General features: G+C 38.2%; 2 protein-coding genes and 1 long non-coding RNA gene across 6 annotated transcripts; 2 read left to right on the plus strand and 1 right to left on the minus strand.

Annotated features, from left to right (window-relative positions):
• Positions 1–2,087: 2,087 nt before the first annotated feature.
• On the plus strand, positions 2,088–71,405 carry Hbs1l (HBS1 like translational GTPase). Of its 4 annotated transcripts, XM_090338090.1 has the most exons (18): positions 2,143–2,321; positions 5,887–5,952; positions 10,149–10,259; positions 12,913–13,107; positions 42,806–42,914; positions 45,277–45,527; positions 45,896–46,061; positions 49,654–49,771; positions 50,661–50,807; positions 51,849–51,923; positions 53,098–53,215; positions 53,628–53,696; positions 55,824–55,928; positions 59,682–59,772; positions 60,364–60,472; positions 66,538–66,638; positions 69,587–69,731; positions 70,846–71,405. In XM_090338090.1, exons 1-18 carry the CDS (start codon positions 2,279–2,281, stop codon positions 70,855–70,857), a joined length of 2,031 nt encoding a protein of 676 aa, XP_090194216.1. In that variant the 5' UTR covers positions 2,143–2,278; the 3' UTR covers positions 70,858–71,405. The 4 variants fall into 4 exon arrangements, with proteins under 4 accessions (XP_090194215.1, XP_090194218.1, XP_090194216.1 ...); XM_090338091.1 differs by lacking the exons at positions 2,143–2,321; positions 5,887–5,952; positions 10,149–10,259; positions 12,913–13,107 and adding an exon at positions 14,757–14,781; XM_090338089.1 differs by lacking the exons at positions 42,806–42,914; positions 45,277–45,527; positions 45,896–46,061; ... (9 more) ...; positions 69,587–69,731; positions 70,846–71,405 and adding an exon at positions 14,569–16,730 and having other exon boundaries at positions 2,088–2,321.
• LOC150059635 (uncharacterized) lies at positions 39,088–45,390 on the minus strand. Its single transcript, XR_016536472.1, has 3 exons — positions 45,303–45,390; positions 40,932–41,310; positions 39,088–39,950 (listed from the first exon to the last, which is right to left on the minus strand). It is a non-coding gene; the product is annotated as an uncharacterized LOC150059635 (long non-coding RNA).
• A 1,711-nt stretch (positions 71,406–73,116) lies between the features above and the next one.
• Positions 73,117–92,988, plus strand: Aldh8a1 (aldehyde dehydrogenase 8 family member A1). Its single transcript, XM_090338093.1, has 7 exons — positions 73,117–75,061; positions 78,019–78,166; positions 79,479–79,634; positions 81,129–81,278; positions 84,490–84,746; positions 87,808–87,969; positions 89,394–92,988. Exons 1-7 carry the CDS (start codon positions 74,924–74,926, stop codon positions 89,844–89,846), a joined length of 1,464 nt encoding a protein of 487 aa, XP_090194219.1. The 5' UTR covers positions 73,117–74,923; the 3' UTR covers positions 89,847–92,988.
• The last annotated feature ends 51,191 nt before the right edge of the window (positions 92,989–144,179 follow it).

The raw sequence follows: 144,179 nt of genomic DNA on the forward strand, positions 1-144,179 counted from the left end.
TAAATTTTTATCTGCATAAAATTGTAGAAAGTGCAAATGAATCTGTAGTGACAAGTGATTGTTGCATAGCGTTGTGAGGAGAAGGCAGTGGAGTATAGAAAGAATCCTGGATATGGAAGTACTAAAGAGAACTGGAGAGTCTGGATCTGTTCCTTGTTTTAATTGGGTTGAGGTTATACTTGTGGGAACATATTTGCAAATATATCTAATTTTGCAATTTGAATACATGCAGTTTGTTGCTTAAATTATATCTCAAACCAATTAATTTTTCAGTAATATAGTTATACTATTTCAATGTATATGTTTTCACAAATCAATGTAAACATGAATGAGTTGTATAGTATTTGCATTTAACTTTTCCACTGGAAGAGACATATCATTACATTTCTTTCCTTTTATTCATTAAGTTCTTCAGTCAACATTTACAGTGCCAGATATCTTAAGGTATCAAAGAAACAAGGAAAAAGCTTTCTAATTAGTGAAGGACAGAAATAGTATTATTGGATTACTATTATGTAATACTTTCACTTTTACATATACCACTTAACTTACTTTGAACAAAAATTACAATTTTTAATTTTTTTGATATTATAAAGGTATACGGAGGAATTACGGTTACATAAGGCTGTAATGAGTACATTTTTTTTTAGGACATTGTCATTCCTTCTCTCCTTCTCTCCCAGTTTTTCCCTCTAGTCTCCACCCACAAGTTGTATAGTCATTTTCAGTATAATACACATTTTTAAATGTACATTTTCATATGTAGTTTATAGATGAGGAATTTAAGTCCAATGAATTTAACAAACAGAAAATAGTGCAACTACAACTGATGGATGTGACTTTCAGGACATGGTACCTTCCATGAAAACACAATCATATCTCACAGTTCTGAGGCACTGAATAACATGCCCGATTCTGATGAAGTCTCTGAAGCCTTTGCTAGATCTAGCTCCTGAGATGCACGGGAGGCTTTCAAGTAGTTTGTGCTTTTTTGATTGACACACTGTCTAATGGGTAGAAATATTCATGGGTTCAGGACTACTTATGTGGTCAATTCATAGCTCTTTTTCTTCCTGAGTTACCTCCACAAGCTACATTTAAATTAGGAATGAACAATTGCAATGGAGTAGAAGCTTCCATTTTTATTTTAATAAATAATGTTTGTAAGCATTCTTTATGGTCTGTGCCAAATCTAACAAGGGTAAATTATTACAACTATGAGCTAGATAATATTATCATCTCCACTTCCAAAGAGGCTGCAACATAAAAATTATTTAAATGTGTAAAATAACACTTAAAAGTAATAGAATAAGCACACCATTTAGTCCTGGAATGAAAATAAATAGCATCGATGGTTAAGAATTATTAGATAATTGTGCATACATTCCAAGCCACTTACAAATTTGCATTACTCTTCGGATCTCTTTCTATTGTGTACAGTGAAAAGCGGAGTGAGCTACTTCTTTTCTAGAATTTGACATTTGCCTTTGGAATAGAGCATAAGCATTCCAAAAACAAACTTCAACACTGTAGTTGGTTCAGAGTAACAAAGAGGATGGTTTTTAAACATATTATTCACTCTGTGTTCCATGAAATGAGGACATTTCATCCTAGGTTATAGATGCACCACATTCGTCACGTCACACGTCTATGTGTTCAGTGAGTATTTAAGGACTTCTTCATAACGCTGATGAAGATGGTGTATGGAGCTAGGCTCAGTCTCGCCTCTAATCTTGGACGAATTGTTACAACACATTTACACGACTTGACTGTTGTTATTGTGTGCAGACACTAGGTCATTCGGGTGATGAATTAATTTTGAGAAAATCCCTTTCATTGAGTACACAGACAATTTCTCAGAAACCACATTTGGAAAAACAATCCGGAATTCAGGAGTAGGTCAAAGATCCCGACTGGCAGCATTCAACCCAAACTGACAAGTCAGAGGGGCGGGGTTTCCCAGCTCGCAGTCGGCGTCAGTCCCGGCGCCTGTGGGCGGGGCCACGCCGAGATGGCTCGGCCTAGGTCCCCACCCGCCTGTATTCCCACAACCCGAACGCACGAGTGCGCATGCGGCCGCCGAGAGACGACTATGACCCTGAAAGGCTGCCGTCGCGCCGTACGCAGGTAGGACGCCGCGCGTGCGCAGACGCTGGGCGCTGAGCCCGGCCGGAAGCCAAGATGGCGCGTAAGTGGTCTTCAGGATGCAGTTGGCGATCCATCAGTCACTGAGCCCGGTGTTTTGGAAGCGGCGGTGACTCACTCCCTGACTGCCGCCATGGCCCGGCATCGTAATGTCCGAGGCTATAACTACGATGAAGGTAAGGGGGCAGCGTTAGGCCTAGACATCACGGTAAGCGGTTCCAGCTGGGACCCCAGCCCGTGGCCCCCGCCTTGAATCCGGGGACACTGGCTCCAGGTTTCAGATGGGGAAGATGACAGGACCTGGTGAAGTCGGAAGTTCTGCCCTTTAGGGTTGGTGTGACCCGGAGGGGGGAGGTGCGGAGGTGTCGCCGCAGCCGGGAGGGGGAAGGCGGCTGAAGGGGCCGGCGCCCGGCGGGGTCGGCGCCGGGCTGGGCCGCGCCCCGCGCCCCGCGCCCCCTCGCCCGAGGTCTCTCCCCTTCCGGGCACCCACGTGCTGCACCTGGCTTCTCCCCCCCCACCCCTCCCAGCCTCTCGGCAGAAATGTCCCTGAGACATTGTTGGTGAAACGCAAGACCGACTTAGTGCTGCCGTTTAAGCCCATCTGCCCCGAGTACTTGTGTGTGTCTCCGTGCAAGTTCATTTATGTCCACGTTTTTGTTGTTATTTTTTAGTCCAGAACCTAGCTTGAGCTAATTATTATTATGTTTTCCAATTAAGTTCATTTAGGGAACGTAGGAGCAGGTAGAAAAAAGATACAGCCCCCCCCCCCAAAAGGGCTTTTTGACAGATGTTCTTGAGAGTATTCTCAGTTTCTTGTCTGATAAGGCTCAGTGTTAAATGTGTGTCAAAATGGTAAGGAAAAGCGTGTCTAGAAGAAAAAGCACGGGCAGACTCACTGACTTAAAAAAAAATAAAAGATGTATGTATTCAAAAAAAGTTAAATGTCATTTCAGGGAGAGGACTCCATGCAGTGCATAATGGTAGGCATCATAAGACATCTCAAAGGTGTAAACGAATGTGAAGGAAAGCAGGCCAGGAGTAGCTTTTGAGATTTCTGGCTTTGTGAAGTGCAGAGCAGATATCACTAAGCAGGTTGTTACTGGCACCCCCAATAGATTGTTCTAAGACATCAGTATGCCATAATACGGGAGGAGACCTACACTCTGAGCTGTATTTGCAGATTGTGACCCAGCATGCTCACAGCATGTCAGTTTTCTGGTGTTCACATTAGAATAAAACCCCTTTTGAGTAAGTTTTGTAGAGGACACACACACACACACACACACACACACACACACCCAATATGTGGACTATTGTCACCTGAGAAGTGACTTTTGATTGGGAGTTAACTTTTACAACTAAATGAAATACATGAATAGGCATTATTGTTACTCATTTATTTAGTAAGAATGTTGCTCTAACATCAGCATTAAGATAAAGGATAAAAGCAGCAGAATTAGAGAAGCTACAAAAAATAAAGACTGTCAAACTATTAAGGGCTACATAAAAGAGGACATATAAACCAGATGAGAGTAGCCTGTGAACATTTCTATGTGAAGGATTCTTGGAGAACTGCTTATCTTCTCAAGGCCACCTGTGGTCAGGTTGTCAGGTTTCTTTGGAATAATTGGTGGCATCATAACCAAACTGGTTTTGTAGCTTAGGAGGCTCAACCCCTTTTCCTGCTTAGGAAAATACTCATATTCAGTATGCAGTTTACTCTTATTCTTCCCAGGGAAGCTTTCCTTTGGACTCTTAGAATCATGATTTGAAAATTCACAAAAATGTATCTAACCTGACTGTCTTATGATCTAAAACCATATGGTTTTATGGTGCCTTTATTTAACTTCCACTGTGTTTTTCTTCTGTAACTTGAGTAATACTTTATGTGACTGTCTGAGCTACTTGTCTAGAATTCCTAGTTTAATTTTACATTTAGTACAGTATCTGGTATAGTACATTCTACATAGTAAATACTTCAAAATTTTGTAGTACATTCTACATAGTAAATACTCCAAAATTTTGTTGATGAAACAAACCACTTTATAAAGATCACAAGAAGTCATCTTCTTTGTAGCACTTTAGGATCAATTTCAATATTAACAAAGTAACCTAGTTAAATTATTTTATTATTAAAATCTATATCTACAAAGGGTAAAATGTATTTAGATAGATCCTTTATTTGCCAATTATTTATTTGGAATGATGAATTTGGAATTGAGATCTAGTCATTTATACTCTTTTAACCAGTTTTAGCATTTGCAATTTTTCTGTGCTACATTTAGTTTTAGCCTGTAAGCATGATTCCTGCTGTATGCTTCCTTCCATCCCTTCTGCCAACCTCACATTGGTTAACTGTGTCTTTGGGAATTGGTTTGGATTCCTGGGGATATTTCCATAGCCACCTCATTCCTGGTTCTAGTTTAATTCATATGAGTGTTCCCAAACTGTTCTGTTTTTCTGTAGTTGACAGTTGTTTGATTTTGTAATTGTCCTTTCTTGTTTGAATTCTCTGTCAGAATTTTGGTGTGAAAAGCCTGGCATTTGCTCACTTTTGTACCACTAGTGTCTTCCCAGTTGTCCCTGAAAATGTTAGTATTTACTGTATCAGTGAATGAGTATATTTAGATACATATTTAGATAAATGTTTGTTCCTAATGGCTTTCTAGTATTAGATTCATTAACTAAAAGTAAAACATACTAATTTTTTAAATCACATATATGCCCTTTTCTAAGCCATATTTTGCCTTAAAAACATAGAAATCCCTTCTAACAGATGTGGTGACTTGAAAATAAAGTGATGGGAAGTGCTGGAAGGGAAGGTGGCAGGGAGGTTTGCTGCCTTAGAGAACAGGGGATATTCTGCAAAGAAGTGACATTTAAGCTGGAGCCTCACCAGGAAGAAAAAAATCTTAGGAAAATCTGGGCAAAAGTTGATTCCACTGTGTAGAGGAACAGGGATTTTAGCTGTCAGTGAAGTGAGCACAAAGGATAGAGGGGCAGATTGATTAGTGTAGATGCTATACTCTACACTGTAAAGGATAGTTCTGAATGGTTCTTTGTGATCTGTTTGTATACCCTGTGCTAGTCCGTTCAATGGAAAGACCTTTGGTATAAAGAGCAGTTGGTAAAACAGACCTTTAAACAAATACATTAAAAAAGGAATAGGTCCTGTTTCAGATTTTGTTAGCCTTGGAAATACAATTCAAGTATATTGTCTAAAAGATTATAATTAGCTTTTGTTTTTTCCTGTATCAGTACTGGTACCTGAAGTCAGGGCCTTGACACTATTCTTTAACTTTTTTATTCAAAGCTGTTGCCTGTACCAGTTCAGGCATAGGTTTACTTTGGGCTTTTGGTCTTTAATTGGAGATAAGAGTCTCAAAGACTTCCCTGTCTGGTCTGTCTCAGATTTCAACCTCCTGAATATTTAGGGTTACAGGTGTGAGCTACCAATGTCCAGCTTATAAGTTGTTTTGAAGTTTATTTTGATCATATGTGGTGAAAACTGGGAAACGTGGACAAAAGCAACTAGCTTCAAAATGGAAGAACCATATATCTTTAGAAATACAGAATGTCATTAAGTACCAACTTTGTGGATGAAATTCATAGAATCTATGGAAAAGTAGATATTCTATGATTTTTAATTTTAACAATTTTTTAGGGAATTTAAATATTTTCTCATTAATAGTAAAACAACAACAAAAAAGAACTGGTAAATGAACTCTCTTTTTGTTTCAGATTTTGAAGATGATGATCTCTATGGCCAGTCTGTAGAGGATGATTATTGCATTTCTCCATCAACAGGTGAATTTCACTGTCTTGATTTGAGTACTTAAAAATTGCTTTTCTAGGACCATAGTATTTCATAACGTTATATCATAAGGTTATATAATATGTAACATTTGAAGATATACGTATATATGTATAATATATATGTATGTGTGTATATATATGTGTGTTAAAGTTTTGAAGTTGTATAGGTTGTTCATTATAGTATCTAAAGTTTTGATTCAGTCTGCTGAAGACAATGCTTCCCCTTTTTCCCCCCATGTATGTGGTACTGAAGAATCGAACCTGGGTCTTTGTGCATGCTAGGCAAGCACTCTGCCATTAGGCTTTTGAAGCATGTAATCAATCTTAGTGTAATAAAATGTCAGTTCCCTAAGTAATGAAATTAACAGTCTCCAGAATCAGACAACAGTTAATTTTATGTCTCTAAGGATATTTTGATTATTAAGAAACAATGGTGTTTTAGGTAAATAAACACTTCCAATTTTACGTACTTTTTGGGTACTTTTTAAATTGTCACATACGTATTTGTGAGATAGCAGTGCGATATTTTGTTCTTTAGTTTATCTGCTGCTAAGTAGTTTGGTAAATTAACTGTATGTGGTTCATACTTCTGATAGAGCTACATAGAGATTTAGAATTCTGATTCCTTTAGGATTGTACATTAGAACTGCATCTTCTGTATCATCTGCAATTACATAAGGAAAGCTTGGATCTTTTCAGTAGGAACTGAGCTTTTTAACCTTTCTTTCATGTGTTTCTCTAACAATGTTTTTGTCTTCAACTTTTAGCCTTCTATCCATCCATATGTGTAAAATCACACATTGTGTCTGTGTGTGCATGTTTATAGTATATGCACACAGACGTACAGACATATTGAGTTAAAATGCCCTACAGATTGCTCTGTTGTTTTATTATAGCAATACCAGTAGTTAGGTGTGGTATAGAAGTGTGGTATAATTAATGTTACTTTCAAAGCCCTTGGGTGTGGTCAAGTCGAATGCTATTTTTCTTAATTCATAATTGAAAAGATTCTTAACACTCAAGGTGATGGTTTTAGGAGGTGGGATTCACTTATGAAGGTATGGTGCTCAGGAATGGACCAGGGGATGAAGAGCATTTGGTCATTCAAGGCCTGAGAAATCATTTGGTTCATGGCAGAATAGACTCATGCTTCTAGGCTTCCTTTGGCTTGTCTCCATGCGTGATAATTTTATATGTATGGCCCTTGAATAATGTTGTAATGTCCACATGGATCTTTGCCTACCCTAAAACCGTTTCCAGTGAGATACCTTTGCCCTTTCACCACATGAGGACAGAACAAGCAGGTGCTACCCATGAGTCAGAATTTGTTGTAATCTTAGACTTCCAAAACTGAAAAATTTTTATTGTTTATAAGGTATGGAGTTCATATAGTATTTTGCTATCTAGCCTGACCAGTGTAAAATCTTTTTCTTGTCTCATAGTTGTTGTTTTATAATTTGTACCTGCTTTAATTCTTTTAGTCCCTGAAGACCAAACATAACTTTTCCACAATTCTTTTTCTTTATAGAGGTGTATGTGCTCTAGAACTGGTCTGATACTCTTTTTCTATTATCCTTGTTACTTGTTTTTAAATCCATCCAGCACTTTATGTGCCTTCTCTTAAGGTTGTGTTCTTTCCTCATTTAACCTAATCATGTCCTTTCTTGACTGTTATCAGTCAGAATTCTGTTGGGAGGTAAAAATTGTATTCGGCACCTTACCTGGGGAAATTTAATACAGAAATTTAATATAGAAAGTTTTACAGAGCAAAAAACATGCAAAGGAAAACCAGAATGTCAAGAAGGTAAGAACTTCAGGGAGAATTCGCAACAACAGTTCCTAGGGAATAATTGGGCAAGGTTGAAAATGACTTTTTAGAAACTTGTAGAGGCTTCCAGACACTGAGACTTAGACTACAAGGAGAGGGTTCTGCTGTGCTGTTTTGCCTGTGTGCTTTATTGGGGTCTGTATAGCTGGCATATCTGGGGAGAAATGTACTGTCCTGATGATGTTGTCTCAGTGGGACCCTTTGAAGCTGGGGTTCAGCCTTTTGAAGAAGGATTCCAACCTCCTGGATGGATGGGTCTGGTATCTGTAGAATTTGGGAGAAACTGACACAGTTGCTTGCTAAAAGATGAGTATTGCCAGGCTGATGCTGGCTAGAATAAGAAGCAAAGAGGAAAGAGCATGCACCTTCCTCCTCCAGCTTTTTACTATCCTTTTAGCATCTTATTGGCTCATCCTAAAAGGGAGCCAGCTATCAAAGAAGAAATGTGCTTTACAGACATTAATTACAACCCCAAGTAAATGATGGGTGAGTAAATGGAGAGGTAGCTTAATAATGAGCATTCCTTTAAAGCTCTTTGAGAGACTCAAGAAATAATGTAGGGGTTTAGGAATAAGAGGTTTCTCTCCCCCCTCCCCCCCCCCCCCGCCAAGAGCCCCATTCTGTGTGCTTGTACAGGCTCTTGCAATTCACGATCACTATTGACTAGGTAACTTAGGTTGTAGAGATGATAAACTGATGCCTAGTAGTACTGTCCACACCACTCACATTTCCAGTGCAGTAGAGATGCATGGTATTTTCACATATCTAAGATGATTATATGGGTGCAGTATTAGAATTGAGTTTTTAAGAATGCTACTTCTATATGGCAGATGCAGCAGACTGAGTGAGGTATTAGATAAGTAGACTTGTCTAGGAGGCCAATACTAATTTAAAGGCGATGAGATTTGAGAATATGTTCTCAAAATAGGGTGTCTGTACTATCAGTCCCACTTCAAATTTGTTAGAGACGCAGTTTGAGGGAGCCCTCTTCAAGATTCAGAAACTCAGAGTGAGGCATGGCAGCTGTTTTTAACATGCCCACTGTGATGATGTTTTTGCTAGCATAGTGCCAAAGTGTGGGGACATCACATGGAAAGAGCTGGAAATATGTGTCTTCCTACAGGTCTTGATGTCATTTTATACTGTTTGGATTTATAGAATTGCTTTTTTTTTTTTTTGCTGCAGTTAACTGCGGGACTTGGCATGGTGATATATACTGCTTGGGAGAAAAAGACTGCAAGAGGATTGAGAGTTCTAGGCTTGGCAGAGTTAATGAGGCATTATCTCAGGAATACAATACAAAAATCAAAAGGGCTGGGGGCTTGACTGAAGAGGAGAACTTACATGCATGAGGCCTTGGGTATAATCCCAAATACTGGGAGAGGAAAGTCAACTATCAAAACAGGAGACAAGTATTGTTGAGGTTCTTTATTGGCAAACTTGCATTTCTAGCAAAAGTAAATGGGGATCTTGTTAATTTTCAGAACCTTGATAAGGCTAGGGAATAAAGCTTCACAGGCATGTGCTTTGTTTGATCTTTAGGACTTCAGGAATACCCCGTACCTCTCGGCAAAAAGAAATCTACAGAACAGTAGTAACAATCGATTAGAAACTTGGTTTCCTCTTTATTTTAGGCATATTTTCAAATAATTATCATTTATGAACAGTGACACTACTAAGGTACCATTGTTGGTGGTTAAATTCTTTCTGGAAGGATAGTTTTCATCTTGGGGATTTCATCAGGTGAAGGCCTGAGAAGCTTTTGGAGTAAGAATTGGCCTACATTTTTTGTATTCCTCACTTGAATGTGTTTTGTATTTCTCAATGTGAAAGTAATAAGATAAAACAGCATGAAGCAGACATGTCATCAAAGAGCTGAACATATTTATGGTGTAATGGAATCTTAAATTGGGTTACTTTTTCTAAAATCTATCAGCATTTGCATTTAAAAAAAATCTAAACGATTCTCTTGATGGAAAGGTGGAGATAGCAAAAAAAGTGTCTAAAATTTTGGTTGGTGTGTCATTTGCTTCAACCACCTTTATTAAACATCAGTTTATATTTAAGGGAAACTTGATTCTAATAACTTGTGAATTACTCGTTTATAAGATTATAAGGCATCTGTTTAAGGTGGGATTGGGAGAATGACATCCTGGGTGGAGGAAGCTTCCTAGGATGGGGAGACCCTGGATTCATGCTAGTGTCAGGAAATAGGAATCAGACTGGGCAACAAAATTACTGGACCCATAATCCAGTGCTGTAAGTGATAGATCAGAATCTTTTAATTTTCCTACTTTGTAAGAAAAAAATTAATGGAAAATAGGTATATGATAGTGTCTTCAATCGTTTTGTATTCTAGCTGCTCAGTTTATTTACTCCCAACGTGACAAACCTGTAGAATATGATTACGAAGACCTGAAAGGCTCTTCCAGTTCTCATTTGAATCACCAGCTAAGTGAAATGGACCAAGGTATGGTAAGCTAAAAAAAACTGTATCTATAGTGATTCTTTGAAAATGATCAAACACTAAAAACACCAGAATTGTTTTTATTAATGATAATAAGTATGGATAGTAACAATACAAGCATATTTTATATTTCCTAGTAAATTGGAGGTTGCATTGAGTATTATTTAGGAGTATTTTAACTGGATGGTTTAAAAATTGGTTGTATAGCTGTTGATTTTCCACTGGAAGATTTTATTGGACCATCCAATTCCTTTGCTTTTCCATAGTAAAGAAATTCTATTTCATAAGCTCTCTATGGAGTTTTTATGATTAGCTTTCAGAAATTCTTTTATTTACAAAGACTGAAAGTCTGGAGAGGCTAGAAAGAGAAAGGTTGAAGACCAGTATAACACTGTACAAGTACCTGATGATCACATTTGTGTACATTGTTTTAAAACTAGAAGCATTTTTGTTTTTTTGGTGGGTCATGGGGCTTGAACTCGGTGCCTGGGTGCTGTCCCTAGAGCTCTTCAGCTCAAAGATACTGCCCTATTCCTTGAGTCACAGGCCTACTTCCTTTTTTCTAGAGGTTAATTGGAGATAAGAGTCTCAGGTTCTTTTGTGCCTGGGCTGGCTTTGAACCACGATCCTCAGATCTTAGCCTTTTGAGTAGCTAGGATTACAGGCCTGAGCCACTACAACTGGCTTAAACTAGAAGGATTTTATAAGTAATTTTTAAATATTATTTTGCCTCAAGCATCACTCAAGACTTAAGTTGAAATTGGCTTGAAATGACATATAGATAATAATGCCATCTGTTGATAGTAGGATTGATGGTCATCAGGATTTGATAGTAGACTTTTTTTTCTCTAGTGTGACTTCTTTCTATAATCCAGTTTTCTATAATCCTAGCTACTCAGGAGGAGGCTGAGATCTGAGGATCATGGTTCAAAGCCAGCTGGGTTACGAAAGTCTGTGAGACTCTTATCCCTAGTTAACCACTAGGAAACTGGAAGTGGCACTATGGGTCAAGTGGTAGAATGGTAGCGTTGAGCTGAAGAGCTAGGAACAGAGTCCAGGCCCAGAGCTCAAGCCCCCTAACAACAACAACAAAAAACCCCTAAAATCTTTAAAAGATAATTCCAGGTTTAAGATTTTTGTTTTTAAAATGAATGTTTTATGTTAGGTCACTTTGATTTTTTAAGTCACTAAAAGTGATTTTAGTTGGCTGGCCAAAACAAGTTAGCCTAAAAGAAAATTTCAAGTAGTAATCTTAAAATGTAAGGTTCAGAGGCCAGGAGTGTGGCTTAGTGGTAGGGTGCTTGCCTAGCATGCAAGGAGCTGGGTTCGATTCCTCAATACCACATACCAGAAAAAGCTGAAAGTGGTGCTGTGGCTCAAGTTCTAGCCTTGAGCAAAAAGTACTCGAGAAAGTGCCTGGGGCTTGAACTCAAGCCCTAGGACTGGCAAAAAAAAAAAAAAAAAAAGGAATATGCTTTGTGACTATAATGGTTATATAGTCTTACAGTTACCCTGCTTTTCTACACATACTAAAGGTGATCAGTATAGATCTCATTATCACTAAAAAGATTAATATTACCATTGACTCCTTTTTCTTGTTCTTTTTTTGGCCAGTGCTATGACTTGAACTCAGGGCTTCTTGCTCTCACTTGATGTTTTTATTCACTGCTGTGACTCTACTGCTTGAACCATGCCCCTGCCTCTTGCTCATTGCTATTTATTTGGAGATAAAAGTCTTTGGAATTTTCTACCAGCTCTGGCTTTTAACAGAGCTTCTGAAGATCTCTGTCTTCTGAGTAGCTAGGATCATAGGCATGAACCATGGGTTATGTTGACAATTTACATTTTAAGCAGTCAGTATCATTCAGGAGGCATTTATCATCATGTTGGAGTGAAAATGCATATTAGTATACATAGCTCATACCGTTTTTAAAATTATTATTTTATGAAGGTGATTTTCTTTTCCTCTCTTTTTTTTTTTTTTGTGGGTCATGGGGCTTGAACTCTGTGCCTGGGTACTGTCCCTGAGCACTTGGTGGCTAATTGGAGATAAGAGTTTCGCAGGCTTTTGTGCCCGGACTGGCTTTGAACCATGATCCTCAGATCTCAGCCTCCTGAGTAGTTAGAGTAGCCACTAGCGCCCCACAATGAAGGTGATTTCTTTTTTATATAGCTAATAAAAGGGTTACATTATATTCACTGGATAGAAGGTGCATTACTTCACAAACATTGATACCCTTTCTCATGCATTTGACTTGAACTGGCCTGGGTGCTGTCCCTTAGCTCTTCAGCTCAAGGCTACCGCCTTACCCCTGGGCCTGGGCGTTGTCTGGAGCTCTTCAGATCTAGGCTACCACCCTACCCTTGAGCCAAGCCCCACTTCCCATTTTGTAGAGGTTAATTGGAGGTAAGAGCCTCAGGTCCTTTTGTGCCTGGGTTGTCTTTGAATCTTGGGTTGTCTTTGAATCTTGATCCTCAGATCTCAGCTTCCTATGTACCTAGGATTACAGGGGAGAGCCACTGCTCCAAGCTTTAAATATTTTTTGCCAAAGGAGAATTCAATGACAAGTATAGTGTTAAATCCTTTTATAATTTTGAAGATTAAGGTTCTTTCATGGCGCTATATACTACAGCTCTTAATCATTGTATGTTCTAGCTCGTCTTTATTCATGCCTTGATCACATGAGAGAGATTCTGGGAGGTACTGTGTCGGATGATATACTGATTGAAGCAATTCTGAAGAACAAGTTTGATGTGCAGAAGGCCTTGTCCATGATTCTGGAACAAGATAATGTACAGAAACTGAAGGACCAGAGTGAGAGAGCAGTAGCCACAGGGAAGATAGCAAAAGGTATGCATTTATTTTTCTTTTTCAGTTGTTTTACTTAGCTGGAAATCCTGTTTGCTTATGCTATTAAGAAAAAAAATTAATTTGCTTAGGCTGTTAGTTTGTGAGCCGGGAGCTTGGCTTAGTGGTAAAGTGCTTGCATAGCATGTACAAAGACCCGGGTTTGATTCCTTAGTACCACATACATAGAAAATAGCTAGAAGTGATGCTGTGACTCAAATGGTAGAGCTCTAGCCTTGAGAAAGCTCAAAGACAGTGCTCAAGTTCCGAACTCGAGCCCTAGAACTGGCACCAAAAAAAAAATCTTACTTTGCAGTTCACATTGAATATTATCAGTTGATTTTCTAGACTGTGAAAAGTTTAAGCTGAATGCTGTTTCCTTTGTCATAACCTTGGTGCATGTGTAATAATTTCACTACTTGTTTGCATAACTAACAACATAGAGAAAATAAAAGTCAGATAAAAGACTTTTTTTCTTTGTTAGTACCTTAGAGAATTTAGTTTTTGATTTTTACTCTAATGAGGTAAAAGATACAAATTAAACGAGATTGAATGTTTATAATCTCCTATTTGCATTTATAAATACAATTTTATTTAGGTATACTGTAATTATTGTATTATAGTTAAAATAAGTATACTGTCTTATCCTAGGTTTCATTTCTTAATACTAAAGAACTTAAGCAAGAATAGATTGTTAATTTGAATTTGTAGGATGTAGAGTTAAATTGGTAATTCAGTTGACATAAGGGAACTAAGACAGTTAAAGAACTATGGTTTCTGTTGGAAGGAGCATGGTGATTTGTTAACTCAGCATGCACATCTTGTGATTTCTAGGCCAGCCATTTATTACAGCAAAAGTCTGTCCAATCATTTTCCATAAAATAAGAGTGTTTTCTGTGAGGAATGGGCACAGATATACACTTTACTTGAGCATTTTGGGAATGGCTATGTACTACGTTCTTTTGTTAATAATGTAACTCACCTTATCGCAGAAATGATTACAGAGTGGTATCCTCCTCCCCCAAGGGCTGTGTGGATTTAACCTAGAACCTTGTGCATGTTAAGCAGGTGCATTGCCACTGAGTTATATACATCTTCAACCTGCTAGTTTATTTTTAAGAACCTAGCTTTTTCATGTTTTGAATTTCAGGTAATCAAATACTAACTATATTTAGTTAAAGTAGAAACCCACATTGGTAAAAACAAGTTGATGCTTACATTAATAGATGCTAGTGAACAAAGTAATTCTGTGTTATATTGTAGTATATCTTTTATGAAAGTAATGGTTTTTTTTAACCATGTTCACTTAATGTTAGATAATCAAGTACTACTTTATTCATATATCAGTTAAAAGACGCATTTAGTAATTAAATGCCTCATTTCATGTTTCCTTTTGGTTGCTGTGACTATCTTCTGCAAATGTCACCACATTCACCTGAAAATTAATGGCTCTTGTAAGGTAAGGAGTCTTATTTCCTTCCTCTGAAGTTTCAGCTGATAATGTTCAAAGTTCTTATCCTCAACCAGAGAATCTTTTGAATTGGAGTAGCAAATGTGATTTTTCTAGCTCAGTAGCAAAGAATGGGTCATATCATGCTTCAGTTATTCCCAGTCACTGTTTACTGCACACGAAAAAAAAACTTGACAGACCTAAAAGTGAAAAGAAACTAGAATCATGTAAGTTATCAAAAGAGCTTTCATTAGCTGACCTAATTCACGATATGCCAAGAGATTCTTGTAAAAATCAGCCGTCAGTCTTATTGTCATCCACAGATAGTTTGGAAAGCCCACTTTCAAAGAACGTAGATACTGATTTGTTAAGACCGTATGTATCCAAATGTATTCCCAAAGATGATTTTGCTTTTAAAGGCACACCAGATTTAATGTCTTTAATGAGAGAGAATACGACAGCTAACAGTTTGTCTGTTCAAAACAGTTCACTACTTGATTTCCAAAGCAATGTAGTAGAAAACAGTTTGGGAACTTTAGATAACCCTTTGCAGTTAACTAGCTCATTGGAAACTATGACGCTTGGTAATTTAAACCCCGTTGAGAAAACTGAAGTTGGAACTGTCTCTTCAGTTGAACCAAGTGCCAAGAATTCCAGTTTAAGAAATGACAGCATACACTTTGCCCAGCATGAAAGTCCATCCCTCACTGAACTGTTTGAGAAACATGAAGCAAGCAGTCCAAGTCAGTGCTTTGCTTTATCTGCTCTTTGTAACCAGTCTGCCAGCTTCACAGATCTAAGTTTGGGATCCTTTCCCCTGTCACAACTAGCAAATCGCTCTCAGTCTTCTACTGGAATATCAGACTTAACAGGCTCCCTGTCATCATTGGCATTTTGTAAAGCTTCTCCCTCAAGAGACCTTGAAAATTTGTCACTTTCTGATTTGATTGCAGAAACAATTGATACAGATAACTCTCAGATTAAGAAAGATTCTTTTGATCTCAGTTTATCTGAAATAAGGTCTACTGGAATCGATTCAAATATTGACCTTAGTGTCCTGATAAAAACTTCTGATTTTGTTCCAAAGTCTACAGTTGATCACTCTGTTACTCCGACACCAGGAACCAAAGTTCTGGGTTCAAAGTTAGGAAAAAATTTCAATTCGGCTAAGGATAAGAAAACCAATAAAGGCTGTGTGAATAGGAAATCACCTTTTTCTTTGTCTTGGACCAAGGCCCTTGCTGCTAGACCATCAGCTTTTGCTTCAACATTGTGTCTTCGTTACCCAATGAGAAGCGGCAAGCGGCACACCCTTGACCTCTATAAGACTTTTTGTTATCATAGACAAGTTGAAGATGGAAAGGACAAAGAAATAAGTCCTCTTGTAGCAATAACACCATTTGACTTCAAATCAGCATCACCTGATGACATTGTGAAAGCTAATCAAAAGAAAGCATTTACTAGAGAATAGTCACTAAAGGAAAACTTGGTTACTGTTGTAGAGCTTTTTGTTTTAAATTAATTTTAACTCTTGGAAGGATTACTTCATATTATGCGATTCAAGTTATGATTTTTATCAAAATTGTCTTGTCAGTTGATAACATAAGTTGATATGGATTTTTGCACTGAGGAAATTTTTTATACTATATCTTCTTGTAGTGATAACTGGCTTTATTTGATGTGATAGCCCATAGTGAAAGTATGTTTACAATGTGCATATGGAAATTTGATATTGTGAAATTGAACCTCAGATTCCTTTTTTGGCAATTCAACTTTATAACTTTTAGGATGGGATATTTTCTCTAAAAAAGATTTTTGTGCTTTTTCTTAAAAAGAACAAAACTACTTGGGATTATTATAGGGTGAAGATTATTGTTAGGCTATATGGCATAGCTTAGCTGAGATACCATTATATTTTAAAGTATGATTTGTATCATTCCTAATTTTATTATTTTGCTGTAGGTGAATACTAAACTTTTCTACTAGAAAATACTGAAATTCTTGACTTTTGAGAGCAGTTATGGATGTGGTTGAAATACATTTTTGATGGCAATAAAGTGAGATCTTTTAAGGGACCATGTAAATACTGGGGTTGTATTAACATAAATTATTTTTATATATTTTCTCATTTGTCCTAAATGTACACTTTAAAATAAATATACAGAAAGTGTTTGAAGTATGGTTGCATGTTATTTGAATAGACAGTTTTGCCAAATCTGTTTAGTGTTTTCTTTAGTGGAGTTTTATCTTTTTGCTTCTGACAGCTATGTGCCCTTCCAAGAGAACCCTTCAACTCAGGAGACTAAATATATAATTCATCTTTTATAATGGTGGTCTTCAACTAGCAGTTAGAATCACTGGGAGAATGTTTGTAAAACAGAACCGTGGCTTCACTCTGGACTTGCCGAGTCAGTCTCTGAGTGATGATGACATTTGTGTATTTGAAAATACACAGCTTGAAAGCTAATTCAGAACCATATCTTAGAGAAATAAATTGGTAGACTGGATCATTAATGCAAAATCTTTAGGCCAGATGATTTTCTAAATGTCAGGAATACCCAGGTAAATTGACAATTGGGAATTGAGGATTTTACATGAAACACTATAGGTGGAATTCATATTTCTTGCAAATACACTGGTATGAAATGTTATTTTTTTTTTCTTTTGTCAATCCTGGGCTTGAACTCAGGGCCTGGGTACTGTCTTGTATCTTTCTCAAGGCTAGCACTCTACCACTTGAGCCATAGCATCATTTTTGTTTTTTTCTGTGTATCTGGTACAAAGGAATCGAACCCAAGGCTTCATGCATGCTGAGCAGACACACTCTACCGTTAGGCCACATTCCCGGCCCACAAATGTTAGTTCTTAATGAGAATAAAATAGCTGCTTTTTTTTTTCCAGTTAAAGCATTTTCTCTGGCAGCTGTTTTATTCTGCCTTAATTTTTTTTGTATTATTTTTGTTTATTTTCATAATGACATTCTAGTATTTTTGCTCCTTGATAATCTATCTTGTTGTATATGTATTGTGGTGGGAAAAGTTAAGATGGAACTTTATCTTCACTTATTTTGGGTGGCACAGAAGTTTAAACTTTATGGTCATTAAGCATGCATTCTACTTGGAATGCATTCCCTCTTTCCCCTTGGTCCTTGACTTTTGGGGTAAAAGGACAGGCACCCACTTGGGTGGGGCATTGTCTCAAGTGGGCTTGGGACAGTGGTAAATGGCATTAAGCGCATACACTCCGCCCAGCTCTGTTCATTGATTGGCTGCAGTCTTTGTTAGTTTAGGTATGCCAAGTGTTTTTACTTTGTTTTCTATTTCAGATATGGTTTTGAAAAGCAAGACCAGTTTTTGCATGTGATAAAGTGTGTTCATCTTTTACTTCAGAAATAGAAATATGATTATACTCTAAATGATATAAAAGATACTCAGAAGTTACCTTTTTTTGGCCAAGAGTTTGGCCTAATGGTAGAGTGCTTGCCTAGCATGCACGAAGACCCAGGTTCGAATTCCTTGGTATCACATACATAGAAAAAGCTGGAAATGATGCTGTGGCTCAAGTGGTAGAGCTCTAGCCTTGAGAAATTCCAAGGATAGTGCCCAGACCCAGAGTTCAAGCCTTGGGATTGGCCAAAAAAAACAAAACAAAAAGAACTTACTTTTTTACCCTTTACTTTCTTCGCCTTTTTTAAAGATGTAATGCTGTTCATGTACATTTTTGTCCTTTTATATTCTAAAGTCTTTAGTAGATTTTTCCCATATGGTTCCTTTTGCAACTCATTTCTAGGAACTAGAACTTTATTTCTGTAAAGAATACTTCCTTTTCTCTTTTGCCTTTTCCCTCTTTCTGGCTTATTGGCCTTCTGACCTATTTTTCTCACTTTAGTTTTCTTGAACTGTTATGACCCTTCTCAGTGTTTTATATTAAATTTTATTACTTAGTAGGAGGCCAGGCAATTGACAGTCAGAGCTAGGATGAAACTAGTAATGTTTTTCTCTTCATGGACTGGGAAGTCCTTAAGCACTGTTAAGGAAGAAATGAATTTGTATTGATGATGAATCTGTGTTTAGATTGTTGTATCTTGAAATAGAACTGTAGATCTGCAGGCTTTGTTTTATGTTCACAAAATGATATATTTTATTACAAAGTCAATTTTATAGCATCTTCAAGTTCTCTATTTTTAATCAGTGGAATATGTATGAACATAAAGTGTCAACTGGGCTGGGAATTTCTAATTTTCTGTAATTACCTATATTCAGTTTACTCAGTTTATTTATGTAATTTTTAAATCTGTAACTGACTTGTGATATTTTGACTGTACCATTTTATAAAAGCTACATTTAAAGAAGATCTATTTGAGGTTTGTTTTTTTTTTAAAGCAAGCGTGCAAAGGTAAGTTATCCTTTAGAAGTTTGTATAAAGGAAGTGGTGCTGTAGTTTAAGCAGTAGGTCGATAATCTTGAGCTGAAGAGCTCAGGGGCAACACCCCGGCACAGAGTTCAAGTCCCATGACTGACAAAAAAAAAATGAAGTTTCTATTTAAACCTGATACTTCAGAATATTCAGAAAGTACTGGTTACTGGTTTATGTTTCTATAAACAAATTCACAAACAATCCATCTGGTTGTGAAGTTGTGAATATCTTTTTCTTTTTTCTTTTTGTAACAGTCCTGGGGCTTGACCTTGGGACCTGGGTACTTTCTTGAACATTTTTTCCTCAAGGATAGGATTCTACCACGTGAGTCATAGCTTCACTTTCACCTTTTTTGGTTGTGTATTGGAGATAAGAGTCTTACTGACTTTTCTGTCCAAACTGGCTTTAAACCTTGGTCTTCATCCAGCTTTATGAGTATCTAGGATTATGGATGTAAGTCACTAACATTTTATAATTCTCATTAGAACACATAATTGGTTTTTTTCTTTGGTGGTGCAGAGATGGAGCCTTGGATTTGCTAGGCAGGTACTTTACTGCTGATCTACATATCTCCAGCCCTTTTCTGTGCTGGGTATTGATAGGGTATTGGGTTCTTCCTTCTTCCTGTTTTTTTTCCTTCCCATATACCTGGAATGATAAGAAAGTACCGTGTCTAGCCTCTTTTGTTGAAATGGATTCTTGTAGACTTTTCTGTCTGGGCTGGCCTAGAACTACATTCCCCCAGGTCTCAGTCTCCTTTGTAGCTGCTATTACCGGGAGGGTGGGTATGGACATGGAGACTCATAATTAAATTTAGCACATTGTGGGCACATATAACACAACATACTTAAAGTTACGTCACTGTTTTTCCTCATCCAAACTTCCATTCTCTTTTCCCATCTTCATTGCTAGCATAATTGTCTTCTAATTGCCCAAGTCAGAAACCCACCACCATCCATCCTTCTTTTCTTCCCCACTCACTACTTAATACACGCGTATTCCTGTTACTGGTATTTGCAAGTAAATGTTTTAGGTGCATATGTTAGCATATTAAAGTGTGTAAGAACCTTGATCTTCATCTCAGTCTCCTGTGCAGTTAAGATTACAGGTGTGAGTCACTGATGCCCATTTAAACATGTAGACTTCTAATACAGTAGTAATAAGGATGGACATTCGTTGTGTAGCCCACTGCTGACCAGTTTCCTTTTTTGGGAGTACTGGTGACTCAAGACCTCATATGTGCTAGACAGGCTCAATACCGTTTGAGCCAAGCCTCTAACCCGTTTTTGCTTCAGCTTATTACTACTTTTTTTCTTTACTACTTCTTGCCTTGACTGGTTTATGACTGATCCTCCTAAGAGGTCCAACTCTCAGGGAGCAGGGATTATAGGCATAAGACACTACATCCAACTTTTGCATCTTTTAATTTAATTTAATTTTTTGCCGGTCTTATGGTGCAAATGTAGGACCTGGACCTGTTGCTTGAGCCACAACACCATTTCCTGCTTTTTTCTGAGTAGTTTATTAGAGATATGAATCTCACCGACTTTCCTGTCTACATTGGCTTTGAACTGCCATCATCAAATCTCATCCTCCTGAGTAGTCAGCAATTACATGTGTGAGCCACCAGCACCCAGCCAACCTCTGTTTCTTTATTGCTACTTTGTCTTTTAAGAGCATGTAATTTTTATGGAATTACTGAAACACTTAATTGGTCGTTTGGCTTTTCAGTTTGTACTGAATTGAATGCATTTGTCTGAATTACAGCCAGAGAAATCATTTTAAAATGTAGGTCTCTCATATTTCCTAAGCCTCTCTGAAATGATTTCAGATGCAAGCTCACCTGAACACCCTATCTAAGCTATCTCTTTTTCTATAGTGCTTTGCATTCCTTTTCCACCAGTTGATCTCTTTCTAGATTGGAATTCAGGTATCATTTTTATTCCCAATTGGGAGGTAGGGGGGCTTCTTTATGAACCCATAGATTACCATATTTCATTTTCACCCAGTGAAATTGTAATCCTCCCCCCTTTCTGTAGTCACTATGCTCTATTCCTCACAGCACTGTCGTGTGTGTTGTGTACAAACTTATTTTTTTTTTTTTTTGCCAGTCCTGGGCTTGGGCTCAGGGCCTGAGCACTGTCCTTGGACTTTCTCAAGGCTAGAGCTCTACCACTTGAGCCTCAGCACCACTTCTGGCTTTTTTCTATGTATGTGCTACCGAGGAATCGAACCCAGTCTTCATGCATGCTAGGCAAGCACTTTAACCACTAGGCCAAACTCCCGGCCCCTATGTACAAACTTATTTACAAATAATATAAACATTCTTCCAAGAGCTTTACGTGCACACTACACATCTACATACTTATGCACAAGCAGGCTACTCGAATACTCCTTTTTTGATTTCTGTACTGTACAATAAATCAGCTTTTAGATATTAGGGTAGATATGCAAATCAATGTCAAGTCACAGTTGAATATTTAGATATATCATCATTTATAAAACCAAGCCTGTTAATGAACATTTTAACTGTCTCCAGTTGTTGCTGATAATGATACTAACCAGTATTCTATGTTTCTGGGTACTGAATAGATGCTGCCTCCTGATTTACTAATTTCCTTCCCACCAGATTATAAGTGTTTCTGCCTGTCCATATTTTCACAGCCAGGGATGTTTTAGTATTATATAAACTTGATAATGGAAATATTTTCTTTCATTTTTTAAAAGTATTTCTTTAATTAATGAGGCTGGCTGTCTTATATAGTCAAAGCTGTTTGCGTTTAAAAATTTTTTAAAAAAATACCTGTTCTTGGGCCGGGAGTTTGGCCTAGTGGTGGAGTGCTTGCCTAGCATGCACGAAGGCCCCGGTTCCATTCCTTGGTACCATGTACATAGAAAAAGCTGGAAGTGGTGCTGAGGCTCAAGTGGTAGAGCTCTAGTCTTGAAAAAATTCCAAGGACAGTGCTCAGGCTGAGCTCAAGCCCAAGGCTGGCAAAACAAAAAGAAACAAAACCCACAAAAAACAACAACAAAAAAACCCTGTTCTTAATCTTTTTTTTTTCTGGTTTAATTTTCATGAGTTTTAGAGATATGTGTGTACCTGCAAAACGTACACAAGAATCTCTTACATAAAGACAAAACTAATATGATAAAGTAGATCACTACTAGAAAATCAGTACTAGAAAGTTATGCTTAATGTTGTCCAAGTAAGCCTTTGGCATTTGTAAAAGAAGTATTTCTCCAAGGATGTTTTGATATTATTAAATATGCATGATAAAGGAAAGAAAAAAAAGACAGCCTACAAAATATTAAAATTTAATAAAAATGAAGAGCTATATAATTTAAAATTTTATTTGTTCAGACAGCTAAAATAGAGATGGACAGAAAAGAGTTGAGTACATATCACAAGTAGCATTTTTTTTAAACAACGATGAATGCCTCAGTATTCTTAATAGTTAAGGTACAAATATTATCAATGGATTTTCTTTTAAGTAATATGAATTTGCCATACTAGTTGAAATCTTATAATCCTTTCTCTGTCTTTTTATTGTAAAGGTGATGTACAGAGGAATTAGAGTTACATAAGTTGGGTATTAACTACATTTCTTTTTGAACAGTATATCTTTTCTCTCGAATTTTGTGTTGTTTTCTCTGCAAGTAAAAGCTTTTATGTAGAACTTTATTTTAGGATATAGTTATTTTTTGAATGTTAAACAGTTTCTACATTTTATGTATACAATTTAAATATATACTCAAATCATAAATTGGAGGGTTTTGATAGCAGGTTTTTCCTTAGAAAAGAACCAGGAAATTCAAAAGAAGGAAGCAGAATTGGGAACAGTTGGCAACCAGATCATATTTTTTTTCCTTATCTGCTGCTGTACTTACCATTTTCTTAGATGTCACTGGTCACTAAATGAGACAATAACCATAGGTTTATATGAGGAGATACAGCCTGTTCTCGTCTCCCTTTACAAGTTAACTCTGTTAGATTTTTATCCTTTTTCTTTAGAGTAAATCTTGTTATTGTAATGATTTTTAATACTGTAACATTTCTAATTCTATATGAACTTTTATATGTACTTAAAATAGATTTCATTTTAGTCACTTTATACATTATTAAAGAAGATGTATTTGATTTCCCCATTTAAAATACATTTTCTTTGAAAAATCACTGGAAAATATCATTAAATGTTTTTGTTGAAGCAATTAAAGGAATTTTATATTTCTTGTAAAGATAACTTCAGAATTAATTGGCTTTCTGCTTAAAATTATGTGGGCTTTTTGAAAGGAAGTGGTTGATTTCAGTGAAAAAACTTAAGTAGTTCAGAGTGTTCTCAGATAGGTTTTAAGATTCTCTTTGTATATACACCTACACTGGAAAAATTGAAGCACTAATTACTCAATTTAAAAATACTTTGCTTTAGACACTGTTAAAAGAGCTTCTTTATGAATATTCAGTATCATATGAATTATATAAATGTTATCTTGAACTTATAAAACTTGATAAATTATAGTTAGATTATACACATTTATAGACATTTATTTTATGCTGAGATAGTTATTTTATGAGCAATACGTGTATATATATAGAGAGAGAACAATATATTATACATATATATATTTTTTGGCCAGTCCTGGGGCTTGAACTCAGGGCCTGGGCACTATCCTTGAGCTTTTTCAAGTCTGGTACTCTACCACTTGAGCTTCTGACTTTTTTTGTATATGTGGTACCAAGGAATTGGACCCAGGGCTTTGTGCATGCTAGATAAGCACTCTACCACTAGGCCATCTTCCTGGTCTGAGTAATATTTTTTGAATGCATGTTAATGTGCTGAGAATTACTAAGTATATTAACAGAGTTAGATTGGAAGAAGATGACAAAGTGATTCAATTTGGCCAGCATATATTGCATTTTCCTTTTTTATCCCCCAAATGTGCTAGCATTGGCAGTATAAAATTAAGGCCTTTTCTCTATTTCATAGAAATACCAAATATAAACCAATTGCTTTCACTCTGAACATGTTACCTGTTTATTTTTCTTTACTATATGTAAAATTTTCTGTTCAGAGAGTTGCTGTCTCTTAAGGGATGATGGAAGTAAGTTAATAATGTATTGAATATCAATTGAATTTTGAATGTCAGACTTTGTATATATTTAATTGGCTCATTAGAGCAATTTGCACAGTAGGTGGAAATACGGTTTGGTCTAATTTCACATGATTATTAAGAGAAATATTACAGTCTGAGCAGACATTTTTGAATTTCTAATGCTTTTTATAAGGCATTATTTTCTGTTATATACATATGCATATAAAAACAATTTGATGGGAGAGAATGATGAAAGGGGTTATATTGATCAAAATGTGCTTATGAATTAGCTTGTTGAATTTAGAACTGTGTACAGCTATGTAAAAATAACAAATTTATACTTTGTTTCCAGATATTCATCTTGTAATGCCAATAAGTTTATCATATTCCATTGTCTGTGTATTTAGCTGGTTTTTTTTGTTTTTTTCAGTGTTGGGTGTTGAACTCTCAGCCTGGAAACTGTCCTTGGACACTTTTTGTTCAAGGCTAGAGTTCTTGACGCTTTAGCCATAGTGCCACTTCTGGCGCTTTTTCAGTATATGTAGTACTGAGGAGTCGAACCTAGGGCTTCATGCATGCTAGGTGAGCAGTCTACTACTAGGCCACACTCCTGGCCTATGTTTAGCTGTTTTGTTTAACCAAGTATATAAGTTTTAAAATCAATTATTATAAAGATGTGTTAGTGAACATTTATACAAACTCAGTTATAGAAAATACATTATACAAATTATTTGACAGTAATATTGGCTGAAGAAATGATCAGAATTTTTTTTTGGTCAGTTGTGTTGAACACGGCCTGGATGCTGTCCCTGAGCTCATCAGCTCAAGGCTACCGTCCGACCCCTTGAGCCACAATGCTACTTACTACCTGATCAGAATATTTTTAAAGCTTTTAGGACATAATGTGAAGTTATCTTTCAGAAAGTACTCAATTTTGCTTCTTATGTTTAATCAATCATAATAGCCTTGATGACATCTTGGAAAGGATAGCTATATTAGAGTAAATCATTGTATACTTGAATTGAAATTTTCACTAATAAGTGGACAAGAATCAGAGAATTTGTCAGATAATTTTTTCTTGGCCTTGTTAGTATGCCAAGTCACCCATTTGTTTTAAGTGGTATTCCTTGTTCATTTATAGTACCATAGATTAGTATTGCTAAATCTACCATGTATCTGTAGAAAAGAGAGTCTACCTTACAGGGGCCTAGAAGAAAACTCATATGATACAGTTAGCATAGTGTCTTGCAAATGAAAAATGGCCAAGAAACAGTACCTGAACTTAGGGTCTGAGTTCAGGTACCACTAAAGGTAGTGTATAGTGAAGCTCTGAAATTTGGGAACATTATTTTGCACCTACCTCTGTTACCTTCATTACCATCATACATAATTGAATTTATTTTGAGGCTTGTTGTCTTTAAAATGGTGATATGTAGTATTACCTAGTATAATTCTTAATTTTATCTGTTGTACAGATATTCCTTGTTATTACAATGATTTATCTTTACCAGCGATATCTGCTACATAACAGCCCCATAAAGTAATGTTTTCCCTTTCCTCTTTACTAATTGCTTTAAATAAAAATGACATTATACTTGGCACTACAGTTTTTGTTTTTTTTCTGGAAATTGGTGCCATTGTCAAGTCTTTCTAAACTATTTAGGAATCACTCTGTCCCTCATAAGAATTCAAGACAGGGTTAATGATAGTGTATTATATGGAGACATATCAGTGACCTATTGTTATCGTTTAAAATTTAAATTTGTGTAGGGTTTAAAAAATACATTAGCCTTTCTCTGTCACATTTTTCAAAATGTAAAAAATGAGGCTTAGGGTATAGTATTTGAGTAGAGTACTTGTGTAGCATGAATAAGGCTTTATATTTCATCACCAACTCGGGGGACAAATTAAAAAGAATTAGGTTGAAAATGAGGACATGTAAAGGTAATTAAAAGACATGTATTTCTCAAAATAAAACTAAATGACTTAAATTCAATTAATGCAATTTAATTTTCATTTATTATTTTTCTTGCTAGTTATCTCCCGTTATTGAAATGTTCAGCAAGATTCTTATAAGCCCTATTCTATTTTCAGTGAGGTAAACTATGAGATTTTTTTCTCTCTCCTTACTGTTTTTTTCTGTCTAAATGTTCAGTTTTTCTGACTTCAGGTCATGACACACTGTTCCTCTATAATTTAAAGGAGCACATGTACCATGCAGAAATATAGGAAATCTCTTAGAATTTAGAGGGAAGCCAGGCACAGTGACTCATTGTAGCCTGTCATCTTAGCTACTCAGGAGACTGAGATTTGAGGATCTCAATTCAAAGCCAGCTTAGGCACTAAAGAACAAGAATGTGAGCCTCTTATCTCCAATTAGTCACTAGAAAGCAGGAAATGGCGCTGTGGCTCAAGGGGTAGGGCTGTAGCCTTGAGCTGAAGAGTTCAGGGACAAGGCCCAGGCACAGAGTTCAAGCTCTATGACCCACAAAAAAAAAAAAAAAAAAAAAAAAAGGAAAGAAAAAAAGAATTGAATTTACAGTGAAGTGAAAGAGATTAAGGCAGAACATTGAAGAACACCCATGTATTTATGTCAGTTTTTTTCTTTTGAAGAATTTGATTTGTTTTGCTCTGTAAGGCTTTATGGTTTAGATTATCTTATTTCTGTTATAACACACAAATTTTGATCAGACAGTAATTTGCAAATAAACTTTTACAGGAAAGTTACTAATGCCACAATATTACTTTATTTCCCAAGTCTTCAAGTAGTGGGAATTTTTATGGCTATAAAATGGTCACAGTTATGTTTACTGTATTTATTATATTCACTAAATGGTCATTTTTGTGTCAAGGCTTATAATCCATTCTGTTTATGTAATTTTAATTTTACAAAGAAAGTAGTTGCTGGGGCTTAGAGCGTGGCCTAGTGATAGAGTGCTTGCTTAGCATGTACAAAGCACAAGTTTTGATTCCTCAGTACCATATACCCAGAGAAAGCCAGAAGTGGTGCTGTGTTAGAGCACTATCCTTGAGAAAACTCAAGGACAGTGCTCAGGCCCTGAGTTCAAGCCCCAGGACTGACAAAAAAAAAAAAGATAGTTGAAATCTATTTTAAAAATTTTAAAGCTTGAATGGTTCAGTGATATTTACATGAAGTTAAATGCTAGTCCCATTAAATATATTTGCATTCTTTTATGATAATGGATTGATGCTGCATAATGGATTTGATGAGAAATTTATTCTATAGTGTGTGTGTGAAAGTAAGTAGTTCTTACTAAATACATCACAGTGTAACCTGTTCATTTAAGGAAGTAACCCATTCTCTGAAGTCTGGTTTGTGTGCTTCCTTGGACATCTGCAAACTAGAATTTTAATATTTAGATGCAATGAAATGATTTATTTTGTACTTTTAAAATTTTCACTCTGATTTCTTTGAAATTTAACTGTGTATATGTGTGTGTATATACATGTGTATACTGGTGAAAAAAATGTACTTTCCTGGAAATCCCCTTAATTTTTTTTTTGAAATCTTGTTTCTTTAAAGCTAAGAAGTTTTGATCTGAATAACTAAGTTGAGAATTTGTCTGACATTAAAGGAGTTTGTTGTGATTTAATTGTGAACGTTAAGCCGTATAAGTAGAACAATTCTTTTTTGAGAGGTTCCAAATTACCCTCTATAATGTTAAAGTAATATTTTCATATATTCTTAATGTAGAGGCAGGGAAAAAAAATCTCTGCACTGGGGAGGATGAGTCCAGCCTGAGTTGAAAAGTAAGTCTAGCCAAGAGGCCAGTGGCTCACACTTGTAATTTTAGCTACTCAGGAGGCTGAGATCTGAAGATAGCCGTTCAAAGCTGCCCAGGCACGAAAGTCATAATTATCTCCAGTTAACCACCAGAAAACTGGAAGTAGCCCTGTGACTCAAAGTGGTAGAGAGCACTGGCCTTGAGCTGAAGAGTTCAAAGACAGCATTTAAGGACAGAGTTCAAGCCCCATGACCAACAACACCTAGGCAATGCAGCAAGATCCTGACTAAAAATATCCAAAAGCCAAAAAGAAGAAAAAGCTTCCATGGCTTGCTCAAAGAAAAAAATCATAGTACAGGGTTTTTTTTGGTTGTTGTTTATTTTATTTTATTTTTTTGCCATATCTTCTTCCAGTGTGTTTTTTTCTGCTTTTTCCCCCCTGTAAGACTGTATTGTACAAGTAATTTTTTTATCTTTTATTTTCCTTTGCACTACATGAAATCAAGTTTTAGATCCCAGTATGATTCAGAGTACTTTCAAAGTAGGCATTTTCAATTAAAAATAAAAACTAGTATTCTGTATTAGTATTCTATACTATTGTTTTGTTTTGCAACACTGGGAATCACACCTGGACTGGGGCAGGGGTGAGGAGGGGAGCTGGTGTCATGTGTACTAGACAAGTGCTAGACCACTAAGCTCCATCCAGTTGAAATTACTTAATACTATGTTTACTTTTGAATATTGTCCCTTGTAATAGTTCTCACATTTTACTTATGTATTTGTATACGAACACACACTGCCTTGGTTGTTTTGATTAGATTTAAGAACGTTCTTCCTATGGTAACAGTTTTCGTCGTATAGCACTGTATTTATGCTGATGAAAGTTTTACAGTGTATATGCATTTTTAGTTGGTGTTTAGAGGTTAATGGTATATGTAGGTGGGGTTATCTCACTTAACAGGGTAAGTGGTTATTTTAAGGTTTATAAGGGGGTGCAGACCTTAAAAGTAATCTTAACGAGTTTTCTAACTTTTAATATATATTTTTATACCAGTAAGTAGATCTCAGTCTTTTTCCTTCCTGTTCCATGACACCTGAGAGGCAGAATGCTGCTGGTCAGCATCAGTGTCTTCCAGTGACAATGCCTTGTAAGTGTCAAGGATTTCTGTGTTTTTTTGAACTGTTATTTCAACCAAGCTGAGAATCACTGGATTATATGACGTTATTTTTCTTCATAAAATTTAAGTTTTTATTCAATATATGAATGCTTAGTGTATATGTACATATAAGTCAGCATGCTTTAATGGAAATATAACCATATCAAATATGGCTATAATAGGTATATATATACATATATATATATAATTAGCCTGGTTTTCACATATTAGGCAAAAACACATTATTTTATAATGCACATGAAGACGTATAGCAAAAACCTTTCATACTTAAGTCATCTCATTTTGTTCTGGACCTATAATTTCTAGCATTTTAGGATATATGCAGTTGGTTGAAAATGTTAGCGTTATGATTGTGTATCTTACATCCTGAAGTTTAAGAAGATAGTAGTATTCACTCATATGTTGTTATCAGAGGAAGATAAGCTCACCCTTCTAATTTCCCAGAAGAAATTCAAGTTGTACTAGGCAGAAATTTTTTCTCTATTAAGTAGAGAATGATCTGCACTTTAGTTGCAGTATATTCTTAGATTTTTGAAATGTACATGTTAAAACTAGTAAGAATAATTGATTTTATTTTATTTTATTTTTTATTTTTTTGCCAGTCCTGGGCTTGAGCTCAGGGCCTGAGCACTGTCCTTGGACTTTCTCAAGGCTAGAGCTCTACCACTTGAGCCTCAGCACCACTTCCGGCTTTTTTTCTATGTATGTGGTACCAAGGAATCGAACCCGGGTCCTCATGCATGCTAGGCAAGCACTTTAACCACTAGGCCAAACTCCCTGCCCCAAGAATAATTGATTTTAACATTAACTTTTCAGAAATACCTGAGTAGTTACTAATTATAACTAGCTTCACTAATGCACAGAATCAGGATCTGGACAAAAGATTTTCATTTTTTGGAGGTACTTGAATTACAGTTTTTGTGTTTGTGTGTGTGTGTGTGAACATTTAGCTTCAGAATAACTTTGGTTCAGTCATCTTGGGAAAACTACTTCTGTACATCTGAGGAATTGCAATCAGAAACCACAGGGAGTAGAAAAGAACCCTGGAATTTTTAAAAGAGTGATCTTGAAAATGTACTTAATTTCCTTTATTATTTTTATTATAATGGCTTGGACAGGATTACCTAAAATCATTTCCAGCTAGACAATATATAAAACTTACTCCACAAGGAAGGTGAACACTTATTTTCTGCTGCTCTTTATTGACTATTGGAATTTTTTCCTTGGCTGACTTTTCATCTTCCAGTTTCTGTAAGCAAAGTCTTGACTCCTTTTCAGGTATTTTAATGGCATTCACATTTGTTCTGCAAATTTGATTAGCTGGGTGTTTTGCATGCATTTCTGTGCATATATCCTAAAGGAATCTCAGATCTAGTGTGTCAGTATTAAATAATAGCCTCTAGTTTAGAGTCTTAGTAGTCACTTGTTTTTGTCTTTTGTGTTTCTAACATTTATTTCATCATCATCTCCTATTAGTGTATCGTGCATGTTTCCTGACCCCTTTTACTCATTTTCTGTGCTAACTGTAATCATGAGAGATCTGTGATCTCTTACAAAATTCTTTTCTCTGTCTTCTCTTGATGTCCACCACATTTGTCAGAATGAAAATTACCTGAAAACAGAGACTATTACTCATATTTGTGTCCTCTGTGTTAAAAACATGTTATAATGTAACCTGAAAAACTCTTAAAAACCCAAGACAGTATCTAAGAGATGTTATAAAAGTCTTTGGTAGTAGTGTTCAGACTGCCAGCACAAACAGCTATTTGTAGCTGAAGTATCATCGCAGAGCTCCTCTGTGGATCCAGCTGCTGTAATTTTGCACTGAATGAAATATCTAAGAGAAACTAAGACTTCTCTCCATTCCAAGGCATGTATTTCACATTTGGTGGTGGCATTACCACCCTCCTCCCTTTCTTCCTTCATTTGAAAAATCTGGGGACTATTCTTTCACATCTTACAGCCACTCAGATCTCTATTGCTCTCATTTTAGGAGAGTCCATAGAATTTCTTTCCTGTGTTTATGTAACCATCTTATTGCTCTCCCTTCCATCTTGCCTCCACAATCCATTTCCCATTCTATGGTTTGAGTAATTTTAAACTGTACAGAATGATAATATGCCTGGCTTAATGAAATTTATATTTAGTAAGAGGATATATGTTCAACGAAGTTAAATTTATAACTCACCCTCATTTTTCCTCCATTTCTTTAGAAATATATGAGTTAATGGACATCAAAAAAGTGTTTTGTTAAGTAGGCACTGATAGCTTATAACCATAGTCCTACCTACTAAGGAAGTTAAGATCTAAAGGATTGTGAATCAGAAGATTCTATCCCAAAATAATCAGCAAAAAGCTAGGCTAAAGGCATGATTCAGATGGTAGAGTGTGCTATCAGCTCAGGAAACAAGCTGAGCAAGTATAAATCTCCGAGTTCAAATCTTAGTATCAAAAAAAGAAAAAAAAACTTGATTTTTATTTTCCTTTCAGAAAACATGCATAAATTTCATGCAGTTTATAAAATGTTTTGGTTTTAAACAAATGCAAGTTGCAGTTCTTGTCTAAGAATTTGAGTCTAAACTGGAACTTAACATACAAATCAAAATGTTAAACAAAACGTGCATCTACTTCCCAAAGTTCAGTTTCATCTTGGCAGATAATAAATTTCAGTGGATTTTTATTGCCAGATTATTCTTTTGTCCTTATGTGCCCTTGAATTCTGAAACTTATCTTCATGCCTCCTAAGCAAATGAAAAACTTTGTTTTACTATGATAGAGTAATCATTTATCCTAGCACTTGATTCTGTAATCACCTAACTTCAGAACAAAAGGATAAGTGGATACAGAAACATCCAAGTTAGAAATGATACTGTAAATATGAATCCACTGGCCAGGAACGTCATTTCTTTTTTTTCCCCTCATTGTGAGGCTTGAACTCTGAGCCAGGGTGCTGACCCTGAGCTCTTCAGTTCAAGATTAGCACTCTACCACTTTGAGCCACAGAGCCACTTTTGGTTTTCTAGTGGTTAACTAGAGATAAGAATCTCACGTTCTTTAGTGCCTAGGCTGGCTTTGAACTGTGATCCTCAGATCTCATCCTGAGTAGCTAGAATTACAGGTATGAGTCACCACACCCACTTTTGGCAGTTATTTTTGACTGAAGAGTTTATCACTCAAACATTGATAAGTTTTATAGATTAAAATGATTTTTAAATTTTGTTTTTGAGAATTTTTAATGCATTCATAAACATAATGTTCATTACAGCTTCATTGTGAAATTCATGGCACATTTTGCAGGGAGTAAGCTTAATCTCTGCAACATTGGATAACTAGGTCAGGTTGGTGTTTTATAAACTGGCACAGCCTTAAATTTTAACTACTAAGGTTGATTACTCATGGATATAAGATATTTATAGGGTATACATGGACTCCTAAGGCTGGATCTTGAATGCCTTTGTGTGTGTGTGTGTGTGTGTGTGTGTGGTGTATGCATGTGTGTATGCATGTGTGTGTGGTGTATGCATGTGTGTATGCATGCATGCATGCATGCATGTGTGCCACTTGGAGCTTAAACTAAGTACTGGGCACTGTCACTTAGCTTCCTTCTAAGCTGGCATTGTACTACTTGAGCTACAAGTAGTACTTCTAGTCTTTTTGCTAGTTTATTGGAAAAACTATGGGCTGGGTTTTTTTTTTGTTGTTCAGGCTGGCTTTGAACCCCAATACTCAGATCTCTTCAGATCTAAGCCTCATGGGTAGCTAGGATTGCAGATGTGAACCACTGGCGCTAGGAGGGAAATGCCTTTATAATGACTTGTAAGGAGAATGTAAGGGAATTAAAAATATGGAGAATTAATAAAACATGGAGGGAATTAAAAATGGAGATACAGCAGTGCATTTTCTGGATCAATCACCATTCATGTAAGTTTCTCTAGTTTTTTTCTTGCTTAATCATAATTTGGCTCTTTCCATTTCTAAGCAGTTTTAATAATGACCTTTCCTAAGAATATTTTATGCTATATCTGTTTTACATTCTATTTATTAAATGAGAAAAGGAGTCCTTAAACAGGAATCCATAAAATGTTTTAATAAAAGGTTTTCATTCAGGCCCATGTGACGAAAACATTTATTGATCAGTACTCAATGTTTTTCAGAAAATTCACCCTGTTTGCCTTTTTTATTTTTAAGATTAACTCCTAGTTTGCTTATTAAACTTTTGTTACTCAGTTATATATTGCAAATTTTCCCTGTCATATCCAACACTTTTTTTTTGCCGGGCCTGGGCCTTGAACTCAGGATCTGGGTGCTGTCACCAAGCTTACTTGTTCAAGACTAGCACTCTACCACTTGACACCCCCTATGCTGCTTCCAGCCTTTTTGGTTTGTAATTAGAGATAAGAGACTCACTTACTTTTCCTGCCTGGACTAGCTTTGAACCGTGATTCTCAGCCTACCAAGAGCTAGGATTATAGGCATGAGGCATAAACACCTGGCCAATAACCACCACTTTTAATAACATCTCAAAAGTTTGTGAGCTGCTTGACAGTAACATGTGCCTCTTAAAAAATGAATCTGGAAATGCTAGTGCACATAAAATTTAAAAAAAATAATGAATCTGGGTGTGTCATAGCCCAAGATTGTATAACTCTGTCAGCCTAGCATTTCTGTACAATAGGAATTACACCTATTCATTATTTTGAAGGGAAGAGACCATGAAAGCACCTGCAAGAGTGCAGTGCCCACAGGAAGAGCCTCCAGTGGTAGCTATTAAATGCGAGAAGTAGGAAAAGAGACTATATTAAGGAAGCTATTGGTCAAAGAAGGATGAGATAATTTGTATTTTTTTTTCCAGTCCTGGAGCTTGAACTCGGGCAGTGCTCTACCAGTTGAGCCACTGCACTACTTCTGGTTTTTTCTGTGTATGTGATACTGAGGAATTGAGCCCAAGTCTTCTTGCATGCTAGGAAAGCACTTTACCACTAGGCCAAACTCCCAGCCACCTGAGATAATTTGGAAATATCAGAGGCCACCTTGTAGAGTTATTGAAAGCTTATTATTGGCAGAGCACTGTTACTAGTGGACGATGTGCACATGTGTATTAGGTGCTTCTTGCCTGGAAAACCATCCTAAAAACCGAAGGAATAAGTCAGAAGAGAGTAATTCATGCGCATATGCAAACATGATTCAGTAGCAACCATTAAATTCAGTAACAGTTATGCGATGCTAGATCTAGCTTTGCCAGGATGCATGTTCAGAATAAAAGCTGTAAATCATTGCTTTCTCAAGTGAAAACCTGTTAAGACTTTCAGGCCCAGAAAGTAAACAGTAGAGCCCCGGAGGAAGCAGTTCCTCCACGGAACCACTAGGGACAGAAAGGTCGCAGTTTCGAATTAGGCTTTATTTCAGGGATAACTAACTGGTATATGAGCAAGGTGAACTGAGCAGGCAGGTTGACTCAGTGAAACACAATCCTTTCATTTATTTGTTTCTTTGTAAAACAAGTAGTCTGGACTTGTTTGACTTAACTGTTAATTTTTCCTAAAGTTTCCTAAGTAAAAATCTAACAGATGAATGGCTCTTTGTTCTGCTAGGGACAGAACAGTAATGATTAATTATATGAATCTTTAAAACGCATCTCTTTGGGGAAACCATGATTGTGTGAATTTTGCATGGTTTTAGGGAGGTTATTCAGAATCCTTCGGAATGGCAGTTTTACATGGTAGTGATGTTTAATGTAAAGGGCATCTTAGTGATTTGGCAGTCATAGATACATTTTCAGAGCTGGAAATCACTGAATTCAGTGTATTGAGTAAACTAGAAACTTTATAACAGAAACTTCAGATAAAGGCAGGAGTGTGGCATTAGTCCAACTCCTTGGGTTTGGTCCCTAGTGCTACAACCTCCCCCTCCAAAAAAGTTTCAGATGGAAGTTTGTGATGTTCAGGCCGGACTTGAGATTCCAGGCTTCCAATTTTGTGTCTGGAGCTCATTTCCTGTTGCTCTATTTTAAGACTTACTAAAAAAATGAGTGACATTTGGGTGTTACTAGTGCTTGAATTGGCTGGAAAGATGAAGGAACATGATATACATTTTATGTTAAAAATATTAATTTTAATACTTCATTAACTCTCTTAATGATCCTTGGCTGACAGTTTTAATGGTTAGTTCATGACAGTTTTAATGGTTAGTTCATTCTGACTGGGTTGTTAGTTTATTCTGACTGGGTTGGTAGAGGTCTATGACCGGGGAAGTGAATGCAAAGTGCATTGCATTTCTGGTAGCAATAGCTCAGTGGATAGCTGAATATTTGCTCTTATCTTTGGCTATAGATATTAATGTGAATTAATATGTTTCGAAAATAGCCTGGGATTGATAGGAAGGTTCTAGAATCATACTTCCTGCACATAGTATACAACATTGTAGTTAGATGATACATTCTTCTTATTTTTGTCATTTTTTAAAGACATAGATATGGAACCTAAAAACAAAAACAAGTGTTTTTGTTAGTGGGAGTAAGGGCCATTTCCCATCTACTTTCTTTTTTTTCATATATATATATATATATATATATATATATTTTTTTTTTTTTTGCCAGTCCTGGGCTTGAGCTCAGGGCCTGAGCACTGTCCTTGGACTTTCTCAAGGCTAGAGCTCTACCACTTGAGCCTCAGCACCACTTCTGGCTTTTTTCTATGTATGTGGTACCGAGGAATCGAACCCTGGTCTTCATGCATGCTAGGCAAGCACTTTAACCACTAGGCCAAACTCCCGGCCCCTCATATATTTTTTATTGTAATTAATAGAAGGGTTACATGATATTTGCCAGATAGATGGTGCATTAATTCCCATACATGAATACCCTTTCACATGTCTTGTATCCCATTTCCCTCACCCCCACCCCCACCCCTCATCTTGTTTTCCCCGTTCCCTATCCAATTTCAAATAACCAAATACAAATATATCTGATATATCAGGTAACAAAGTGAGATACTGTAACAATATGAGATAACCAAAGGACAGCAAAAGAGATGAGAGATAACATAGTACCTTAAGAACAACAATCATTCATTACATGGCTTATGTTTCAATATCCTAGAGATCCTTTCAATTAGCGTCCTACTATATGGTCTTTTGTATCAAGGTTTTGCTCTATTGCAAATCTCTGCTAGGAGAGCCCAAGGTTTCTACTGATTATGATAAATGAGGGAAACCATTGAGCCTAAGTTCCTTTGAGTCTGGCTTACTTCACTTAATATGATCTTTTCTAAGTCTTTCCATTTCCTAACAAATGTGGCAATGTCATTCTTTCTGACAGCAGCATTTAATTCAATTGTGTACAAATACCACATCTTGTTGATCCACTCATCAACTGAGGGACATCTAGGTTGGTTCCATATCTTTGCTATGGTAAATAGTGCTGCAATGAATATTGTTGTGCTGGTGGATTTAGTATGTCTTTGTTTCTGGATGACTGGGAAAATGCCAAGTAGTGGAATTGCTGGGTCATAGGGGAGCTCTATGTTTAGAGGAACTGCCATACTGCTTTCCAGAATGGTCGAATGAGTTTACACTCCCACCAACAGTGTAGTAGTGATCCTTCCTGGCCACATCCCCTCCAGCATCTGTTGTTATTAGATTTCTTGATCCTGGCCATTCTAACTGGAGTGAGGTGGAATCTTAGCGTTGTTTTGATTTGCATTTCTTTTATGGCCAGAGATGTTGAGCATTTCTTCATGTGTCTATAGGCCATTTTTGTTTCTTCTTCAGAGAAGACTCTCTTTAAGTCTTTGGTCCATCTTTTAATGGGATGGTTGTTACTTTGGAGATTAGTTTTGGATTGATTCAATTTTTTGAGCTGTTGATATATTTTAAATATGGGGCCCTTGTCTGTTGTATGGTTGGTGAAGATCTTTTCCCACTCTGTAGGCTTCCTAATTAGTTTACTAGCTATGTCCTTTGCCATACAAAAGCTCTGCAGTTTAATGCAGTCCCACTTATCCTGATTTGTTGTGATTCTTGGTCCTTATTAAGAAAGTTTCGACCTGTGCCAAGGAGGTCTAGTGTATCTTCTATTCCTTCTTGTAAAGTTTTCAGAGTGTCGGCTTTTCCTCCAGGTCTTTGATCCATTTGGAGTAAATTCTAGTACAGGGTGACAAAGAAGGATCCAACTTTAGTTTTCTGCATGTGCTTAACCAGTTCTGCCAGCACCACTTGTTGAAGAGGCTGTCTTTCTTCCATTCTATTTTTTTGGCTCCCTTGTCAAAGATTAGGTGACCATAGGTCTGTGGTTTAATATCTGGGTCTTCAGTTCTATTCCATTGGTCTTCAGGCCTGTTCTTGTGCCAGTACCAAGCTGTTTTGATAATTATAGCTCTGTAATAGAGTCTAAAGAACAGTCTAAAGCTGTTCTTTCTGCTAAGAAGTGTTTTTGCTATATGGGGTTCTTTTATTATTCCATATGAAATTTTGGATTGCCTCTTCTATTTCTTTAAAGAATGACATTGGGATATTGATGGGTATTGTGTTGAATTTGTAGATAGCCCATGGCAAGATTGTCATTTTCACGATATTGATTCTTCCTATCCAGGAGCATGGGAGGTTTTTCCATTTCCTTCCCATCTACTTTCACATAACCAAACTTTGTTTTTTAATTTTTTATTGTAATTAATAAAAGGGTTACATGATATTTGCCAGATAAAAGGTGCATTAATTCACATACATTGATACCCTTTCACATGTCTTGGTACCCATTACCTTCCCCCCACCCCCCCATAACCAAACTCTTGAAACATTGTATCTTGGGTCCTACAGATAATCCCTCCCCCCAATTATCTAGAAATACATAAAATATTTGGAAGATATTGAAAATGAACCATAATAGGAAATTGGAATTAGCTCTGTAGTTCTCTCTCTCTCTCTCTCTCTCTCTCTCTCTCTCTTTCTCTCTCTCTCTTTCCCCCCTCCCTTCTTCTTCCTTACTCCCTTCCCTTCTCCTTTCTTGTTCTTTTTTCATTTTATTTATCATGGAAGCAATATATAGAGGTTAGTTACATTTGCCAGGTAGTAGGTGCATTACTTCTCACATATTGATACCCCTTTCTCAAGTTTTTTTTCCTCCCCTATCCCCTCCCCATCATCTTGTTTTTCCCTCTTCCCTTTCCTATTTCAAATTAACAAATATATACCAGGTAACAAAGTCAGATACAGTAACAATATGAGTTTAACCAAAGGGCAATAAAGGAGAAGAGAAATAACATAGCACATTAAGAATAACAGTCACTCAAGATAAAGCTCTTGTTTCCACATCCTAGAGACCCTTTCATTTAGTCTCATCCTATATGGACCTTATGGATCTAGATTTTGTGCTAAGAGAATCCTAGATGTGTACTATTTATTACAAATGAGGGAAACCATTGAGCCCATGTTCCTTTGGGTCTAGCTTATTTCACTTAATATGATTTTTTCCAAGTCTTTCCATTTCCTTACAAATGGGACAATGTCATTCTTTCTGATGGCAGCATAAATGTGTATAAATACCACATCTTGATCCAATCATCTATTAAGGGGCATCTGGGTTGATTCCATATCTTTGCTATGGTAAATAGTGCTGCAGTGAACATCGTTGCGCTAGTGGCTTTAGTATGTCCTTGTTTCTGGACTTTTGGGTAAATGCCAGGGAGTGGAATTTCTGCATCATAGGGGAGTTCTATGTTTAGTCTTTTGAGGAATCGCCATACTGCTTTCCATTGTGGGAGTTTACACTCCCACTAGCAGTGTAGTATTGATCCCTTCTGGCTATATCCCCGCCAGCATCTGTTATTAGATTTCTTGATCATGACCATTCTTACTGGAGTGAGGTGGAATCTCAAAGTTGTTTTGATTTACATTTCCTTCATGTGTCTATAGCCATTCTCATTTCCTCTTCAGAGAAGTCTCTCTCTAAGTCTTTGGCCCATCTTTTAATGGGATGGTTGTTTCTTTGGAGATCAGTTTTGGAGTGATTCAGTTTTTTGAGCTGTTGATATATTTTAGATATGAGGCCTTTGTCTGTTGGATGGTTAGTGAAGATCTCCCACTCTGTGGTTTCTTTTTAACTTGCTAGCTGTGTCCTTTGCCATATAGAAGCTCGTTTCTTTCCGTGCCTCTCCCTCTCGCTCTTTTTTTTTTCTTCTCTTTACTTCCCTCTTTTTTTCCTGTTATACTCAGAATGTCTACTCCATCATCATGTAATTATTCTCTTTCCCTTTCCAGCCACTCTTCACCTTTGTGTACTTCTAGAAACTTTTTTTTTCCCCATGAAAGACCACAGCTCTTAACCTTTGTTTCCCCCAGCATTTTTCCACTTCCTCATTCTGCTCCTGCATTGCTTTGCCTCAGATTGTGGGCTGTCAACTTTATTGTTGCTCTTCTAACATCATTATTACTCCATATTTTTTCCTCTCTTAATATTGTAATATATTTTAATATCTGCTCAGTTTAGCTTTCTGTTACCCAAAATCTATTACCTAAAACAATTCTCAGTCATCTATAGAAGAGTTTCCTGTCCACTCTTAAGAGACTTTGGCTACTGGCTTAGTTTCCTTGATGACCATAGCTTAACTAATATGGCTTAACTAGTATAGTATGTCTATTTACAACCAAGATGGCCCATTCATTGATTGCTTCATTTGCAATGATCTTTACCTCTCCTGAAAAGTTACTCATGCTCATTCTGACCATCATTCTGACCTCTATTGCTTCTAACTGCTTTACATACCGTGGCCTTTCTCTAGCTCTGTCACTTTGTTATCATTTTATCCATTTTAGATTTCATGATCCTTAATCATTTCAGTACTCTTTTGAGAAATGTTCGCAATATGTTCTGAACCTTTTTTCTGGTTCTCACCTGTTGAGTAGACTCTTAACTTTGCATGAAGCATGTGATGCCTTCACTGTTAATTCCTTTTCCCCAATGACTGGATGTTGCTAGAGAAGTCAGGGAGAAAGGCAGAGGGGTTCTACCGTAAATTCATTATCACAGAACTTAAATTGGTACAACAAAACTTTAATTCCTCTAATTTTTAAGTTACTATATTAAGCTTTCCTTCAGGAATACTCATCTTTCAGCGACTTAAACGTACAGATTTCACTTCTTTTGCAACAAAAGGCCTTTTTTCCCCCCTAGACTGATAGAGTGACTGCAGCTGCTTCACAAGCACGTGGTACTGAGCTCCAATCTTGGTTAAAAAAGAGCCATTTCCCAGTCTTAGTTTCTAGCTGTACCTTGAAGTCTATTTCTTCCTACCTTCCCAGACACTCTAAAATATTGATGTAATTTTCTTAATGCATTCAATCAGTTCCTCTCATGTTTTTCTTTGATTTTACATCTCTCTTCTGTCATTACTAAATTACTCTTTTTCGAGCCAATTCCTTACTTAGAGCCCATGGGCCAGATTTGATTGAGCATTTCAGAATATTTTAGATTTATAAAAACATTTGCAGGCCCAATACCATGTGTGATGTCATAGCCTCGGGTGGTTGTGGAGGAGTGCCTGTTATCAAATGTAGCCCTTTTCACTCTGAAATTTGTAGCTTCACAGTTTAAGAGTGATAAATTGGGTGGCAGATGAATAGTCCCTGTTCACATTATTCCCTGGGTGACTAGGGAAGGCATCCAGAAGGCATAGGCAGGAGGGTCATGAGAACAGCTGGGTGACTGGTCAGTTCTAGACGAGCCTGAACTGTGTAGTGAGACTCTCAAAAAAAAGCAAAACAAGAAAACTGACTAGGAGTTACTGACTTGGTGCTTGTGGACCAAGTGAAATTATGGAAAAGAGATCATGAACATGCACTTCTGCATCCCTTTTCTCACCTGCCTTTTGCATGTTAACCTGTTCTGGCTCTTGCTAACTCTACCAGTGACTTTTATCTCTAGTGATCGTTTCACCAGTGCATTTTTCTGCCCACCTGTCATCTGCCATCAATGTCAGATCCATCACACACTTTTCTTAGCTTCCTTTTGCATAATAAGTGTTCCTTCATCTTGCTGCAGGTGCATCATCTTGTCTTACATTTAAATGCTGGGACTCTCTAAGACTTTATCCCTAAAGTCAGTATTTTTTTCTCTCCTCTGTATTATATTCCATGATTTTCAGAGCTTCCTTGTTTCAGGTAACCCTGTTTTTGAGTTGGCCCAATGTGTGGAACTGCCTCTTTGACATTCCTTTTGAGGTGTCACGATTTTCTCATCCCAAACATGTTGTTTTCAGATATAGTTCCTTTTTTTCCTCTCCTTTCTCTTTTCTCTCTTTACCACTTCCTGTCCTCATTTTGGTGGCATCCAGATCTGTGGAACAAACATTAAGATCTTTGGTGTGGTTGAAGGATACTGAATGTACTTGCCTATTTAGCCAGCTTTTTAGCTCCTTTTCTATTTTCTCTTACCCTTAAAAAGCCATTATGTAACGTATAGGCCATATGTAATATATATGGAATTCTTTTCTATGCTAATTTTATTTTTTTTCTGTCTTAGCTCCTGTACTTACTCCCATGTGCCCTGTTGGTGGAGCTCATGCCACCATTTATTATTAGTCATTAGTATTATTTTTTTGTTATTATTGTACCTGAGCTTGAACTCAGGACCTTGGCATGTTTCCAACCTTTTTGGCTTTATTTTTTGAGTAGGTGTCACATTTATGTCTGGATCAGCCTGGACTGTGGTCTTCCTATTATTTCCTGCATAGTTGAAAATACAAGTGTGCATTACTGCATCTCAAACTCTTTTCCTAGATTGACCTTGAACCCCAATCCTCCTATTTCTGCTTTCCAGATACCTGTGATTACAGGCAAGAGCAACTGCTCCCACTTGTGGGAACCTTTTTATAATACTAGTAACAGTTAAAATGTATGTACTATGATCATTTACTGTGTTCTTCAACTATACTTTCAAGCTCTTGAATGCAGCCATGTATCTATTCTTTATTATATTCCTATTATAATAACCCAGCATTGCGTGAATTCTGTAATTTATCTTTCCTAATTTAAATTTCTGTGTTTAGATTTACCATTGTAGCAATTTAAATACCATAATTTTTATGGACCTGATGTTAGTACTGTTTTGAAGATTATGAAGATACATTTTTAAAAACTTAAGTAATGTGTAGGGGTGGAGCTCAAGTGGAAGTTAGCAAGCTTTGAGGCCCTAAGTTCAAATCCCAGAACTATTAAATATTAAGAAAAATTCTATGAGTTGCATATACCAAGATCAAATTAGAAAAGTCTTACTTACTTTGATCTAGCTCACAATTTATCCCTCATGACCTTAATTCACTTTAACATCTTCCCCTATATTCTTTGTTGCTATCAGCTGTCTAGTGTTGTGTATGTAAAATATATATGCAATGTTCTAGCAAAACAAAGTTTTTTCAGCAGTTTATAAATCTCACAGGATTAAAATAGTTTAACCATCTGCTAACTGACCAGACAATTTTAGTCTTGTGAAAGGGTGTGGTAGATGAGGTAAGTGGAGACTGTAGTTATGTTAGAATAAGGCTCCACACAGAAACCACTTTGTGATCTCTTAATACTGAAACTCAACAGTCACTTCAAAATTAGGAAGAGATTTGATAGAGGCCAAGCATAGGAGAGTCCTAACAGTAGGGTATTTCCCAGGATGGCCGATAGGATTGCTTGCAGCATTTATATCTCACTAACTTAGAGTGAGGATCTGTGTTTATAAAGATATACATTCTTTGCATATTAATCTTAATCTATACTTTACAAAATTTGTGATGCATTTTTAGAAATTAACTTTAGCTTTTTCTATTCTACTTCTTAATTAGGAAAATCGGTAGGATCTCAGTCATCTCGAAGTGAATGTGAAATTGTGCCAAAAGTTGCTAAAATGACTGTTTCTGGAAAGAAGCAAACTATGGGATTTGAAGTGCCTGGGTAAGATTTTAAGTCTCTCCCCCAAATTTTTAGAAATCAGTATTGTCTTTTGTTAGTTTGTCAGGAAGAGAGTCTGTTTCAGTTTTGCACACATTAGCATGGTATCCTGTGTCCTCCATATAATATGGTACAAAGAGAAGGCACAAAAGGTCCGAGCACTGGTGGCTCATGCCTGTAATCCTAGCTACTCAGGCTGAGATCTGAGGATCATGACTCAAAGCCAGCCTGGGCACTGAGGAGTCTCACGGTCTTTGGTCTCATAGGCACCAAAGACCGTGAGACTCTTCAGTGAACCACCAGAAAACTGGAAGTGGTGTTATGGCTCACTTAAGTGGTAGAGTGATAGCCTTGAGCTCAGGGACAGTGCACAAGTCTGTGATGGACCAAAAAAGTGAAGGGACAAGAAATTTGTCATGTATTACTTCTCACTGTCAGTTTCCTCATATAATTTATATTTACTTAAACTGATTTTGTGAAAGTTAGATCGTAAGATGGTGAATTTCTGTACCACTAGGTGGCATAGGTTAGCAGGACTGAGGTGTTATATGTAGGTAGTGAATCATGCAATTACAAATTACAATTGTAATAACTAAAATATTCTTTTAGATTTTTGTATTGAATAAAATGGATCATTATAGCAATTGCAAAAAATTAAACTGATCTAGAAATTCCAAATCTCTACAGGAAAATGGTAATAAAACAGTAGTATTTTTTTGTTTTTTGTTTTTTTTTTAATCTGTGTCTAGAATTGTTGCAGTGGCAAATAATGAACACTTAAATTAGTGGAGATTTTAAGAGGCAGATAGAATAGATAGGAGATTTTTTTAAAAAGTTGCTAATATAGCTAGTGCTTCTTTCTGGAAGTATACAGTGGAAGGTTAATGTTGAGCTGTGAGCTACTCTGAGAGGGAAAACCTGATCTGTTTGCTGTTAACAGTGAGCAAGAAGGAAATAGATTTTCTCTTTATGCCATTTCCATTCCTTGCAGGTGGTTCCTATAACTGCTTTCTATATGTTGTTTCTCTATGCCTGGTCCACATCAAGTTGGATTCATTCTTTAATAACGTGCAATTTAACAGGCTCTTGTCTTAATTCTGTTTATTTATAGTTGTTAAAAGGGAAAGCAAAGCATAGTATAATCTGCTTGAATAAATCACATTCTTTCTAGCTGTGTAGGGCCAGCAACCCTATTGTTTCTTCAGGGATTAGTGAAAAGGCCCAGGGAGCGCTGAGGTTATTGCTCACCTTTGTGTTAGGTGGTCTTAGATCTACCTTGTAGATCTGACACACTCACTGAGACTGTAAGCCTATGGAAATGATAAGTTTTGTCTTTTTTTGTTTCTAACAAAGCAATGTGTAGGACATGTTGTGGTTTTTAGTAAGTTAAGTCTGTTGAAGTAAGGAATTTTCTAACATTTAGTAAATGAAGGCTGCTGGAATAATGCTGTTTTATCAAAAATCAAAGTGCAGACAACTTGGAAATATTTCATTTAAGCTTAGTGTTTGAACAAAAAAAGATTATGTTGTCAATAGGATGAGTTAGTAGAGTATTTTTTTTTTTTTTTTTTTTTGCCGGTCCTGGGATTGAGCTCAGAGCCCGAGTACTGTTCTTGGGTTTTCGTAAAGGCTAGAACTCTACCACTTGAGCCTCAGCACCATTTCCGGCTTTTTTTTTTTTTTTCCTATGTATGTGGTACCAAGGAATCAAACCCGGGTCTTCATGCATGCTGGGCACTCTACCACTAGGCCAAACTCCCAGCCCCTAGAGAAATAATTTCTTACAATACCTTTTTTGGTACGAGTTCTACAAAATGTCTCCTTTATGCCATGATTTTGATAGGAATGATTATATAACCAAGACTATAGTTATAGAATTATTATGGGTTTAGACTATAAAGTTATTTTGGCTTTGACTATATTAAAGGCTTTGTGCTTATTTTCAGGATACCCCTCTCTTGCCCTTTCTCTCCTCCATCCTTCTCTTTCCCTCCCTCCCTTCCTTCCTTCTGCCTGCCTACCTACTTGCCTGCCTACGTAGTGCCTACCTTTCTGTCTATAGGGTTTTACTCTGTAGCCCAAGGTGGCCTCAAACTCATGATCCTCTTGTGTGCTGGGATTATAGAGATGCACTACCATGTTCAGCATTATATTAATTTTTTGTTGGACTTTTTCAACCAGGATCTTTAAATCTATATTTGTGTGATTTGCATCTGACTATTTGTCATTTCTACTATAATAGGCTCTAGCAACTTAGCAAAGATCATTTTTTGGTCTATATAAAGGATAATGGAGAGAGACATAGTCTCTGTCCCTATAACACTAGACAACATCTTTTAAACACTGCTTCCTGATCTTTCTAAAGCGAAAATGGTCATAGTTTCCACACACCTCAAAAAGGACCTCCTGGTGAAAATAACGGCATCATGTCTTCCGACGTGCTTGACACTGTGCCTAAGTCAGCTCTTCCACCCCACTCCATTCAAGTGCCTGAAGAGCAGAATGCCACACCCACGGCAGTGAAGAAGTCTGGCAAGCTGAAGCAGCAGATTGATGTGAAAGTGGAACTGGAGAAGCGGCAAGGCGGGAAGCAGCTCCTCAACCTAGTGGTCATAGGTAGGCCTTCCTTCCTCTGGAGTCTCAGTCAGCTCTGTAGTAACCTGACAGCTTCCAGGGGTGGCATGGGAACATGCATTCCTCTGTGGGCATAGTGATGTGCAAGCAGGAAGCATCATAATGCTTTCTGTCACCCTGGTGACATAATGACAGGTGCCAAGGTAGCCTTTAGATTGTTTGTGGCACTTTCACTTGGTAAGCAAGTGAAAGAGAATGCATTTCCAAAACTGGGAAAGCTTCTCTCAAAAGAGATCTACCTTTTACTCTTTGTTGAGATGTTTGAGCTGTCATTTGTACTTACTTATGCAATGCTGCAATGCAAACAATATCTGAAAGTGGACCTAGTATTAATCCTTAATTTTTCTTAGGTCACGTTGATGCTGGGAAAAGCACTCTGATGGGCCATTTGCTTTATCTTCTGGGTAATGTGAACAAAAGAACTATGCATAAGTACGAACAAGAATCTAAAAAGGCTGGCAAAGCTTCGTTTGCATATGCGTGGGTCTTGGATGAAACGGGTGAAGAAAGGGAAAGGTAGTCTCAATATTTCAGAATTTTCAATTTGAAATAGTATCAATATTTAAAGTAAATTTGTAGCATGTATTATATAAAGCACAGAAATGCTTTAGAAAAAAAGTTTTATCAGGGAAATTATTGATTTGACACATGTCAATTATTTTTCTCATTGTAATTACATTTTTTCTCTTGAAATGTATGAAAATAGATGAAAAGAGTGTTTATCTAACACAGAATAAAACAAAGCCACCACACACAACGAGGAAACAAATACTAAAGCTAATTATTCTATGGGAGGAATTTCACTTGTCACATTCCTAGGTGGATGTCCAGTTGTCTTCATTTTGAGTTACAGTTATAAGACTTTATTTATTGTTTGGGGTTTTGTTTTCAGTTGTTTTGTAATGGTGGTTAATATGTAGTGCACATCAGCCTGGAGCACTGGCACTAAGCTTAATATCTTCCTGCCTTAATCTCCTAAGTGATGGGATTGCAGGTGTATTCATCCATGCTGGCCTAGTGAAGGAAAGTTAACTCTACTAAACTCATTTCTGTGTAGATTTTAGAATGATCAGTGACTTCAAGATAGCAGACATAATTTTTTTTTTGCTAGTCCTGGGGCTTGAACTCAGGTCCTGAGCACTATCCTTAGGCTTTCTCAAGACTAGATCTCTGCCACTTGAGCCACAGCACCGCTTCCAGGTTTTTCTATGTATGTGGTAGCAAGGAATTGAACCAGGGTCTTTGTACATGCTAGGCCACTGTACATGCTCTACCACTGGCCACACTCCTGGCCCCATAATTCATTTTTTGTATTTTGTATACCTACTTTCATGAGAGAGTCAAAAAAATAATTTAAACTTATATCCTGGGTCTAGGAGTGTTGCCTAGTGGTAGAGTGCTTGCCTAGAATAAATTTCTCTGTACCACATACACAGAAAAAAACGGGAGTCATTCTGTGGCTCAAATAGTAGAGCACTAGCCCTGGAAAAGCTCTGAGTTCGAGCCCCAGAACTGGCAAAGAAAAAGGAAAAAAAAAGCCTTATGTCCTACCATATAGATAGTAATTAGTCAGTTACTTCTCTTCTGTTTCAATGTTAAATGCTAGTTTTGGAGGGATTTTCACAGGAGAATATAGATCCATACATCTACATAGTATTTTTAGAGGTATTTATAGAGCCATAATAGGCATGATTATGGTAGTTATGTATGAAGAAGCAGATGGAACCTTAATAAAGTGAAATGGCCCATGTACCAACTATCTCAAAGTTAATAGCTAACAACCTGTGAAAATCTGTATTACTATATTAGAAATTGGTCTGGATCATCATGCTTTTTAGATGGAATTTTTTTTTCTCCTAGTATTAACGTACATTACTACATAAAGACAATTCTCCATAAAGCAGGTCACAATATTCATTGGCTTTTTAATAACAATTTATGTCATGGTGATCTTTATTTTTCCTTCTAGATATCTTTTGAACTGTGTATAGTTTTATAAACCTATATTCTACCCTAGAAAGAAAAATTGGTTGGACAGTGGCCATATTTTGAAAAACAGACTGTATATTAGAATTTTATAGTAGGCTAATTTTAAAAATGTAAATAATTCCTATCTATTTCTTTGAAGAGATGAAGAAAAGTTTGTTAGTACATCTTGGTTAAACTTGTAGTTTATTGCAGTGATTATTGGGACTTTCTTGTTTTTGTAAGTAAAAGGAAAAACTACTTTACTACTTTGGATGATCCTGGGGTAAACTTAGTTTATTGCCCAAATTATGTCCCCTTCTAGATTACCCAGGTAGAGAATGATGCATAGTTCTTGTAGACTTTCCTCGGGCTTTCTTAAAATCTGAACCTTAATTTTTTGTGGTTTACAAGAAGTTTGGTCTTCAGTGAAACAAAATGAAAAAAGATATAAATCAAATTTCTGTTTGCCTCTTTTGAAAATGATTAGGGATCTCTAACTTGTTCTATTTTCTAAATGAGTAACATACTGACCAGCTTTTCTGACAAAAGTTCTATGAGTTTATTTCTGTAAGTAGTGTAACATAAACTAGAACTTAGGGAAATCTGCCTTATAGAGTGATCGTTTTTCATACTATTTTTTTATGCCAGTCGTGGGGCTTGAACTCAGGGCCTGAGCACTGTCCTTGGACGTTTCTCAAGGCCATAGCTCTACCACTTGAGCCACAGCACCACTTCTGGCTTTTTATTTTTCTATGTATGTGGTACTGAGGAATAGAACGTGGGCCTTTGTGCATGCTTGGCAAGCACTCTACTACTAGGACAAACTCTCGGCCCCCGTTTTTCATATTATTATTTTTTTTTTGCCAGTCCTGTGCTTGAGCTCAGGGCCTGAGCACTGTCCTTGGACTTTCTCAACGCTAGAGCTCTACTACCTGAGCTTCAGCACCACTTCGGCTTTTTTCTATATGTGGTACCAAGGAATTGAACCTGGGTCTTCATGCATGCTAGGCAAGCACTTTAGCCACTAGGCCAAACTCCCGGCCCCTCATATTATTTTTTATGTGAGTATTTTTCTCTAAAAGTCCTTATATTCCCTTTTTGTTCATATCTTACACTAAATCTTATAAAAAATGGAAAATATTAGTATTTTAATTGAATTTAGGCTGTATCTCCAGCTTGTTTTAAAAGACATACAGATAGCCAGGTGTGGTAGCTCAAGCCTGTAATCCTAGCTACTCAGGAGGCTGAGATCTGAGGATCATGGTTCAAAGCCAGCCTAGACACTAAAAAGTATGCGAGATTCTTGTCTCCAGTTAATCACCAGTAAACCAGAAGTGGTGCTGTGGCTTGAGAAGTAGAGTGGTAGCCTTGAGCTGAAGAGCTCAGAGATGATGCCCAAGCCAAGGAGTAAGGTGGTAGCCTTGAGCTGAAATGCTCAGGGACAAGGTCCAGGCCCAAAGTTCGTTCCACGACTGACCAAAAAAAAAAAAAAGAAAAAAAGACATACAGATACAATTTTACTACAACAAAAATTTCTATCCCCCAAAAAAGTTCTATCCCCACATAGGCTCAATGATTTCCCTCATTTGTCATAATCAGTACGAACCTTGGGCTTTCCTAACAGAGGTTTACAATAAAGCAAAACCTAAATACATAAGGCCATATAGCATGAAGGCTGAATGAAAGGACCTCCAGGATATAGAAACAAAAGCCATATAATGAGTGATTGTTGTCCTAAATGTACAATGTTATTTCTCATCTCTTTTGCTGTCCCTTGGTTATCTCATATTGTTACAGTATCTTACCTTGATATCTGATCTATTGTATACATGTTTATATGGCTATTTGAATAGGATAGGAAGGGGGAAAAACAAGATGAGGGGCCGGGGTGGAGGGAGAGAAATGGGGACCAAAACATGAGAAATGTTTGTGAAGTAATGTATCATCTATCTGGCGAATATAATGTAACCCATCTATTAATTACAATAAAAATATTTTTAAAAAGTTCTATCCCCAATTGATAGCTCAGTTACTTGAAATAACTATAATAAGGCTCTCATTACTTAGATTGTCATTTAGGCAATAAGTTATTTAACCTGTATCAACGACTGTTAACAAAGTGTACTTTGTTTTGTTTAAGGGGCGTAACAATGGATGTTGGCATGACAAAGTTTGAAACGGCAACCAAAGTTATTACATTAATGGATGCTCCAGGCCATAAAGATTTTATTCCAAATATGATTACAGGTGCAGCCCAGGTACCAGATATTTCCTTACCTAAGTAGAGTACACTGATTTATTTATATAAATTATGTGATACTCAGGTTTTAATTCTAAAAATTGAAAATACACTATATTTCAAAATTTTTTGAACTAGTTAAAAGTTGAACTGCTTAATTCTGAAATATTTTAACTTATATGTTGATAGTATTCATCCTTCATATATGTTCTACTTTGTTTATATTTTCCTGTTTGCCTAGGTATTTCAATTATCAATTATTAAATAATCAATGATACATTTTGTTACTGCTCTTTATGTCATTATTTTGGCATACTGAGAGTTACATATTGTTACAAATTTAAAAAAAAAATTGATCTAGCTGGTAGCTACTTAGGAGGTTGAGATCTGACAATTGCAATTCAAAGCCAGCCTGGGTAGGAAGGTTTGTGAGACTTTTACCTCTAGTTAAGCATCAGAAAAGCTAGAAGTAGGCTGGGAGCGTGGCCTAGGGGGAGACTGCTTACATAGCCTGCACAAAGCCTTGGGTTTGATTCCTGGATAACATACAAATAGAAAAAGCCAGATGTGGTGCTATGGCTCAAGTGGTAGAGCATTATCTCAAATCATACAGCACTAACCTTGAACACAAAAGCTCAGTGACAGTGTCCAGTTCCTAAGTTCAAGCCTCAGTCACTTGCACACATATAAACAAATAAAAATAATCCATCACCCTTCTATTAATTACAATAAAAAATGTATGAAAAAAATAATCCACACATACAAACAAAAATAATCTATACAGTTCTCATGTTTCATTTGTATTTGATGTTTGATTTTAAGTTTAAAGTCTGACCAAATTGTTGAATAACTTGACCTTTGGATTAAGGTAACTTTATTTTTTTCTTGTTTTGTTTGTGGTTCCTTAGGCTGATGTAGCTGTCTTAGTTGTCGATGCCAGCAGGGGAGAGTTTGAAGCTGGATTTGAGACCGGAGGACAAACTCGAGAACATGGCCTCTTGGTCCGATCTCTTGGAGTGACACAACTTGCAGTTGCAATCAATAAAATGGATCAGGTATCAGAATTGTTTTGGGTGCTAATTCAAATATTATTTTTGCCATGTGGATGCCCATGTGACAAGTACTTTTATGAGGAATTTTTAGGCAAAAATGCCTTCCCATTTTCAAAATGAATTTTCAGAACTTAAAAACTTTTTTTATTGCAACAATTTTATATATATATATATATATATATATATATATATATATATATTAGGAGTTCTTTTATTTGGTGCACACAATGATCATTTACAACATTGAGTTTTAGGACAAAAGCAATATTCTCGTGTGTTTCTAATAATAATTCTTGGATACTACTTTTATGATTTAATTTATTTTAATGACATGATTTATTCCTGATTGTCCCATCCTTCTGAAGGCTTCCAGTTGTTTTGTGTGGATATGTAAGTGTCTATAGAAGTAGTTGAGCATATATTCAAACATATATTTTTTTAAACTTTTTACTTAGTCATTGTTTTTACCTTTGGATCAGATAAATACTTACATTTTCTAGTAGATCTTTTACAGTATTATTACATGTATTTTCAGTTTTTCCTATAGTATTTTAGTATTAGTAGTTTCAAATGTAGAGAAAAATTGAAGGAATTTTATTACGAACACCAATATTGTGTGTATCTTGTTAAGATTCTACTAATGCCTTGATCATATTTTTCTCTTTATCCCTCATCAACCTTATCAATCTATCTTATCTATCATGTATTTCCACATAAGTTTCAGATATTGGTACATTTATACTTAAATATTACTACATATTATCATGCGTTCATATTGAAATATTTTTTCATCCTGGTATCAAATTTTTAATATATATTGAAAATTCTAAGTGTATTAGAAATTATGAGTTGTTTTAGGAAAGATTAATTTTAGGCCATATTAAGATTAAATTTTAATTGATCAATTTTTAATTTTAGTAGATTTTGTTTGATAGATTTTTATATTACATTTTATAATCTTGATTATAGTTTATTGTAGAAATGTAAATATTATATATCATATTCTGAAGGCACAGTTCTAAAAGTAAGTTGGATCTTTACCAGGTTAATTGGCAACAAGAAAGATTTCAAGAGATTACTGGAAAACTTGGGCAGTTTCTTAAGCAAGCAGGTTTTAAGGTATGAATTTTATTTGGTTATTTCTGTAAGTCATCTTACTGATATAAGAAAACTATGCAACCAATTTTATGCTCATCTTATTAAATATGCTTAACTATTTTTTGCTTGTTATTTCTTTCTGGTATATGTATGTAATATTTTCTTTGGACTACTTCACCTTAAAATTGTTCATGTTGAATGTTTGGCTTGGGTTTTATAGAGGCGAAATCCTCTCATTACATATTGTAAACCTTCCCATTACATATTGTAAATGTCACAAAGAATATTGGTGGAGAAAAATTTGTCCAGAAAAAATCTGTAATGTAACCAGGCACCAGTAGCTCATGCCTGTGATCCTAGCTACTCAGGAAACTGAGATCTGAGAATCATGGTTCAAAGCCAGCCAGGGCACGAAAGTCTGTTAGACTCTTATCTCCATTTAACCACCAGAAAACTGGAAGTGGTGCTATGGCTCAAAGCAGTAGAGTGCTAGACTTGAGCTGAAGAGCTTTGGGACAGCATCTAGTCCCAGATTTCAAACTCCATGACTGGGGGGAAAAGACAAATCAGTTATGTGCCCGCCTGTGAAACTAGATAAAAATGCCTCAGTATTTTTGCAGTAAATTTTTGTATTTACCACAAATAAAAGCAAAAATGAAACTACACCATTGGATCAGATACCTCAAGGCTATAGTTCTGTATTTCTCTTAGTTTTTTTTTTCTAATTGTATTTTATTGTCAGGGTAATATATAGAGGGGTTACAATTACATTTGTCAGATAGTTGGGTACATTACTTCTCAAACATTGATACCCCTTCTCATGTTTTTGTCCCCCTTCCCCTTCCCTTATCCCCCCATCATCTTATTTTTCCTCTTTCCTTCCCATTTCTAATAAACAAATAAACATATATACAATATATTAGGAAACAAAGTCAGATACATTAACCACATGAGATAAGGGAGAAAAAAGAGAAAAGAAATAACTTCACATTAAGAACAACAACCACAAAGATAAACCTCTTTTTTCCATATCCTAGAGTTCATTTCGCTTAGTCTCATCCTATGTGGGCTCTTAGCTTTTTAAAAACATGTTATAGTTGCTTTAGAAATTTTGGTGCAGGTATAGTAATGATGAATCTTTTAAGTTTCTTTTTAAACAATGTAATAACTTTCATACATTCAATATTTTAAATAGGAGAGTGATGTAGCTTTTATTCCTACAAGTGGTCTCAGTGGTGAAAATCTAATCACAAGATCACAATCAAGTGAGCTCACCAAATGGTATAAAGGACTATGTTTATTAGAACAAATTGGTAAGTGTTCTGGCATTCTATTTACAATGCACTAAAACTTAATAATAAAGGTTATTTAGAGTTCTTCACGAGAGATAACATATGAGCAGTATTAGGATACATGAGTAATATTTCAACTAGCAGTTTTCTTCTGAGGCTTAAGTGTCATGGTTTGTTGTTGAAATTTAACATGACAAAATACATTTTATAAATACAAAGTGCATGAATATCAGTTATTTGCTACTAATGTTTGTTACCTGTAGTTCAGTAGAGGTAAGGATTTAATGATGAGTTCATTGGAATGGGTAAAATCAATTTTTCTTTGGTACTGTAAATTGAGCCTGTTGTGTTCACACTAAGCAGATAGTCTACTGATGAGCTACATCTAGAGCCCCTTTAAATTCAACTTGGTGTTTTTGCCATTTTCTCCCAGATTCCTTCAAGCCTCCTCAACGATCTATTGACAAGCCTTTTAGATTATGTGTGTCTGATGTCTTCAAAGGTATGTGCTGCCTCCGCCAGGCTTATTTAGCATGGAACTCCTTTCCATTTTCTGCTGTCTTCCTGTTTTGGGCTAAAGTTATTCTATTGTCCTCCCTTCATCTCTTCCATCTCTATTTAGATACAAGGATCAGTGTCAATTTGTGTGTGTGTGTGTGTGTGTGTGTGTGTGTGTGTGTGTGTGTGTGTGTGTGGTGGGGATTTGGGGATTGAACATAGGACCTCAAGTATGCTAGGCTTACCTTACTGAGCTATTTCCTCACTGTTAAGTTAATCTTAAAATGCCTGGTTCTAGTCACATGGCTCCTCTACCTAGGAAATTCTTTAAGTTCCTTTTCTCATTTTATACTCATTGACTAAGTGTTAAGAAAATGTCATCCTTTGCTATCCTTTCACATTAGTTCCTTTTAGATTCTATACTCTCCACCCAAAGTGGATCATTCACTGTTTCTTAACCAATTAGGGTAGGACCTGTGTCTACATTCTTACTTCCTGTTTTCTCTCCAGGTTACTTGCTAGCTTCTGACTGCTCTGCTTTTTCCTATATCTTATTGCTAAGATCACCCAGGGATCTGTTTGTAAAAGTTAGCGCATACTTCATATTCCAATTCTCTCTTTATTCTTTATTCTGTGTTAATTGATGTTCATGTCTGATACTGGTAAACAAGTCAACCTGAGAACTTTTCTCCTTTGTATTTTGTGATCTCTCCCTGCCTCCTGTGAGCTTTTCATGCTCTGCCTCTGAAATTGCCCTAGCACTTCAGCCATCTTCTTACTGTGAATGCTCCTTATAAAGTGACTACCCTAAGTGTCTTTACTATTTGCATATTGGTATTTCCTAGCTCTTACCTCTACCAAACCAGCTCTTCTGCCTCTGTGTATACTCTCTCAGGAGAGTGCTCCTAAAATACTGTGCTTGTGGAACATGGTGTAATTGGTACCCACTAGGGTACAACTTTGTGTAGATGCTTGAAATTCTCCAAGGGAAAAATAGGTTTTGCTATTTCCTATCTCCTATTCAATGCATCAACTTGGAATTATCCCTTTTGTCATTATCCTTCAGTGACCTTATCACTACTTATCACTTGTCATTCATCATTCTAGATTCTTGAATTGAGTCCCTTTTTGTGGCTAATACATTATTCATTTCCATCAGTCTCCACTGTAACACAGAAATGCCATCAAGTCACCTTTGTTTATTGGTTTCCAATTACTTAATGCAGAGTGAAAGTCAAACAGTAAGTATAATTTATGAGGCTTCTTTTATTATTTCTGCCTTACCTACTTACGTTGCCTCATGCCTGACCTTTCCTTCATTATTTGATATCTAGTTCCCTTTCTTGCTCCCAAACAATGTTGGCTCTTTCCACAAACTCCTACTCAGTTTTGGCTTTGCACATGCTGTTTCCTGGGTCAGTAAAGTCTTCATTTTTCCCATTCTTGTCTTTATCTCGTGTTTAGTAGTTCTCAATATTTAGTAATTATTCAACAAGTATTAAAAAAGGAATGAGATGCAGCATGTGCGTGCGTGCGTGTGTGTGTGTGTGTGTGTGTGTGTGTGTGTGTGTGTGTGTGTGTGTGATGCGCACACGTGCCATTCCTGGGCTTGAACTTAAGACCTGGTCACTGTTCCTGAGCTATTACTCTACAACTTGAGCCACAGCTTCACTCCCAGCTTTTTAGTGATGAATTGGAAATAAGTATCTCACAAACTTTTCTGCCCAGGCTGACTTCGAACCAATCTTTAAATATTAGTCTTCTGAGTAGCTAGGATTACAGGCATAAGCCACTCATACCTGACTGTCACTTAAAAAAAAAAGTATATTTGTTTGCAAGAAAAACTTGAAGGGGAGTGGGGTGGAGGAGATGTGTGAGCTGCGTGAGCTGGCTGAGGGTGCAATGTACAATTGTGTTTGTCTATATGGAACTGTTATGGCATATTTAATACCATTCTCTTTGTAAAGTGAATAAATACACATCTCTAAAAAAAAGCAAAACTTGAAGACATTATGCTATATTTAAAATGATGTTTATTGAAAGATTCACTTTATAGAATTGGGGAGACTTAAATATGTCTTAATCAGATAATACTATTCTATGAATCATAAGACTTTGACATGTTTTACAGATCAAGGATCTGGCTTTTGTGTGACTGGTAAAATTGAAGCTGGCTATATTCAGACTGGTGACCGACTGCTGGCAATGCCTCCTAATGAAACTTGTACTGCAAAAGGTATTCATCAGCAAGATGCTTGTGCTAATCAGGCCTTAGGTGGCAGGTTTTCTTTTTAAAAAAGTAGTTTAGTTATAACTCCAAAGTAAATATCTTACTAAAACTGTAACTGACTGTCAAAATGATACTAACTGTTAAAGATTAATATGTAAAAACATTGAGCGATTTTTTTTTCTGTTGTGACTATGTAGATACATAGAACATTCTAACTGTGGCAACATTCTGTTTTTGGTACTGATTCAAAAAGCCTGGTTAGAATTAAACCATCTGTGTAGGCACCTGACAGATTTTAAATCATGTTCTGAAGAAGAAGTGAGATCTAAACCCAACTTGATACTAGTCAGTGGCAAAACAGTCTCTTTTTCAAATTTGTGTTTCAGAATAACGGGTTTAATTGTTTATGCTTGTACATACATACTATCTTTGGTCAAGAGCACATATATATACATACATATGTACATGTATATCTTTATATACATAAATACATATATGGGTGTATATATATGTAAAATAAGGCTTAAATGAGACAGACATAGATAACCTAATGTTGAAAACAGACTGCTTTATATTGCCATAGCCATTGCATTTGCTCAGAGATCTCATATATTCTTTTATGTATATCAGTTATTAATTATTTGTCTTCTTAGCCTTATGTATATACTGTTGTATATACATACATACATTTTAAAAGTTTGTATTCTATACTTTTATGTTCTATACTTACAATCTGGCTTCCAACCAAGACTGTGACTTCATTGTAAAATTAAAGGTATTTTATAGTGTTAAGTAGTATTATTTATAACAACTTTAATCTGTTGTTTTCAGTTTGGTTTATTTGTAGAGTTACATCTAAGTAGTTTAAATGTTTGAATGAACACTTCATTTGTTCAGCTTAAAGGTAGGATTTTTTTTGTTGTTTTTCAATCCCCAGCTGGGAATTGAACCAAGGACCTTGTGCATGCTGCCTCTTGTACTCTTGTATCCCTAGCTCTTGGGTGTGTGTGTGTGTGTGTGTGTGTGTGTGTGTGTGTGTGTGTGTGTGTGGTCAGTCACGGGGCTTGGCACTGCTCTGCCACTTGAGCCACAGTACCACCTCTGGCTTTTTGTGTTTATGTTCTGAGGAATCAAATCCATGGTTTTGTGCATGCTAGGGTGAGCACTCTGTCACTACGCCACATTCTCAGCCCCCCGCCCCTTTTTTTAAGACATTGTGTTGCTATGTAAGATAGGCTGGCCTCAAATTGTGGTTGTCCTCTGTCTCAGTCTTGCTAGTGCTGGGATCATAAGCATGTGCCATCATGTCCAGTCAAATATAAAAAACAACGTTATTTCCATTTATCTGTTTTCTTTTGACCTGCTAGAGCCTATGAAATTGCTATTAAGGTCAAAAGTAATGTGCATATTAGAAAGTATTATTTTTATGGCTCAATATTTTTCAAGTGCAACTCTGATTTTCTTTTCTATTTTAAATTATATATAATATATAGATTGTATAATAAATGTAATTTAATAATATAACACACACACACATATATATATATATATGTATATAATTACCAATCCTATGGCTTGAACTCCTGAAGGTTTTTGCTCAATGCTAGTGCTCTACCAGTTTATCCGTAGCTCCACTCTTGGCTTCTTTTTTGCCAGCTAATTGGAGATAAGAGACTTGTGGAATTTCTTCCTCAGGCTGGCTTTGAACTTCAATCCTCAGATCTCAGCCTCCTGAGTAGCTAGGATTATAGGTGTGGGCCAATGATGCTGAGCCTACTTTTTCTTTTTTAAGAATTGAATACTAATTTCCTATATACTAATTTTGAAAATATGAATTTTTATGGCCTCAGCTGTGAACTAAGACCATAATCATAAAATCATCACAGAGCTTAAGACAGGTTCCCTGTGACTTTTCTTAAATGTTCATCTAGTCACCTCTGAAGTCCCCCATCCTTTTCTTCTCTCTTCTCTGTTCCTTCTTCACAAAGAACTCCAGGAATTACCTCTCATCAGTGTTCTTTAAAGGGAAGCTTGAGAAGCATCAGGGAGAGTGCCATGCCTGAGAGCTTCTCTTCTAATGTAGGGAGTTCAGGCTCTCAGCCTTCACTTCTGACCAGACTGCTTTTGTTGGACTATTCTATGAATATTTCTCTTTATTTAAACTGCTACTGTGATTCTCTAACTACAGTATTCCAAAAATGAGGCTTGAAAAAACCTGCTACTACCAAATAGAGATTCTAAATCAATTTTTCACTTTATTAACATATTAAATATGTAGAGTGGTAGGGAAGCACTTCCCAGTTATTAGGAAGATAAGTATAAGACAGCAGTCTCTCATTCTTAGGGTAAAGAAGAGCCATATATGATCATTTTAATTTTATATTGAATAATTCTATTAGTTATAACATATTGAATAATTACATTTAATTAGTATACATTTGATAAACTTTTTTTTGAGACAGGTTTTCACTGTGTAGCTCCATGTGCTTTGGAACTTTGATCTCCTGTCCTGATCAGGGCTCTGAATGCTTTGATTACAGATGTACACCACTATTTCTGGTTGGATAACTATCTTCTAGTATCATAAATATTAACAGTTTTGGAATTAAGAATCTTTTCATACTTGATGAGTTATACCCGTCTTTTCAGATTAATGCTGATGTACCCATACATAAAACTGAGGGCAACTTTTGAGCTGTAAGAGTAAGAATTGGTTCTTTAAGTATACTACATTGGAAAAAGAAAAAAAGCAATATGAAAGAAAGAGTATGATGCCTAGGAACAAGGTGTATTCTTATGAAGATATAGGTGAATTATAATAAATAATGTCTAGTGATGAACTATTCTACAGTGATGGCCTATACACTCTTCATCAGAGGATCCACATTACAGTGGAAAGGAACTTAATACATAAAATCAGAAAATAAGGGCGGTCTTTAAAAGCCTTGACTTGACTAAGGTCACAAGGCTTTGCCTTGGTCTCTACCACTAGGTCAAACTCCGGGCCCCTTGTTACTGTTTCTTTAGTCTCTCTTGCCAGTGTTTATCTCTTCCTGAGAAGAGATTCTCCTTGGGACAGGAATGATGGAAGAGCTGTGAATGGAACATTTGAAATTCTGACTGAACGTGGTTAATCTCAGGGTGGAGAACACAGAATATTGTTGGTTGTTTAATTTTAAAAAGCTTCTCAGTATGGTGTCTCATACTTGTGGTCCTAGCATTTGAGAGGCCAAAGCAGGCTGCCTGAGAGTTCCAGGCCATCTGGGGCCATTTATTGAGACCAAGTCTCACACAAAGAACAAAACTCAAAACCCAAACCCAAATCCAACTAACAATACAAAACATCAAAGTAAAACTTAAGATAGTAAGACATTATGACCTTCCCCATTCTTGTCTCTTCCGCCATGAGAAACAATTTGAACTATTCCATTAATATTAAGTAAGAGTTGAATAGGGCCTGTTTATAGATCATCATTTGAATGTATAAACGAGTTTGACATAGGTGATTAAATGAGCAGAAATCAGCCTTTTATGGGCAAATGCAAGTCACTTTCAGTTTAGGAGGTGATCTGGAAGAGTCAAGTCTTAAAAGAAGTGTGTTTTCCTCAACGCTCACGGTTATGTTTCTCACTCTCAGGCCATTCAAATTGAAAATGATGAGTAGAGACTGATGAAGCACAAACCAGCCAAGCAGTCCTGGTTATTATGGCTTGGTAGTGAGGTGTTTCACCGTATGCTTTGGTTCTTACTCATTTCCAGGAATCACTCTTCATGATGAACCCGTTGATTGGGCAGCGGCAGGCGATCATGTTAGTCTTACTTTGGTGGGGATGGATATCATCAAAATCAAGTGAGTAAAAAAATAAGCGTAAGCAGCCATTGCTTGGGGTATGGGATTGAAAACCCTTTTACAATCCACCTGCTCAATTTTAGATCTTATTTGGCCAAAAATAGACATTTGGGGTAAGTTTAGCAAACTCTTCCAAACACTGCAGTTAACACAGCACACAGATTTTCTTTGAATGAAAGCTGTAATGTATAAAGCAATGCTTTATCTCAAAGGGAATAAATTATCAACAGTTCCTGACAGGCCTAGTTCTCTCTCTTTCTCTCCGTCCCTCCCTCTCTCCCTTCCTCCCTCCCCCTCCTCTCTCTGTCTTTGCCAGTCATGGGGCTTGAACTCTCTGGGTACAGGACACTGTCCTTGTGCTTTCTCAAGGCTAGTGTTCTAGTCCTGAGTCCACAGCACCAATTCCAGCTTTTTCTTTTTCTTTGTATGTGTTATAAAGGCATGCATACTAGGAAAGCACTGTACCACTAGGCCACATTCCTGGCCTGTTTTTATTTCTTTTAAGTAGTTTCAGAGATATTTGTAATGAATGTAAATGTTTTTATCCCTAGTCTACCCGCCCTCATTATGTTGTTGTTGTTGTTGTTACAGTGTTGGCTGCATATTTTGTGGCCCCAAAGAACCCATTAAAGCTTGTACTCGTTTTAGAGCCCGAATCCTCATCTTTAATATTGAAGTTCCTATCACTAAAGGATTTCCTGTAAGTTTCAAAATGTCTTATTGTTCTTGCCTTTATAAATTCAATCTTATCGAAAAGTAGTAATTTTAGATGTGTTTAGATATGTTCATTCTAAATATCTCATTCTAACCTAGAAAAATCATAAAGGTACAATTTGAATATTATGTTTGGTTTGGTTTTTATTTTACTTCTTAAGCCTAATGATTTTTCAATAGGCATTGAGAAAACATGTCATAGTCAACCAGGTAAAACTGTGACAATAGTAAAATTCATCTGGAAAAGGAGACTTTTTACTGTATTTTCAATTTTATTTAGTATTTTGAATTTGAGTCTTTTGGCTTTCCATTTTGCTTAATACACTTATTTGCATTTTTTATTATAAGTGATTATTTTAGAAAATTTTGGAAACTTCAGACATCTTTGAAATAGTTTTTCTAATTGCAAGCATAATCTATGATACTCGTGTTTCAGTGTATTTTATATTCATATTATCTATCTCGTATGTCTGCAAATTAATATTTATGTATATCCTGATGATCATTTGATGAATGGTACATTTTAATTGTGCTGGGAAGTGACACATTCAGACTTGCATGGTGTAATAACACTGCCGGCAGTAACTAAAGACACATTTTAAATGAAAAGAGAATTTTATCTCATACTTTTCCTTATATAGGAAATATATTGCTCGTGAATAGTCTGAATTTTGCTTTTTTTTGAGGGGGGGGTCATAGGACTTGAACTCTGGGTTTGGGCACTGTCTCTGAGCTCTTCAGCTCAAGGCAACTGCCCTACCCTTGACCCAAGCCCCACTTCCATTTTCTAGGGGTTAATTGGCGATAAGAGTCTAAGATCCTTTTGTGTCCCGGCTGGCTTTGAACCTTGATGCTCAGATCTCAGCTTCCTGAGTAGCTAGGATTACAGGCATGAGCCACCACACCTGGCTGAATTTCTCTTTTAAGTGTATTTTTTCATAGATTTCATACCATACTCTATACTTTCATGCTTCACTTTTGTAACTTAATTATTTTCTTGTTAGGTTTTTTTAATCAATAGCTCATGTTATATAGATTATATGTAACAATGACAAATTTGTATTTGAAAGTATAAATGGATCATTTTCAGTATTGAATGCTTACTGTGTTTCAAATGAAATTAAGACAGGAATAATTTAACTTCAATTTAATAATTTAATGACTTTTTTTTTTTTTTGCCAGTCGTGGGGCTTGAACTCAGGGTCTGAGCATTGTCCTTGGGCTTTCTTAAGGCTAGAGCTCTACCACTTGAGTCATAGCACCACTTCCAGCTTTTTCTATGTATGTGGTCCCGAGGAATCAAACCTGTCTTCGTGCTTGCTAGGCAAGCACTCTACCACAAGGCCACATATCCAGCCCTAAACTTCCAGCTTTTTGAAATTAGTGTTTTAGGGGTTGGGAATAAATTATCTCATGCAAATTCATCTTATTATTATACATTTTCATTTGAGATAATTGTTGACTTTGCTTATTATTCTTCGTTTCTATAAATGGTTATGTAAAACTGTAGAATACTGCTCAAGTATGTCAATAATTCTGTAGAATTTCTTTACTAAATGGGAATAAAAGTATCTCACCAAATAATAGTTATGGTTGAAAATATGTAATTTTTAACTGCTATATATTTATATTATCACTTGGCAAGTAACTACAAGTTGATTGCTTTTGAGGGAATTGAACTCATTCATAGAAACCAGTATGTCTATGGGGAGAAGTGGAGAGGTTGGTTATGACGTATTTTTACTCCTCCAAATTATATTTGCCAATGGAGAGGTGGAGAGGTCAAGAGGTCAACAGCTACTTTGAATAGCAATAATGTCTTCCTGTCTACAAATTTAAAATAAAAATAAGCATGAATTGAAAGTGTTGGCATTGCGTTTTGAGATTTCACGTGCATCTATTGAGTCATAAAAACCAAAATGAAATTTGATCAGAAAAAAAATCATACTCTGTACAAATTTTTCAGAAAAAAAATTTTTTTGAGCAAGAAAATGTTTCCTAAGCAATTAAAGTTTCGCTGCTTAGAGACAAATTCCTTGCTGCTGCATAAGTATATGTAAATTGACCTTTGTTTAAATGGTAAGCTGTATATTTTAAAATCAACAACAATAGAATACATTAGACTTTAACTGGTTTGGTTCTTTTCTGATTTATTAAGCTACATATAAAGGAATCTTGACCATGTAATTCAGTGTGACTCCATGGAATGAAATGCATGTTATGTAAGCATCACTATTTTCTATAACTTTATTGTAACAAACTAAAAGTACTATATTCAACAGTAATTGCCCATGTGATTTTTATTTGCATTTTTGTAATGATTAGTGATATTGAGCCTCTTATGTACTTATTAGCCATTTGTGTATCTTTGGAGAAATGTCCATTGAAGTTCTTGCCTCATTTTTTGAATTAGAATTGTATGTATATGTGTGTTGTGTTATAATAATTATTTGTTCTGAGTGTTAATCCTTTATCAGATGTAGAATTCAAAAATACCATTTGGTTTTTGGGTTATCTTTTTCTCAATGTCCTTTGTTGTACTATAGTTTTTAATTTTGAAGTAATTTTGTTTTTCTTACTTTCCTTATGCTTTTGGTGCCATATCCAAGAAATCCTTGCCAAATACCATATGAAGCTTTTATAAAGCTTTGCAATTTTGTCGCATATATTTTAAGTCAGTGATCCATTTTGAGTTCATTTTTTCAAATATTTATTTAGTTGTTTTCTTGTTTATGTTTAGACTTCTAGACAACAGTTATTCTAACTATAGGTGACAAAAAAATAGGACGGAGAATTCAGATGTATAAAGAGAAACGAAATCAAAGGTCAGCAGTGTATTAGTCACAAGTGACAGATTTCTTTTTTTTTAATTGTAATTAATAGAAGGATTACATTATATTCACCAGATAAAGGGTACATAACTTCACAAACATTGATACTCTTTCTCATGACATGGTAAGGGACAGATTTTTAAATTTTACTTGTAGCCAGGGACAGGTCTCAAAGCCTCTCTTATCTTTTTATGTTTTTTATTTATTATTTATTTTTCTGTTGCTGGGTTTGACTTAGGGTCTTGAGCTCCTTTTGCTCAAGGTTAGTGCTGTGCCTCTTAAGCCACTGTGCTACTTCTGGCTTTTTCTGAGTGTTTTATTGGAGATAAGAGTCTCATGGACTTTCATGCCCAGGCTTATTTCCCACCCACCACAATCCTCTGATTTCAGCCTTCTTTGAATCTAGGATTTACAGGCATGAGCCATCAGTTCCTGGCCTCTTTTTAAGGTTCTTCTGCTCCTTTTTTTCTATTTTTGTTTGAAAGCGTTATCTTCCTATCCATTACTTGAGCTATTTCTTGTTTCAGGGACTTGTGCCTCTCAGCTGGACATAATGTCTGCCACCACTTCCCCAGACCCTGACCTTCAGTTACATTTTGTAGATGGTATTAAGTAATACTTTATCTTTATTCTATACCCTTTGTTGAAAAAACTCCATTCCTTAAGGACCTTGGCACTCTGTTGAAAGGAAAATGACCAATGACCGTGTGTGTGTGTGTGTGTGTGTGTGTGTGTGTGTGTGTACATATATATGTATATATGTGTGTGTATACATATACATGTATGTCTATAGATATATATGTATATGTATATACACACACATATATATATACACATGTACATATTAATATTTTTAAGTAGGTGTCTTAGAACTTAAGGAAAATAATTATTTGTCAGCTAATATCATATAGCCTGTTACATTTTATAGAACACTAGATAATTTGAACCTTAAAACTTTACATAAAGCAAGGTTCTAACCTAAAGCCCTTCAGGTTTATGTGTTTTAGGATTCAGGATTTTAAAAACAAATGTTATATATATTATATAAAATGCTAACATGTGGTTGGCCAATACTGAAATACCCTTCAAGGCAGCATTAATATTCCATGTCAGACCTTCTCAGTATTAATACTGCATATGATACACAAGAGTATATAAATTTGTTTTATTTCAAATCTAGTTTTGCTATTTAAGTAGATTTATAACTGACTTTGGAAAAGCAACTTTTATCAGTCTTCTGGGATTTGGGAATTGTAGGTAAAAGAGACTGATCTGTGTTAATATTGTCTACATTCATACATGAGGATCTGGATACTCTAAGAGGTCATGACTATATGAATAGTAATATGAAATTCAGTACTTTTTCCCTTCTTTACACTCTGGTACAGACTGCTTTGAATTATGGCTTAAGTTATATGTATATACCATAGATAATATATATCATATAATATTTATATGAATTAAAATACAATCATTTGTCTTATTTGTATGTAAATTCTTTTATTTAACAAGAATTTTGTTAACTTGTAATTTTGTAAGATGCTGTGGAGACAAATCTAATACTAATTTCCAAATTTGCCTGTATTTTCTTTGACTTAGTTTTTAGACAAATGTAAACTTTTAGGAAGTAAATTTACTAATTTATCTTTTTGCCTTTTTTGTGTGCGTCTTGATTTTTGGTAGCTTCATAATATTTAGGATTATATATCTATTATCTCCCTTGTATTTGTTTTATTTCATTGATTATTGTCTTTGTAGTATTGGAAATGAAGTTCAGGACTTTAAGTAATGTTAGGCAAAGATCTACCACTAAGCTACACCTCCACCTACATTTCTGTTTTCTTTTTTGCCAGTCTTGGGGCTTCAACTCAGGGCCTAGGCTCTATCCTTGAGCCTCTCTGTGCTCAAGGTTAGTGCTCTATCACTTGAGCAACAACTCTACTTCTGACTTTCTGTTTATGTGGTATTGAGGAATGAAACCCAGGGCTTCATGCATGCTAAACAAGCATTCCACCACTAAACCACATTCCCAGCCCTACATTTTTGTTTTCTGAATAGGCAAACTATATTTTGTCTAGGAAAGTCTAGGTTTGAAGTGTCTGTGTCTGTATAACAAAGCAGCATAAAAGTAGTATTTACAAACCAATTAAAATTTGATAGCTTTATTACTTACTGGGAATTTGGTCTTTTCATTGTAGCTGGAATATAGCCTGTAATTCAGATATAATGAAGGGATTCCTGGTGTTTGTGGCTTATACACTTAATGTTTATTATTCAAATAATAAACATCCTGTATTCTTCTGCTTTGGATTAGGGTTGGTCCAGACCTTCTATGTGCTTTCTGCAGGCCCTTTAGTAAACTGAAGGGGGGGAACTCTTGACATTTGTCTCTCCAGCTGATCTAAGTGAGATATAGTGCCATGGCCACATTAAATTACATATTTTTTAAATTGCATATCTTTTAAATTACATATCAATCCCTTATATGACAGACATAAGTAGTGGTAGCTAACTCAGCTCTGATAGCTATAAGGGCACATTGTTACAAAACTTTTTTTTTTGTATTTTCCATGCATGTCAAACACTGGCAATGATAGCTGGTATATAAACTAAGTCATCAACTGAACATTTTCTGTGTGCCAAGTACTACATAAAATAACGCTTCCTGATTTTCCTCATTTCAGTATAAGGAACCTGAGGGTGGGAATTTTGTAGTGCTTGCTATGAATGATAGTGATTTGAACTTACATCTGATAGATTTCAGTGCTTATCTAAACTCCTGCAGAAATAAGATTAAATCAAACACTACTTGGTATTTAGGGAAGTTTAAAATGTTATTTTTCTTCTTCTTCTCTATAGTTTATACTCATTACCCAACAATAAACACATGAATTGCTGCTGAGTGGGACACTGCCTTTTGATGATGGAATGCTGCATAGGTGTTGAGCATCTACTATGCTAGGCACCTTCTCAACCTGTTTGATTCTTTGCACCCTGTAGTTAAAAACTTCCTGTGGTATAGCTGACAAAACTGAGGTAGAGACAGATTGCAATTCACTGCATCTAAATGTTCTAAATGATAAAATCTCTATGACGACCTTAAGGTGTTGTTATCCTCCCTGTTCCAAAGGAAAAAGACAGGAAGTTTATGCAATTTGCTGAAGTTCACACAGTGCCCTTAGGGACAGGCATTATTCAGTGTTGCAATTGTTTGTTTTAGGTGCTGTTACACTATCAGACTGTCAGTGAACCTGCTGTTATTAAACGACTGATTAGCATCTTAAGCAAAAGCACCGCTGAAGTCATAAAGAAAAAGCCCAAGTGAGTAGGTTAATGCAGAAATTGTAAACATTAACAGTATAAGCACATTCCTTACAGATAAGCTCATATGTGTAAGTTTTCAGGTAAGAGAAATCTGCTTTTGCTTGCTCTCAAAGTTTTTTTTTTTATGGCTGAATTAAACCTGAAACTACACACTTAAGCTCCTGTTTAGCTATAAATTTCAGGTAGTTATAAATGTATATATGTGTATTATCAATCTCTAGATACTGATGGTATAAAAAGCCAAAAATTTCAAAAGCTAGCTCTGTAATTTATAAGATGAATTTCAATTATGTCCTCCCTCTAGTTTCACACCTAAACTTAGGCTTTCTTCCAGCTTAATGAGTTCATTCTGTTTGGTTGGAATATAGTCTCCTACATCTTCTGCATCCTTGCCTTTTCTTTCTTGGAAAGTATTTTCTTTTCTGTTCTTAGTCCACAGGAGCCTTTTTGATCACCATTTTGATGATCACGGTCTGCCTTCTTTGATTCCCATTTAGTATCCATATCCAGGACAAAGTGTGGATAGTTCTCCTTTTGCTGAAACAATGCTGGGATTTTTTTTTTTTTTTGTCAGTCATGGGGTTTGAACTCTGGGCCTGGGCGCTGTCCCTGACTCCTCAGCTCAAGGCTACCACCCTACCCCTAGAGCCACATCGCCACTTTGGATTTTCTGGTGATTGATTAGAGATAAGTCTCATGGGCTTTGTGGTGCTTGGGCTGGCTTGGAACCTCGATCCTCAGATCTCAGCCTCCTGAGTAGCTAGGATAACAGGCGTGAACTATCTTGCCTGGCCATGCTGGAACTTTTTGAAGGAGATAACTTTCTGAGAAACGTAAAGTGCACTGGAATCAGAAAATATAAAAGCTAATAGGAGATATTACAAAATATAGGTGTGTTAGTGTAATTAAACTGAAGGCTATCTCAGTTTGGCTTGGCTGCCTCTGCTTTGGGGTTTTCCTCAACTTCAGCCCTGTGGGGAAACCCACCCAAAACCCCCTTTTTTGTCCTTGAGTGCTACCAAGGTGTACCTGCTAAACCACTGCCAGAGTGGTTAGTTGAGTTAGTGGACTATCTGCAGGTGGAGGAGAGATGCTTCACAGTAGAAACCCAGCCTTGCTTCTTAGTCAAGAGGGGCAGCTGCTCTGCTCTGTGTGAAGGTGGCTCTTTTGGGCAAGAGTGTAAAATGTCTACCAGTGATAGAAATCTTAAGACAAGTATCTCTCCTGAATTGGTTCTCTCATGATATAAAGGATTCTTTTGGTCAGGTAAAATTTATATAAAAGCTAGGTTGTTTGACCTAGAAAATGGGAAAACTTTGAATTAGAATTGATACATTGTGTCTACTCTTGATTTCCCCTCCCCCCCAGCTGCCAGGAAATCCTAGCCCAGAGATCCTAGAGTTGGAGATGTTTTACTAGGTTTCCTCATCACCTGCCTCTATGCTATCCTTTTCTCTTATTTCATACCAGTACTGCTTGGCATTTTTCCTTCATTGCAGTTCATACACACTATAATATATTTGACTGTTGTATGCAGAATGGAGTCGAACTTTGTAGAAATTAAATTCAGCATAAGTCATGAAGAGATATTATCTTCTTCCTGAACATAGGACTGAAATAATCTAAAGTCCATATTTGAAGATGTTAATGTATTGTATTGTATAAAGAACTTATTTGTTTCAGTTGTTCTGTCCCTGAATTCAGAAAGTGTAGTTTATGTTTTCTGTTCTCTTTCTAGAGATCACTAAGATTGAATTAAAATGTTCTCTTTTTGGGTTCCTTCTTTCAGTAAGTCTGGATACATGCACAGCCAGCCCACACAGAGATTTTGTTTACTTACTTGTGTGGATCCACTTGTGATCCTTCATTTCCTATACGTATATTGTAAAAACAAAACAACAACAGCAACAAAAACTGTAGTTTTGCCTGAGCTCCATGTGAGGGAAGAGATGGAGATGGGGTGGGCTAGGCAGATTTAGAGTGGTCTGGCTACTTTTGTAGAGCTATCTCAGGCTGGAGGTATATATAGTTCAGTGGCAGGAACCATGTTTCTCATGAGCAAGGCTCTGGGTTAAATTCCCAGAACCAAAAATCAAAAGCAACATAAATAAAAAACAATGAAGCATAGACTCCTAATGCACAATTTCAAAATTTGAATTTTAGTTGTGGTAGGCATGGTGCATGGTGGTACATGCCTGTACTTCTAGCGCTTGCAGGGGTAGAACAGGAGGAGAGGAGAGCAAGTTGGAGGTCAGCCTGAGGTGAGAGTGAGAGCCTGTCTCAAAAGCAAGGCAGCAGCCATTTTATTGGGAAAGATACAGGGCATTATATCTTTCTTTTTTTTAAATGCACTTAAAAGATTAATATTTTCATTCCCTCCCTTTCCTTTCTCCTCCCCTCCCCTCCCCTCCCTTTTCTTCCCCTCCCCTCCTGTCCTCTCTCTTTTTTTCCCCTCCCCTGGATTTAGGGGCTAAAAGCCTCTTCAGCTTCCTTGTTCATGGCAGGTTCTCTACCACCTGAAACTTGAGGTCTCCAGCCTGACTTTTCCCTGATTAGTTGCAGATGGGAGTCTCACATATTTTTTTTACCCAGGTAGTTTTGAACTTTGATCCTCTAGGTTTCAGCCTCCTTGTAGCTGGGATCGCAGGCTTGAGCCACTGGTACCCAGCAGTTTCCTTTATTAGATAACTGAATACAAGTTCTTTAGGGAATGAAGTATAATTGATCAGGATGGGTGTTGGGCACTTTAAGTCCCAGAAATTGTGTTGGGAAGATTAAAATCTAAACTTATTAAGTGACTAATTTTTTAAAATTTGAGAATTACTCTTTACATATTTCCTTTTAGTTTTTAGAAGACAAAGTCAGTTTATTGACTGAATGTGAAGTATTGGTAGTATATATCACTCACCTTTACAATATTTGCTCCTTTCCACCCCTCTTTCTAGGTTATTGACTAAAGGCCAGAATGCATTGGTGGAGATACAGACACAAAGACCAGTAGCCCTTGAGCTTTACAAAGACTTCAAAGAGCTGGGGAGGTTTATGCTGCGTTACAGTGGTTCTACAATAGCTGCTGGTGTTGTCACTGAGGTATTTTGAAGTGACTGAATCTTTGTTCTTGGTTCTTTTCTCTCTTCTTTTTTAATAATGATGACTTGTTAAGGATGATGACTGAGATTTTATAGCTAAATATATAGTATATTAGGATAAGAAATGAACATTAACAAGTTAAAAGACTGATGGGGAGATATTTCATCACATAGTGAGAATTCTAAACTGTTCTCTACTGACAAATTGATCAGAATTAAAGGAAATCTGCAAGAATCTATAATGTCTATAAGAATATAGTTCCGCCAGGTGCCAGTGGCGTGAATCTGTAATTCTACTGTGGAGCCTAAGATCTAAGGACCGCAGTTTGAAGCAAGCTGAGGCAGGTAAGTTTGTAAGGCTCTTATTTCCAGTCAACTATCAAAATGCTGGAAGTAGGGCTATGGCTCAAGTAGTAGAGCTCACTAGCCTTGAGCAAAAAAAAGCTTACAATAGGGCCCAGGCCCTAAGTTCAGGACCAGTGCTTGCACACGCGTGCGTGAGCACACACATGCACACATTTTCCATATAATGAAAATGTTGATATACTAGGAATCACATGAATTAGTATTATTGAACCATCATTAAATATTCCTCCCAAAAGTTTAAGTATTGAAATTACATGCATCATTTATATAAAGTGTCTATGGAACTCAATGGAGAGCAGAGATTGGAGAGAAAGGTCCTGAAGCTGAACTGTCTCTGTTCTTGCTGCACTGACTTGTAGCAGCACAAGTACATTTCTTCTTCGGTCTGTTTATCTACACAGTGGTCTCTGACCTCTTTATTTATGAATGGGATAATTAGAGTCGCTGTGAAATGAAAAGGGCCACACAGAGCACTTGGCACCGTGGTCAGCCCTGACCTCAATAAACCCACATGGCAGCTTTGTCATCAGCATCAGGTGAAATCACATCATTCTTTATGAAGGAACATCCACAGTGGATTTTCTTGTGGAGCTTAATAGAGAGATTACAGAAAAATCTTACAAACTGCTTGGCTAGGGAATAGAGGACAGTCATAAGAAAATTTCTCCTTGCTATAAGTATTTTACTATCATAGTCTTTTTTCTTCTTATTCTTGCAGTGTGGTTATGGAAATTTTTTTTTCTTTGCAGATAAAAGAATGACGCATCAGAATGTCTACCATGCTTCCAAATGCAGTGGACTAGCGAATGGCTGGTTTTTGTTTGTTTGTGTTTTGTTTGTCATTGTTAGGAATCCAATTATGCAGTTATGGAAACAGTGTGCAGCTGACATATTTATTTTTACATGACAAAGTTAAAGCTATAGTTAGGTGCAAAGAAGTATTCATAATCACTCCTGGGAAAATTGCAAGTTGCCAACTGACACAAAAAAAGGGCTTATATTGCACTTTCATTTTAAGATGTGTCTTTCTTTTTGGAATGGTAGTAAATGAATTTATTTGCTGAGACTTATGGAAAGCACCAGAGATTGTACTAGAAGGCTGCTTAAATCATCATGAAATGGACTCCAGTCAAACCACACAAGATCTGAGTTGCTCTCTTCCTTCAACTGTTGTGCATCTGTTTCACAGGAAAGTAACTGAATTGGGCTTTGGACTAGGTGATCATTGGCCTGGGCATTTTTCTTCCTTAACTATAGAAAAAGAATTGCTGAAGGTTATAATAAAGATTTTCTGTGTTGAGCATTAAAAGGCCCTTGTCCATCAAGTCATTTTTTGAAAGCGTAATTTGGAATTGTGGAAGCTATTTCTTTGGTAACCAAATGCCTTAGCTGGGTCAGAGTCCACACTATTTTTTTGTTTCTTACACATTCACAATGTGGGGTCTCCCTCACTGTCACTAAATATGAGTTGGGATTTCTGTGGCATCTTTTTTTCAACTGAGCTTCCTGGCTCTTTTACATGAAATTTTTCTTTTTCTGTCAGTGACTAATTTAGTCTTACCTGTTTCTAGCTATAACTTGGTTTTCCTGTTCTCACTTGTAGAATTATTTCTATGACGATTGTATCTCTATCTTACATACAATACACATGTGGTCCCTAGGAAGAAGACTTGTATTTTTCTTTAAAGTTTAATAACAAATGATAAGATTTACTCATTTAGAAAGTACTTGTTGGGCTGCCTGCTGGGTACAAGGAACTTTAGAGCATATTATATCCTCTTTGAGCTTGAGACTGACTTGAGGTATTTTCCATAAATCATTTCATTCAAAAATGATGTGATTTTTCACATTGATTACTTCACATACGCAGCATTTCTTTTTCTTTTGAGACAGGGTCTTTCTGTGTATGTAGCGCAGGCCAGCTTCAAACTCACAATCTTCCTACCTGCATGCTAGGTTGACAGGCATGTGCTACCACTCTTTGAAGAATAGCATCGAATGGTTAAGTATGCAGATCATGAAGTCACTTGGTGTTCGTATCCATGTAATAGATTTCTTTATTTGAAAGTATTCGTGACCAGGAGTGTGGTCTGGAGGTAGAGTGCTTGCCTAGCATGCATGAAGCCAGCCCTAGATTCAGTTCCTTGGTGCTACAAACACAGAAAAAGCTGGAAGGGGTGTTGTGGCTCAAATGGTAGAGTACTAGCCTTGAGAAAGTTCAAAGACAGTGCCCAAGCCCTGGGTTTAATCTCTGGGGAGTGGCAAAAAAAATAAATTAAAAAATATATATATATATATTTGTGAGGTTGTCACTCGAGATTAAATTTACTTATGTTTTTGTTAATCAGAAATTTAAAAGGTTACATGATAGAAACCTGATTTAAAGCAACTTGATAGATAAAATAACTTTATTGATATAGCTGACATAATTATAGGAAGTCTGGGCCTTGAATCCTCCTAGATTGAACGGCAATGAGGCTCTTACCCTTCTGATGTTAGAAATCTGTACAGAATACCCTTGGCATGCCGGGTTCTAGAGAGGATGTGTGACTCAATGCTCTATCCTCAGTTGCTCTGTGAAGGGCAAGGACAGGCCAAAAGAGCATATCTTCCAGAAGTCCTAGGACCATTTCACCATTGACTAATCAGATTTTCTTTCTTTGCCTGGGACTGCCTCATAGTAGAATATGAAGTAAATAACACCCTAAAACACCAAGCTGGGAGTTGACAGCTATGGGTTAACATTCAAGGTGTTATTAAGGGAGTATGGAGTGTTGAGGTAGCAAGAACATCCACTGTGTATAGTACATGAGATCATGATAGAGTTGAAAATTCCCGTTCAGACTTTTATAAATAGCTAGTGGTATAGAAATGACTTTATCCATTTCTTCTTCTGAGAACTGTGATGAAATGCTGTGGAGTTGTCATTTCTTTAATGTCTCAGTTTGCCGTTGAAAGTGGTGTTATTAAAAGGACCCACTAAGAGAGAAGCATGTTGGCAGTGGAGGGCTGAGGTTAACGAATGGCAAAAGGATATACAGACATGGCCCTGCATTACCTCAAGCACCTCATAGTCCACACAGCCTGATCTCACAGTCTTCAAATGTTACTTTCCAAAACTGGGCTTGGGCACATGGATTTAAAGGTGAAAGAGAAACAGCACAGGGCTGTGGGAACATCTACAGTGCAAGCATGGAAGCACAACCTTTTTTTTCCTTTTATTGTAGTAAGCATGTATTCTATTATTTTTAATAATGCATACTATCAGCCATGTGTCCAGAAACACTGAGGATCAGACTGATAAACTTGTACTTTTTTTTAGGCAAGCACTGAGCTGTAGTCCTAGCTGTATGTTTCCTTTAGACACGCACTTGCTGTGAGAGAATGTTGCCTGGTTGAGGACTGCGTTGGTCCAGTGAAGGCTGTCAGGAATGCATGTGATAACGGGGAACTTTGGAAGCTACTTGTGCAATGCAGATAGAAGAAAGAACAGCGAGACTCCTGAGCTGTACATGAAGAGGATACCATGTTTTATGTAAAAGTCTCAAAGGGAATACATCTGAATGTTTTTGTTAAAACTTTTAAAATTTATAAAGTTCAGCTTTAAGGAAAAAAAATTAGACAGGTAACCTCATACTCTTCAACCTTAACTTGGGGGCATTTCAGTCAACCCACAAATTCAAGATTCAGCTATGCAGCAAGGCACAGTGGCTCACGCCTGTAATCCTAGCTACTCAAGAAGCAGAGACATGAGGATCAAGGTTCAAAGCCAGCCCAGGCACAAAAGGACCTGAGACTCTTTATCTCCAATTAACCTCTAGAAAACGGGAAGTGGGGCTTGGCTCAAGGGTAGGGTGGTAGCCTTGAGCTGAAGAGCTCAGGGACAGCGCCCAGGCTGAGTTCAAGCCCTATGACACACCAAAAAAAAAAAAAAAATCAGTTATGCTGTTTATAGATGAGGACGAGAAGGTTTCAGGTGCTCTGGCAAAGGGGTGAAGGTGTGGGTAACTCAGTCCATCACTTATTTTCCCCACCTCCTCTTGTTCCTAGTTTTTTGTTGTTGTTTTTGCCAGTCCTGGGCTTGAGCTTAGGACCTGAGTACTACCCTTGGGCTTTTTCAAGGCTAGAACTCTAACACTTGAGCCATAAGGCCACTTCTGGCTTTTGTTTTTTTTCCCCTATGTACCGAGGAATCCTGGCCCTCTCATGTTCCTAGTTTTGAGTTTAGTATTTCTTCTCCCTGGGAGTGAGGTACACTTGTACCCTATCATTGGTGAGGTAGGGACCTGTATATCTCTCCTCCCCACACACTGCACAGTTAAATTTTAAATGCTAATTGACTTCTTGGTCTGGCCAACAGAGAAATTTTCATGTCACACCCTGGAAAAAATTCTGTGTAAGCTTAGTGCATTGTCTTAGCATCTCAGAACCTCAGTTTTTATTCCTTTTTTAAAACTAATGATATTGCTATACAAAGGACTGTGTGAAATAAGTGAATAAATTCATGATGTTAGGGGGTTTAATGATTCAGCAATGAACTATTTTTCTGTGCAAATTGCACTCCCACACAGGTGCCTTTTGATTATTTTCAAAGGCTGAGGACACATAAGACCGTACTGTTTATAATGCATCCAGGGCCTGTGTTGTCCCTCAGCATGGAGGTTGGCATGCTCCAGGGAAAGTGCCAGCTCTCCTCCCACTCTCACTGATTGGCAGAGGAGGGTCCTGGGGCTGGACTGGAGCAGAAGAACTCAGGACGAGAGGCGAAGTTGTAAGGACAATCTGCATGAACAATAACAGAGAGGAAAGTCAAGATTTTTCCTTACCATGGCCGAAACAAAGGATCTTTTGATGCTGGAAAACTTCATAGGTGGACAGTTTTTACCATGTCATTCGTATATAGATTCTTACGATCCATCGACTGGGGAGGTATACTGCAAAGTGCCAAATAGTGGAAAAGATGAGGTGAGTATATGTACTTACAGAAGACAGTTATATTAAATTGTGAAATATTAGCAGAAGGAAGACTAAAAAGATTGATTTGGGAAATGAACGAGCTAGAGCCATCTTAGGTTTATTGTATTTAAAGATGGCTTATTTTTCTAACCAGCCATACTTAGCTGAGGATACAAGGTTTAGATTTTGTTTTAGTTTTCTTTTGTTCTCAGAATTCCCTAAGAGGATACTGTCTGGCATATTATTTAAGCACTATCATTTTTTTTTCCTACCTAGATTTTTCTCACTTGAATTTTTTTTGAAGTGTCTATTCATCCAAAACAAGTGAACAACAACTCCCTAAACCCTAGGGCTTCATATAGATTATCCTGTAACAATTTCTTGTGTCTTCAAAAGCATCATAATGGAAAATCAGTCATTTGAATGATAAAATTGAAAATCAAATTCTCATAAATTTGGAGTTAGATTTAGTTTTTTTTATCTTAAGGAAGTACTTAATGCCTCAAGCCATAACAACTTTTGTATTCCCTTCTTTCCCCCCTCCTCCTTTCCCTTTCTTCCTTTCGCCTTTGTTCTTTCTCTTTTTCCTTTTCTTCATTTTCTAAAGTGATGACAGTTCTACCTGCAGAATTTTATAAAATGTTTGAGATATGTTTAACTACTTGTTATTCTACTGAGAGTATAAATATGTCTGGGTGATAAAATATGACTAATAGTCATCTATTTTTTAAAAACAAGGACAATTATTTAAAATATAATTATAGTTTTCATATACAGATAGGTTAAATGCAGTTTTTTTCTAATTCAGCTATTTTCCTCCACTGTTAAAATTCCAACTCTGTTTTGCTTAAAATACAACCTTTAGACTTGTTCGCAAACATTGGTTAATTTGTTGGTTAAGCTATAACCAGTATTTTTGTTTTCTTCAAATGACCCAAGAAGGATATGACAAATCTAGCCTTGTTTTTTCCACTGTCCTTGATGCTAAAAATTAAGCAAATATGCCAAATTCAGCTAATATATTTTCTACAGCTAATGGCTCATATCTTTCAGAATATGGAATCAAATTGAAACTAATGTATTCATCTCCCAAATAGGATTACAGGCTAATACCATTGTGCTTGACTTATTTTTTGGTATGAAAAAATGGCCACTATACAAACCAATTTTTCCAAGTAGCCATGGAGAATGCTTCTGGGATCTTAACATGACTTGCACTTATTCTGCTTTAATTCCGTGGTTTGGATTTGCCAAAATCCAAACATTGGGATTGTCCCAAACAGCAAGTTGCCATATCTAGAAGTGAGAATATAGAATATGTTGCAACCTTTCCTTTATGGAGAACACTGGGCTATCAATTTCATCTCCATGCCTAAGTCAGTATGTTTATTGTCATCATTTACAGTGTAGCACTTCAACCATAAGCATAGACAAGAGTCATACTGCCTGGCTTCAATGACGAATTCTACCTGCTGATATCTATGACCTTAACTTAAAGCGATAACTCTTCTTGCCTCAAATCTCCCCTTTAAAAAGCATCCGACTAGTAATAATAGGGTACTAATGATATCTAGTGTATAATATTGTTCTGAAGATTAGATGAGTTAATACAAGTCAAATCCTAATGCTTTGCTTATACTAAAGTGTTTTAAGAACTTAGGGTAACATTATAATACTAGACATCTCCTTTATTACATGGAGATGAGATACTGATGAGAGCATGATATGAGACAGAAGAGAAGCTAAAGAAGTTGAGAATTTTACATTGACCACCAAAGGAATGAACTCTAGGTTTGGCATGAGCCTTCCCCATTGTGACAGCTTGAAGTACAGATCACCAGAACCCATATCTCTTCCTTCATCCCACCTGCAGGTCCATGTGAGATTGAATTTTAGAAGTAAAGCTACCTTCTTTCAAAACATTTCTAGCAAAAGTACCTGGCACTTGCTCAGTTTGCATGCTCAGCTTGCTTGATGATTGATGCTTTAATACTTAAGCCATACCTCCAGCCTAGTTTTTTCCTGGTTATATTGACAATTAGAGTCTCATGGACTTTTCTGCACAAGCTGGCATTGAACTATAGTCATCTATGTCTCAACCTTCTGAATAGATGTGATCATAAGAGCCACCATCATCCAGCTGAGAATCTTAATCTTACTGTGATACTTTATTTCAGCTCATCTGAAAGTGACTTTTTTATTGTTGTTGAGGAAACTGGGGATAGCTGTGCATCAAGTGTGAAGAACTGGCCTAGGCTCCAGAGATCTGGGTTCTAATTCTGATTCTGACACTTAATAACTGTGACTTGGCAAGTTATTTGATCCCCTGTGTATCTGTTTCCTCATGGGTAAAATGGGCATAAAATACTTGTAATGTAGAACTTTAAGAGGAGGTAAATGAAATATAGAACTTTAAGAGGGGGTAAATGAAATAATTTGTCATATAAAAGGTAGTCAGCATACAACTAATAGAAATAGTCATTCTGTGTTTATCATCACTTGAAGATGCTGTTTTGTATAAGACTTTAGACCAGGAATAAGAGCTTTGCAGATTCTATAGACCAAGTTTCTTCTCTCACACCGTATTCAAAATAGTCTAGCTGGGCACTAATGGCTCTTTCCTATAATCCTAGCAACTAAGGTTGGAGCCCAGAAAGGTTTATTATTTGAAAAGGATTACACGTGCACATAATGGTGCTTCTTACCTGATTTCTTACTTTTCAAATACCTTGATTGAGAGGGGGCACAATTTGTTTTTGTTCTTGTGATATCTTGGTTTGCTGGTTACATAAATACCCATGTGTATGGGTCCACTTTGCAGGCAGCTCATCATTGGTACATGTTGAATAACTGAAATGAGGCAGAAAGAAAAAAACAACCAGGTGTGTTGACATCTATAGAGTCTACATCCTTCTAATTCTTCAGGAGTATTAGCTCTAAGATGACCTTGCATTTGCTCCCCAAAGATTGAAGCTGCAGTGGTGGCTGCCAGAGAGGCCTTTCCTGACTGGTCTTCTCAGAGTCCCGAGAAACGTGCCCAGGTCCTGAATCGGCTGGCTGATTTGCTGGAGCAGTTCCTGGAGGAGCTGGCCCAAGCAGAATCAAAAGACCAAGGTGAGAACCCTCTCTAGCAGGGCTTGTCCAGCTTCCTATGCTATTTTTCTAGCAGAGCCATGGTTTGAGAGCAGGTATCTCTTACTAATGTATGTGTACACAGCCCTCTGTTATGCAGATTTTCACTACCAGTGTCTTCATTCCAATGTGTTAGATGCCACTGGTCTCACACTATAATGAAGGAGACTCACGACACCCATTGATATTCATACTGTTTCCATGAGGGCACCAGGCTAGCCCAGGCACCTGCTTCTCCTGCTCTCCTGTCAATGGCATGGGTAGGGTGTGTGTGTGTGTGGGGGGGGTGATGGTGGGGAGGCTAAACCAAACAAGACAGTGGAAGGCCAAGACTCTTGTTCCCATTTCATCCAAGGATAGGTCAGAGGCTGTGCCCATAGCCAAATGGCAGGAGAATGCATTCTGGTAGGATCTGCAAAGATTCATGGCCAGGAGAATAGCCCTGGGGAGAGATGAGCAACTAGAGCTTGCCATGAGGCCTGCCTCCTCTTCTGAGTAGACAATTCAAAGACAATTTGATAAGCAGTTAGAGTTATTTAGAACATTTTCTTATATGTCATCACAATCACTTCCAACACAACCAATTAGTTTGTTCAGCCTTTTCCAGCTGGGTCAGAGTAATGGAAAAAGTATCAGTAAATCTTTGTGAAAGAAAGGCCAACCTCTTGTAAAACTTGTATGAATGCTATAAAGCCAAGCTAAAGTAGCCAATTCAAGCCCCTGGAAAGAAAAAGCTTCCTCTGCTCTATTGCTGGCAGCTGAGTGTCTCTGCATCACTGAAGGACACTCAAGGTCAACCCAGATAAGCTCAGGTTTCTTTTATTCTAGTCTAGAGCCGGTTACAGGTATGTTGTGTGAAGGGTGTGGGTGTGGTGCTGGGGTTCCTGCCAGCCCTTCTTTCTTCTGCCCCATATGTTCAGAGCAAATTTAATACACCCTGTCAGTTCTCATGTGATGTGCAGTGCAGCTGTCTTATTTGGATCCTGTCATCACACTTATAAAACCTGGTGACATATCAAAATTGTGTGGGAAAACTGGTAGCACTTGGCACCATAAGAGCTATGAAGTCTACCAGGTAAAGTCCATTGGAGTCAAGTTCAGCCAATTGCCTCACACCTATGTCATCGTTCATAGTTTCATCCATCCATGGTGGTCAAGGAACGCCTTCCTGAGCTGAGAGAACCCAGGAGGATCCAGTCTGAGTTGGGTGATGAGTATGTTGATAGCTGACTGACAGCAGGTCTCCACTCACTGTGAAGCAAGCAAGCTATTTCATGTTGTTTACTTCCTTCAGGGAAAACGCTCACGCTGGCTAGAACCATGGACATTCCCCGCTCTGTACAGAACTTCCGGTTCTTTGCTTCCTCCATCCTGCATCACACAACTGAGTGCACACACATGGACCACCTGGGCTGTCTGCACTACACAATGCGGACCCCAGTGGGAATCGGTATGTACTGCCACGGAAAGCCTGCATCGTGACCGTGGCCTCACACAGAGATGCTTGGAAAATTCTGAAGAAAAAGAAAACAGGAAAACTAATTTTCCTACTTTTACTGAAACTTCCTTGGCCTCATGAGTTTGTTTCTAGTTTATTCTCCCAAATTTCCTGTGTATTCCTGGAACATTATCTTGAAAACTCTAAGGGAAAAAGATCATGCTAACAGAAAACTCACATGCCAGGGTTTTTATTTCTACCTGAAGTTAAAACAGGAACAAACAAATGGCAGTTGCAACTTCTGTGGGCTTTGCTATCTTACAAGCTGGAATAATATAGTTCAATGTTATCTTCATACATATTTTAATAATGCGAGTAAATAAATGCATTGATAAGTGCAGGGCACTTTCAGTAGTGCCAGGTAAAGAATTCCTTGTCTAACAATCGCCTTCTCTCATTTAGGGTTCATGCTCCCTTGCCCTGCGGAAAACTATTTAAATGTCTGTTGTGACTAAAAATATCCACTAGATGGCACTGTTTTCCCTGAAAAGAAACGCCATATTTTACTAGTTAGATTTTATGAAGCCAAAAGGAATGAAAAATGAAACATTTTACTGCTGTGGTTCTTTGAACCCTCAATAAATCATATTTTCAAGACATTATAGAAAGCCTTAAGTTTCTTTTAAGTAGTATGTTAATGTATTTTGCTGCAAAAATATTTTTATCCCATAAAGAACAGAATATTTAATGGGAAATTCAATAGTACAAAAAATGTATCTTTACTTTCATAACAAGGTTGGAGGTTAGAGAATAAAGAATGTGAATATGCTTCTTTATTTATAGGGAAGGTTCTTATCTGTGTATTACTCTGGTTGGAAACTTGGGCTACATTCCAGAACACTGCATAGAGACACAGTTTAGAGGTTGAGTATTTTGCTTATCCAGCAAACCTATCTGGTCAGGATGCAGTGCAATTTATAGAAAAAGAACCAAAGCAGGTTTCATAGTTTATGTATCAAAGCTTATTGGCTTTACTAATGGGAGGGCCTATTCCTATTTTATACGTAAGTCTATAAAGCTTTAACAATCTAAATTCACAACAGATTAGAAACAGGTAGAAAAAAAATTAAAGGAAACAGCTGAGAATTATTAGAAAGATCAGCTTATTAAAAGGAAAGGAGAAGTGCTTTTTTTTATTTAAGTAAACATTAGTCTGTCAATATCAAGATACATCCCATGCTGGAAATTAATGATTGCTTGGTGACAGCCTTTGATCCTTTGAGCTTATGCTACTGTGGCTCATACTTAGGATGATGAATCATCACGAAATGGATAAGTTGTGTTGCAGCAGATTTTAGAATTATTTCCTTAGGGTTAGCTACAAAGAAGCAAAGCTGGGGATCTTAAGAGTTAATCCAGTTTCATGTAGCTTGAAAGAGCTCTGCATTAGGAACCTCAGGCCTGTCTGTGTGTTGTCATGGCAGCACTTCTGTTCCTGTCCTTTAGCTGGTCTGATCAGCCCTTGGAATTTGCCACTTTACCTGCTGACCTGGAAGATAGCTCCAGCCATCGCTGCTGGGAATACTGTGATAGCCAAGCCCAGTGAGCTGACGTCAGTAACTGCGTGGATGTTTTGCAAACTCTTAGATAAAGCAGGTAAGTAGGTGGTAGGGCTTATGGAGGAGGCACAGAGATGGAACAAAGTTCTATTATGTAGAGCAGCAAAAATTATGCTAGTTATATGTTATATCTGTGAGTCATTGATTTCTGAAGAAATTTCCTTGGCCAGTCAGGGCTCTCTCACTTTACTACCTCTACTTAACACAGCAGCAGTAGAGTGCCACCTTCAGGAAGGTGGCAGACAGTGCAGGAAGTATACTACAATGTCCAGGCTCAGAAGCTATACAATGACTTATAGGTAATAAAAATATAATTTGAAAAGAAGACTAGGTCACTACAGAAACCACCCTCAATGATCCATATAAATCTTCAGTTTAAGTCACAATCTTGATAAAAATAAAAATACTGTTGTTAGGTATTCCTCTGCAATGCCTTGTAGATACAGCTATTTGGAGGGGATTTGCATACCCATGCCTTCAGTTTTCCCTTACTAGAAAGATGGGCTCTTGCTTGGCATTATCCACTCAAGACTGGCTCTCTACCACTTGAGCCACACCTCCACTTCTAGCTTTTTGCTAGTTAATTGGAAATAAGAACCCCACTAACATCTCTGCCTGGGTTGGCTTTGAACTCAAAAATCCTCAGCTCTGAGCCTACTGAGTGTCTAAGAATACTGTCATGAGTCACCAGAGCTGGCCACATTCAGAGTATATTCCAGGTTTTCTTTGGGGTATAATTCTGCACATACATAGTCTGACACTGCTTCAGTGTATGAAGGCCACAGGCAGAGGAAGTTACTTTACCTCATGGAGGAAGGAACACAGGATGAGGAAGGAGAAGGGCTGGATGTGACATTCCCTTCTCGATTATGCCTCCCACTGGCCAAATGTCCCTCTCTAGCCTTCACATCTTAAAGGTTCTACTTTCTAGTAGCACTATGGCCTGAGGACCAAGCTTCAACATACAAGACTTTGGGGGACTGTTCCAGATCAAAACTGCAGCAGGACTCTTTCATCTACTGTGGTTCCACCTTGGGGAAGAGGGCGTTTAGACAAGGGCATGGGCCCCTGAGAGCTTTCGCCTGAAGTCAAACTATTCATCTGTAGTGTGTTTGCTTTCCCAACCTCTTTTTCCCCCCAGAACCTGGTCCATAGTTCCCTATTTTAACCTATTTGTAAAGCATTGATCTCTTTTCTCATGAACTAATGAGCTTATTATTCAAATACAGCTCTTGTCCTCTTTCTTCTCTGGTTTGTCTTGGCTAGACTTTCCTCCCTGAATCTGAGTGAAATGTGTTCAAAGTGTGCTTCCCTTAAGCCCTTGGTTTCTCTGCTGGGATTAAGAACACACGTAAATCACATTTATGACATTCTGCCTGACAACAATGAAGAAAAACTTTTGAGAATGTAAGAGTACAGAGTGAAAAGCTGCTAATACATTTTGAATTTAAATGCTAATACATTTAAAGAGCTGACTCCTCTAGCCTTGGGTGTCCATGCAAATTTGCTAACTGAGCTCCCTTCAAAAAGAAAATCATTAAAAAAATACACAGAAAGTATCTTTCTGTGAATTCGAGAATTTTCTTTGTGTGTGTGTGTGTGTGTGTGTGTGCATGTTCATGCAAAATGGGGCCATCAAACTCTCACTACCTAGAGAATCCACTTTTTAGCTTTTCCTGTTAGCATTTTTCCTTCTTTAGCTAAAGCCTCCTTTTTTATTTTTTTGAGCTAAAACTAAATGTGCTTGATTGGATTCATTATGCTTGTATCTTCCTTTTAAATTGTATTTTATTGCTTGGGTAATGTATAGTGGGGTTACAGTTACATTAGTCAGATAGTGGGCAGTGGGCACATTACTTCTCTAACCTTGATACCCCTTCTCATATTTTTGTCCTCCTTTCTTTCCCTTCTCCCCTCCTAATTATCTTGTTTCCTCCCCTTCCCTTCTCTACTTTAAAAAAACAAATAAACATATATACAATATATCAAGTTACAAAATCATAGAGAAAAACCACATGAGATTAACCATAGAGGGAAAAAGAGGGAAGAAATAACTTCACATAGTACATTAAGAACAACAATCACAAAGATAAACCTCTTGTTTCCATATCCTAGGGTTCATTTCATTTAGTTTCATTGTGTATGATCATATGTACATAGCTGTTGAGCTATTGTGATCCTTTGCTAGGAGAATCCTAGATGTTTACTAATGATTACAAATGAGGGAAAGCATGGAACCTATGTTCCTTTGGGTCTGGCCTACTTAATATGGTTTTTCCAAGTCTTAACAATTCCTTACGATTGGGGCGATGTCATTCTTTCTGATGGCAGCATAGAATTCCTTTGTGTATACCACATCTTCTTGATCCATTCATTAAAATACTTCTTTTTGCTTTTCTACTAGGCTTAGTGTTCAAGAGGCTTCATGTGTGTCTGTTAATACATTTCTAACTTGTGTCTTTAGCTACCTTCTCTGAATTTTGCTGAATTTATTTGCCGGCTAAGTGGTTTTCCTTCTCTTATTGCCAGATTTCCTCAACAGACTGAGGGTAGATAGCAAGAAAAAACTTTCATTAATGTCTGCATCAAATGGCAAAATGGTACTGAGGAATCCAGGCCAGCAGATACCTCATAACACATTCACAAGGCCCAAGGAAATGTGATCAAATGTTCATAAAGCATGGAAGGCAGTCAGCCTGCTGAAATGAGCTCAGTTTCCAGTGGCGAGAAACATGCGGTATTCCTGTGTGTTCTCTTACCTTGTTAAAATGCTACTGTAAACATTAGCAGTGATTCATTTTTGCCTTCACTATTTAGAAATAACCCCTCCTCCTCACTCCGTCATCCACCTCTACGCATGCCTCATGTGAAGTGGGAGGTGCAGTGCCCCACCAAGAGTGATGTGAAATGGAGCCTTGTTTACTTCCCATCACTTTCTCTCTTTCCAGGCTCTTCTTTGCTCTAATCCAGGATCTGAATGCTCTCCATGATAACTTGATATTCAGTCCCTAAGGCTCAGTCTGTATTATATAACTACAATGTGTTCTGCATTGCACCTCTCCAGCCCAAAACACCCAGACAAATCCTAGGAAGCTGAGGTGACTCCATAGGACTTACTTTGCTAGGAGATTGGAAAGATCCATGTAAAACCTCTTCCGTGTTCTCCAACTCAAGCTTTTCGACTGTCAAGGAGAGTGTCTATGGGATCTGATGTCCTCATCACATTAGTAATGCTGTGTCTCATCTAGGTGTCCCACCAGGTGTGGTCAATGTGGTCTTTGGAACAGGGCCCCGGGTAGGGGAGGCTCTCGTGTGCCATCCTGAGGTGCCCTTGATCTCCTTTACTGGGAGCCAGCCCACTGCCGAGAGGATCACTCAGCTCAGTGCTCCCCACTGCAAGAAGCTCTCTCTGGAGCTCGGGGGAAAGAATCCTGCCATCATTTTTGAGGATGCCAACCTGGAGGAATGTATTCCAGCGACTGTCAGATCTAGCTTTGCCAACCAGGTATGACCAGTAGTCATCCCCATTCCCTATGCCCATCACAGAAATGAACCAGATTCATAACAGTGCAAAGTCCAGGAATGAATGCCTCAGATCAGTCATTTCCAATGCTCTAGTCTAACCTCAGTCAGGACCTGCAAGTCATAGCTTCTGTTCAAGAACAACTTTTACTGAGTGCCAGTCATGAGCAGAATGATGCATTGCATTGCTCTGAGTGTCTCCATGTCTTTATTCACCTAGTAGCCCTGCCTGCCCTTGCCACCCCTGTATCTATCCAACTTCTGTGCCTCCACACAGAGCTTCAAGTCACCTTCACATCTTCTGAAATGACATCACCCTTTTAATTCCATAGTGTGTCTCAGAAATTTGGGAGGTGATGGCATCCCAAGGTCTAAGGATACTAGACCAGATCAACCAGCAGCCGTTTCCTGATGATAGATAGACACAGTACTAGTCTCTGTGAAGTAATTAACGTTGCTGAGAACCCTGCCTAGAGCTTCGCTGCTGTGGGTAAATCAAATGGTATGCTGCAAAGGTCATGTGTGTTGGCAGTTCTGGGCCTTGAACTCAGGATCTCAGCTAGCTAGGGCATGTGAACAGCAGAGCCAGGCCTCTGGCTCTACTTTTCACTGATTATTTTCAGGATAGGGTCTCAGTTCCTGTGGAGAATGTACCTGTGTCACTGTCTTCTCATGCAGATAGTGACTATCTCCTCTGTCCAGCGTCCCTCCATGGAGATGGAGTTTTGCAAACATTTCTGCGTGGCTGACCTGGCACCTCAGTCCTTCCAGTCTTCACCTGATATGTAGCTTTGGATGACAGTGTGCCATTGTGGCCAGCTATGAGCTACAAAAGGGGCTTGAAAAGCTATCCTGCTGGGTGATTGCAAATTAGGATCCTTCCATTCTCAGTCCTCCAAATAGTTAGAATTGCATGGCTGAGCCACAATAATCTAAAGGTTATTTTCATTTGAGTTGAAAATAATGATATGCCAAAAAGTTAGGACTTGCAGAGAAAAGAAGAGGAGTAAGAAGAAACAGATCCGAATTTTTTCAAATAACATTAGATGTCACATCTTTATATAATTATTTGAGCAATAGTAATATATTCCAACAGGATTCTATGAGTTTACAGTGAACTTGATTACTTTCAAGATAGTTAAAATGACTATTCATTCCCCTTGTAGTTCCGAGAAAAGATGGCTGGAAATTATATATATATGTATGTATGTATATATGTAATTTTTGGATCAATAGAAAATACAATATTATGACAACTGTTTTAATCATGAGAATAAGCAAATATCAGGTGAACAATTAAACCAAGTATTTTAATGACTTTAAAAAAAGACAGAGTCAAACTGTGTGGTTTGAGAACTGAGATGAATGAAAGAGATTTGAACTCTATTACATGAACTCATGCTGAGCTTTGGAGATATGGATGGAGGCAGGCTACTCTACTACCAGAAATCCTGTGGGGATTTGGGTATGTCTGAGGAACCTTCCTCTAGGACTTGTTTTAAAGCATCAACTTGATTGCTTTGCTTTGATGAGTGACAAGTTCCATGTAGGGAATGTTTTCCTACTCATGGAACGGGGGTGAGGAGGAGGCATTCCTGGGTGGTGGTGTTAGCTACATTCTCTCTCAGGCTCCATTCACAGCTCTAATCTGAGTGTGCTAACAGCAGCACAGAGATACCATGGAGAGTACATCCAACACAGTATACATATATGACAAGACTCGGTAAATGATATTTTGCTCCCATCCTTCAAAATCATTTCCCCAGAAACCCCAGTGCTACCAGTGCTTTCCTGCTACCCAGGGATGAGAAGCTCCGTAAAAGCCACAAGTCTCTTCTACCTTTCTTCCCCATGGGATGCAGGGCACTGTTACCAATGAATCCTTCAGGTATTTGGCCATTTCCCAAGCTAGATATACAGATGGTTCTGGTAGATCCTGGTTGCCGAAAGAATTTATTATTTTGGAACATTAACTGTTTCATTTGGACCATGACCTTTTTATAAATACCAAGATAATTGGAAACATTCTGTTCCCTCAGATTGTTTGTGATGACAAAATATAAATGTGATGAAAATAATTATTTACTTGAATTATGCTGTGCAATGCCTAGAATGTGGTTTGTAAACTATTGACTGTTATATTCAAGTGCTGGTTAGGATTTTGTGTCATGCAGAAATCTGCCATAACACTCCATGTCTCTATGTGGGACATTCGTTAGGTACCTGAACCCAGTATGTCCACAGCAGAGCCCTTAACACTCTCACCCTCCTCACGCCTTCTCCTGGAGTCCTTTCTGTCTGTCTCATATGTTTTTCAGGGTCTAGCACCACCCTCCACTTTGTGCCTCCCACCACAGACCCGGGCTTGTCCCTGCTTTCTCACCCACATATTCATCCATCAGCAGGTCCTGTATATTCTGTTTAACAAATATCCTGAAATGTATGATTCTCTTTTGCCTATGTTCCAGTTTCACCTGTCAAATACCTACGCTTTGAGGGTCTAATACCTCTGTAAGATCTGGAACTCAGTAGTTCCCTAGTACTTCTTCCCATTTCCATTGGTACCTCATTGGGTCAAGCACCCTCTACTCTGAACTTCAGAATATTCTCTGTACTCTCCATTTGATTTTCACTCTCATTTTTGTGTTTTCTACACAGCTGCCAGAATGATGGTTTCAAAGTGAAAATCTGATCCTATTACTTTGTTGCTTAAAACCTCGCATTTCATACTAAGAACACAACATTAGCTCCTCACTCTTAAGACTTTATGAGAATGCTTTGATTTGCCCAATTCCTGACCTCATCTCATACCACTTACCTCCCTATCAATTAGTTCTCATCCTGTGCCTAATTGTCTTACTGCTTTGATCACATCATGGATCCTATGTGAATGTACTTTTGTTCCCATGAGACTGTGTGTTCCACAAATCAGGAGTTGGGCTTGCTTACTACTACCTGACCATGGTGGATGTGCAAAAGTGTGGAGGGATCTACACATAAGGAAAAATGTCCCCCAGTGTTGTCATTGTCCCCATTCTTGGCAGGGTGAGATCTGCCTTTGTACCAGTAGGATCTTTGTTCAGAAGAGCATCTATCATGAATTTTTAAAGCGGTTTGTAGAAGCTACCAGAAACTGGAAAGTTGGCATTCCTTCTGACCCATCAGCCAGCATGGGTGCTCTGATAAGCAAACTACATTTGGAGAAGGTGAGTAAACCTCTGTCATGTAAGACAGAAAGCTCTTATTTGAAGAAAAGTGCAGTTCAAGCAAGGAACACATCAGACTTTGAAATATTGCACTGATTTTCAAAAATTTATGAAGTGGGGAGAATTGTCTCTGGATAGAGTCTGCAGTTATAAATATAAACCTGCAAAAGGAACTCAGATTAAAGCAGCACCTTAAATAGAATTAATGAATGAACTTGAAAAGTCAGTTTGGGAATACCACCAGTAGAATGAAATCTGGTGGTCAACCAAGAGGAATAGATAAGCCCTTCCGATATAGGCTTGGCTTTCTGTTCCTCCTCCTTACATCCCATGTGACTTCCTGGATGAGGGTTTTCTAGCCCTTAGTAGATAAGCTAGGACTTTTCTTACTTTTTTGGTGTTTAAATTTTTCTCCATGGTTCTTTTCATTTGATTACAATCACTTATTGGCCATCTTCCCTTGACTAGCACATAAGTCCATGGTAAGTTTATTCATTGCTCTGTCCTCGGGTCCTAGGAAAGAACCTGTGACAGAGTAGGTGCATAGTAGCAGTTAGCGGGATAATTGAATTCATATGATAGCTATGTTCCAACCATAATATATTTTCAAACTTAAAACACCTATTTTCCTTGAGTTCTTTTCAATCCTTGGCTTAAACTAGAATTAGATCCAAAGTGCACAGGTCCTGGCCCAGCCATTTCTCTTGCCAAGATGACTCAGCACTGACTCTGAAAGGAAAAATAAATATTCCAGCCTTTTTGTCATTATCTCTGAATCATTGGGTTAACTTATTACATAATTTGTTTTCCATTATAGTTAGTTTAACTATATTACCTACATATTTTCAGAGTACAATCAGTAATGAGACTAGAAATGAGATTTTATTGATTCTGGAAGCTTAGATACTAAAGGGCATTCTGGTCTTTAAATGTTACACATCATTCATTTCTTCCTCTTTTCAATTTCTGCCCCTCAAAATAAAGGAGTGAGGAGAAAATATTCTTTTGTGTATTGAACTATAATAACTGAATGTGAATTTAGCTTTGGTGTTTAGTGGATCTGTGAACTTTATATACTTTCTGAGGCTTAACTATATTATCAACAAATAGAAAAAAGATAATAGATTAAAAATAGGTGATAGAGTGTTGAAAGATTTGAGAGTGTACAAAAAGTACTTGCTTGAATGCCTGGCCTCTGGACATGAAGTCAATTACTTCTCTGTGCTGTGCATGAAGGCCTAATGCCCAAATAATGAATGGAACACTTTTGCCCTCAGGCTTGGCAGCTGCATGATAAGATAACCCTAGATTTCTTAGCAGTGACCTTATATGATTTTCCAGTGATTAGAAAATATTGATTATTCTGCTGATTTGTGTGAAGTCAAATGGTAAGAGATTGCTAATTATAGTTTTTACCTGCCCAGGTCAGAAGTTACGTCAAGAAAGCTCGAGCTGAAGGAGCCCAAATTCTGTGTGGTGAGGGGGTAGATACACTGAGCCTTCCCCCCAAGAATCAGGCAGGCTACTTCATGCTTCCCACGGTGATAACAGACATTAGGGATGAGTCCTGCTGCATGAAGGAAGAGATTTTTGGTCCAGTGACATGTGTGGTTCCCTTCGAGAGTGAAGAAGAAGTGATTAAAAGAGCCAACAACGTTGAATATGGCCTGGCAGCTACAGTGTGGTCAAGCGATGTGGGGCGTATCCACCGGGTAGCAAAGAAGCTGCAGTCAGGCTTGATCTGGACCAACTGCTGGCTCATCAGAGAGCTGAACCTGCCTTTTGGAGGGATGAAGCACTCTGGGATAGGAAGAGAAGGAGCCAAGGACTCTTACAACTTCTTCACAGAAATCAAAACCATCACTGTGAAACACTGACCTTCCCCTGCACTGATGCCATCCAATGACAAGTGTGGAGATCTCGTGTCTTGCTTACACAGGGGACTAGCTGTAGTTTGCCTGTGTAGTTAGGCTCTCTTCAGCTAGCCTCTGTGTTTGTATTTTACTAGCTGGTAAAGAGATGCTATCTGTTCCAATGTGGTCACAGAGAAGAGATACCTGAATTGGACAGCATACCAAGGAAGCCCCATTATGCCTCCTAGTATTTTTGTCGTTTTGATTTACTACTTTACATTTTGATTTACTTGCAAATAGAAGGCAAAAAGAATACAAAGCCAAAGGGAAACAATTTGCCCAAATTTCCTACCCATGAAGAGAATGTAGGATATCCCCCTCCCCACATTAGTCTCACTGATAGTTGTGTCTCTATCTCATTATGTAAAGAGGAAGTGAATGTCTACAAAGTCTGCTAGGGAAGAACTCTATGGCAAGGCATGCTTCACAGCTGCTTTCAGTTACACCTACAAGCTGTGTGAAGTGCTTGTGCTGTCTAGCACGCATCACACAGCTGTCTGTTCATCAAGTGTTGAGAATTTGCCTAATCATGTCATTTGCTAAAGATGTGCAGATTTGCCATCTCCACATATTTGAATATGACTTTCCCTTCCGACACCACCTCCTCTACATTCCTCTGTCCAACCTTGCCATTGGATATATCATTGTACTCCCACCTCCTCTTATAATGGCAATGGACTCCACCAAGTATGGAAAAGCACTGTGGCTTAGTGGTAGAGTGCTTACCTAGATGCATGTAGTCCTGAGTTCTATCCCTCAGTACCACATGAACAGAAAAAGCTGAAAATGGGTAGAGTGCTAGCCTTGAGCAAAAACAGCTCAGGGAGAGGCGCTGAGTTCAAGCCCCAGGACTAGAAAGAAAAAAAATGTTACGGACTGACTATCTGGTCACTAAATCATAATAAGGCCGATTGCCATAGTTCCTGGGTTCGCTCTGGGCCAGTTCTGTTCCCCAATTCCTGATGGGCAGCAGAGGCACAGATTTACTTTCTTGTCAAAGATCATATAACAAGCTCCCTCAATGAAATTGGGATATGGGACATAAAGAATGTGCTCAGGAGTATGCAAACATTCAAAAGCTAGAGGTTTTCTGAGGACAATGAAAAAAATGCAAATTCCAGTAAGTGTTCTGGAGTTCCCACCCACAGGAAAAACAGCGGGCCTCCCTCTGCACTGAGGGCGAGATATGGATGAAAAAACGTTCTTAATTACAGTTGATGGAATTAAATTTGTATATGAAACAAGAAATGTTTGATTTTAACGCTTTGAGCTCAGACACAGTGAATGGCGAGAGTGAGTTGAAATTCCACCTCCAGAGGGTAGGAAGTTTGGTGGTATTTGTGTCTTGGGCTGTTTGTTTGCTGGACAGAGAACTGCCCGTTTCCTCTGTGGGAGCTGGTTCCCGAGGGGGCCTAAAGCTCTCTTGCTTCCACAAGGCAGGAAGGGTTCACATGCCAGATCACAAGGACCACCCTGGGAAATAACAGCTTATGAATTTCTGAGCAGGAGAAATTTGATTTTCATGCACAATCCTTGAGAAATCAAACCATGTGAAAAAAAATCACTGGGCTAGATAAAAATGCTAAAATCAGTATATTTATCTTTTCAGGAGGAACTTTTTTGAGTGAGTTCTCTTACATTTAAAGTGCAGCCAGATACATATATTAGAGGTCTTTTGGGTGAGAGGAAGGGGGATATCCTTAGGGGATTACATTCTCAGTTTACCAATGGTCAATGCCTAGCAGCATTTGGGAGGGGTTACTTATAACTAACTCTTTGGGCTCTTGGGGCCACTGACGGGGACTTGGGCTTAGTGGCCTGCCTCCAGGCCAAGTTCCATCATCAGGAATGGAAGTGATACTGTCCCTAATGTCCTAGTGGAAGGGATAATAAAATGCTTACCAAAGCTCTTAGTCTGAGCTGAGACTACTGACCTCCTCTCCCCTGGCCTCCCCAACCCACTGCTTCCTCTGCTAGTCTAAATATAAGAAGAGAACTCCTATCTCCTGACAAGCATTCCTAGAAAAAGTACCACACACTTTCCTCAGGATATATTTAATGCATTCTAATCTCAGAAAAGACCAACTCCCTGAACTTTTAGGTTAGAAATAATTAGACAAGAAACCCTCTTGTCTGGATTTCATATAGCTGTCAAGATGATGAGTTGCAAAAATAATTGCTTCAGGTTAGGTTTCTCACTCTCCCTGAACCCTTGCCCTGTATTGTTTATAGAATCTACTATGCCCATGCCATGATAAAGTGAGTGTTGCAATTTCTGCCTTTGTTCATTATGAATTGCTATTGTAAGCAAAGACCTGGAAGAGATGACTTCCAGTCACCTAATTACGTGCGATGATGCCTCAGGATTGTTCAACACACTCTTTCGTTCGATCCTACTTTGCTGCAGAAAATCAATTTCCCTCTCTCTCCCCCCCCATCTTGACAAATATGTTTTAGAAAAGTGATTTATCATTTCTTTAGAAATAAGCTATAAAGTAACATTTCAGTCCTATATTCTGAAGAGCTTTGCAGTGTTTCTGTTGTATTCTCTTTCTATGAATCATATATTTTGCAATGAATATAAGCATTTTAAGCTATAGAGTGATGACAGGCTTTCCATTATAGTACTCTCATTTTCTGTAGAGTGCAAGCTTCCTAAAAGCAGGGATTGCTTTCATCAAATCCTTGCCAGGACTACTTTTGTGCATACAGATCTGAGATCAGTGCTTTGCACAGACTAGAGTCTGCAGAGTACTTTTCTGTACTACAGATCATATAAATCAGCATCAGTATATGAACTGTCTTGTGTCCTAGAGAAATAAGCACACTTGATTATGGTGTGGCTGAAGCCATGTTTTAATTATCCTTCCAGGTACAGTTGATTTCTGAATAGAACCCATACTTGCAAGTAAACACACAAAGCAAAGTGTTCTGGCTCCTCAGACAATGTAAGATCTGATGCCAGATGCTTGCTGCTTGATGGAGATTGGAGCCCAAATCCTAGGGGGAAGAACTAAGATGTATTTGGAGAGCTGTGGCTAAATCTATTGTTCAAGTGCACTGTTTACAGAGACTTCATTAAATGTGGCCCTCTGTGTTCTCCTTCTGGTGGCCTCTGACTCAAGTATAATGATGTATGTGAACCACTGCTTTACAGCTCCTCTAGTAAGTCACAATACTTTTGTAATGTTCTCCAAATGGTGTGCCCAGGATTTTTGCTAGAAAAACAATCACTTTTTACTTGAAAACTTATGAGGGAGAATAGGTACTAATAAATTAAGTCTAATAAGAATAACACTAATATTGAACTAACATTTTGTAGGAATTGCAAATCAGAAATTTAAAGAATTGTTTCTGATCGAACAGCAAAACAATGAATACATCTGTTTTAAAACAGTCTTTTTAGTAAGCTGATCTGACCATTTAACAAGAAGTTAACATTCTGATCCAGTAAAATCCCAGGGGCATGTGCTGGGATATATCACCCATAGCTTCTACTTTAAGCTTCTAAACAAAGAAAAACCAACTCAGCTTCAAAATATGTTCATTCCCTTAAAACACTTCTTCTTAGTCCTGTAATTATGACAAAAGTAAAGTTGAGTTTGATCCATGTTTAAGAAACAAATAGCTAACCATGTTTTTTATCTTTTTGGGTGGGGGGGATGAGGGTCAGTCGTGGGGCTTGAACTTTGGGACTGGGTGCTGTCCTTGAGCTCTTCAGCTCAAGACTCAAGGCTAGCGCTCTACCACTTTGAGCCACCGCACCACTTCTGCTTTTCATCTTATTTTTTTAGAGTAGGAAATTGTTTTCTTCTTCCTTCTTAGGATCTATAATTAAGTTCTGCAAATGAAACAGACAGTTGACAGGACAAAATGAACTGAAAATTAATTTTTAGTTTTATATGCATAGGGGTTCCAAAGAAAATGAGAAAATCTAAACAAGACTTGAGGTCTTATATACCTCCTCCCCCAAATCCCGGAGCTTGAATGCAGAGCCTGGGCACTTTCCTTGAACTTTCTCAAGGCTAGTGCTCTACCACTTGATCCACCAGACCACCCCTTCTGGATTTTTCTGTGTATGTAGTACTGAGGAATCAAACCCAGAGCTTCATGCATGCTAGGCACGCATACAACTAGGCCACACTCCCTGCCCTTATGTACCATTTTAACAAAAAGTGATAGTGAAGAAGTGTCCAAGTGAAGGTGAAAGGGTTTGGTGCTAAACTAGAGGAACTAAATATTTAGGGGAAGGTAATGATGGATAAAAATTATTAAGGTATATTTCTATAAACTCACCTCATTTTTATTTCTATCTCCATTGATAAAGGTGGATCTCTTTGTGTGGAAGATTAGGTGATATGTCTGCAAAGAAAATCTGTATTCTGCTGTTTAGGCCGGCAGCAAGAAGGCACGGGGGTCTTTATTGATTTTCCTTCTAGCTCAAAGAACCTTATGTCAAAGCAGCTTTTTAAGAGTTTTATAGGGCCGGGAATGTGATCTCGTGGTAGAGTCCTCGCCTAGCATGCACGAAGCCCCAGGTTCGATTCCCCTGGTACCACATACACAGAAAAAGCTGGAAATGGAGCTGTGACTCCGTGGCAGAGCACTAGCCTTGAGCAAAAAGTGTCCAAGGACAGTGCCCAGCCCTGAGTTCAAGCCTCAGGACTGGCAAAAATTATATATATATATATATATATATATATATATATATATATGCAAAGTCTCATGATAGGGCATGAGGTAGTGAAGGCTAGACTGAAACTTGTGGTTCTCCCATCTCCATTTTCCAAGTTCTGGGATTGTAGACATGAACTACCATGTTAGGCTTTCACTTAGTATATTTTGGGTGGCATCTTCTGATGTTCTTCATTTCATATATCATCTCATAAGGAACAATTTTTTTTTTGCAAAACATTCACTTCTATGTGAAGAAATACTTGGAGTGTTAGACTTGGGTGAATATATTCTGGGAGGAAAACATGCCTCCTCTCCCCACCAAGATGTTGAAGGTGTGAGTGAGTAGGGTTCCTCAACCTTGAGTACTCAGAGCTACGCGTAAACAAGGACGAAACATCAATGCTCATATGAATTCTGGATTCTAAGCTTATCCTAGAGCTGAGATAAAGTCAACACTACTAGGTAAAGCTATTGATTTGAAGAATTATGAGAAATGAGTTGGATTTAGCCCCTCAGGACTCTGCCAACCAACTCTCAGTAATCTATCATAAGAAAGTGGACAGAGAGCTCGGGCCATGGTGTAGAATGCCAGTGGACACCCTTCCTGCCACCTGCCAGCTCTTTTTATAGAACAGGGTATTCTTCTCAATACTTCATATCTAGAAGAAACCTTTATAGCAATTGCTGGGGGCCGAATGCAGGGTCAGGCTGGCCCATGAATCTGCATCACTGAGTAGGATAACCACACAAACAAATGAACTGTCGTGTATGAACACCATGCCTAACTTTGAGCTGTATTATTGGTATTGTGAATCACTTTCTTCTGAGAGGCAAAGCAACACTCAAGAGGCAAGGGGCAAGAGACAAGGCAAGGCGCAAGACTTGCGTTCTTGCTTTATCACTCTCTGCTGAGACCTATAGTGAGAATAAACACGTGGACCTCCCTGTCCTGCTCACCTTTGTGCTGACAGGCTCCGGGACCTGATATTAGCTGGAGGGACTTTCTCAGTAAAGGAGCTCCTGCCTTGACAGAGCTCCCTGACGTGTCTGATTGTCCTCCGGTGGGGGAGGGCTGGGTGTGGGTGGTCAGTCAGCCCTCTCCTTTCTCGGCTCTTCCTGGTCAGGACTAAAAACCCCAACAGCAATAATTTAGGACAGAGCCTTCAGCAAGGATTTTATTTTTAATGCCATTATTCTGTCAATATTCAATGAGAATATGCTGGGTATGGATTGAATATTTATAGGCTCATACAGTGAAGCCCTGAAGGAAAGTGGATTCTGATTCAGAGTGGAAAAAAATACTATTCAAAAACAAAAGCAAGGGCTGGGAGTTTGGCCTAGTGGTAGAATGCTTGTCTAGCATGCACAAAGAACCAGGTTCGATTCCTCAGTACCACATGCATAGAAAAAAAAGGCCAGAAGTGGTGCTGAGGCTCAAGTGGTAGAGCTCTAGCCTTGAGAAAGTCCAAGGACAGTGCTCAGGCCCTGAGCTCAAGCCCAGGACTGGCAAAAAAAAAAAAAAAAAAAAAGAACAACCAGAAGCAGAGTTAAACTGCTATAAAGTATAAATTAATAAAATGTATAACAAAGTGGTAGTCATCACAAGTGGATATTTTTTCCATGAGAAAACATTAATTGACTGGTGAAGAGCAAAGGACGAAGACAAATTCAGGAAAGGGAAATGGTAACTATCTCAGCTTTTCTGGAGGGTGATTCTGTTCTTCGGGATCTGGTGAATGGGTTGGCACTGACAAAAGGTTTTGTTAAGACAATATCCTTAATCCCTTTCTCTAGAGTAAGGTAATTGTGAGTAAATTCACTCTCTCCAACCCACATATCTTTAAAGAAACCAGGTCTCTGGAGCAGGATAAATGTTGCAATGTGCTTTGGTCGAGTGAGTCAGCTGACAACCATTATTTTCTATGGAACTGTTTGGTTCACACTGAATCACATAGCCTCACTTCCTTTTTTCCAGGAATAGCTGATCTCCCGTTAACCTTCTCTTGGTCTGTTAGATATTTATTATTTAAAAAAAAACCTTAAATTCTCCCTCTATTTCCCCACTAATTTTTATTTCTGATCCAATGTTTAGCTTAATATAGCTTTTCTGGCTTAATCCCATCTCCACAAATATGTTTGGTCAGAACAACTTTTTTCCTTTTAATTTCCTCTCTAGTCTTTTATAAACCTAAGTTTCTAATTTGCTATATGTCTATGCCAGAGATTACCTTAATGAAATTTATCAATGTGAGATTTTAAACTGAATTCTGCAGTTCTAACCCCCCCTAGCCCGGAAGGCCCGGATTGTACATGTGTGTGGGTCACATTCAGGGAAGTGCCATGCCTAAATCCTATGTGATTTTCACTTGGTTCCTGGCTCTGCCTTTGCCTGCTGTAGAACATATTCATGCCGTGGGGTGGTCCAGAAGGAGAGACCGGCCTAGATGGAGTTTGTTAACCCACACTCCCATAGTATTGAAGCTAATGTAAACGAATACAAAAACAGACTCTTGATTGGATTAGTTCTATCTAACCTCTAATTCATATCTTTGGGAATTACATTAATTAATTGTATTAATGCCAGAGAATTGGGAACATAGTTCTCACCTTCATTGACTTTCAAAGCTTTAAAGGTGTTACTCTGATGACATCTACCCACCAAATGTGAGGAGATAGTAGCTGGTCATTTCAAATATAATTAAAATCCTCCTGTAGACCCAGGCAAGGGTCTACAGCAACAACTCAGTTGGTGCTGGGGGGCCTAGTTTGGGGTGGAGAATGGGAGGGCTCCTTGGTTTCTTTTCACGTGTCTTCTCCTCCTCTCCTCTCCTTACCTCTTTTTATTTTCTATTTGCTGGTATATTTTACCCAGTACCTTTATTACTGTGCTGATTTAAAAAAATATATCTGCACCATCAAACATTCTTCACCTTCGTCCAACCTCCCCTCCCCACCCCCCATCTGAGGTATTTCCAGATACCAAAGGAACAGCCTGTACTCACAGCCCCTTTGTATCCTGGACTTCCCAGAGGTCTGCACATGCACTTGTGTCACTGAGTATGGTCAAAGATGAAGTGTTAAGATTATGGGGATTTATATTAGGTTACCCATTCAGAGACATCATGTGAGGTGGGGGGGTGGCTAATGTTCCTTGGCACATATTCCTCATGTGCCTTTCTGCAACCTGTGTGATTTTGAGAGCAATGGCTGAGTAGTTCTGTTCTAGTTGGGTGGCAGAGAATGGCAATATGTGAGGAGACACCTGTCTTTACTTCTTTTCAAATGGTGCCAAAGATCAGGATCAGAGAAAAAGTTAAGTCCTGCTTGGCTAGTGCTCTTACTGTTGACCTGGCAATGCATGTTGAAATGATTGCTGCAAAGACTACTTAAAGGACTCGGTGCATAGGAGGTCCCAGGGAGCTAGTGTTTGCCTCCACAGTGCTGCTCAGGCCTGGAGAACAAAATGATGCTTTCACATACTTTCTAGCCGCAGTACTCTGATCCCAGAAAACCCTGCTGCTGTGAATTGAGCAGAAAACCCTGCAGTCATCTGCTGTCTGTCCTGATGGAGATCCTGGCTGCACTTAGAAGGTTAGAAGGGTGAAATCTGATGAGAGCTATTTGTGTGTCCTGATCTAATCATCGTGGCTGCCAGCCAGTTGGTTTATGCCTCATATTCTGTGGATGGGCAGACAGTACAAGTTTCATCAGGCTGAACATGGCTCCATTACAGAGCGTTCCTTGGTTAGTCAAGGAAATGTCACACTAAAGATGACAGGCCTTCTCAAATAATGAAAATAAAACTCCCTTAATCATTATTTTTTATGTCTAAATTAGAACTCACAATTGCCAGTCAACACTGCTGGGTTTAATTTACCAATTTGTCTTAAAATCCTGGAACAGAGGAGTTTACAAGAGATTCTTTGTTGATATTTCAGCAGAGCCTGGAATGACTAGACTGAGAAAAAGTGAGACCCTGCACTGAATATCCTACCAGGTCTATGGAGGTCCTCAAGGACGAGGATACTCTGCAAGGCTGTCACAGAAAATGACAGCATGCTATTGGTAGTGATTACCAGATCACTGCAAACAAAGACCTACTGAGGTGGAGCCTAAAAGATGGGAAATGAACAGAAGAGGCTCCCAAACTCTGCTTAATAGCAGAGTTTAGGAAATCTAATGGAGACAGTTGGGCTCTCCTAGAATTCCAGGTGGGGCTCTGACTCTCAGCAAGGAGATAGAAAGCACCAGGCAGGGTCCCAGTGTTAGACACTGATGGGGGCACCAGGAAGGCTATCCCAAAAGAGAGCCTTCCCTCAGTCTGAGTGAGAGAGTCTTATCCTATCCACTTGATTTATCAGAATGGAATACCAATCCAGTATTAAACTTGTCACCGCATTTGAGCCTGGAGCTTCTTTAATCCTTCCTTCAGCACCCACGGGAAGCCCTGCTGGCCTGAACTTGTATGTGAAGTCAAATGGATGGTGTGTCCAGAGAAAGACAAGGAGGCAGGTCAGAAAGGGACTAAGGAAGCTGGAACCTTACCCCTGGCTGATAATTCTTGGTCTGAAAGGGGTGTTAAGAATTCAACATTAGTACCCTGGGCCTTGTACATATGCTTATCCCATTTGGGGAAGGGGAGGGGAATCAAACTGGTGAGACTGTTTTAGATTTGGATGAGAAAAGAGTTCTGGAGATAGATAACTGTAAAGATAGCACAACAATGTGAATATACTTAGTGCTACTGAACTATGCATTAAAAAGTCTATGTTAAATGTATTTTACTACAATAAGAGTATTATGTGCAGGCTAGCCAAAGTCAATGAGTGTGAAGACAGGGAAGATGGGAGCTCATGGGCAATAGAAAGAGCACCAGGTAGCCCAGCCAGGAAAGCTCAGGTCCCAGCTCTCTTACAGCATATGGGAAAATTGTAAAATCTTCCTGAACCTTTTTGGTTTTTTCCTCTCAGTTGAAGGTAGTAACTCTGGCCCTACTACCTGCTTTACAAGGGCTGAGTCAACCAATGAAGGACTATGGTAAACTTAAAACATTTTATGTAAACGGCAGGCTTTACTTCTTGAAAGAATGGGAGAGCCTGTTGTCAGTCCATTTTTCATTTGGCCTGGGTGACAGGAAGAGACCAGCACTTTCTTAAGTTAGTATCTAGCAGGTAACTGGCTATCCAAGAGGATAGGAAAGGTTAGGAATAAAATGAGGTAGGAAGCAGCCATTTATATCCATGATTCATCTAAACTCAATCTGAATTATTCTTTTTTGGGGGGGAGGGTTGTGGGGCTTGAACTAGGCCTGGGCACTGTCCCTGAGCTCTTCAGCTCAAGGCTACCACCCTACCCTGGGCCTGGGTATTGTCCCTGAGCTCTTCGGCTCAAGGCTACCACCCTACCCTTGAGCCAAGCCCCACTTTCCGTTTTTTAGAGGTTAATTGGAGATAAGAGTCTCAGGTCCTTTTGTGTCAGGGCTGGCTCTGAACCTTGATCCTCAGATCTCAGCCTCCTGAGTAGCTAAGATTACAAGCATGAGCCACTGCACCTGGCTGAATTATTCTACTGTGTTGATATATCGTTATGATTTTTACAGTCCTCTGAGCAAGGCTCAGACACCTCATGACTTTGGTGAAGCGGTTGGCAGTCTAGATGAGTGTCTCTGAATTGTCTACTAATAATGGAGCAGTTAATTAGCATCCATAAAAGCCAGTAAGGGTGCCTGTTGGATAAATGTGACCTATGTCTAGTACAGGGTTTAGGCAAATAATGATTGGCTCCAGGTGAAATTCCAAAGTTTCAGCTTTAGAAACCAAGTGTTTGTTTCTATGATAACTCATGATTTGCTAGCATGAGATTTGACACATGGGATTGAAACATGTTTCATCATAATATCCCTCTGGTTTTATTGTCTCCTGCCTAGATTACTGTTTTCAGAGATGTTATCTTATTGAGGTTTGGTTAACAGGTTCTGAGAATATTGGATAGCTTTATAATATTTCTACGGAGTTTTCTTGTCGCTTCTTAGTAATGACACTTGGCTTTTTTTATTCTTGGTTTTAGGAAAGGAGTCTTACTGAACAGAGGCTTAATGGTTTAACTAAAGCTTCAGTCTCAGATATGTTTCTCCTTCCAATAAGCTAGAGAGGCAAGCTGGCTATGATGCCTTTCTACTGCTATGTCCAAAAAGTATTATCCTCAAGATTTTATTTTTTGTGAATTCCGTGTGAATTTGGCTATTGTGCTCACCAGTGATTTTTATCTCTGTAACAAACACCTGAGTAAACCAATGTAAAGGAGGAGGAAAGATTGATTTGGGCTCACTGTTTCAACAGTTTGAGTCCATGATCAGCTGACTTCCTTGCTCCTGGGCTTGTAGTAAGGCAGAGAATTATGGTAGGACAGTGGTGAAGAGCTTCTTGCTTCAGGAAGCGAGGGAGACAGAAAGAAGAAAGAGAAGCTGGAAACAAGACACACTCTTTAAAAGCGTGCCTCTGGCAACCCCTATTCTTCATCCACACCCACCTTCCATAGCTGCATCCCAATAGTCCACTCCATCTTGATTCCATTAACCCATATATTAGATCAGAACCCTCAAGATTCAGTCACCTCCTAGCAGCTTCAACAACTGGGGACCAGGTCTTCAACAGATGAGCTTCAAGATGAGGAGAATCCAGATCCAAATTACAAAAGCCATATAACATAACTATTTACACACACACACACACACACACACACACACACACACACACACACTGGTGGCTCTTCTTTCCACTAGCCTTGATTTCACATTCTTCCTCGCTTGATACTAATTGGATTTGGCTGTCGTATGCTCTTAATTTTTATTTGTGACAAAACAACATAACGAAGCACTTAACATTTTAACCGTATATAATGGCATTAGGTATATTCATACACACATTTTTAGGTAGCCTTTCTATTCATTATGTCATTCTGTACATGCTCAATTTCCCATCTCAACTAGAATGGAGGAAGGAACTAGGATTACTGAATTCTGTTGATCTCCATGTTTGGCTACTCAGTGGACTACCTGGTACTACCTTTATGGACCTTGACGTATCTTCCTGGGGTTAGAGATTCCTCAACCCACAGTGACCAGCCCAGTCCATCATCATTTGAGCTCACATGTAGCCTTTTGTGAGAGGAAGACTCCCCTCCCCTCCATTATCATAGCACTTACCTTTTCAAGACACTGAAAATATGAACTTGTGCTGATTTAAACTGACTTCCTCTTCAAATATCCAGTGGGAGAAAGATCAGGGTTGAGAGAGTATTAGGATGAAGAGACATGGTAGAGAGAAATAGGAAAGAGAAAGAGGAGCACAGAGGGAAAAGTAGAAATGAAGACAAAAAGGGAAAGGAGGCCCAGGGGCAAAGGGGATGATAGAGAAATGAGAATGTGATAAGGAACACGCAGTGTTCTTTCCTGTGTGTTTCCTAAAGGAGAAACTTCATGTTCCTTATTCATCAGCTCCTAGCAACAACTTGTCCTTGGGTCATAATTATGTGTGTTTTTGGCAGCTGGTGGGGGGCCCATCTCTGGCACTCCCTTCACTTGTCAGACACTCCCTAAGTGTGGCACTCCCTTCACTTGTCAGACACTCCCTAAGTCCAGCTCAGGCTTTGGGAGCCAGATTCAAGGTGGCCAGAGGGAAGCTGACTTTCAGGGGATGTATTGCCTGGGAAAGCAATGGGCTGTTTCTCCTTCTAGATTCTGGATGCTGATTTGAAGGCAAGGGAGCTGTGTCCACGTGTATTTTTTTCCCAGCTGGGGTAGGAACATCCTGGGCCCAGCTCCCAATCATAACAGGGAGCTTTAGTGACAAACAGCCCAATGTTTATAATGAAAGGGTTCTGACAGAGTTTGGGAATGTTCTTGAAGATGGGCAAAAGCAATCTACCTGGCTGACCGGCACTCAAACAATCTGACCTATAGGTTTTGTTCTAGCAACCAGAATTAATGTGAGGCCTCTGAATTATGAGCCTAATAAATTCCCGTCAGTTCTCTTTCAATGGCAATTTTAGCAGTGTTTATTGCTTCTTAGAAGCTTCTAGCATCCCATTCTATTTATAAAATGCTTTTAGAATCAGGACTCGAAGACTAAAAGACACCCATAGAAAGGCTGTAAAGAAAAAGAGCTCTTTTTAATTCCAGTTCCAAAACTCAATTGTTTGTGACCTTGAGTAAACCACTTCCCTTCCCTGTGTCTGAGTTGCCTCCCTCATAAAAGAAAGGGCTTGAACTGACTGTGCAGTTACCTTGGTTTCCTCCTTTCTGTATATTTCACAGTGAGAAGCCAAGACTCTGAGTAAAATTTGTGGAACTAACTAATCAGCTCCAGGCCCACCTGCACCCCTCCACCCGCTGCAGTTCCCCTCTCCTCCCTCTGGACTTTCCCACATGCAGCCTGTCCCTCCATCTCTGGTCTCTATCTCTATGATTTGTGAGAGCTTCTATAGAGAATTTCACTGGGATAGGGATTCTTGCTCACTAGAAAATGAACCAAGTTGCTAGTGTTTAAGGTCATTTTTTTGGTCTGCCTACGGAAGGACTAATGTCTCCATCAGAGTATACTCTACCTCAGACAAGTGAGGGGAAAGATTTTCCAGTTTGAATATAAACACTTTTCAAACTGAATAAGGTTCTTTACAGAGTCATTCCCTGGGGTAAGAGCGTCTGAGACTTCCTTTCCCGTGCACACCTAGAGGCACTTTTGCTCTGAACTTTGTACAGTTTTGTGTTGCCTTAATCTTTCCATATTGACTCAGGACCTCAAACTTGCTAGGCCAGGATTTCAGCCACTCTCTCAGTTCTTTTTTTTTCATATATTTTTATTGTAATTAATAGAAGGGTTACATTATACTCACCAGATAGAAGGTGCATTACTTCACATACATTGATACCCTCACTCTCTCAGTTCTTTAGCTTTCAGTTTGTTTTACAGGTAGGGACTCTTACTTTTGCCTATGCCAGTCTAGACAGTGATCTTTCTACTTCCACCTCAGTAGTAGCTGCCATGACAACATGTGCCCTCCCATGTCCTGCTAATTTTTGCTTCAGCTAGTCTTAGATAGCTTTCTTATCTCAGATTATAGGCATATGGTAACACAAGCCTAAATCTTACCACATGCTTAAATATTTTAATCCAATATGTATCATTTTTGAATACACAAACGTTTAAGCATTAATAACTCATAGACTTTTAAATTCTTAGGCATTTAACCCCTTTTACTTGGTTGTAAAGAGCAAAAGTAAGAAAATACTCTTTTGTTCCAAGGAAGTTTTTTCCCCTCTTCCCCACAAGTGCTATAGTTCATTTTCAACATGGTAAGTAGCCCTACTGAATTAGTTCACCCTTTATCCCACTATTTCTGTGCTCCCCTGACCCTCCCTCAAAGATAAACTTACATATAAGGCAAAAAGTACAAAAATAAAAATGAGCAACAAAAGGAGAAAAGTAAAATAACAAAAACCTCTTCTTTCCATTCACTGAAGTTCATTTTGATTAACATCATTTTCTATGATCATATGCACCTAGCTATTGAGCCCTCGTTATCCTCTCCTAAGAATATACTTCTTGGGTCTCACTGTGTGAATGCTAAGCCCTGTTTAACTTATCATGTCCAAGTGTAATTATTTTTGCCATTCCTGGGCTTGCACTCAGGGCCTGTGTCCCATCCGGCGGGACGTCAACTAGGGCCAAGAACCTAGAGGGAGGAATGAAAGGGACAGGAGACACGAAGAAGGCAGCAAGACAAGCATTCTGATCAAGCTGCGAATTTTATTTTTCACACAGGGGCTTATATGCCTCTTCAGGAGAGGCAAGAGGAGGTTGGGGTACTGCTCAGGGTAGGAGGTCAGGTGGTAGGATGTTTACATATCAATACAAGCAGGCAAGAGTTGCTTAGTGACCTTAGGGCAAGGAACTATGCAGGCACATTCTTATGCTAAGAATTCAGGGAAGGGGAGAATGTCTCCCCTTCCCTGAACACTATCTTTGGGTTTTCTCAAGGCTAGAGCTCTACCACTTGAGCCACAGCACCACTTCTGGATTTTTTTTATATATATGATACTGTGGAATCAAACCAGGGTCTTTATGCATACTAGGCAAACATTCTGCTACTAGGCCAAACTCCTGGCTCCCAAGATAATTTTTTTTGTCTTTTATCATCCATTGTGTTTACTTAATAGATTAATAAGCACATTCTAATTACTACAAATGAGGGAAACCATGCAACATATGTTTCCTTGGTTCTGGCTTATTTTGCTTAGTATAATTTTTCCAAGTCTTTCCATTTTCTTAAATTCTGATGGAATCATAGAACTCTATTGTGTATTTTCTTTATCCATTTGTTTGCTGAGGGGCATCTGGGTTGATTCTGTATCTTGGGTATGGTAAACAATGCTGAAATGAACATGGTTGTGCTTGAAGCTTTAGTGTGGCCTGATTTTTGATCAGTTGGATAAATGCCTAGGAGTAAAATTGCTGGGTCATAGGAAAGCTCTAGGTTTAGTCTTTTGAGGAACCTCTATATTGCTTTTCAAAGTGGTAGAACAACACCAACAGAATAATAGAGTTGCTTTTGAGCCACATCCCCATCAGTCTCTGCTATTGGTAGTTTTCTTTTTTTTTTAATATTTTTTATTGTAATTAATAAAAGGGTTACATGATACTTGCCAGATAGAAGGTGCATTAATTCACATACATTGATACCCTTTCACATGTCTTGGTACCCATTACCCTCCTCCCACCCCCCCCATCTTGTTTTCCTCGCTTCCCTATCCAATTTCAAATAACCAAATACAAATATATCCCATATATCAGATAACAAAGTGAGATACTGTAACAATATGAGATAACCAAGGGACATCAAAAGAGATGAGAGATAACATAGTACTTTAAGAACAACAATCATTTCATTATATGGCTTTTGTTTCTATATCCTAGAGGTCCTTTCAATTAGTGTCATATTATATGGCCTTATGTATTAAGGTTTTGCTCTATTGCAAATCTCTGCTAGGAGAGCCCAAGGTTTCTACTGATTATGACAAATGAGGGAAACCATTGAGCCTAAGCTCCTTTGAGTCTGGCTTACTTCACTTAATATGAGTTTTTCTAAGTCGTTCTTTCTGACAGCAGCATAGAATTCCATTGTGTACAAATACCACATCTTGTTGATCCGTTCATCAACTGAGGGACATCTAGGTTGGTTCCATATCTTTGCTATGGTGAATAGTGCTGCAATGAACATTGTTGTGCTAGTGGATTTAGTATGTCCTAGTTTCTGGATGGTTGGGTAAATGCCAAGTAGTGGAATTGCTGGATCATAGGGGAGCTCTACGTTTAGCCTTTTGAGGCACTGCTATACTGCATTCCATAGTGGTTGAACAAGTTTGCACTCCCACCAACAGTGTAGTAGTTTTCTTGATAACGGATATTCTAACTGCGGTGAGGTGGAATCTCAATGTTGGTTTGATAGAGAAGGCGAAGATTTCCTAATGTGTCTATTGGTCATTATTACTTCTTCTTCTGATAAGTCTCTCTGTAATTCTTTAACCCATTTATTGAGTACTTTATGTACTCAATAAGTACTCTTTAAGTACGTATTTGAAGGAGTTATCATTTAATAAATCACTTTATGAATACAATTCTTCTCGATCAGTGTCACCAACAATGAATTTTGAAGACTGAGAGGCAGTTGAGCTATCGCCTTGTGAAACGTCTTTAGCTTTATATAAAAGAGTTCATTGCTGTGAATTTTGTTATTGTTGGTTGGTCTTGGAGCTTGAACTCTGGGCCTTATCTCTGTCCCTGACCTCTTTAGCTCAAGACTAGAGCTCTACCACTTTGAGCCACAGCACTACTTCCTGTTTTCCAGTGGTTAGTTGGAAATAAGAGTCTCATGGACATGCATGTCTGGCTGGCATTAAACACTGATCCTCCAATCTCAGCCTCTTGAGTAACTAGCATTACAGGTGTGAGACATCAGAACCTGGAGTTATGAAATCTTTCAGCAAAAGTTCTATTGCAACTCTTTCTCATGTGATAGTTTCTTTTCTGGTTACTGCCTCAAGACCTCTGAGCTATCTTTGTTTTCACAGATGACCCAAAGGCCTTTGAAAGTTTTCAATTTAATTTAGTATCCAAGAGCTATCTGTACTCAAGAGTTCTATTTGTACTTCCAACTCTTGATCAAGTGTCTGTGAAGAATGACCCAGAACTTCATGAATTCTGACTTGACATGCTACTCTGGAGCCTGTTCCCTGGTCCTTGAATTCTGGAGTTTATTTTGAGCCTGACCTCCAGGTGAGCTAATGATTGCTTCTCAGAGAACTTAACTGAGTTATGAACCATTAAACTGATGGCTAATGAAAGCAGAATGTTCACACATCATCAAAAGTTAATAAACAGAAAAAGTATACCATCTTATTGCTATTCAAATAATTATATATTTGAATGAGCACATGTTTAACCTTCCAGATTAAAGTCTTCCTCCCTTCCTCCCTTCCTTCCTTCCTCCCTTCCTTCCTTCCTTCCTTCCTTCCTTCCTTCCTTCCTTCCTTCCTTCCTTCCTTCGTGTCTCAAGTGTCTCTTTCTTTCTCCTTTCTGTACTGGGGCTTGAACTCAGTGCCTCCAGCAGCTCTTACTTAGCTTTTTGAGCTCAAGGCTAGTAAGTCTGGCTTTCTGATGGTTAGTTGGAGATAGCAGTCTCTTAGATTTGTCTGCTCAGGCTAAATTTGAACTTCAATCCTCAGATCTCAGCCTATCAAATAGCCAGGATTACCATTGTGACTCACTGGCACCAAGTTACAGGATGTATTTTTAAAGAAAATAACACAATTACTAAGAAATTGCTCACATACTTCTGCTATGGGTTAATTGTAACAAAATTCTCAGAATACTTTTAGAAATTGATTTTAGAAAATATACTAAATACACATAATGACTTAGCTACATGCTGATTGACTCCAGTCTAATTTGAAGACAATGAAGAGCTGGCTATGACTCATATATCCAACAAAAGGAATATGAAAAATTATCGTATACCCATAAATGAAGTGAAATAAATAAATAAATAAAGTCCATGATTAAAGTCAATGTTTCAGGGCATTCTTTCTCCAACTATATTTCATAATCACATGTAGGAAAGATAGATTCTAACTTCCGTCCCACCCAAACCTTATAATGACAGGAAAATTAAATAATAAGCCAATATATTGACTTACTGTTTTTGCATTACTCCAATGTGTCAATATATAATCAACTCATTTCTCAATTTTTAGTCTTCTAGACATTTCTGGGAGTCTTTAACATACTGGCATTAGTTTGGGGCAGAATCTTTCTGTTTCCTGGATCTTTTCCCATCTTTCTCTTGTCTTAAACATAAATTCTCTGGATGTTTAATATTCAGAATTATTTTAGGTTAGTATTTGTTCACTGATAGAAAAGTGTTTCAAAGTGCTAGATTCCTTTTCCTTATGCCTTCATGGCCTGCAGAAATGCTCTTAAAAATGTTCTTTTTAAAATCTATGACAGCCAAGGCAACTTTGCACATCTTATAGTCACTTCTCTTATACAATGGCCAGAGGAGTCTTCATGAAGCATAGTTCTCATCATTTTGTTTTCCTCCCCAGAAACTGTTCATGCTTCCTGATTGCTTACAGGAATAAGCTCAATTCCTTATCTGTTCTTTTACTGAATCATCTAATTGTGTCTCAAGTTCCCTTTCCTCCCTTATCTCAAACTATTCTCTTAAAAAGCCCAACTTGGTTAAATTAATCCTCCTGGTGCTTCCCAAAAATTTATTTATTTTTTTAAGCTAAAACAATATTCTCAGCAAGTTTTCTACCTCTATTTTTAAATTCTTTCTCCATTTTTTGTCTGTCATTTCCGAATCTCATCAAAATCCTTGTCATTTTGCTGGATGATGCTTTATAATATCTTCTCTGGCCTGCGGCCTGAAGTTCAGGTTCTTAAAGTGTGATCATTTGTCTTACCCGAATGATATTTAACATTGCGTATTTTTTCCTTTTGTTCCTTTTTTGATGATACAGAGATTTGAACTCAGGGCTCTGTGCTTGTGAAGCAGGTACTCTACCCCTTGAACCAGTGGTTCTTTTTGGCTTGAGCTGGCCTGGAATTCTCATCCTCCTGATCTCAACCTCTTTCATGTCTGAAATCACAGGTTCACATCACCATGCCCTGCTATGAGATTTCAAGCTTTTTGCCTGGACTGGCCTTAACTACAACCCTCCTGATCACTGATTCCAGGTAGCTAGCGAGCTATTAGGAGAACCTTGAATGTCTCCATGCCAAGTCTCCGATTGATTAATGATATCTGAATAAAAAGAACCCGTATCTGTCAGCCTAACTACATACAATACTCATCAGATTTTCTGCTAAGTGGCTTTTATAGCACATATTATTGAGCCTGATTTTTTTTTTCTTTTTTGCCAGTCCTGGACTTAAGCTCAGGGCCTGAGGACTGCCCCTGGATTTTTCTCAAGGCTAGAACTCTACCACTTGAGCCTCAGCACCACTTCTGGCTTTTTCTAAGTATGTGGTACCAAGGAATCGAACCCGGGTCTTCGTGCATGCTAGGCAAGCACTCTACCACTAGGCCAAACTCCCGGCCCCTGAGCCTGATTTTTGAAGAGAGATATATAGCGGGGCTGAACAATGTGGTATAAGAGAAATGAATGTCTGGGAATGTCTCTCCATAGTCCAATAGCCTCGTCAAGGTTTAAAAGCTCAGCTTGTGCTTTAGGGTAACGCTCCTGAGTTTATACTGGATCAAACCTTGGTGTGGCAATTTTGCTCCTCAAATACTGTTGGGGACTGACTGTGGGGTCAGTGACCGTGACTGTGGGGTCAGTGACCTTGGACCTGCACAATTGAGTACACAAGGAAGTAGCTCTTATCATGATTTTGGGCTGTGTCAATCACTTCTCTTTTAACGTGTTTGGGACTTGATAGCTTCTCATTCAACCTATTTGAGACTTGATACTGTTTGTACTGAATGTAGCCCCTGGCAGTTCCCTAGTTTAAAGAAGTGTATTTAAGGTCAGAACTTGAAATAAACTGGGCTACAGTCTTGGGCTACAGTCTTCTTAAGCTGTGGCTCCTGATTTGGGCTGTAACCCTCCCAAACCCCATCTGTTTGCCTCTCTTCTGTTTTTTCCTAGTCCCAATTTGCTGGTGGCTGGCTTTGGCAAAATACCATGTACAACGTCACTTCAAACCAGCAGGTGGTGTTGATTCTCTGCAGATTGTGTGTGTGCGCACATGTGTATGAGATGTTCTCCATTTTCATTAGTTTTACTCTTGCAAAGGCTAGACCTAGAAAAACAATTTAAATAAATCTTTTACACTAGAAGAAATAGGATATTTACTGCAAATTACTTGGTGGACAAGGCATTTCAAAGGGGCAAATTGTTTGATTTCTGTTGTCATTTCTGCATTGTCATAAAAGACAATGTAATCAGATAATAGACTATAATCAAGGACCAAACGAATTTGAGCAGGCAATTATTCCTGCCTTCTTCCTCTTCTTCTTCTTCCTCCTCCTTCTCCTCCTCCTCCTCCTCCTCCTCCTCCTCCTCCTCCTCCTCCTCCTCCTCCTCCTCTTCTTCTTCTCCTCCACCTCCTCCTCTTCCTCCTCTTCCTCCCCCCTCTTCTTCTTCTTCCCACACACAACACTCTTGTAGACTAGGGTTCTTGTAAAGGTCATTTATGAAGTCCAAGACAGAGGTAGCTGGCTTTTGTACCATCCTCTCAGTCTTTCCCCCTAATATGCATGCCACTAGCCATGATATGAAAAGAGACAAGATTAGTCTAAATTTGAGAATATTTAAGTCACAAAGTAGGGGGGGTTATGGACTACTGTATGTGGTGAGTAGTTGTATAAAAAAGACTTTGTAAAATTATTTTGTCTCATTCATTTTATAGTTATATTCGCCAGATAGTAGGTGCATTATTTCTCACACATTGATACCCCTTCTCATGTTTTTGTCCCTATTTCCCTCCTCCCACCCCTTCCCAATCATCTTGTTTCCCCCCTTCCTTTTCCTATTTCAAATAAACAAATTATATATATATATATATATATATAAAATATGCCAGGTAACAAAGTCAGATACAGTAACAATAGGAGATTAACCAAAGGGCAATAAAAGAGAAATTACATAGTACATTAAGAACAACAATCACACAAGATAAAGCTCTTGTTTCCATATCCTAGATATCCTTTCATTTAGTCTCATCCTATATGACCTTATGTACCTAGGTTTTGAGCTATTGTAATCCTTTGCTAGGAAAGTCGAGGTGTGCACTAATTATTACAAATGAGGGAAACCATTGAGCCTATGTTCCTTTGGGTCTAGTTTACTTCACTTAATGTGATTTTTCTAAGTCTTTCCATTTCCTTACAAATGGGGCAATGTCATTCTTTCTGACAGCAGCATAGAATTCCATTGTGTATAAATACCACATCTTCTTGATCCAGTCATCTACTGAAGGGTATCTTGGTTGGTTCCATATCTTTGCTATGGTAAATAGTGCTGCAATGAACATCGTTGTGCTAGTGGTTTTAGTATGTTCTTGTTTCTGGAGGTTTGGGTAAATGCCAAGGAGTGGAATTTCTGGGTCATAGGGGAACTTGTCTCATTCATTTTAGTAACATCTGATTCATGGTAAGCCCTCAGAAATTATTTTCTTGATAGTCCAAGCATGTAGAAAGTAAAAATGGAGAAGAAACATGAGGGAAGGAAGAGAGGAAAGGAAAGAAGGGAGAAAAGATGGAGGAGAAAATAAGGAATGGGGAAAGAAAGAAGAGAGAGGAGGGAGGGACTCCCTCCTAACAATCAGTGGGATCTGAACGATCCTCAGGTGATTCAATTTGGTTTCAAACAATATTAGGAATAAGAGGCAGATACTTTCTGGCCAACTGGGTTGTTTTATTAGCTCTGATTTCATCCTATTTTGACTCAGGTGGTAAATTACACAGTGAATTTGGCAGCTTGCATTTATCATGGTGAGTATAAATCTTCACTTGCCACTTGTGTAGAACTCTGCATTTGCCTGTACACATTACATAGCAACCCAAATTCCTTCATCTGGCCTCATGGAAAAATGCCCATGAGCATGGAAAGTTTTGGCAACCAGTCCATATTTACAGTCAGAAAATTCCAGGAAATCCAAATGCATAGGTTTATTGGAATCATGTCTAGAATGAGAATTATCACTCTCTGTGGTAGCAGAGCAAAGAGGTTATGGCCCAGACAGGAAGTAGAATCTCTCCTATATTTGACTCAAGTGTACCTCATTGGCTTTTCTTTCTGGAATAGATCTAATTTAGAGGCAAGTCCTAAATCTCTCAAGTAGTATTTATTATTTCTTAAGACTTAGCCACTTGGTGGGACAACATGCTATGCTATAAATCTCATTCTTGTTTGTTTTGTAGTATGTGGGTTTAGAACTTAAGGCTGGTGCTTGCTAGGCAGGCATTCCACCAGTGGAGCCACTCCTTCCATCCCTCTAGCTTTAGTTATTTATAGGATAAAGTCGCATGTTTATAACTGGCCTGGACTGTGATTCTACTATTTATACTTCCCATGGAGCTGTAAAGACAGGTACATGCCACCACTCCCAGACTTTTGTTATTATTGTTGACTAAAATATGGTTTATACACTTTTTGCCTGGGCTGGACTTGAACGATGACCTTAAACCATAATCCTCCCTATCTCCATTACCTAACTAGCTGGAATTATACATGTGAATCACCATGTTTTGTTGTTGTTTGGATGGTTCTGTGATTTGACGCTAAGCCTCACACTTGCTTACAGTTGAACTATGCCCCCAGTGCAATACTACTATCTCTAAGATGAAAAAAATTCTGAAATATTGTGATTTCATAGTGTCTTTGTCCATTTTGGTTGCTACAACAAAATTCCATGGGTGAAGTTATTTCTCTGTCTGTGTGTCTACATTTGAGATAGGGTCTTGCTAGATAGCATAGGCTGGCCTTGAACTCATGCTTATCGTACTTCAGCCTCCCACATATTGGGTATGTATGTATTCATTATCTTGTATAAATAGCAGATTTATTTTTTCTCACAGTTTGGGAGTCTAGGAAGTCCAGATTCAGAGTCTGACTGGACTCCTCTGCTCCTTGAAGGCACTACCTCCCCTATGGTAGGAGGGATAAAATATGCCTCCAAAATCTTGACTAAGATCATTGATTACATTCGTGAAGGTTGTACACGAAGACCTAGTTACATCCCAAAGATCCTATCTCTGGGATTTAGTATAACATATAAACTTTGAAGTGAAGCAAATATTTAGACCCTAGCACCATGTAAGAACGCACATTAAGATTAAAAAAAAACATAAACAATAGAAGAACTAAACCTCTGCATATCGTGTCTTCAGCCACTGTGAGAGAGGAACATCATGACTGTGACAGGGGATGCTAACCCTTTTGCCTACTGTTATGGATTCTATGTTTGGGGTATGCCAGAGCCAAATGCTGTTCTGAAAATCCAGTTCCTATTACATCTGCATAGAAGTGAAATTTGGATTTCTTGATGGTCCTGCTCCCCACATGGGAACACAAAAGGTGACTGACATAACTTCGCTCTCCAAATGTAAAGGCTATTAAAAATTAAGTATACTGCTAACTGCAGGATTTTACCTTCCCTTGCCATATTAGTGTCAAATTCATGACCTCAGTGCCTTAACACCCTCAATGTTGGGATTATAAGTGTGTGCCACCGATTCCAGCTTTGAGCCAGTCCTTTTAAGGCTAAGAACAACAAAAGACTCTAAGAAAGTTATACAAGATGTTTGTGTCATATATAGTTTGTTATATGTGCACACAACGTCATCACAAGATTCACTGACATCAGACATTTTCCAGATCGGTCTCAAAGTCTTAATATTAAAAGGGATCTTAATCCAGCACTGCTAAATGAAGACTGTTCTGGGCTGAGGCCAGTCAGCTGTCTGCAGAAAAAAAAACTACCAAGAACTCAGCTCTTGCTGTGTTCTGGCTCCTGAGCAACACTATCATCTCCTCTTCATAATAAAAGCATCCACATTCCCTTTAGCATTTCTATGTGCTGCTTTAATGATGCCTGCAATTCTTGCTATTCTAGTCTATATCTCAGAATTAATATTGACCTCAGAAAGCTCCTGTTCCTTAGGAGATTAATATTCTCATAAGCTAAAAGGATCCAAGTTTTTCCTCCCTATAATCTGTCAGATGATGTGGCAATAATACTTGAAAGCAGAAGCCCTCGGTTGGAAGAAAGCAGCCAGGGCTGAGGGTCAAGCCAGGTCAGACCAGTGCAGAAGTTCTTCCTGAGCACCCTATGGCATGAGTGACAAGGGAGAAAAGACATGAATATTAACAGTTGGAAGCTGAATTTGGTGTGTTCACAGAAGTCATCTGTTAAGGCCTGAACCGTAAGTACCTTGGAAAGACGATAGAACTTTGGAGGCACATTTTCTTTAAAGGCAGCAATCAATGAAAATGAAGTCATGGGGTGCCCTAACTTAATATAACAAAGTACCTTATAAGAACTGGAGATTGGGGCACAGATAGAGATGTATGGAAGACTGTGTGAAACATAGTGAGAAAGAAGCTATGTCTCTGCTACTGTAACTGAATACGGAAGAAAAAAGGTCAATTTATTTAGCTTACAGTTCTGCTCTTAAACCACATGTCTCTGGCTCCTGCTTGGCTCTGGGGAAGGCCTCGTGGGGATGTGATAGTGTATATCAGAGAACTAGTAAGTACACTAAACAAAGGCATGAGTGGAGGCACTGCTTGCCATGACACACGACCCTCCAGGCCAGAGTTGGTGTTCTAGTTTTACTGAGTTTAGGGCGAAGATAATGTTCGGGTATATTTATTTCTTTGTGGGGGAAAGTGGAGATGCGTTTTCTTCTCCAGGTGTGGCAGATCTACAGAATCATTAAGACATTGAAGTGATTCACAGTGGTCTGGCTTAATTGTCCATTTGTCAGATTCCCCTACTCTTGGAATGACACAACTATCTCGTAGGCTCATTTTGCCTGTTAAAGATAATTCCAGAGTGCATTCACACTGTTCCTTTAGTCTGTTTCAAATCTATGTGGATCATCTATATATAATACAAAAAAATCTTGCCATTTCACTTGTGCTTGAAATGAGTCACAGAAGGCTAATCTCTTCCAAAATACCACCTTTCTCTCTCACAGCATTCCTTTCCATGAAGAATCTTTTCATTTTTTTCAAAACATGAACACATAAGTGATTCAATTTTCTTCTTATTCTTGAGGATATATGGAGGAGGAAGAGATGCAGACTGAAAGGGAAAGAAAAGGCACACCCCTCTATGGGCTGTCCATGGCCTTTGGTGCCTAGCTCTGTCTTTGTCCCATGCTGGGTCTTGCTCTCCTTCCTGAGAAGAGTGAACTCAAGCACCTAAGCTCTGGCCTTCTGAGCTTTCTGGCTGTTTTGGTCCAAAGGGGGCCAAGTAGGGAGAGAAAGATGCCTAGTCTTTGTAGGCCTGCATGACTTACCACAGTTCTGAAGGTTTTTTCTTTTTCTTTTTTTCCTCTGTTTAGAGCTCTTGATAGTGGGCTCCATGATGAACATTCCGCGCCCCTCCCCCCACGCCCTTTTGGCCCTGCAGTAAAAGGAATGGCTCTGGTCTCCTCTGTTGTTAGTCTGTCGATGTGTCTCCTTATCACGTCTCTTCCTTCTCCCCATAGTTGTCACTGAGTTCCTCTCAGTTAGAAGTGAATCTGTTGGGTCTCTGAATGAGAAGAGTCATGGTTTTCTTACTCTAGACCTAGACAAAAGCAAATGTTCATACATTCTAGCACCTTGCCGTCATCTCTCTCTTTCTGCTTACTTTATGGAGAAAAAATATCAAGCAAGTTGCTATACATATGCATTCGTGCAATTTTCACCAACACTTAAGCTAGGCGAGGCAAGGGTGTAGTCGGAGTTTCCTGTATGATGTGGAACCAGATGTAGATCTGTACTGGTATGCCGAGAAATGTTCATAAACCAGCTCTGTGGAGAAGGCAGAGCTGGGAAGCTCTGATTTGTGACCTTTGCCATTTGCTTTTATGCAGACATTTTTACCGTGCTGTTGTTAAACCACCAGTGTGACGTATTACTGAGGGAGAGTTGTAACCTTTAGCATCAGCTCTTGAAAGTTAATGAAACTTGTTCCAGCACAACCGCTGTTTACACCTAGCCACAGACCAGTGTGTGAGATGCACACACCTCGGTCACACAGGGATTTAACAGGTTGACAATGGCAGTGAAGTGGTTTGTGGGGACAGTCTTTGGGGAATCAAATGGGGATTCATTAGTCAGCAGCTGTGCATACACAGGAAGCACAGGTGTGTTTGTGTTCACGTGGGATGGCTCAACTGCTGGGCACTCATCTTGGATGCCAAAGGCCTAGGAAGACAGTCTTATGATTCTAGACCCTTGGTTCACAGCACTGTTTCTGTGGAGTGTGTTGATCAGTTTTATATCTATTAGCAACACTAACAGGAAGGGGCAGGGCAAATAAATGAGCAACAACATCAGCAACAAAAAATAGTAATGTTGGGCCTGGAGTTTGGCCTAGTGGTAGAGTGCTTGCTTAGGATGCACAAAGACCTGGGTTCGATTCCTCAGTACCACATACATAGAAAAAAGCTGGAAGTGGTATTGTGGCTCAAATGGTAGAGCTCTAGCCTGGAAAAGCCCAAGGGCAGTGCTTAGGCTCTGAGTTCAAGGCTCAGGACTGACACAAAAAACTTTTTTTTTTTTTTTGCCAGTCCTGGGCTTGAGCTCAGGGCCTGAGCACTGTCCTTGGACTTTCTCAAGGCTAGAGCTCTACCACTTGAGCCTCAGCACCACTTCCGACTTTTTTCTATGTATGTGGTACCGAGGAATCGAACCCGGGTCTTCATGCATGCTAGGCAAGCACTTTAACCACTAGGCCAAACTCCCGGCCCCACAAAAAACTTTTTTTTAAGATGGTAACCTTGAAGTCTTCTGAAGACATTTTTTGAAATGGGACCAAAGTTTCCTAACCAAAAATTGTTGGAATTGAGACCCTGAGACCTTGTATTTAATGCTTGAAAGAACCATATTTGAAGAAAACAGAAGTTCAAACGGTAACTTACAGATACTGAAGATGCAGTACTGCTCAACCATTAATGTGGACCATGCTTAAAATAGAAATGGGTTCCAAAAGCCATTAGAGAAATTCTGGAGTGAATGGAGGATCAGAAGTCATGAAAAACTAGTTAAATTTTAAGTTAATAGCAAACTTTTCTTTCTTTTTTTCTTATCTTTAAGCCATTGTACAAAGAGGTTGCTATTGACAAAGCATCTTGAATAATGTCATCCCTTTCAACATTCTCACCTCTCCTCCCTTACCCAGCCCTTTTTTCACACTTATTAATTTTGTAGGATTTATACTGAATTCTTGACAGCATTCTCCCACTTTCTCCATTTCATTTGCCTATGCTTTTTGCCTAGCCCCACCCAGCCCTTTCAACTAACTGTCTCTTGGTGTTCATTTTGTTGAACTTTGACTTTGCCTAAGGAATTATTTATTTTGGTTCTCTCTTGAATCTACTGTATTTCAGTTAACGTATTTGTATACACTCGCATGCCACCCAATGTATTTGCTTATATGTTTATAAGCTAAATCTAGCTTCTACATATGAGGGAGATCTGCAACTTTTTGAAGCGGAAGACGTGCCAACTATGATCCTTTACAAGCCCATTATGTCTTTAAATGGAACTGTCAAAAATCCAGCAGAAGCTAAGATTGGAATGTATTCTGGTACTTTTCTTAACTTGGGTGCAAATTGAGTTCCTGCATTTATTTCAGATCCATTTGTAGATCTTGGTGATGGATAGAGGGTGTGTGCTGGGAGGGTATGGATCTCTGTGGATCCACACAGAAAGGCACTGTCTGTAGAGCATTCAAAAGCAGAAATAAATCTGACTACACGTCAACTGTTTATCACACCAGGTGGTAGCAATTCTAAACCATGTCCTTGATGAAATGGGCTCCTTGAAGGAACTCTGTTAATGGTTTAAGCTCCAAACATAGTTATTATCACTACTAAATTCAGTAATATATGTGTTAGCTATATATTTATGTATATTTATGCTTGTCATTTAGTAAACATTGTATGGAAGCTAATTTGGAAAATCCCCAGGTATCTAGGCATCTCCAGCATGTATAGACTTAGCTATACATTCTTTGTTTCTGGACTAATTCAGAATGGCCTGGAGCCCAAGCGCACACCCACTGATTTGCATTCCTCCAGTCTCTAGGTTACTATCCAGCACTCTATCAAAATAGTACATTTGAAAAAAGCAAGAAAGTATGGAGATTGAAAAGATGAAGAAAAGAACTTGATTTATGTCCACTCAGTTTTTTTCATGCCTAGTTTGGTGTTTAGTTTTAAAGCTCGGAAATGGTGATAAGTATATTATATAGTACTTTTATTTGGCTAGCACAAATTGTGTCCTTCATGACACAATTAAAAAAAAATTGACTTGCTGTGGGCTGGGGAATGTAGTCTAGTGGTAGAGTGCTTGCCTAGCATGCACCAAGCTCTGATTTGATTCTTCAGTACCGCATACACAGGAAAAGCTGGAAGTGGCGCTGTGGCTCAAGTGGCAGAGTGCTCCCTAGCCTAGAGCAAAAAGTGTCCAAGGACAGTACCCAGGCCCTGAGTTCAAGCCCAGGACTGGCAAAATAATAATAATAATAATAAATAAAAATGTTCACTTGCTCTTTAAAATACAGAAGCGTTTTTCTTTAAATTGTTAGGTAAAAAATCCACAAAAGTAAAATATTAAATCAGTAATGTGATTTTGTAGTTGCCTAAATTTCTAACTCCTGTAGATGTTTTGGCTTTGTTACAAAAATCACTTTTTGCTGGGCACTGGTGGCTCATGCCTGTAATCCTAACTACTCAGGAGGCTGCGGTCTGAAAATTATGGTTTGAAGCTAGCCTAAGCAAGAAGTTCAGTGACACTCATATCCAATTAACCACCAAAAAGCCAGAAGTGGAGCTGTTGCCCAGGTGGTACCACCTTGAGCAAAAAATGCTCAGAGAGAGTGCCAAGGCTCTGAGTTCAAGCCCCAGGACTGGCACCGAAAGAAAAAGAAAGAAAGAGATAGGGAGAGAAAGAGAGAGAAAGGGAGAGAGGGAGAGAGAGAGAGAGAGAGAGAGAGAGAGAGAGAGAGAGAGAGAGAGAGAGAGAGAGAGAGAGAGAGAGGGAGGGAGGGAGGGAGGGAGGGAGGGAGGGAGGGGGAGGGAGAGGGAGAGGGAGAGGGAGAGGGAGAGAGGGAGAGAGGGAGAGAGGGAGAGAAGGAGAGAGGGAGGGAGGGAGAGGGAGGGAGGAAGAGAGGGAGAGAGGGAAAGAGGGAGGGAGGGAGAGGGAGGGAGGAAGAGAGGGAGGGAGAGAGGGAGAGAGGGAGAGAGGGAGGGAGAGAGAAAGAAAAAGGTAAGGAAGGAAGGAAGGAAGGAAGAAAATGTCTTCTTAAAAATGTGTAACTGACACATTTATATTCACAAAGTTAAATAGCAAAAGAGTTTAGCTACCTTCTACGATGATTTATTTCACCTAATATAGTTTTACTAAAAGTAACTTTGCATGGAAAAGAATGAAAGCAAGCAGTGTTGTATGTATGCTAGATAAATACTCCAGATAGAGTATCAGTTATTTGAGGAATCTATGATAAATGCCTTTGTATTGTAATCCTAAGGTGTCTCCTTTATGACCATAGGGTTTTATACTTGCTAAGAATCCATACATTCCAATCTTATCATTGGAATTTGAGGTAACCAGATTCTGTGGAAGCACATCCAGTTTCTGGAAACTTATAGAAGAAGAACCAGGGATCCATCAAATTACTCTCCTTCCCACAATAGTCATTGAAGGCTCACAGACTGCACAAGAGTCCTAGGAAAACTGCAAACCTGGTGTGAAACAGCTAAAGGACAGTTGCTAAATAGCATATGTGCACTGCACACACACACACACACACACACACACACACACACTTGTGTACTTTTTTTCCTTTGAACCCTATCCATCTACAATTCACTTATGGGTTATATGAGCAATCAGGATATCTTAGCACTGAAAATATTGATCAAAGTCTACGCTAGTTGTTTTTAATTACAGAATATAATAATATATGGGAGATGGAATTGATCCTTATAGTCCAATAAAATCTTTTCTAGTAACCAATAAAATGAAAATGCCTCCACTAGGTTTCAAATTTGCCTATTCAATCAGTAATCTCATGTTTTAGAATACAAATTATATTTCCTGTTCTGGAGGAGGCAAGCCAACTATAAAGTTGGGTTTAGTTTCTAGAAACAGTGTCAACTATACACAAAGACAACTTTTATAACATTAAAAAACATATTTAGAAAGTTTAAAATTAGAATTTAGTTTAAAATTCTCATTGTCCTTTCTCTGGAAGAATGTGTTAGGAGAGCTATATGATGAGCTCCTAGCACTAGTTGAGACAGGTTGCTTGGGTTCCTAATTTAAGTTTTTTTTTAATTTAATTACACATGGAACCTATATTAGTTCTTTCTAAAATTAAATCTATCAGAAGTTGGCAGTATATCTTGGATGACAAGTCTTAAGAAGAAAATCAACTTCTCCAAGTGTCATATTATCATAGCAAGCAGATGAGAATGCTTTCCTTCCCTCCGTCCCTCCCTCCCTTCCTTCTTTCCTTCCTCCCTTTCTCTCTTTCTCTCTTTTCCTATAGAGGAGGAAAGCTTTATCTCCTTTGGCTCACAGTTTCTGAAATGTCAGCTCAGCATGGCAGGCAGGATGTGGTGTGCAGATGAGTTCACATTATGATGGAAGACAATGGAGAAAGAGTAAGAAAACGTCTTACAAGTTGCAGAAACTATAATCTCTCTTCCCTTTTCCTCCAGTGATCTCTGTATGTAAAATTTGACATTATGGATGAATTAAATGTTCTTTTCTTTCCTTCTTCCTCTTCCTCCTCCCCTTCTTCCTCCTCCTCTTCCTCCTCCTCCTTCTCTTCCTCTTCCCCCTCTCTTCCTCCTCCTCCTCCCCTCTTGCTCCTCTCCTCTTCCTCCTCTCTTCCTCCTCCTCCTCCTCCTTCCTCCTCCTCTTCTTCTTTTTGCCAGTCTTGAACTCAGGGCCTAGGCATTGACCTTGAGCTTCTTTTGCTCAAGGTTAGCACTCTACCACTTGATCCACAGTGCCACTTCCAGCTTTTTCTGTGTATGTGGTACTGAGGAATCGAACCTGGGTCTTCATGCATGCTAGGCAAGCACTCTACTACTGAGCCACATTCTGAGCCAATGTTCTACTTTTTTTGTAAACAAAGGATATATTTATATACTAGGGCATGAACTATAGATCCTTTCTAAGCCAAAGCCCACCTATGTTCATTATATCAGGCTTACCAGATGTTCTTTTCTGCCTACTAGTTAGCCAAGTCTCTGGTTTACTTATGCTGTAATGGTAATAGAATAGGTAATTACACATCTATCGAAACAACCTGATATAGAGTTCAATTAAAACTGATAACTAATATGAATGCTTAAGAAAGTATTTAATCTGCAGGTTGGTGGTTGTGTTGGAGCAATAAACTTGAGAAATGAGCATGCATGTCTTTTAAACTTGAGAAATGAGCATGCATGTCTTTAAACTTGAGAAATGAGCATGCATGTCTTATAAACTTGAGAAATCAGCATGCATGTCTTTTCTTTTTCTTTTTTTTTTTTAAGTCCTGGGCCTTGAGCTCAGGGCCTGAGCATTGTCCGTAGGCTTTCTCAAGGCTAGAACTCTACCACTTGAGCCTCAGCACCACTTCTGGCTTTTTTTTCTATGTATTCGGTACCGAGGAATTGAACCAGGGTCTTTGTGCATGCTAGGCAAGCACTCTACCACTAGGCCAAGCTCCCTGCCCATGTCTTTTCTTCTTTAAGTGATCATGCCACAGTTGGGTTGGAGACTGGGAGAAATTATCATAGCTCTACTTGAAAATGAAGACAAATTCTTTTTTTTTTTTTTTTTTTTTTTTTTTTTTTTACCAGTCCTGGGCTTGAGCTCAGGGCCTGAGCACTGTCCTTGGACTTTCTCAAGGCTAGAGTTCTACCACTTGAGCCTCAGCACCACTTCTGGCTTTTTTCTACGTATGTGGTACCGAGGAATCGAGCCCGGGTCTTCGTGCATGCTAGGCAAGCACTCAACCACTAGGCCAAACTCCCGGCCCCTGAAGACAAATTCTTCATCTTGTAAAGTTAGAAGCTTCAGGTTCAGGTGTGATACTAGAATTTTAGGCATACTTTTAGAGTTGTTTCTATTTCTTTTTATCTCCCTTAGACAGGAAAAATACCTCCTAAGCTGTGCTTGAAATGAGATAAGTAAGGCAATTAATGGATCAAATGAGAAATTACCTATCTTGGATATATGTGTATGTGTGTATGTGTGTGTGTGTGTGTGTGTGTGTGTATTATTTTGAGATCTGAAAATTGAGTAAACTTGTGCCTGACCTCCTGGTTAAAGCCTGTAAACTGTGAGGTTTGCTGGAAACTCCCCCTCCCCCTTGCTTGCTAAATGCCCAAATAGCCCTGGTCTATAATAAATGGATAAAAAATCTAAATTAGAGAAACTACCTAAGGTTTCTGGGGTCCCAGGATACACAGGAATGACCTTTGAAATTTCTGGGGCACTGATCAGCTGTAGTAAAGTAAGTAGATGCTCAGTTCAAACCCAAGTTATTGATTCTTTTGTTATAAATTTTATGCAAGTAACTGATGAAATCATGATCCAGTTGATGAATCTAACAGTCCTGTTTTCTCCGATTCTAATGCTCACATAATACCTGGCACTGGGAAAATTAACCTAATCAGGCACCCAGAGAAATCATTGGAAAAATGCAATTGTTTGTTTTGATGTGTAATGGACCCTCACTGAGCACACAGTGTCAGGAGATCACTGTTTATTTATCACAGACATACCACTGCTATCTGAGGACCTTGTGGAAAGTTCCTGGGGGTTGATTGTACTAGCCAGAATTGCTTATGTGAAATTAAAGTTAAGCTATAAACTCTTCTTTTTCAAATCATGTAAGGGCCAAACCTAAAACAGACCATGCAATTTATTGTTTCATAATTTCAAATGGGATATGCAGGAAAACATCAGTAGTTTTATTTTCTTCATAGCCTTCACACATATAAATTAAAGTCTAAATGATCCCTGTCTTGGAATACTTTGAATTGATGGGAATAGCCCACACCCTTTCTGCCTAATACAGTAACCATGAGCAATGTGTAATCATTAAACACTGGGAAGGTGGATACTGTAGCTGAAGAACTAATTTTTAATTTAATTAATTTTATTTCCAATAGTTCACTTGTGACCAGTATCTATCACAGTTGAATACTGCAGATCTAAACTAATGCCCCCCCAAGTATATATAAAATACTTTGTGAAATAATAGCAATAGAATCTACACAAATTTACATAATATATATTCTACCACTCAGTTAATACTGGCCTTCTGTTGGCTTATTCGTATTAGTTCATACACCAACACTGACTCCCTAGTAATTCATACATTCCTTGAGGGAACTCTTGTGAATTAGGATTTATCGTCTGTGTACCCTTCACACATCTACCACAGAACACTGTAGCCAACAGTAGGCATCAAAAAGTCTTGATTGCATTGCAGGAAACGTGATTACAAAGAAACAAGAGGGATCTGTGGTGATACATGTGTATTAGAAAATGCATAATTGACCCTCATTTATTTGAAGATTCTCTGTATTAATTTGTCTACTTGTGAACATTTATATTTATCCCCAAATCAATACCCCATTGTTTTGCAGTCATTTATGCAAATGTGTGGGGGACAATGTGTGGTTTTCATTCATTTAATTATTTTTGTGCCAATCCTAGGGCTTAAATTTAGAGATTTTGTACCCAAGGCTAGTACTCTACTATCTGAACCACAACTCTGTGTCTGGTTTACTGATGGATCATTGATGATTAAAAAAAATCTCAAGAACTTTCCTGCCCAGGTTGATTTTTGAACCAGAATCCTCCAATCTCACCCTACAGAGTAGCTAGGAATACAGTGTCTGGCTTTTTCTTTGACTTTTAAAAAGATATTTAAAATGACTCCAGTCACAACGCTATTGGTGTCTAGTGCTTGAAAGGCTAAGAAAACTTCATTCAGCTACAGTTTATAGTGTTGTTGACTTTTTGGTCAGTGTTAATTGCATCAACAATATATACTGGCTAAAAAGTTCATAAACAGAGTCTTAGATTTGTACTATATATGCGCTTCTGTTTTTTAAGATGCATTTTGGTTAATATTGTTCTTGCCAACATACTCAGCACCCTTTTGAAATGGTACTACCTCTTTAAGCATACTTTATTGGGCCAGAGATTGACATGTTGTACTAACAGTTGTTAAATAGTCTTTAAACCTTTAAAATATGGTTATATATTGATGGATTGACAATGATGTTAGGAACCAAGGCTAATAGGAGCCTAAGCCCATATTTATCCTAAGGAGCACTGCTTCCAGTATTTGCTGACTTACTGTTTGTATGCAGAATATAAGTAGTATAAGTAATAAGTAATGAGAATTTATAGTAGATGAATGTGTACTGGTACGTGTGCATGTGTGTGTGTGTGTGTGTGTGTGTGTGTGTGTGTGTGTGCATGCGCATAGAATCTTGGGTATGTGAATCAAATTCCTTACTTTCAAAGCCCATTGTGTACTTTAATAAGAAGCTCTGAAGGGCCGAGTTCAGCAGCTGATTTGTACTGGTGCTATAGTAAGGAGACAAATGGAAACATGTGACGATTCTGTTTGACCTTGTGATTGCTGTCATTGATGTCATTTGTACCTTCCTTCCCACCCCCTGGGCTCTCAGCATGTCTGTTTATTTTTTCCTTCTTGGGCTGTGATGACCAACAGGTTGAAAAGGCTCATGAAAATGAGCACTAGCTACTAAGGGATTCCTATCCTGCCACAGTTCAAACTGATCCTTAGGGTAGTTTACAACAAAGTGCAACAAACATGTCCCTCCCTCAAACATGTGGCTTTTTTCTACATAAATCCTTTCAGGGAGGTAGGACTCACCTGTTCTTAGTTCTGTTGTGCTTGTTTTCCTGGCCAGTCATGGGTGAAATCAGGTACCCGCCTCACTTGTTTGCTCTAGAATGCCTCAGCTGGGAAAGTTATAAAGGCGAGAATCACGAGTGGGATTAGCATGAATGATCTTCCAGCCATGAATGAAAATTCTGAGGGTCACCACAAAGAAATGGAAGTCTGTGAGGAGCCCCAGGGCCATAGCTAAACTAAGTGGAGACTTTCCCAGCCACATTGTTAAGGAATCTGAGTTAAACAGAAATGAAATCTGGAGAGAAGCTTGCTGCTTCTTGAAGAGGTACCGTCAATTTTAACCAATATGAACTCCTAGACTCAGGTACCTTAAACCCTGGATAAATATCAACTCTTATTAGTTCTGGAGAATTTCTATGAAATCAATCCATTCTCTCTCATTTTTTTGTGACCCTAGAGATTGAACCCAGGGCCTGGTGTTAAGGGTAAGCATTCTACTACCTGAACCAGTTTCACTCCTTTTGTTTTCAGTTTCTTCTGCAGACCGGGTCTCAAGTTAAGTTTGTCCATGCTGTGCTTGGACTATCATCCTCCTATCTGTAATCATGACGAGTGGGGATTGCAGGTATGCACACTACCGTTAGCCCAACCCACTCTCTTGACTGCAAGCACTACCATCAAGAGATTGTCATTTTCTACCCCACTGCCCACATTTATAAACACCTACCATATACCCTGTGAATGCATATATTGGAATAATTTCAATGTGATTTAATTTTAGTGTCCTTGCCTCCTTTGTTAGTTGTGGTTAGGAGATGTCCCTGGAAATTGCCTGACAATCTGCCAGGATTGTAAGCAGCTGTCATTTCATTTGTATGTATTTATTATGGGCATTTTATCTTTGTAGAAATGCATACATGATTTTTGCTTGTGACTTGTATTTTATTTTAGGAGGGCATCTGCTACTTTGTTTAAGTCTGGAGATAAATTCAAAACTTAGTTGTCAAAATTTGTCAGCAGCCTTCATTCGCCCTTCTGTTTCTCTTTCTCCCCCTCAAACTCCTGAAGCGTGCTAAGTACTGAGACAGAAGCTTCAAGTACAAAATTGTAGTTCATTCAGCCAAATTCTCTTGGCTTATCCAGGAGTGAGCAGAACTAAACTTAGGTCTTCTTCAAGATCATGAAAAGGTCCCCAGCAATATTTCATGTGTACTTTTGATTATATATTTTTGGAAGATTTGTAAGTTCATATTATTTTCTTTAAAAGGCACCCATGCTAAGCCAGGCACTTGTGGTTCACATTTTTAATCTTGGCTACACACACACACACACACACACACACACACACACACACAGTACCCATCCTATGACCTAAACTTCAAGTACCATACAAACTGGATCTGTTCTATCTCTGTGGCTCGTATATCTGGGTACACACTTCTCTCATGTAACAGAATCAACTTCCTTCTGATATATGGAATGAAGACTGCCTCTGCATTCCTACAGTCTGATTCTTTTGCTCCATCTCAGGATGCAGGTTAGGCTGACAGATCTATGCTGCTCAGATAGGGCCTGATGGTAGTTATTAATAATGTTCTAGTTTTCTCTGTGTATTAAAGTTCTCCAAAGAAACAGGAACACTAAAAATTATATATGTATTTTCATATCTATGTCCATGCCCAGATCCATATCTGAGAGACAGAGATCATGTGATTGTGGAGACTAGTAAATCCAAAATCAGATGTGCTGATGTTGGAGTGCAAAGGCTATCAGGCTGCTGTGAAACCAGGAATGGCTGATGGTCCAGCTTAAAGCTTAACAGGCAGGAAAATTCCCTTCTGCCACTCAACCTTTCATATCCACTGTATGAGCAGTCACATAATGGAGGACAATCTATTCTGTCTACTGATACCCATATTAATCCCATCTAAAAACATTCTTAAGAAACAGCCAGAATAATGTCTGATCAAATATTTGGGGACCATGTGGCCTAGTTAAGTGGACAGATTAAACTGATCATCTTATTCTGTCAAATGAATTAACTGTTACTTCCATTTCTGTGACTAACCTATTGGTCTTATGACCTGGATTCATAAGACCTATTTTTATTTTACAAACAATATATACAAGGTATGTAAGCAAGTATTATCTACAAACTCAGTGTTCTGTATCAAAAATATCCAGAATTGAGGAGAAAATGTCTAAGGAATTTGTCATGTGCTCATTGAAATGGTTTCAGGAGATTCAAAGTCAAAGCCATGATTTAGTTCAGCTCAGTTAGAAGATTCTAATGGGTCTTAAAAGGAGGCAGAACACTGGGAAATGTTAAGAACTAAACTAAAAACCAATCAATCTAGCAGTTGACCTTGAATGACGGGAGTAGAGGATTCTTGTCTGTCACAGACAGCATCTCTTGCGATGGAAATCCTGTAGGCTGAAGAGGTGGGGCCATGCTGGGGCTATAGAAGTCACTTAAGGTGATATATGGATTGCCAAGGTGGGAATTTAATGAAGTTATAATGAGGTTCCAAATGAAAAGGTGACTTACAAGAACTGGTATTTACTAGGATTTGTAACTGGACAAACAAAAATCACAGCTTTGTGCTCAAACTTTCATGGTGGTTCTTTTATGCTCTTTGAAAAACCTAAACAGTCTTACCTATGTTAGCCCATGTTCTTCATTTATTTAGAAGAAACTACCAGGAACCAGATAATGAGAGATTTCAGAGATTAGGAGAATTCAGATTCTATATTGAAACTAAAGGAATACATCGAAAGCACTTATGCTGAAGAGTGACATATTTCCATTTATAGTTTAGAAAAATACTTTTAAAGCATAGAAGACATTTCCCTGGAGAACAACCCACTGAGAAGTAGAGTTGGAGAAAAATGCTAAGGAGGATTAAGAGAAATTTTTGAAGAAAATGGAACTACAGTAGCCAGCGGAAGATGGTATATTTTCAAGAGAGGATTCACAGTGAGATCTTTTACATTGGCTCTGATCAAGAGAAGTCAGACTCTCACCAATACCTTTCTTCCTGTGGCATCAGTGAATGATGAGACTGAAAGTGGCAGGAATTCCTTTCTGGAAGCTGGAATGTAAGAAGTGTCAAAGAATGATTCTCTTAACTCTCAACCTTTCATCCCATGATGATTCAACTTGGCATTCAAGTGTATGGTATATTTAGGGAGCCGAAGAGGAAAACTGCAGATTGTAAAATCCTCCTTATTCTCCTCATAAAGTCATATCATGTTATCACCCACTATTCTTGGTCTTCTTTAAGTCTTTATTGACTCACCTCAGAATTTGCCCTAAGCTCATGTCTGTCTTTAAGAATTATGTTTTGTTTTCCTAAGTCTAACTGAGAATTATATATATATATATGTGTATATATATATATATGCAGGTAGTTAATTTGGCCTTCAACCACTTGCATTATTATGCCTCTTGTGTTTAATTACTATAGATTTGTTTTATTATCTTTTAGTAGTTGTCAGAAGGGGTTTCAATTCAACATGTCTGTTTATGATATAATACATCTTGATCAGTGTAAAAGTTTAATGCCATTATCTATGTCTGTAATTTCAAACTCCCACTCAAGGATACCTGAACAAGAAGACAGGAGAGGTTTTTCTGGTTTCTTCAGAACAAAAAGTCATAATCACTGCTTAAAATTCGGGAGTGTAGGTGTGTGTGTGTGTGTGTGAGAGAGAGTCAGTGTAAGGCCCCTTGACTTTCCAAGAAATTTAGACACAATCTATTATATCTCTAAGGCTCAGCATGAAACACAGATATCCATTTTATGAGTGATTTAGACACTTAAAAAGGAACAAATTACCCATCAGTTTTATGGGAATAGAACAGAAAATTAAGAAGCTATTTTTAAAAGTTATATCAGCAATATGTTCTAAAATACCCCAAACATATTTTGGACTGGCTTTCTTATTTTGTCTGCAACTTAGTTTTAATTTTTATTTTCTCTCTTAGTCTAGAAAAGTTCATCCTAAAAAGATTAAGCATAATCGATCCCCTCCTTCCAGATAAGCAAGAATCTTACAAAATAATACCATGATGCACTGACAACAAACTCTATGTTAGGAGCTCCTACATCTCTATCCGAACCTCATGGCTCTTTGTTTCTCTAATTCAAAATGTGATTTGTCTTTTGATGGCTAGAAATCCATTTCAAGTCCTCCACTCCCCATTCCTTTCTCATCCTAACCAGCAATCGCCAGTCAGGGGCTATTTTGGCCTTCTTGATGTCTGAGAACGTTTTTGTTTATAATGACAGAGGCAGAGTTACTGGCATTTAACCAGAAGGGTAAGAGGCCAATGATGCCCAGAAGATTCTTCCTCACCAAAGAACAACCTAGCTCCAAATGGCAACCATTGAAGATAGAACATTCAGGTTTATAAAATCCCATTTTAGACTTGGTGTCTGATTAGTTGTCCATTTCTCAGTGCATTCTTTTCTGTGGAAAAAAAGAAAAAGAAACAAAGAAAGACACCATCTGTGGTCTCAGCAGAAAGCCATGCATGCAAGTATTTAGCCTAGTTTCAAATTAGAGATGCTGTGCTTGTTGTAAGTACTCTTAAAATAATAAAATCAAATTGCTCCCATGGTGGCAAGTAATATTAACAGAAGGCAGTCCCCTCAGGAGAATGGTAATAAAAAATGTTCTAGGTAGTGAGAATGGAAAGATTCCAAGATACCTCATGAAAGGGAAATTTGGTACTTAATACCTTTCTTCTATTGACCCTTAGCTGGACTTGTTGACAGTTCTTATCTAACACGCAGTAAGAAATAATCACTCTGATTCTTTGAAAAATAGATACTACTGTACATAAAATTCTACCAGCTACACACAAGCCTCTAGGATTGGGGGGCAGGGGTGGAGACTTTGTGCTCTGCTGCTTCCCCAACTCCCAGGAGCAGAGAGTGTCACAGTGTCAATTCGGACTCCATAAGCATCATGAAGCTACACCTTAGAAAAATAAGCAAAAGGTTGAGATAATTTTCACTTGTGAAAATTTGTAGTAAGAGATTACCTCATACAATTGGAGGCTCCCTTTCTTATGTAGAAAGAATGATGAATATGGGCCTTTCCACTAAGACTGGTTTGCTTCACTTCAAGGTTGCCTGATGTTTTGACATCAAGTGTACATTCTTATCTGCCTTGTGATGAGCATTTTTTCGTCAGCTCCTAAAAAATATTTTGGCTACAGTGAAAACTGATCTGTCTCTCTTTGTTCAAATGGATTGGGAAACAAAGCCACGTGAAAAATCTCAAGGGCAGAAAACAAATTCAAGTGAATTAGTATTTTCTTGTAATTCACTGGTTCTATGGGTATAAGTCACCATTTGTAAACTGGAAGTTTGAATCTCATTTGCTCCTGAAAGGCAGCTTCAGTACATTGGCATATACACTTGTGCAGTGAGTTCTCAGTGGCTTCAGAATTACAGTTCCTGAGATGTTATAAAAACAGGGCAACACCCAGCCTTGGGAGATGGTACAGGATGTACAGTAAGCCTAATGTTCTTTCAGTCTGGGAGGGAGTGTGCCATAAAGGAATGAATGTGCAGAGGTCATTGTTGTGTCCTTTGATAAAGAGGGCTGACCTAGAAGAAAGAAATCCCAGCTGGCCTGAGTAATCATGTAATCAGAGAAATCACAAGGGCAGTGGGAGTCTCGGCCACTGGCACGAAAGCCAGACCACTCAGGTAACAAAGCAACCTTTTCCAGGTCCTCAAATAGGGAAGGGCGGTTAGTGTGAGACCTATAAAAATCAGACCCAGCCCTGGGTCCTTGTTATAATTAACTCCCTGTCACCGAAGTACTAGTTGCATGGTTTATGTTGCGAGCTCTCCCTGTACCTTCCTCTTTGCTGCTTAACTGGCAGCCAGCATGAGACTCGACACCTTTAGAAATATGTTGGCTTTTCCTAGAGATGTGACAATGCTCTGTCCAACCAAAGTGTATATTGCTGTTCTTTAATCCACATTACAAAATGTACTTTCCATTTAATCAGATCCTTGCCTGAAGATCAACATCTTTCTGGAAAACCTATCGAATTCTCAAACTCTTTACTGTTCAGTGGGACTTCGATCACTTTGTGCTTTTCTTCCTTGGACTCTGGGAGATGAGCGCAGAGAAACTTCTCAATGATATAGTATTCCCACAATAATTTACTAATGAGGGAAACTTGCATATTTATAGAGGTCATCATGTCTTAAAGGGTTCTTTTAGTTTTACTTTTTAAGTCTGGGACAAAGAAATAAGAATAGTGTCCAAGGACACAAGGATATTTTCTGACATTTTGGCTACAAATTCCCTTCTGTTTTTCCTACATTATCCTGAGCAAAATCATCTAGTTTCTCTTAGTTAGGCAATGTAAACAATTGTCAGAATAAAATAACACTCTCTGAGATTTATACCCAGCTGCTCCAAAGGCTCACCAGAGAATATAAATTTGGTTTAATTGAGTTTCCATGAGCATATATCCCCTAGACGATGTTTTTCTAAAACATGACCTCTGGTTGACGTGACACTCCCTGAAGCTCCCAGGTTCAATGGCCGTCCTGGGAGGGTAGAGTCCAGAGGCTGATGCCACCGCTGTTCATTTATTGCTAGACATCTGCTGCTTCCATCTTCCTGCTTGTCCCATCCCCTTTTAGAACCCTTTGACAAGAGATCTCGCTCTGAGCCTTATGTTCTTCTTCAAGTGGGAAAGAATCTGAGACCACTTTCTTTCTGAAGGATTTCTTTCTGCAACCCATGTTAGGAAATGAACAAGTTTTGACTGGAAGCAGGGCTCAAAGGAGAGGATGACGGGACAATTGGAGAGGAAGGGTGGCCCCAGACAGTCATAGTTCACAGTGTACATGTGGGAAACGTGAGGAGATAGGTGGGGAGGGAGAAGGATTATAGAAAGGGGGATTCTGATCAAAATGCTTAGGGATATCTTAAATTAAAACCCCTTTATACAACTATTTAAATAGCAAAAATAATAAATAAGAGACATTTTAGAATTATGTTTCCTCATAAACAACTATATATTGTCCCTCTGGCCAAGAGAAAATCCTGGTCTATTTTTTTTCTTTTAAATATTTGATGATGATGATGATACTGGTGTTTGAACTCAGAGCTGTGCTCTTGCTAGGCAGGTACTCTGTCACTTGAGCCGTACATCCAGCCTGCCTTGTCTTTTTTAAAACAAGAGTCACAAGGTGACTTCAACCCATGAAGGTTCTTAGCCTGGGGCTTCAGTGAACTTGAAAAAACATTTGTCATCCCACCTAGCTTTTATCAAAAGGCTCCTTCAATAGGTCAGGTCTGAAGGAGCTTGTCCTTTAGCAGGGGAGACACTTAGTCAGTAATGAGCTTAGGCACCAAGAGTTCCCTACAGCCCTCTGTGCCAACCAAGGGAAAGAGGAGGTAGGGCAGGACAATAGATATGTTTCCCTGCACCTCTGTTGTGTTAAGTGGGATGAAGAGGAGCTTAAGGCTTAAAATGTTTCACAACCCCAAAGTCAGTCTGCTCCTCCTCCTATCAGCCTACTGAGAGGCTGTTTCTGCCAGCAAATGCAGCTGCCAGTATATTATTTTTTTTGGGGGGGGGGAGGAAGGGTAGAGAAGGTCCTATTTTTCTTTTTCTTTTTCTTACTTTTGAAGTATAAAGATTTCTTTTCTGGCTGTGGTATCTTTGCAGGAGGCCACAGATTGTGTGATTCCATTAGTACGAAATGTCTTGAATAGGCAAATCTACTTTGAAATAGATGGCTGGATGTGTGAGCATGAGGCCTGGGGGCTAGGATTGGCTGCTCCTGAGCGGGGCTGCTCAGAGAGGTGATAGAGACATCTAGGCTTAGATGGTGATGGTGGTCGGGCAGAACATCACCACCACAAATACTGAGCTCCGTAGTTTGCAGTGGTGAATTACATGTTAATATGAATTATATCTCAAATTTGCAGTGGTGAATTATATGTTAACATATATATATATATGTATATATATATATATATATATGAAATTCATCTACAGTTATGCCACATTGAGAAGGCATTGTAAATGACCGGTGTCCATGCTCTGGATGACAACAATGATAGCTACTGCTATTTGTAACTGTCATTTTGAAGGTCTGATGTGTTCATCTATTTAATTAACTCTTGTAATATTCCCCCCCCAACCTAATCTTGTTCTTACCCAGGGAGGTTCTCAGGCTTGATGCCTGATATCCACAGCTGAGTTATGAGAGATGGAAGGGCCAGGCTCACATCAGGCTATTTGGCTCTAGAGCCTCTCACTGACCTCTGGGGCTGGGTACCTTTTGGATTTTAGCAAGTCAGTGCAGGGAGATATTGAAAAGGCCAAAAGGGAGAGGTCACATATACTGAGTTATCTAGGACAGCATGGTCTGAAGGTTGGCACGGGTTGGATCTACAGCAAAGGTTATCTGCACAAAACAAATTGGCCTTTCTGGTTGTTGTGCCAGCACTGCAGCTGACATTAACCCATGCTGGTTCCTATTTGTTGAGAACAGGGGCCCACATGCATCTCTCAGGGTAGACTGGGCTTTGTGACACACCTCTGCCTCACCTGGAGTTACCCAGAGAAGGCCCCCAATGGGTGGTGTGATGACAGAAGCCTGCCCCTCACTTTCTGATGCAATATTTAGCAGCTCCCAAAGTGTTTGATGACCATGGGTCAGTGTGCATACACGATTCACTGTAGTTAAGAAATAAACAGTAGAGCAGTGTGGCATATTGTTTTATTTTAAAACCAGGCACACTGATCACACTGAATAAAAGAAAATTTGGAAATATGAAAGGGACTTACACTTTGAGTCAGCACTATTTTTTTGTTGAGTATTTCAAAATACATAATTTCCAGTGTGTTTTGATTTATTTTGAGACTGTCTTTCTTTAAAAAGGGACTTTTTTCTAGTAAGTGACATACAGAGACATATTTGGTTCTGGAGTTCTGAGCTCTGTGGATAGTGGTGGTTTGGATTTGAAGGCACTGGAGAGTTGGCAGCTATCTGTCCATGGGCAGTTTATTTCAGTGCTTCTGTTTCCTCAGTGGGAAATGAAGGCAGTTATAAGATATTCTTCAAGTGCTTTTCTGAAGTTTAAATGTCCTACAGAAAAACAAAGTCACCATAAGTCAAATACATTAATTGATTATCTTTAGTTCCAAAGTTAGGAATCACCTCATTCCATACAATAGTGCTCTGATGGGCTGAGCTACGACGTTGCTTTTTGAGACAGAAGAAAGTTAAAGGAAATCTGGAAAAAGAGAAGATTGGTTATTTCAAAGTTAGTTTCCTTGGGAAATTAGCCAGTTTGGGGAACTTGGCTTTTATGTGTCTCGGATTTTTCAAGGACCTCAGATAACAAGTTCCTTTGGGTTTAGTGATGTGGATTGACTGACTCCGTTTTACTTCTCAGCCTGACTTGTGGCCTTTGGACCATGCAGGAGCTTGGTTCAAAGCAATGGCCTCCTATTTCGTTTATGAGCAGTCCCCATGTACGCAAAGCACTTAGAGAAACATGCATCAATTCTTCACTCAGATTAAATCTAAGAATTTAAGGTTGATGATAAAGGAACCATTAAAATGACAACAGGAAGTTGTATATTTGTGGCAAGTTTGTTCTCATCAGGGTATGCTGCATTCAAGACATTTGGTTTCATATGGTTCTTGTGGAACAATGGAAGGAGAACAGTGTCTATCTAAGGAATTCAGGATATCTACTCTAGCTTCAGAACTCAGTGTTTATTCTTAATCTGAGTTGACTTTTTCTTGAGGGGAAAAAATCCTTTCTTTTCTTTCTTTTATATTCCTTTTTTTCTTTTTTTCATATATTTTTATTGTAATTAATAGAAGGGTTACATTATATTTGCCAGATAGAAGGTGCATTAATTCACTTACATTGATACCCTTTCTCATGTCTTTTTTTTTTTTTAGTGGCAGTGGTGATGTGACAATGGTGATGGTGGTAGTGGTGGTGGTGGTGGTGGTGGTGACAGATGGACTCAAACTCACTGTCCTCTTGTATCAGCCTTCCAAGTGGTGGGAGGGCAGGCAGGTGTCTCCATTCTTAGCTCAGATTTAGCAATATTTAAAAGTCAAATAACAGAGGTGCATTGTTTGAGGGATAAGGCCTGAGATCACAATGGCAGCTTTCAATAGTGTCACAGGTGTTAGAAAAAGCCTCTGGTCAGGTGTGTTTGTGAATTATAGAGGGTTAGCGCTATGAGGGCTATTAGGGATAATGGGTCTTACTTTTTTTTTACTTTATGGATTAGGGAACATTTTCAAAGAGTTAGTATGATTTTGCTAAGCACAATTTCACCCATCCCATAAAGTTTTAAGATGAAATGAGTAAATGGATATGGCTTAGTATAGTATCTAGGATGCTATTACATTGTAGAGTTGTTATTATTTAGGATTGCCTTTTGGATTCATCTTAAATATTATCAATTCTTGGTAAGAATAAGGACAAGAGGTTTACTCTGACTGCCTTTTTTTTTTTTTGCCAAATGCCTAAAGGAAATTGTTTGCTTTCTTTATTCAACCAGAGTGGTAAAGAGAACTGTGTAGACCTTCTTCTTCTTCCTGTGAAAACACCATTTGGTTAATGAAAGACCCCTGTGAAGAGAGGAGGAGGGTCAATTTCTCTTGGATGCAGCCTTCCATTAGGCCACTAGTGTTACAGAGAGATACCTGCCCCAAAGCACATCAACACTTGTCTCAGGGACAGTATAAAGAGCTGTGGGAAGATCTCTTCATTCTCTTGCCAGTCCATTCAAGCCAGGCACATAACATTTTTCTGGCTGTTCTGGTCAGTCAGTGTCTGCTGCTAGACCATGTGACTCTAGTGAGTGTAGATAATTTTGATCATTAACTTTTTCAAGTGAATCAGCAACTGGATCAACTTCAAAGCAAAAAAAAAAAGTCCTTGGACCTGGAGCAAAGCTTTGCAACCGATCCAAGTTTGGAAGACAAGGCTTGGTGTTGTCTGGTTTTACCTTATTCCATATACTTTCCTTCCTTTTCTCTGTGGGAACCATAACCCATATGCTTTCCCTTTTCTGGTCATTTCTTGTCAAACAGAGTGCATGGTACTGCGTGCCAGAATGTGTGACACACAAGGCCATTCCATCAAGAGGCATATCAAGTTATTCAATAGAAACATAGACCACAAAGCCATATGCATTATTTTTAATATTTTTGTACTACATCAAAGCAAACAAAAAAGTGAAACAAAGTTTAACAATATTTTCTTAATTATCCTTGCCCAAGTATTATTATTATTTCAGCACATAAGTAATTTAAAAACAACTGAGCTATTTTGTATTCATGCCACATCTTCACTAAGTCCAGTCACATTTTTAGTGGTCAAGCAGCCACACATGGCTTCTCATGCTGGCACTTTGTCATAAGACAAAGACATTCCAGATAATATAAATTTGCAGAGTTTGAAGTGAAATATCTTTGTTAAAAAAAACTTAGAAAAAGAATGCAATCTGAAAGAATCTTTTGTCTGGACCCTTGGTGGCCTTGTTACTCAATCTGCTTGGAAAATCACTCTCACCTCAGCTCTGCGTCTGCCCATGTTTCCATTACAATGCCATTTCTGGGAGGCCTGGACTCTATCTTCTCATAGAATCCACTTCTTTTGCTTTCTAGCATGTGTTAGGATTTATGATGATATATTTTATGAGTGAGGTCATTTGATTAAATTCTGTCTCCACAACAGAATGGCCAAGTCTGAAGGGGCATTCTCACATCTGGTTTTGCTCACCATTGATTCCAGAACTCTGAGTACAGAGCACTTGTTTCACCTAGGATTCAGTGGAGAAGCCCTGAGTCACCACCTGGCTGTGACACTCAGGTTCCTGTGATACAGAGGAACAAACACTCCATGCCCTGCCACCAGCATCAGGAAGAGACTCGGATGTTGTCAGAGTCTTTCCAGGGAAGAAAGCTGACTGCCTGCTCTCTCATGTTCTCCAGCATGGTTCCTGGTCATGGCATATCAGTGAATTTGATCAGTGTCCCTTATGCTGTCCCACTCCACAGTTGCATTGTTACCCCACAGAGCTGAACAACCCCAGATTTTATCTGACTCCTTCAGAACATTTTATCCTTAATGGTCACTTTAAAACAAACACATTTGAAAAGTAGGTCAGCTGGTGATACAAAAAGCTAGCTACACAGGTGCTAAAACACTCTGGATGTAAAAATGGAGAGGCTTGTACAAGTTCTTATCTGAAGTCTAGGAGAACTGAGTCAACTGCTTTATACATTGTCTCTTTCCTTTCAATCTGGCTAGTCCTCATTAATAAAATCCTCAAACACAAAGTTATAAAGAAAAGCTTTAATCTTTATGATGTGTAGAAAATAACATTCTTCTTGATAAATGATTATTAGTATATTTTTAGTGTAGCAGTTAAAATTAGCCCTCGAATGCCTGGCCCTGTCATTCACCAGCTGTTAAGTAAGTCAATTAACTTCTCTGGGGACCAGACTTTCTGTACAAGGAAGGATTCAAAGAAGGATGCACCTTCTAACCTTTGGGACTTGGAGTACATGGATAATATATGGTAGATAGAGTAATTTATCTCAAAAGCTATATGTGCTTTTTAGAAGCATTTGTATCTATATAACTTAAAAGAGCTGGTGGTTAAGAACGAACACTTCAGATACTTATTGTTCAGACACTGCCTCATTGAGCAAAGAAACACAAGTCATCATTATTATTTTATTTCTTCCTTGAATCTTCCTTTATAAGGCCTTACCACTAGTGTCAGCACTTCCTAAAATAAACTAAAATGAAAACAGCACTGAGGCCTCTTCTTGTCTCTGACTTTTTAAGATTGGAGTCTTGAGGCTGACTGGGGAAACAGGAGAAGTATTTTGTGAGGAAGGCATGCTGGTTTACTCCATGAGACTCAGGTGGGTGCTGAGGAACGTGATGAGCCCGTGCTGCTCTGCTTCCTACGAGGTTCTGCAAGATTCGTGGGAGGTGACTTCTTCCACAGAGAGATTAGGAGGGCACATGGAAGGAAGTGCTCTTCAAGACTGTGTCTTATACAGACAAAGAGCTCACTGGGTCTTACAGCATATGTGCATGTACACACACACACACACACACACACACACACACACATTCTTTTTTTGGGTCTCTAGCAACACCATATTAAAATGAAAATTTCTCTCACAATTGCCCCCAGTACAAGGCACTCACTTAGCTCTTCCCCGTGATTGCCTTTTGATCTTTCTGTCATAGACACTCATTCATGATGATGAGGGGGAAATGTAGGCTTTTAGATCAGAGACACACACACTTCCAGCTGTGCCTGGCTATCTTGAAAGTTCTTCAAGTTCCTGGGGTTTGCTTCCTGTGGTGGTATTAATAAGTACCCATTAAGGTTGTGGCAAGGATTAAATTCTGTGCTTTAGCGTAAGGAACAGCCCATAACTGTCCATTTTAGTTATTTGCCTGAGACATGAAGAGAGGTCATTATGATAGAGGGAGATTACAGAGCTCTGTCTGAATTGGGATTCCTCAAAGACAGAGGAAGGTATGAAGTAATAGATACCTGAATGTATTGTGGATGGGCAAAGAAAGGCAGAGCATCTGATCAGGGAGGTAGATTCCAACACAAATGTCACTATTTCAGCTTTATTGCAGTGCCTGGGTGATATATGAGGATGAGATGAAGGTTTCAATAATGATCATGATTAAGGCAGGAAGAAATGATGTACTATTATATATATATGTATATATATATATATATATATATATATATATGGAAAAGAACTTGGTAAGTGTACTTTAGATGCAACCTTTTCTGTTTACCCAATTCCAGGCTCATTGCTGCGCATTGGGGAGAAAGCAGTGAGAACAGTTAATATTTCCAGTGAGCTCACACATGAATGAACAGATAAAATCAGCACAGACAGGCAAACTAAATACTGTTGTTCATGTTTGTAGTTTCAGCTACTCAGGAAGGCTTCTGAGTTTCTAGATCACAGCCATGCCATGATGCCCAGCCTCATTTTTTTCATTCTTCAAACATGTATTGAGTGCTATTAAGTCCACTTAACTTGCATAATGAAAAAATGAAGAACAGAATCCCTATCCTCAAAGACAATGAGCTAGGCAAGAAATGGCTGTAACACAATGGGATATATACTTAGCAGAAGTAATAGTATTGTGTATTAAGTCTGAATAAAGAAAAGAGTGTCTATGCCATTTAGAGACTCTAGGGAAGGGTTTATAAAGAGAATGATGGCTAAATGTAAAGCTTGTCAGCATGGACTTGTTTATATCATCTCTATACCTAAACAACAACATGAAAGAATAAAAAGAACAGTAAACAAAACCAGGAAGTACAATGCATGATTGCCCATAGTAACTGTCACAAATAACTGACAGAACCACAAGGCGACAGAGATCACCCTGACCTTACTCAGAATGATGGTCTGAAAGGCCACTCTTGTAACTAACCATTGGGACCAAGGGTTAGTTTTTAACTGTTTGACGTTCTCTTCTTCATTTGACCCTTTTGCTTCAACCCATTTGAATATACTCATAGGCTATGATGCATGTGTATTGTCATTTCCATGTTCAGCTATTCACAAACAAACATCATAATCTCTCTGATTTTTGAATGGAAGGATCCATTTTGTCATTTGTTTATTTGATTTGTTTTGTACAATGGTAATCTGGAAAAGTGACAGTCTTGGAGGTAAGCAGCTATTGTGGAAATAGGGAGAGCATGGGTCTGAGAGATGATCAAGGTAGGGCAAGAATACAGAATTTTATAACTGAATAAATGTGGGACCTGCGCAGAAGAGAAGCAGGGGGATAGAAACAAAGGAGAAATAATGGCCCTAAAACACCAAGAGGCTGAGCAGTGGCTTGAGGAGTGTACTCATTTCATTGGCTAAAGGCATTTCATTATAAACTGATTTATTTAGCATATCTGTAATCTCTGTAATTCAGAGTATATGTGAGACAGAAATATAGAGGATAACAATCCAAAGTGGAGGCTATCTCTTGTCTAATTGTGTGAGACCCTATCTGAAAAAAAACTAAATGTACAAATGAGTTGAGAGATGACTCAATTAGGAGAATGGGCAGACTAACAAATTTGAATCCCTTAGTTGAAAATCTCAATATTGTCAAAACAATCAACCACCCAACCTGTCATCCAACCACTTGTTTGTTCACATATTTATTTAACAATATTTAAATAATTTTGTGTCAGGAGACATTTCCCAGTACTTTTTTTTTTTAATGAAGTCAATCTTTGGTCTAACCTCGTCACTGTCACTCAGCATCCCACTCATCCCTGGGAATCAGAACGGGTTGAACAGGCAGAGCTTGGTCACTTTGTGCTGTAAAATGAGCACCTCCTCCTCCATGTCCTCTAACGTTGGGCTTCCATGTGGCAATCCAGAAATGACTCTGGAGCTGTGGAATCTTTGAAATTGCTAATGGAAATATCAGTGATTCATGCAGTTTCTTCTACTGAATGTAAGTGCTTGGCTAGCCTTTTAATCATGGAGTGTTTGGTTTTTTTTTGCTTTGTTTTTATTTATTGTTTGTTTCTATCTTGGAAAATGGAGATCACATCTGGGGAGCTGGATTCATAACTCTAGTATGTTGTATCTAATTGTTTCATTGCAGAGAAGGCTGTTTTATTTGACTGAATAAACAGATAAACATCTCAGACACTGTGTCCCCGCTTCTCTGCTTCTCTTAACAATGGCCTTTGCCACCTCAGCCACAGGACTGCTGTTGCTCTTTTTCCATGGTCCCAGTGAGGTGGAGAATGCATGTGAGCCACAAATCAGTGGAGAATTAACACTTGCTGTTGTTTTTGAGGTTTCCAAATATTTTCCACCTCCCATTGTGTGTTTTTGTGTTTTGTACTCCACAACCCTGCCAACACCTTCTCCAGCCACATTCCTCTCCGGCTTCCCAAGTCATCTGGACAGCAAATAAAAGTTCCCATCAGTCATTAATCTCAAGGACATATTTATATGTGCTGAAACGAGGAGGTGACTAGAATACATACTTTTATCACTTTTGGGCCCACGAAGTCATTTTTATTTAAAAATAGGACCCTTTGCTAAATGAATTTATATGATTTGTGATTTTAAGATGGTTTATAATTGATTGAATATGAAAAACATTTCCTAAATGCTAATCACAGAGCATATCGATTTGTAGACATGCTGGGAGGCCTTAACTGGAAAAGGTGCAGATATACTGCTATTCTCCTGAAAGACTTTACTGTCCTGAAACAAATTACCCTTGGGAAAAGTCTTCTTCTTCTATTCCTTTTGTAGAATACTTTGAATTTTACCTGTTCCTTTTTCCATGTAACTATCATTACATTCTCTAGGAAATAGTAATGGGGTTTTTCTTTTCCTATCTACATTTATGAAAATGGCATTGAAACTGACTAATATACATTGCATATTTAGGTACAATATCATTTTCTTTCTTTTGTTTTTGAGGGCAATGATATAGTACATTGCCTTTGTGCTCCAGTGGGAAAAAATCAGTTGTCCATTTTTGCAAAGGAGATTGGTGGCTCAGCAGATATCCTCATGGCCTCTCTCGTTTCTCCTTCACTAAGTAGTTGTGACCTCATTTCTTTCAGTTATTTTAGAAGATACCAGAAATGCATTATATATTTTTTCCATGAACTCATTGAATATCCTTGGAAAGTGCTATTATATTTGACTCCTTTGGGGATATTTCTCTTTCATGAAAATAGAAGATATTATGGGCACCCAAGTTCTGCCTAGCACATGCTATGCTACGCTTACTATAGCAGAAAAGTATTAAGATATCATATTGTCTCATTACACTGCAAACCATCTAATAAAGACCACAAATGTCATAATTTGACATTGGCCCTCTGTTTTGAAACAAGCTGGTTGCATCATGAAGCCACAAAAGAGAAAAGGGGACAGAGAAAGGGAATATTGTTCTAAAATTTAGGTACTTTTTTATCATTTTAAATCTGTGTTCCATTTTCTTTTTTTTTTATTGTGATTAATAGAAGGGTTACATTATATTCACCAGATAGAAGGTGTATAAGTTCACAAACATTGATATCCTTTTTTTTTGCCAATCCTGGGCTTGAGCTCAGGGCCTGAGCACTGTCCTTGGACTTTCTCAAGGCTAGAGCTCTACCACTTGAGCCTCAGCACCACTTCCGGCTTTTTCTCTATGTATGTGGTACCGAGGAATCGAACCCGGGTCTTCATGCATGCTAGGCAAGCACTTTAACCACTAGGCCAAACTCCCGGCCTGATATCCTTTCTTATGACATGGTTATGTTCCATTTTCTTATCTTGATTTTTTTTTAAAACTTGAAGTCTATTTTATGAGTTTAAGAAAATGAAGTCATTTGAGGGGGAAAGAGAATTCTCTGGATACAACAATATTTTAAACCTCCTTGGTATGTACTGATAAAACTTATTGTAGTTGCAGTGCGGGATCTTGATTATGTTGCTATGAATTATTTAAATGAAGCTTATGCAACATAAAGAACAATGATCTAAAATTACAGTTTCTCCTGCTCTTATTTTCGAATTTGTATATTGGTTGGTAGTACTGATGTGATATGGAAGACCTATTTTCTAAGGCCTGACTTTCAGACCTGCTTTGTGATTCAGAATTCTGGCTCAGTTTGCCAGTGAGCAAGTTTTTCCAGGTTCAGTCTCTCATGAGTGGAAACAGCGTCAAGTTGAAAAGCAATGACTCAGATATCATGGATGGTTGGCATCTGTGATGTGCATTCTGATGCTCATTACAACAAACATTTCAAATTATAGCATCTAAGAGATCACCTTTCCATAAGGGAAATATAGCTCCAGACTCCCAAAGTTGGAGCTTTCCCCTTGATTACCTTTCTTTTAGGATCCGACTTAGCTTGTGTGCCAATACTCCTGTTTTTTGGTTTTTCTCTACAAAAAGTGACTCATTTTATACATGAATAAATTGACAGATCATTTGAGTTTATTCAGTGTATGTAGAAAAGACTTGGAAGGTAGAAGAAATGCAAAATAATTTCTTTTTTCCTCCCTCTCTTGTCCCCCTCCTCTCCCTCAAACCCACCACAGTTTAGGAAAGGCTCAATCCATTGGTGATTAACTAGTAAATCTTGTACTGAAGAGGGTAAGTAGGGAATATATCATAGGCAAGATTGATTTAATCAGTATTTAATATGGTCAAAAAGTCTGGAGTTGGCATGGGTCACAAGACAGAGAAGGCATGGTGTGGAAAGGGCCATCAGTCCCACATGGGTCTCTAGGGTGGAACTGGAGGAGACCTCCTACAGTCAGGGGGCTATCTTTGGGGCCTCTTCAGGACTTCTGACAAGTGTCTGTTTGCAGGCTTTTCATTCCAAATGGGATTACCAAAGAAGAGTGGTTAAGATGCTTAGATCTTGGAGTAGAGGCTTGGGCAACAATTGAGGAGCCACTGGATGCCATTTAGGATCATGTCTATGTAGTCTTCCAGATATTTAAAAGATATTTATGGAGAAGATGGCATTTCTAATGGTCTCAGCTCTTGAAGGCAGAGTTGAATGTTACAGGATATAATGTGCATCTGTGACATGGGTTGAAAAGGGGGGGTTAATGGAGCCCTCAGTGGGGAAGATCCTCTGATTCAGCTTATAGATATGAAGTATCTACAACCCTGCTCAAAGAAAGTGAACATGTCTGTTAGGATAGAGTTTGGCTAAGTTTTGAGGTTCTGGAATAGGATAGCCTGGGTTTATCCACCGATGAGGCATTCTATTTGGCCTCTCAATTTTCTTATATGTAAAATCGGGATGGCAGAGCATAATTTAAAGGGTTGTGAAATAATTAATATATGTAAGAATTTTAGGTTAGAGATGGTATATTGGTTATTGTTATTATTTGAGAAATATTAAGTTAATGCTGCATGCTAATTGAATTCAAGCAATCACATACAAATGAATTCAAGCAATCACATACAAATGATGAAGTCCTGACAGATGACATTCTTCAGAATACACTGGTTGGCTTAGGTCAGTACTCAACCTTTTGGGACTGCATATAGATCACTTAACCACAGCATTTTGTTTTGCTTTGTTTGTTTGTTTTGTTTTGTCTTGTTTTGAGCACTAGTTGGCAAAGATTTTTTCTGACCTCCATAAATACCCAAGAGTAGTTGACCTGTCATGCAACAACTTGGCTTTGCAATAAGCCAATAAATAGTTAACATTTCTCAGTGTCATCTGAAAATACCCAACTTTTCAATTAACCCATGCTGGCTAAACCTTTACTTATTATTGTAGTAACAAAATGAGGAGATAGTTTGGAAAAACAGTACAAAATGATGTTCTCTAAATAAATAAATACACAGT

This window comes from Megascapheus bottae, chromosome 8, assembly GCF_031878675.1.
Source record: "Megascapheus bottae isolate mThoBot1 chromosome 8, mThoBot2.hap1, whole genome shotgun sequence".
Lineage (NCBI taxonomy): Eukaryota > Metazoa > Chordata > Mammalia > Rodentia > Geomyidae > Megascapheus > Megascapheus bottae.

What these genes read in the sequence shown, in the direction of transcription:
- Hbs1l (XM_090338090.1), top strand. Translation starts at nt 2,279, where the DNA reads ATGGCCCGGCATCGTAATGTCCGAGGCTATAACTACGATGAAG. An exon ending in TTGCATTTCTCCATCAACAG is followed by an intron (nt 5,953 to 10,148) that starts GTGAATTTCACT and finishes TTTGTATTCTAG; the next exon opens with CTGCTCAGTTTATTTACTCC. An exon ending in TGTGTCTGATGTCTTCAAAG is followed by an intron (nt 53,697 to 55,823) that starts GTATGTGCTGCC and finishes CATGTTTTACAG; the next exon opens with ATCAAGGATCTGGCTTTTGT.
- Aldh8a1 (XM_090338093.1), top strand. Translation starts at nt 74,924, where the DNA reads ATGGCCGAAACAAAGGATCTTTTGATGCTGGAAAACTTCATAGGTGGA. An exon ending in CAAATAGTGGAAAAGATGAG is followed by an intron (nt 75,062 to 78,018) that starts GTGAGTATATGT and finishes TGCTCCCCAAAG; the next exon opens with ATTGAAGCTGCAGTGGTGGC. An exon ending in GCAAACTACATTTGGAGAAG is followed by an intron (nt 87,970 to 89,393) that starts GTGAGTAAACCT and finishes TTACCTGCCCAG; the next exon opens with GTCAGAAGTTACGTCAAGAA.